This window comes from Mobula hypostoma, chromosome 8, assembly GCF_963921235.1.
Source record: "Mobula hypostoma chromosome 8, sMobHyp1.1, whole genome shotgun sequence".
In the NCBI taxonomy this organism is placed as follows: domain Eukaryota; kingdom Metazoa; phylum Chordata; class Chondrichthyes; order Myliobatiformes; family Myliobatidae; genus Mobula; species Mobula hypostoma.
In genome coordinates this window covers 148,748,794-148,870,689 of record NC_086104.1, presented here as the reverse complement: position 1 = coordinate 148,870,689, position 121,896 = coordinate 148,748,794, and the positions used below count along the sequence as shown (strand labels likewise).

Genomic DNA, 121,896 nt, shown 5'->3' with positions numbered 1-121,896 from the left:
GTACTCAACACTACACATCTGTAGAAGTTTGTCCAACTTTTATATCATGCCGAATCTCCGCAGACTCCTAAGGATGCTGTTTTCAACATTTCCTGTTTCTATTTCAGATCTCATCATCTGCATGATTCAATGTAATGGGGTGGCTCTGCTGGGTCGGGTTGAACCTTTATTGGGCGTTCGTGTATACCCCGTTAACATCAGCAAAGGAGCCGACCGGCTCTCTAGGACAGGTGACGGCAGCGGCGCGCGTGCGTACTGACTGACAGCCGGGTGGCGGAGAACTACGCAGGCGCACCGCTTCTTTCAAACTCAATCACGTGCCCCGACGAGCAACCGTCTCATCTCGCGCCTCTGCTTCGATTGGACGGGGCTACCCCACATGATCTTCGCTCCCCGTAATGATTGGACGGTTGTCCCAGCCGCGGGCTCCTGCCTAAATTTAAAAAAAATACATGGAATTACAGTAATCAGCAGCTTTCAGGGGTGTCTTGTTACTTTTCAAAATTATTACTTTGCATCGAGGAAGCTCTTGCGTGCGCCGTGCGGTGAAGGATGGATGACAGGCCGGTGGGTGTTAACAGGTAAGCAACGTCAAATGGTTGCCTTGACTCCGCCACCTCCAGTTTAAACTCCATGCGGAATATTCTGGAGGATCAAGAACCAGGACCCCAGTAGCTAAGCTTAGACTTTTGTTCTGAAGGCTGCTCGATTTGACAGACGGTACTGAATTATATAGAAAATATAGAGCGTGTAAAATGGATCCAGCAGTGGCTGGATGGGAGACGCCAGAGGGTAGTGGTGGATAACTGTTTGTCAGATTGGAGGCCGGTGACTAGTGGTGTGCCTCAGGGATCTGTACTGGGTCTAATGTTGTTTGTCATATACATTAATGATCTGGATGATGGAGTGGTAAATTGGATTAGTAAATTATGCAGATGATACTAAGATAGGTGGAGTTGTGGATGATGAAGTAGGTTTTCAAAGCTTGCAGAGAGATTTAGGCCAGTTAGAAGAGGTGGGCTGAAAGATGGCAGACAGAGTTTAATGCTGAAAAATGTGAGGTGCCACATTTTGGTAGGACTAATCAAAATAAGACATACATGGTAAATGGTAGGGCATTAAAGAATGCTGTAGAACAGAGGGATCTAGGAATAATGGTACAGTTCCCTGTAGGTGGAATCTCATGTGGATGGGGTGGTGAAGATAGCTTTTGGTATGCTAGCCTTTATTAATCAGAGCATTCAGTATAGGAGTTGGGATGTAATGTTGAAATTGTACAAGGCATTGGTAAGGCCAAATTTGGAGTATTGTGTACAGTTCTGGTCACCGAAGTATAGGGAGGATGTCAATAAAATTGAGAGAGTACAGAGGAGGTTTACTAAAATGTTGCCTGGGTTTCATCTCCTAAGTTACAGAGAAAGGTTGAACAAGTTAGGTCTTTATTCTTTGAAGCGTAGAAAGTTGAGGGTGGACTTGATAGAGGTGTTTAAAATTATGAAGGGGATTGATAGAGTTAACGTGGATAGGCTTTTTCCTTTGAGAGTGGAGAAGATTCAAACAAGAGGACATGAGTTGAGAGTTAAAGGACAAAAGTTTACGGGTAATGTGAGGGGGAGTTTCTTTACTCAGAGAGTGGTAACTGTGTGGAACGAGCTTCCAGCAGAAGTGGTTGAGGCAGGTTCGATGTTGTCGTTTAAAGCTGGGTTGGACAGATATATGGACAGGAAAGAAATGGAGCGTTATGGGCTGAGTGCAGGTCGGTGAGACTACTTTATACTTTATTGTCGCCGAACAATTGATACTAGAACGTACGATCATCACAGTGATATTTGATTCTGAGCTTCCCACTCCCTGGATTACAAATAATAAATATTAAAAATAGTAAAAATTAGTAAATATTAAAAATTTAAGTTATAAATCATAAACAGGAAATAGAAAAATGGAAAGTAAGGTAGTGCAAAAAAACCGAGAGGCAGGTCCGGATATTTGGAGGGTATGGCCCAGATCCGGGTCAGGATCCATTCAGCAGTCTTATCACAATTGGAAAGAAGCTGTTCCCAAATCTGGCCGTACGAGTCTTCAAGCTCCTGAGCCTTCTCCCAGAGGGAAGAGGGACGAAAAGTGTGTTGGTTGGGTGGGTCGTGTCCTTGATTATCCTGGCAGCACTGCTCCGACAGCGTGCGGTGTAAAGTGAGTCCACGGACGGAAGATTGGTTTGTGTGATGTGATGCGCCGTGTTCATGATCTTCTGCAGCTTTCGGTCTTGGACAGGACAACTTCCATACCAGGTTGTGATGCACCCTAGAAGAATGCTTTCTACGGTGCATCTATAAAAATTGGTGAGGGTTTTAGGGGACACGCCAAATTTCTTTAGTTTTCTGAGGAAGTAAAGGTGCTGGTGGGCCTTCTTGGCAGTGAACTCTGCTTGGTTGGACCAAGTCAGGTCATTTGTGATATTGACCCCGAGGAACTTAAAGCTTTTGACCTGTTCCACTCGCGCACCACCGATGTAAATTGGGTCGTGCGGTCCGCTACTCATTCTGAAGTCAACAACCAATTCCTTTGTCTTGCTGACGTTGAGGGATAGGTTATTGTCTTCGCACCATGCCACCAGGTTCTTAATTTCCTCTCTGTACTCGAACTCATCATTACCCGAGATACAGCTTACAATTGTTGTGTTGTCAGCAAACTTATATATTGAAATTGATGGAAACTTGGCTACACAATCATGGGTGTGCAGTGAGTACAGCAGGGGGCTGAGTACACAGCCTTGTGGGGCACCAGTGCTCAGAGTGATTGTAGGGGAGAGCTTGTCCCCTATTTTTACAGCCTGGGTCCTGTCTGTGAGGAAGTTGAAGATCCAGCTGCAGATCTGAGCGCTAAGGCCCAGGTTCCGGAGCTTAGGAATCAGTTTATTTGGAATGATGGTATTAAAGGCAGAGCTGTAGTCAATGAAAAGGAGCCTTACATATCCGTCTTTATTCTCCAGGTGTTCTAAGGAGGAATGTAGGGCCAGAGAGATGGCATCTGCCGTTGACCTGTTGCTCCAGTAGGCGAATTGCAAAGCGTCGAAGTTGACCAGTAGGCTGTGGTTGATGTGTGCCATAACCAATCACTCGAAGCACTTCATAGCAATTGATGTCAGAGCCACAGATCGATAGTCATTCAGGCATGCCACCTTGCTCTTCTTCGGCACTGGGATTATCATTGCCTTCTTAAAACACGAGGGGATCTTAGACTGAAGCAAGGAGCAGTTGAAGATGTCAGCAAACACTCCAGCTAGCTCGCTTGCACGGGCCCGGAGAACCCGTCCTGGGACGCCATCTGGGCACGTCGTCTTCCTTGGACTTATCTTCAGGAAGGCCCTTCTAAAGTCCTCCTCAGTGACGATGAAACTCAATGTCACCAGGTCCGGTTCATCCGGAGGGAGCGGGACGCTCCTCTTCTGTTCGAATCTTGCGTAGAATACGTTAAGTTCATCAGGAAGAGAAGCGCCACAGTTATTGATATTCCCAGCGTTTTCTTTGCGCCCAGTGATCTCATTTAGACCCTGCCATAGTCTACTGGCATCCCTTTGGTTAGCCTGGGCTTCCAACTTGGCTCGATATTGCCTCTTGGCGTCCTTAGTGGCTTTCCGGAGTTCATGCCTGGATTCCGTGTAGCGACTGGTATCCCCGGACCTAAAAGCCACAGCTCTAGCTTTTAAAAGGGACTTGACCTCATAATTCATCCAAGGTTTTAGGTTAGGGAATACCCGGATCGTCTTGCGAGACACACAGTCCTCCGTGCATTTCCAAATAAAGTCCGTGAGAGCTGAGGCATGCTCATCGAGGTTAGCTGCCGAGTCCTTGAATACTAACCAGTCCACCGATTCAAAGCAGTCATGGAGGACCTCATCCGTTTCCTCCGTCCAACGCGACACTACTTTTGACCTCCCGCTTCAGTTTCTGTTTGTAAGCCGGGAGGAGGAGTATGGCCTGATAGTCCGATTTTCCGAAGTGAGGTTGTGGGATGGAGGGTAGGCATCCTTGACTGCTGTGTAGCAGTGGTCAAGTATATTCGGGCCTCTAGTGGGGCAGGAGACATGTTGGTATAACTTTGGCAGCGCCTTTCTGAGGTTGGCCTGGTTAACGTCCCCGGCTGTAATGAGCAAAGCCTCCGGATACCTGGTCTCACGTTCACTGATGTTGGCATACAGTATGTTCAGAGCACATGCCATGTCCGCCTGGGGGGGAATGTAGACCGCTGTCCGTATGACCGAGGTGAATTCCAGTGGTAGATAGTAGGGACGACACTTCACCGACAGGTGTTCTAGGTCCGGGCTGCAGGAGCTTGTCAGTGCCACTGTGTCCGAGCACCACGCAGTGTTGATCAGTAGGCAGACACCATCTCCCCTCATCTTGCCCGAAGACGCCGTGCGGTCCATCCGATGGATCGAAAATCCCTCCAGTCGGATGGCACAGTCGGAGGAGGCAGGGGAGAGCCAGGCCTCGGTGAAACAGAATACACAGCAGTTCTGCATTTCCCTGCAGTAGGAGAGTCTCCCTTTAAGATCATCCACCTTGTTCTCTATGGCTTGCACATTAGCGAGTAGGATGGTGGGCATAGGGACCCTGAAGCCCCTCAGCTTCAATCTGACCAGCAGCCCAGCTCTTTTCCCAAGCTTCCTCGGTAAATAGTGCATCTTTCCAGGTTTCCATCGATGCAGTGTGTTGTTGTCAGCTCTTTGAGGTAGGAGGACGCGTCCCATGGGGATTGATCTGCGGGTCGCGTTGTCGTGCGCTCCGGTTCGGGCTGAGTAATGGGGGAGGCTCCGCTGCCACTTCCAGCCGCCAGGGACCTGGGCTGTCGATTGGGACGGGCCCCAAAGCCGACACTTAATCCTGGATGGCCGGGCTCCTTGCTGAAACAAGTCCTTAAGCCGAGTCACGGTTGCGGAGGTGAGAGTAAGAATTTGGCACGGACTAGAAGGGCCGAGATGGCCTGTTTCCATGCTGTAATTGTTATATGGCTATATGGTAAAAATTCACTCAACGTATATAGAGGTACACGATTAGGAAAGGTTCAAGGACATCCGGTTCTTGGACCAGAAGGCACCTGAACCAGCGTGGATAATTTCACATTCCTCAACATTAAACTCATTCCATAACCTAAAGGACAGTATTAATTGTTTTTTGTTATTATTTGCATGATTTGTTTTCTTTCACACTTTGATTGTTTGTCAGTCATTGTTTTTAGTTCTTACTTTGTTTTATACTTACTTATGGGTATTCATAAATGGTATCTTTATTTTCCTGTAAATGCCTGCAAGAAATCTCAGAGTAGTATTGTGACATTTAAGTACTTTGATAATACATTTACTTTGAACCTGCACACTGTTGTGTATTTGCCCTGGTTACACAACAATGTTATTAATAAAAACGTTGGAGACGGGAGCCAAGGTTCATGGTTCTTTACTGGCATAATCCGAACTCGGCACACACATAGAGATCAATACGCGCCTAATAGCGCATTCAACGACGTGTTACTTAAACATAAAGTAGTCCCTTTTATACTGTAGGCTATATGGTACACTCCTCCCCTTTTTTAATAGTGTATCAACTTGTTTTTTACTGGGGCATTATGCTAAACAAATATGTTTACCCTTAACATACGAATGCCTCCATTTGTTTACTTAGCAACTTAATAATATCAAATTATAACAAAGTATCATAATAATATTAGAAACATAGAAACATAGAAAATAGGTGCAGGAGTAGGCCATTCGGCCCTTCGAGCCTGCACCGCCATTTATTATGATCATGGCTGATCATCCAACTCAGAACCCAGCCTTCCCTCCATACCCCCTGACCCCTGTAGCCACAAGGGCCATATCTAACTTCCTTTTAAACATAGCTAATGAACTGGCCTCAACAGTTTGCCATGATACTCCAGGTGTGGTCTCACCAAGGCCTTGTACAACTGCAGTAGTACCTCCCTGCTCCTGTACTCGAATCCTCTCGCTATAAATGCCAGCATACCGTTCGCCTTTTTCACCGCCTGCTGTACCTGCATGCCCACTTTCAATGACTGGTGTATAATGACACCCAGGTCTCGTTGCACCTCCCCTTTTCCTAATCGGCCACCATTCAGATAATAATCTGTTTTCCTATTTTTGCCACCAAAGTGGATAACTTCACATTTATCCACATTAAATTGCATCTGCCATGAGTTTGCCCACTCACCCAACCTATCCAAGTCACCCTGCATCCTCTTAGCATCCTCCTCACTGCTAACACTGCCACCCAGCTTTGTGTCATCCGCAAACTTGGAGATGCTGCATTTAATTCCCTCATCCAAGTCATTAATATATATTGTAAACAACTGGGGTCCCAGCACTGAGCCTTGCGGTACCCCACTAGTCACCGCCTGCCATTCTGAAAAGGTCCCGTTTATTCCCACTCTTTGCTTCCTGTCTGCTAACCAATTCTCCACCCATACCAATACCTTACCCCCAATACCGTGTGCTTTAAGTTTGCACACTAATCTCCTGTGTGGGACCTTGTCAAAAGCCTTTTGAAAATCCAAATATACCACATCCACTGGTTCTCCCCTATCCACTCTACTGGTTACATCCTCAAAAAATTCTATGAGATTCGTCAGACATGATTTTCCTTTCACAAATCCATGCTGACTTTGTCCGATCATTTCACCGCTTTCCAAATGTGCTGTTATCACATCCTTGATAACTGACTCCAGCAGTTTCCCCACCACCGACGTTAGGCTAACCGGCCTATAATTCCCCGGTTTCTCTCTCCCTCCTTTTTTAAAAAGTGGGGTTACATTAGCCACCCTCCAATCCTCAGGAACTAGTCCAGAATCTAACGAGTTTTGAAAAATTATCACTAATGCATCCACTATTTCTTGGGCCACTTCCTTAAGCACTCTTGGATGCAGACCATCTGGCCCTGGGGATTTATCTGCCTTCAATCCCTTCAATTTACCTAACACCACTTCCCTACTAACATGTATTTCGCTCAGTTCCTCCATCTCACTGGACCCTCTGTCCCTTACTATTTCTGGAAGATTATTTATGTCCTCCTTAGTGAAGACAGAACCAAAGTAATTATTCAATAGGTCTGCCATGTCCTTGCTCCCCATAATCAATTCACCTGTTTCTGTTTGCAGGGGACCTACATTTGTCTTTATCAGTCTTTTCCTTTTTACATATCTATAAAAGCTTTTACAGTCCGTTTTTATGTTCTCTGCCAGTTTTCTCTCATAATCTTTTTTCCCCTTCCTAATTAAGCCCTTTGTCCTCCTCTGCTGAACTCTGAATTTCTCCCAGTCCTCAGGTGAGCCACTTTCTCTGGCTAATTTGTATGCTACTTCTTTGGAATTGATACTATCCCTAATTTCTCTTGTCAGCCACGGGTGCACTACCTTCCTTGATTTATTCTTTTGCCAAACTGGGATGAACAATTGTTGTAGTTCATCCATGCAACCTTTAAATGCCTGCCATTGCATATCCACCGTCAATCCTTGAAGTGTCACTTGCCAGTCTATCTTGGCTAATTCACGTCTCATACCTTCAAAGTTACCCCTCTTTAAGTTCAGAACCTTTGTTTCTGAATTAACTACGTCACTCTCCATGTTAATGAAGAATTCCACCATATTATGGTCACTCTTACCCAAGGGGCCTCTCACGACAAGATCGCTAATTAACCCTTCCTCATTGCTCAAAACCCAGTCCAGAATAGCCTGCTCTCTAGTCGGTTCCTCGACATGTTGGTTCAAAAAACCATCCCGCATACATTCCAAGAAATCCTCTTCCTCAGCACCTTTACCAATTTGGTTCACCCAGTCTACATGTAGATTGAAGTCACCCATTATAACTGCTGTTCCTTTATTGCACACATTTCTAATTTCCTGTTTAATACCATCTCCGACCTCACTACTACTGTTAGGTGGCCTGTACACAACTCCCACCAGCGTCTTCTGCCCCTTAGTGTTACGCAGCTCTACCCATATCGATTCCACATCTTCCCGGCTTATGTCCTTCCCTTCTATTGCGTTAATCTCTTTTTTAACCAGCAACCCCACCCCACCTCCCCTTCCTTCATGTCTATCCCTCCTGAATATTGAATATCCCTGAACGTTGAGCTCCCATCCCTGGTCACCCTGGAGCCATGTCTCTGTGATCCCAACTATATCATAATCATTAATAACAATCTGCACTTTCAATTCATCCACCTTATTACGAATGCTCCTTGCATTGACACATAAAGCCTTCAGGCGCTCTTTTACAACTCTCTTAGCCCTTTTTAATGCTTGCCCTGGATTTGTCGGCCTGCCACTTTTACTTTTCCCCTTTGTACTTTTTGCTTCTACGCTCACTTTACACCCCTCTGTCTCTCTGCACTGGTTCCCATCCCTCTGTTGTGAACTAACCTCCTCACACCTAGCCGCTTTAATTTGATTCCCACCCCCCAACCATTCTAATTTAAAGTCACCTCAGTAGCCCCCGCTAATCTCCCTGCCAGGATATTGGTCCCCCTAGGATTTAAGTGTAACCCGTCCTTTTTGTACAGGTCACACCTGCGCCAAAAGAGGTCCCAATGATCCAAAAACTTGAATCCCTGCCCCCTGCTCCAATCCCTCAGCCACGCATTTATCCTCCACCTCATCGCATTCCTACTCTCACTGTCGCGTGGCACAGGCAGTAATCCCGAGATTACTACCTTTGCGGTCCTTTTTCTCAACTCCCTTCCTAGCTCCCTATATTCTTCTTTCAGGACCTCATCCCTTTTCCTACCTATGTCATTGGTACCTATATGTACCAGGACCTCTGGCTCTTCACCCTCCCACTTCAGGATATCTTGGACATGATCAGAAATATCCCGGACCCTGGCACCAGGGAGGCAAACTACCATCCGAGTCTCTGGACTGCGTCCACAGAATCGCCTATCTGACCCCCTTACTATCGAGTCCCCTATCACAACTGCCCTCCTCTTCCTTGCCCTACCCTTCTGAGCTACAGGGCCAGACTCTGTGCCGGAGGCAGGGCCACTGTCGCTTCCCCCGGGTAAGCTGTCCCCCCCAACAGTACTCAAACAGGAGTACCTGTTGTTAAGGGGCACAGCCGCCGGGGTACTCCCCATCACCTGCCTTTTCCCCTTCCCCCTCCTAACCGTGACCCACTTGTCTGCCTCCCGTGGCCCCGGCGTGACCACCTGCCTTCCACTCCTCTCTATCACCTCCTCGCTCTCCCTGACCAGACGAAGGTCATCGAGCTGCAGCTCCAGTTCCGTAACGCGGTCCCTTAGGAGCTGCATCCCGATGCACTTGGCGCAGATGTAGACGTCCGGGAGGCTTGGAGACTCCAGGGCCTCCCACATCCGACACCGAGAACAGCAAACTGAATTATAACAATATTGAATTATAACAAGCCTTCTTTTTAACTTTTGATCTAAGATCCATTTATAACTGGCTCTGGGGGGGGGGGGGCGTCTTCTCTAGGTTGTCTGGCACTGAAGCAAATAGGTCTTCACTCTATTGTCTGGAATAAATTGAACAATCCACAAATTGGCAGGTTCCAGCCATAAAGAGTAGTCACCTCCATCTTGCAAAGATGACAAAAGCAAAGTGAAATCCGTGAAAAGGTGAATGTTATTCTTAAAAATATGTACAATCATCAAAACTGAGGTGGCATTGGAAAGTGTCTTCGAATAGTGTGATCTTCAGTCCGTCAATAAACTTGTTTGTTTTAATACAGATTTCCATATAAAAGTCATGAAAAGTTGACCTCTGAGCATAGGGAGTTAAGAAGATGTGCGCCTCCAACTTGCTAAGAGTTCTAGGCAGCAGATCGCCTCCACATAATGAAGACTCTTCTGTGCAGCTGTCCTAGATATATACGCATCTTTGTGCTATCACTTGTCTTCCTTACACATATCTCATTTGTTCCAGCTGAGCTAATTACACAGCCAATCTTCGTATTCTCCTTAGATTCCAAATAGCTAGCCTGACCTTTATGATACCATCTCTTATCGTAATATAACTTGTTACGAACCCACAGGTTTCGTTTACTCTGGACTGTCACTTTAAGAGTGCCGAAGTGAGGCGGGACTATGACGTTGGTCAGGCCCAGCCCATAAAACAACACCCCTATTGCATGAACATAGAAAAATGTAAACTGGCTGAAAAAGAAGTTGAGTATATGTTAGAAAATGGTATTATTAGGCCTTCAACTTCAGATTGGAGCTCACCTTGTGTTATGGTATCTAAACCAGATTGTAGTATTAGGTTTTGTACTGACTATAGAAAGGTGAATGCTGTGGCAAAAACAGATGCTTATCCCATCCCCAGGGTGGATGATTGCATAGATAAGGTTGGATAAGCTAAGTTTCTGACAAAGATCGATCTGTTGAAAGGGTATTGGTGTGTTCCATTGACGGATAGGGGTAGAGAACTTTCTGCGTTTGTGACACCTGGGTTGTATGAATACAATGTTTTGCCGTTTGGGATGAAGAATACTCCAGGAACGTTCCAGAGAATGATTAATTCTGTAAACTGAGGTTTAGAACACACAAATGCTTATTTTGATGATTTAGTCACAGGAAATGACACATGGGAAGCTCACATCTCTGCAGTAGAAAAGCTGTTTGACAAGCTTTCCAAGGCCAACCTTACAGTTAACCTAGCTAAGAGTGAATTTGGCCATGCCACTGTGACCTATCTTGGCTATGTTGTAGGTCAAGGTAAGCTTGTGAAAGTTCAGGCAATTTCTGAAGTGCCCATTCCAACTGGTAAAAAGGCTCTCAGACGATTTCTGGGAATGGTCAGATATTACCGAAAGTTCTGCAAGAACTTTGCCGATATTGCTGTCCCTTTAACTAATCTCTGAAGAAGGGTGAAAAGTTTGTTTGGATTGAACCTTGTCAGGAGGCATTTGATCAATTAAAAGTCATTTTATGTCACCAACCTGTGCTCAGGGCACCTGACTTTCTAAAGCTGTGGATGCCAGTGATGAAACTGCAGGAGCAGTGTTATTACACAGGAGTGATGATGATGTTGATCATCCTGTGGCTTACTTTTCAAGGAAATTTAATGAGCATCAAAGAAATTATTCCACCATAGAGAAAGAGTTGTTGTCACTCATCCTGGCTTTGCAGCATTTTGATGTTTATGTTTGTCCAGCTCAGAAACCACTTGTGGTTTGTACAGATCATAATCCATTAGTGTTTTTGAGTAAGGTAAAGGACAAAAATAAGGTTGTTAAACTGGAGTCTGATTTTGCAAGAATATGATCTTATGATAACTCACATTAAAGGCAAAGATATTATAATTGCTGATTGCTTTTCCAGATGTTAAGCTTGCAATGTATTGTTTATAGTGGAATAGAATCTGGTATTTGTATACGCTTCTGCAATATGTTATATGGTATTTGCAAATGTATTGTTTTATATATTGTAGTTCGCAGTTAAAATTTTGCTCTTGCAGATCAAAATTTTCCATTTTGGGGGAAGTGTTACAAACCCACATGTTTCGTTTACTGTGGACTGTCACTTTAAGAGAGCCTAAGTGAGGCAGGACTATGACATCAGTTACAGGCTGCTGTGAACTTAAACTCATATACAAAGAGCGACCTTCAGTCAGGAGAGAAAGACTGGGGAAGCCGGTAGCTTCAGCTGGTCACAACTGGGGCTTAGAACTCTCTTATGCCCACAAGGGTGGGTTAAACATCGGCACGAGGTGCATAACAAATGTGTGACTGTCACTTCGTACAATCCATAGGAGTGGATTTTTTGGGGTATCTTGTGGGACCACTTTTGTAGCCCTTGCCTGGGTATGTTGTGTGGTAACCTCTGGAAGACGATATTCCTGTGACAGGTCACTTTCGGTGATAATTCGTATGTGGATTTGGAACAACACGTCGGACAAGATCTACGGTGGCTGTTATCTCGTTTTACCATCGTGGAATCTGTGGAATACTTCGTACTTACCTTTTCTCTACGTTTAGATTAGATTATGAGGACACGCAGTCCTCTTTTATTGTCATGTAGTAATGCATGCATTAAGAAATGATACAATTTGTTCCTCCAGAATGATATCACAGAAACACAAGACAAACCAAGACTAAAAAAAAACTGACAAAAACCACATAATTATAACATATAGTTACAACAGTGCAAAGCAATACCATAATTTGATGAAGAACAGACCGTGGGCACAGTAAAAAAAAGTCTCAAAGTCTCTCGAAAGTCCCATTATCTCACGCAGACGGTAGAAGGGAGAAACTCTCCCTGCCATGAGCTTCCAGCGCCGCAAACTTGCCAATGCAGCATCCTGGAAGCACCCGACCACAGTCCGACTCTGAGTCCGTCCGAAATCTTCGAGCCTCCGACACCGAGCACCATCTCTGTCGAGCGCTTCGACCCCGGCCCCGGCAACAGGAAATAGGCAAAGCCGAGGATTTTGGGTCTTCCCCTCCAGAGATTCTCGATCGCACAGTAACAGCGGCAGTGAAGCAGGCATTTCAGAAGTTTCTCCAGATGTTCCTCCGTGCTTCTCATGTCCGTCTCCATCAAATCAGGATTGTGCACGGCACCTATTTAACAAATACGATATTAATTCGGAGCGGCCGCGCGCGCTGCGTTGCGCCGTCATCTTCTCCTCCCCTCCTGATTTCACTTTGGATTACAAATGTCTCTCTCCCATCATTTTATTTCGTGGATTACTGAACTTTCCTACTTTACCATCTCAAGACTTTAAGCCTTATTCCCCCAAGCTCGATAGTCTGGGAGTTATATTTACACACATATCTACACATAACACTGTTAACTTTTGTTTATCTTGGTTGTTACTATTTTTTAAGTAGTTACTAATAAATAGTGGTTTTAACATCAAAACCAGATTCCATGTGTAATCTATTGCTGCTGGTTTGTTTCTAAAACGTTACAATTCGTAACAAACTTTCTATCTTCCATTCGTGCTTCATATCTTTGTGCTGGTGATTCAGCAGGAGTGCTGGGAAGATGCTCAGGAAAGACGGAGATGCTGGTCTTTTCGGAGATTTAAGCTTATTGAGAGTTCGCAGATCTTCCATTATCTGTTCATCTGTTAACAAGTAATTTAACTGTGCAGGTGCAGGTTTTCGTCTTTTGTCTGTAATTGGAACAGGGTCATTAGGTCTCCTTAGTTTCCTAGTCATTATTGGCTTTACCTCCATAGAATCTCCAGTGAGTTCCATTGTTAGCCTCTCATTCTCAATCATCTTTTTCTTTTCTTCTAACTCAATCTTTTTGTCTTCAAATTCCTTCACTGATGCTTTCTTCTCTGCAATATAATTCCTTTCCACTTGTTCTGTCACCAGTTGCAGAAAAAGCTCTGCATTTTGTATTCTTTCCTTGTATTGTTGATCTAGTTTCTTCACCCTTTTCGGATACTCCTGCAAAGTGCCTTCCTGTAACTACTGTAGCTGTCTTTTGAGAGATTCAATTTCTCCTGGTACATCTGCTCTCTTACTTCCAGGTAGTCTTCATCATCTTGCTTATTGGCAATATCTGTCTCACTTGCGTCCTCTGTATCTTCATCTGAGTCGCGGCCACAGATACTGCATTCATCCTCATCGTCAATGCTGTCTAGCTCCTCCTCATTGTTGTAATAGTCGACAATGCGTGAGAGAAGTGTTGTGGACATCTTCCCTGCCAAGCTGCCCTCCTTTGTTGACAGATCTAGTGCCTTGATGGTGTGCCAATCCAACTAGATTTTCCTTAGCCATTCACATCCCATCAACGGTGGTCCTCCATTTTTCAGTACAAAGAGGTTCAGCTGCTGTGTTTTGTCTCCGTAGGTCACCGCCACTTTAATTTTACCTTTGGGATGCACTTTCTGTCCTGTGTAAGTCTTTAGCAGTAGTTTAGTTCATTTCAGAGGTATGTGAGAAAACAGTCGTTTGTAGTCGTGTACAGAGATCACTGTTAAAGCTGAGCCTGTGTCCAACTCCATTTTCAGTCTCACGCCTGCCACTTGTGGAGTGACCCTTATTACTCTTTGATCATCTGTCTTTCTCACGCTGTGAATTTACAGGCAAGACAATTCATTTTCATCTGAATCGTTCTCATCAGAACTGCTTTTTTCCATTTTGTTTACATTGTTGTGCCGTCCTTTCTGGGGCTTCTTGTTTCTCTGTATTTTGTCCTTTTTCTGCTGTTTACTAGCTTTGCATACTCTGCCAATGTGGCCCTGTTTGCCACAGTTTCTGTATTCTTTGTCTTTAAACCAACAGTCATCAGGGTCATGTGACATGTTCCCACAACGGTAACATTTCTTTCCTTCATTTCTGTTCAGTGACATTTTATTCATTTATTCCAGAGATTTTTGTTGTATCTCTGAAGCACCCCGTGCCCAGGAGCAGCTTCTGCGTGGTTTCACAGTGCATGCCACACACTAACCTGTCCCTCAATGCATCCGATAGACCAGCTCCAAATTGACAATGTTCTGATAATTTGCACAATTCAGCACAATATTCCGAAATCCTTTCATTTTTGCTCTGATTCCGTTTGTGAAATTTAAATCTTTCAGCGATGATCAGCAGTTTGGGGTTTAAGTGCTGTTGGAGAGTGTCTACTATTTGCTTGAACGTTTTGTCAGCTGGCTTTTCAGGGTTAACAAGCTCCTCAGCCCCTGGGGGTCAGCGCTGGCTGTGGTCTCGCCTGGATGTGCTGCGGCTTAGACTGTGTCTCTTGGTCTCCTGACGTTCCGACCCCGGCTGTGCTCCCGCTTCCTTTCGGACTCGTGGCCTCGCTCTGCCTCCTTCTCCCGCTCCTTGGCTTGCTCCTTGCGCTCTTCCTCCAAGTGTCGTTTTTAACTAAAACACGGCATTCCGATAAGATGTAGGTTCATTAACCTCGTCGCCAATTTGTTGTGTATGTGGCCTGGTTACACAACAATGCTATTAATAAAAACGCTGGAGATGGGAGCTAAGTTTCATGGTTCTTTACCGGTAGAATCCAAACTCGGCACACACATACAGATCAATACGCACCTAATAGCGCATTCAATGACGTGTTACTAAAACATAAGGTAGTCCCTTTTATACTGTAGGCTATACAGTACACTCACCATAATCATTACCCCAAGAATACTTTGATGCTTGGCACTCAAATTTTGTTGTTACTTTCGTGTTCTATTTTTGTAAAATGGTGTATAATTTATGTTCATTAAGTTTTTCATTGCACCTGTCTTTCAGAATCAGGTTTATTATCACCGGCATGTGCCTGAAATTTTTTAATTAAGCAGCGTCAATTCAATGCAATACATAATATAGAAGAAGGGAAAAAAAAGTAATAATAAATAAATTACAGTATACATATATTGAATAGATTAAAAATCATACAAAACCGGAAATAATATATATTAAAAAAGTGAGGTAGTGTTCACAGGTTCAATCTCCATTTAGAAATCGGATGGCAGAGGGGAAGAAGCTGTTCCTGAATCGCTGAGTGTGTGCTTTCAGACTTCAGTACCTCTTTCCTAATGGTGACAGTGAGCAAAGGGCGTGCCCTGGGTGCTGGGGGGGTCCTTAATAATGGAAGCTGCCTTTCTGAGACACTGCTCCCTAAAGATGTATTTTGTAGGCTGGTACCCAAGATGGAGCCGACTAAATTTATGAACCTCTGCAGCTTCTTTTGATCCTGTGCATTAGCCCCCTGCTCACCTCCCACCTCCCACCTCCCATACCAAGCAGTGATGCAACCTGTCAGAATGCTCTCCACAGTACGTCTATAGAAGTTTTTGAGTGTTTTTGTTGAAATACCAAATTTCTTCAAACTCCTAATGAAGTATAGTCGCAGTCTTGCCTTCTTTATAACTGCATCGATGTGTTGGGACCAGGTTAGATCCTCAGAGGTCTCGACACCCAGGAACTTGAAGCTGCTCACTCTCTCCACTTATGATCCCTCTGAGGATTGGTATGTGTTCCTTCATCTTGCCCTTCCTGAAGTCCACAATCAGCTCTTTCTGAGTGCAAGGTTGTTGCTGTGAGACCACTCCACTAGTTGGCATCTCCTTCTTACACCCTCACGTCTCCATCTGAGATTCTACCAGTAATGGTTGTCTCATCAGCATTTGACAATAAACTTGACTTTTGACTTTGGCTTTAGAGCAGGGTTTCCCAGCCTGCGATTCATGGACCCCTCCATAAGGCTCCATCGTGTAAAAAAGTTTGGGAACTGCTGCTTTAGAGGGACAAGAGCCAAATGTGTTTGGGCAAGGATGTACTGCTGTGGGCTTATAAGGTGTTGGTCAGCCTGAATTTAGAATATAGTCAGTAATTTTGGGACCATATGTCAGGAAAGATGTGCGGGCCATAGGGTCCAGAGGAGGTTCACAAGATTGATCCCACAAGCGAAAAGCTTAATGCATGAGGATCGTATGATGATTTTGTTCTTGAAAGAGTTCAGAAGCATAATGGGAGATATAAAAGTAGCTTTTGTAAGGGCAGCGTTCTTAAGTGTTAGCTCAATTACAGGCTGGTGCAAAGTTCAAAGTACATTTATTGTCAAAGTACATATGTCACCTTATTGACTTATTACTTATTATAAGTAACCTGACACCACCCAGCAATCCCCCTCTTTAATCCCAGCCTATCTCGGGTCAATTTGCAATGATCAATTAACCTACCATCTGGTACATCTTTGGACTTTGGGTGGAAACTGGAGAACCCAGAGGAAACCCATGCATCACTGGGAGAACGTACAGACTCCTTATACACAGTGGTGGGAATTGAACCTGTGTCGCTGGTACTGTAAAGCATTGTGCTAACCACTACAATACTGTGCTGCCTCATATACTTACCCTGAAATTCATTTTTTTGTGGGCATTCACAGTACATACACAGATACAGTAAATGCAAAGAAAGCTGGCCTCAGAACACATCCTACACAGTCAAGAAAGCTCTGCTTTCTCAGAAGGCTGAAGAGGGCTGGACTTGGCACATCTATACTTGTAAATAACAAGCCGCATCACTGCGTAGTATGAAAACAGCACTATGGCAGATAGGCTGCAACGGGTATTCAAAACTGCCCAATACATCACTGGCACCAACCTACCCACCATCAAGGACATGTATACAGAAAGGTGCAGGAATAGGGCCAGTAACAGCATGAAAGATCCCACACCCCACAATATGTATTAATATTTATCGTGTGTTTATTATGATTATTGAGTTCTTTATGTTCATTTCTTTTGTGCCGCAATGGATCCACAGTAACAATTATTTCATTCTCCTTACTCTTGTGTATAGGAAGTGACATTAATCTCGAGTCTTGAAACACAAATAAATCAATGAAAAACTGTACATAAAAAGAGGGACAAACAACCAAAGTGTAAAAAAAAACAAGCTGCAAATACAAAAAGAATAAATAAATAAGCAATAAATATTGAGAACATAAGATGAAGAGTCCCTGAAAGCAAGTCTGTAGGTTGTGGGAACAGTTTGGAGTTGGGGTGAGTGAAGTTATCGCCTCTGGTTCAAAAGCTTGATGGTTGAGACACCTAAAAGAAGGAGCAGTATTCTACCCGAAGTGGTATGTTGTTGAAAGTGGGAAGGAAGTCAGTTTTGGTCTAAAGCACTGAAACTGAATTAACACATGGAAATATTGGGACTGAGAATTTGATTTAAGTAAGTGAAAGCCATTTCTTAGGAATGACAGGATGAAAGGTTGATATATTAAGTCTATGAAAACCAAGAAATGCTTCCACTCTAATGTAATCAACTAAATCAGGCAGTTTATAAAAATGGGGTACTGAGCTTTAGGAAATGCTGGAACTATCACCAGCTGAACTAAGAGAAAGCTGAGCTTCCTACAATTATTTGTTGCAAGAACAAGTTAATGCTTCAGAACAGGAACTTAAAGAAGCCCACTAGTTATGAGATACATTGAAAGAGAGGGAACGACGCAAGGAATACTCCAAATGAATTACTAAGGAAACTGACTGAGAACCCGTCGAGAAATCAACTGGATGAACTGCCTCAATGACTATTGCTTAGTTGTACTCACATCTGGTGTGATGAGGTGCTTTGAAAGGTTGGTCATGGCAGAATCAATTCCCACCTTAGCAAGGTGCTGGACCCACTGTAGTTTGCCTATTGCCACAATTGACCTACAGGGGATGCAGTCATACCTCAGTACTAATCAACAAACTCAAACACTTGGGCCTCTATCTCTTCCTCTGCAACCAGAACCTTGACTTTCTCATTGGGAGACCACATTCAGTGCAGATTGGACATAACATCTCATTGATAATCCACACTGGCACACCTCAAGGATGCAGGCTTAACCCGCTGTTTTACTCTGTCTACACCCAATAGGCACAACTCAAACACCATCTATGAATTTGTTGATGGTACAACTATTGCTGGCAGAATTTCAGATGGTGACGAGGTAGTGTTCAAGAGTGAGATAGATCTGCTGATTGAGTGGTGTTGCAACAGCCTTGCAGTCAACATCACTAAGACCAAGGAATAGATTGGATTTAAGGAAGGGGCAGTCAAGAGAGCACACAACAGTCCTCATCAATGGTTCAGAAGTGGAAAAGGTTAGAAGTTTTACATTCTTAGTTGTCAACATCTCTGAACATCTAGCCTGGACCAACATATTGATGTATTTACAAAGAAGGCACGACAGCGACTATATTTCATTAGGAGCTTGAGAAAACAGTATGTCACCAAAGACACTTGCATATTTCTACAGATGTATCCTGGAAAGCATTCTAACTGGTTACATCACTACTTAGTATGGAGAGTCCACTGTACAGGATCAGAATAAGCTGCAGAGAGTTGTAAATTCAACCTGCTCCATCATGGGCACTAGTCTCCCCAGCATTCAGGGCACCTACAAAAGGCGTTGCCTTAAAAAATTGGTATCCATCGTTAAGGACCCCATCACGCCGGACATGCCCTCTTCTCATTTCCACCATGAAGGAGGAGATACAAAAGCCTGATGACACTCAACATCTTAGGAAGCACTTCTTCCCTTTTGTCATCAGATTTCTGAATGGACAATGAATCTATGTATACTACTACAATTTATTTTGCTCTGTGTTTACACCTATTTAATCTAATTTCTATATGTATATTTATTATTGCAGTTTATAGTTTATTATTATTTATTGTAACATACTGCTGCTGCAAAAGAACAAATTTCACGCCATATGCCAGTGATACTAAACCGATTCTGATTCAGAATGTTACTAGAAGAGTTTCATCTTTGCATTATATGGAGACTAAGTTTGGAAACACCCAATGTTATTGATACCTGTTGTGTTTGAGCAAACAAAATACAGGGATGCATTTATATCGACACTTCAGATGTTTGGTCTTCAGTCACATTTGCTTTTTAGCTTCCTTCCATGGGAGACAATGTTTCAGCACTGAACACTGCAATTAGCAATTAAAGTTAGTGAAGATTCAGGATTGAATTTTATCAGGTGTACAGTACATTGAAACATACAGTAAGATGCATAACTTGCATTAGCAACCAACACACGTGAGGATGTGGTGGGTGCAGCCCACAAGTGTCACCACACATTGTGGCACCAATGCAGCATGCTCACGACATTAGCAGAACAACACAGAACACAACATGCAAAGAAACAAGCCCTGTTCCTCCCTCCCACTCATGTACATACACAGTCCTCTAAACACACGCCAGGCCGTCTTTCGCCTCCAGTAGCCTCTGATTCGGACTAAGACATGCAGGCATTGGGCCTCTGACTACCCCAGTGAACTTGCAGAGATTCGCAGATCCGGGGTTCTGGCCAATGGGCCATAACTTCCGCGCTTCCAATTTGACCTCTGGGCCTTGATCCTTTGGTTTTTCGATGCAATTCTGCACATTGGATGTATTGCATGCTGCACTGCATATTCTCACTGACTTTTTTTTTTAACTTTTAGGAGCTCAAAATATGATTCATCTGCCAAGGACCTTGGCCTGGCAAGAGAATATTGTCTATTAGAAATGTACAAGAACAATGAAGTAAGTGTTGTTGCTGCTATGACTGGGACAATTGCACTAATGACTACAAGATAATTGATGCTAAATTGAATAAAAACGCTTGTATCACCCTGGTGCTGATTCTGATATAGTTTCACTATATAGTATACTGGTTCAGTTTATAATTTGCTGCTTTTACATAATGCTTATTAATATACTTATTCATTTACATAATCAATACAAAAGATCATTGTTCAATATAACATTTTTCAACTAAAACAATATTGAAAGGACTCTGTGTGAACCTGATTTCCAGCAATTGCACTGGAAACTTAGATATGGGTCAATTTGTTGTTTACCTTGATGTTAATTTACAAAGATGACAGTAACAATGTGGCTATCTATAATATTTGTACATGTATTGTTGGGTATGATTATGATTCTATAAGTTTAATTATTTGTATATTACTCATACAGTCACATATCTTGAAAGGAAGGCTGAATATTTGGTACAGTTAGAGAAGAGGCATTCCCATTATAATAAACTTGAACATAAGGGTAGTTCAAAATAAATTTATAGTCAAAGTGTGTGTGTGTGTGTGTGTGTGCGTGTGTGCGTGCGCGCATATTTGAATGCATGCAGTATACAGATTAAAGAGAAGAACTTGTAGCATAGTTATAATCAGCTTGTATGATGTTGTGGGCATCACTGAATCGTAGCTGAAAGAAGATTTTACCTGGGAGCTTAATGTCCAAGAATGCACACTGTAGTGAAAGGACAGGGAGGTAGGCAGAGGGGGTTGAGTAGCTCTGTTGGTAAAAATATGAAATCAAGTAATTAGAAAGAGATGACATAGGATCAGAAAATGTAGAATCGTTGTGTGTAGAGCTAAGAAACTGTAAGGGTAAAAGGACCCTGATGGGAGTTAGATACAGACCTCCGAACAATAACAACGATGTGCTCTAAAAATTACAATGGGAAATAGCAAATGCAAGTCAAAAGCGCAATGTTAAAATAGGCATGGGGATTTTGATATACAGGTAGATTGGGAAAATCAGGTTGGTGCTGGATCCCAAGAGGTGGAATTTGTAGAATGCCTGTGAGATGGGTTTTTAGAGCAGCTCGTGATTGAGCCCAGTAGGGGGTCAGCTATTCTGGTTTGGGTGTCATGCAGTGAACCAGAATTGATTAGAAAGTTTAAGGTAAAGAAACCTTTAGGGGCAGTGATCATAATAGGATAGAATTCACCTTGCAATTTGAGAAGGAGAAGTTGAAGTCAGTTGTATCAGTATTATAGCGGAGTAAAGGGAATTACAGAGACATGAGAGAGGAGCTGGCTGAAAGTGATTGGAAGAGAACACTAGCAGGGATAATGGCAGAGCAGCAATGACAGGAGTTTCTGAGAGCAGTTTGGATGGTGTAGGATAGATACGTACATCCCAAAGAAGAAATTTTCTAAAGGCAGGGTGACGTAACCGTGGATGACAAGAGAAGTCAACGTTAAAGAGAGGGCATATAACAGAGCAAAAATTAGTGGGAAGTTAGAGGATTGGGAAGCTTATAAAAACCAACAGAAGGCATTTAAAAAGTCATAAAGAATACAAAGGTATGCTAGTCAATAGTATTAAAGAAGATACCAAAAGTTTCTTCAGATATATAAAGTGTAAAAGAGAGGTGAGATCAGGTATTGTACCGCTGGAGAACGATGTAGGAGCAGAAGTAATGGGTGGCAAGGAAATGATGGATGAACTGAATAAGTGCATTAGTCTTCACTGTAGAAGACATTAACGGTATGCCAGAAGTTCGAGAGTGTCAGGAGGCAGAAGTGCATGCAGTTGCTATTACTAAGGAGAAGGTGCTAGGGAAGCTGAAAGGTCTGAAGGTAGATAAGTCACCTGGACCAGATGGTCCACACCCCATGGTTCTGAAAGAAGTAGCTGAAGAGGTTGCGGAAGCACTAGTAATGATCTTTGAAGAATCACTAGATCCTGGAGGATTGGAAAATTACAAGTGTCACTCTTCAAGAAGGGAGGGAGGCAGGAGAAATTATAGGCCTGTTAGCCTGACTTCAGTGGTTGAGAAGATGTTGGAGTCGATTGTTAAGAATGTGGTTTCGGGGTACTTGGAGGCACATGGTAAAATAGGCCAAAGTCAGCATGGTTTCCTTAAGAGAAAATCTTGCCTGAAAAAAATTGTTAGAATTCTATGAGGAAATAAAAGGTTAGATAAAAGTGAATTGATGGATATTGTGTAGTTGGATTTTCAGAAGGCCTTTGCAAGGTGCCACACATGATGCTGCTTAACAAGTTCACAGTACATGGTATTACAGGGAAAATACTAGCATGGATGGAGCATTGGCTGTTTGACAGAGACAAAGAGTGGGAATTAAGGGAGCCTTTTCTGGTTGACTGTCAGTGACTAGTGGTGTTCCACAGTGGTCCGTGCTGGGACTGGTTTTTACATTATATGTCAATAATTTAGATGATGGTATCGATGGCCTTGTGGCCAAGTTTGCAGTCAATACGAAGATGAGTGGAGTGTGAGGTGGTGTTGAGGAAGCAGAGAGGCTACAAGAGGTCTTAGAACGATTGGGAGAATTGGCAATGAAGTGACAGATGGAATACAGTGTCGGCAAGTGTATGGTATTGCACTTTGGTAGAAGAAATAAAAGCATGAGCCATTTTCTAAATGGAGAGAAGAATCAAAAATCTGAGGTGCAAAGGGACTTATGACTCCTCATGCAGGATTCCCTAAAAGTTACTTTGTAGGTTGAGTCAGTGGTGAAGAAGGCAAATGCAGTGTTAGCATTCATTTTGAGAGGACTAGAATATAAAAGCAAGGATGTAATGTTGAGGCTTTATAAGGCACTGGTGAGGTCTCATTGGAGTATTGTGAGCAGTTTTGGGTTCCTTGTCTAAGAAAGGATGTGCTGACATTGGAGATGGTTCAAAGGTGGTTCACGAAGATGATTCTGGGATTGAAAGGCTTATCATATAAGAAACGTTTGATGGCTCTGGGCCTGTGCTCTCAGGGATTGAGAAGAATGGCGGGGGGGGGTGGGTGGTGGGAGTCTAATTGAAACCTATCAAGTGTTAAAAAGTCTCAATAGAGTGAATGTGGAGAGGATGATTCCTATGGTGGGGAGTCTCAGAATAGAGGGACATCCATTTAGAATAGAGATGAGGAAGAATTTCTTTAGCCAGAGAGTGGGGAATATGTGGAATTTGTTGTAAGAGGCAGCTGTGGAGTCCAAGTCTTTGAGTATATTTAAGGCAGAGGTTGATGGATTCTTGATTAGTCGGGGCATGAAGGGATATGGGGAGAAGGCAGGAGATTAAAGATGAGACGGAAATGGATCAGGCAACACACATAAAAATTGCTGGTGAACGCAGCAGGCCAGGCAGCATCTCTAGGAAGAGGTACAGTCGACGTTTTGGGCTGAGACCCTTCGTCAGGACTAACTGAAAGAAGAGCTAGTAAGAGATTTGAAAGTGGGAGGGGGAGGGGGAGATCCAAAATGATAGGAGAAGACAGGAAGGGGAAGGATGGAGCCAAGAGCTGGACAGTTGATTGGCAAAAGGGATATGAGAGGATCATGGGACAGGAGGCCCAGGGAGAAAGAAAGGGGGGGGGAGAAAAACCCGGAGGATGGGCAAGGGGTATAGTGAGAGAGAAAAAGAATGTGTGTGTATATAAATAAATAACGGATGGGGTACGAGGGGGAGGTGGGGCATTAGCGGAAGTTTGAGAAGTCAGTGTTCATGCTGTCAGGTTGGAGGCTACCCAGATGGAATATAAGGTGTTGTTCCTTCAACCTGAGTGTGGCTTCATCTTTACAGTGGAGGAGGCCGTGGATAGACATATCAGAATGGGAATGGGACGTGGAATTAAAATGTGTGGCCAAAACTTCTGCCAATGCCCCACCTCCCCCTCGTACCCCATCCGTTATTTATTTATATACACACATTCTTTGTCTCTTTCTCCTTTTTCTCCCTCTGTCCCTCTCATTATACCCCTTGTCCATCCTCTGGGCTTTTTTCCCCCTCCCCCTTTTCTTTCTCCCCCTTTCTTTCTCCCTGGGCCTCCTGTCCCATGATCCTCTCATATCCCTTTTGCCAATCAACTGTCCAGCTCTTGGCTCCATCCCTCCCCCTCCTGGCTTCTCCTGTCATTTCGGATCTCCCCTTCCCCCTCCCACTTTTAAATCTCTTACTAACTCTTCTTTCAGTTCGTCCTGACGAAGGGTCTCGGCCCGAAACGTCGATTGTACCTCTTCCTAGAGATGCTGCCTGGCCTGCTGCATTCACCAGCAATTTTCATGTGTGTTGCTTGAAATTCCAGCATCTGCAGATTTCCTCGTGTTTGCGTAGGGAAATGGATCAGCAATGATGAAATGGTGGAGCAGACTCAATGGGTCACATGGCCTAATTTTGCTCCTATATCTAATGGTCTTATGATCTTTTATCTCTATTTACCACCTTGAGATTCATTTACTCATAGGCATTTACTTGGGAAAAAAAGAAATACAGTAGAATTTTATGAAAATCTATATGTAAAAAGACAGGCTGACAACTAATGTGCGAAATAAGACGAACTGCAAATATAATACTGAGAATATGAGTTGTAAAGAGTGCTTGAAAGTGAGTCTGTAGGTTGTAGAATCATTTGAGAGTAGTAGTTATCCATACCAGCTCAGCAGCTTGATTGTAGGGTAATAACTGTTCCTGAATCTGGTGGTGTGGGACCCAAGGCTTCCTGTTCAATGTAAATAGCGAGAAGGGTGCATGGCCTGGATGATAGGGGTCTTTGATGGATACTGCTTTCTTGTGGCAGCAGTTCATGTATGTGTACTCAGTGCTGAGAATGGCTTTGCTTATGATGGACCGGGCTATATCACCTACATTTCCATTCTTGAGCATTGGTGAAATATAAAATACCAGGTCGTGATGTAACTTGTATACTGTATGCTCTTCACTGTAACCAGTTAGAATACTCTTCACAGCGTATAGAAATTTTTCAAAGGTTTTTGGTGAAATGCCAAATTAATGCAAACTTCTAAGAAAGTAGAACGCTAAAATGCCTTCTTTGTAATGACACTTGCGCGTTGGACCCAATTACATAATGCAAATATTTCAATGTAATGGAAATATTCACCTTCCGAATGAACAAGCTGTGAATTTTATTTTTTTTTTTAAGAACTGAATCTAAATCTATCTGGAAATCAAAGGTACCAAAAAAGAATGTTATTAGCTTTATACCCTACTTTATTTAGCCCCTTCTGCTAGGGTTATCACTAATTTTCATAACTCCAAACCATTTAAGATTCAACGTGGCAATAGACAAGGTTGTCCGTTGAGCCCTTTGCTTTTTGATCTGGCCTTAGAGCCTTTAGCCATTGCTTTTCGAGAATCTAACGATATCACCGGTATTTTAAGGAGAGACACTATTCATAAAGTCTCGTTGTATGCTGATGATTTGCTGCTATTTATTTCTAATGTTGAGACTTCATTACCTCATGTGCTTTTTTTACTCTCCTGTTTTAGCTAGTTTTCAGGTTATAAATTAAACCTACGTAAAAGCTTTATACCCTGTCCAGAATTTTTTTCCCCCAGCAGAGAGGCTAGAATGAAAACACCTGGATCTTTTGAAGATGGTGCATAATTTTAAATGAATAGTGGAAATCATTTCCTCAGGTTGGAAGGGATCATTATCTGAAAATGATAAAATAGTAAGGATAGCAGCTGGAATGTTTTATTTGTTTGGATAGATGTTGGATTGTCTGTAATTTACCACAGTGAACAGCTGATGGAGGGATAAATAAGATTATCCTGTTAAGTATTGGAGCAATGGTAACTTTGGGGATGGGAATAGAATGAATTTGTTTTGACCATTTTTGAAGTTTGAATGATAAAATAAGAAAATGGTATTTGTGGCCCTTGCGCTATCAATGTCTTATAAAATGATAAGCAGTTCTTTTGACCGTCACTGTATTTGGAGTGATGTATGTCACAAGTCAGTTAACTCTGTTAAACTTGTTCATCAAAACATTTTATGTATAGCTACATATTCAAATAATTAATTTTAGAACAGTTAATTAGACAAATAATACGTCCTTTGAAGTGCCTGGTTAGCAGATTTCATATACAATTGGCATTGTAAAGTCCTGCCAGTTAACTTTCATTTAACATGCATTCTTTAGTGGGTGTAGACTGCAGTTTAATTACCAGATTGGTCTCACTGAGAGGATGGTGAACCTGTGAAATTTGCTACCACAGAAGGTTATGGACGCTAACTCACTGCATATTTTTAAGAAGGAGATGATCATGTAGGTTTCTAGACGTGAGCCATTTTGGGGTATGGAGAGAGAGTGTGCAGAAAAATTAAACTGGTACTATTGCTTAATATTTTCTTTGAGTTCTTAGGTACACTGGGCAAAACAACAGTATGAAAAATGAGTATTTGGTTTGTTAAATAATAATGAAATTCATGTTAAATTCACTATTTCACAAGCAATGTTTTAATTTTTATCCAGATAATTTCAAAAAATCAAAAAAATGCTGTATCTTCGTTGAATGGAAACTCTACTTGTGATGTTAACGTGATGAAAAGATATGCTGGAGTGTTTAATGAATCTGACAGGTAGTGATGCATTTTTTTCTTTTTATAATTAGTATTTGGTTCTTGATTGTGTTTAGTGAAGCACATAACTAGTTAAAGTTTTGTGTAAGTGATATCACTACCCATTTCATTGATTGTAATGATCCAACTGATCAACTCTTCAATTTATTCTTGGCTTCATCAAGTAACTGAAGTCAGCCAGTGCCTTAAAAATAGGCATTGTGCTTGACATCATGTCTTGGGTATGCAGGACAAAAACCAAATAAGTTGCCCAAAAAGCATGTACTGTATATGGCTTGTGGATGTCAAATGTTGGCAGGATCTACTTTGAGGTTGAACAGAGTCAAAACCTGCTTTATTGTTCAGTTTGAGAATTAGAACTGATGGTCATCAAAACCCAACTGAAGACACCATTACTGTACCTACAGAATATTTATAGCTCTTGAAATATTTGTCTTGATGAATACACATACAGGTTTCCTCCACCATCCGAAGGTAGAGCGTTCCTATGAAACGGTTCGTAAGCTGAAATGTCGTAAAGTGAAGAAGCAATTACCATTTATTTATATGGGAAAATTTTGTGAGCGTTCGCAGACCCAAAAATAACCTACCAAATCATGCCAAATAACACATAAAACCTAAAATAACAGTAACATATAGTAAAAGCAGGAATGATATGATAAATACACAGCCTATATAAAGTAGAAATACTTTTCCACAATCATTGCCAGCACTGTTCTCTGGAGCGAAAATCTCACGCAAGCGCTCTCGGCAAAAACACTCTCTCCACTAACCTTTAAGCTATGAAGCTGCCAAATCATACCAAATAACACGTAAAAATACACAGCCTATATAAAGTAGAAGTAATGTATGTACAGTGTCGTATCACTTACTGGAATTGGGAAGACAGCACAGAGCACACTGATGATGGTGTATTAGACTGAGTCGTCGCAGGTTGAGTGGTGCAGTGGCCCCCACCCTCCAGGCCGCCGACCGATACATTGCCGTGAAACATGCAGCGGTAGTCGGAAGGCACACAGCACATCTTTAAGAAAAAAGCCAAAATAAACATGCTAATTAATTAGGTGCTGCCCGACATGTAATTGTCGGCCCAGATCAGTGCTGATTGCCAGTTGCATCGCCTCTAATCTGGGCCGACATTTACGTGTCAGGGAGCACCTAATTAATTAGCTCGTTTATTTTGGCTTTTTTCTTAAAGATGTGCTGGGTGTGTCCCGGCTACCGCTGCATTCTCTGCGAATCGGTATCTGTCCGTGGCCCGGGGGTTGGGGTGGTGGGACACTGGGGTGTCATCTCATCGTCGTCTGTTTCCATTAGAGCAGGTGGCTCACCTTCTCGTATGACTGCCCACTTTGATGTCGAAGGTCGAGGTTCGTCGTCTGCTGTGGCTGATGTGGAAAGCTTGCTTGACTGCTTAGCCTTGCGCATTTTTCGATCATACAGTTCTTTGTAAGGACTCAAACCATCTTGCAAATATCCCCTAAACCTACGTACCCTTTCAAAATTAAAGTTGTACTTTATCATTGCAGCGAAAGTCTTAAGCAGTTGCTTCACGTTCATTTCGCTACTGCATTTGGTTTCGATTGTTATCCTTTCCTCTTTCAATTGCATCAGCTCTTCATCTATCAGTTCTTGGTCATTGGATGCCAAAACCTCTTCAACATCATCTTCGTCAGCTTCCACAAGCCAAACTCACGTTGTCCTTACTTTGTTCACCACGATCAAAATGCTTAATTATGTCTAGTTTTACGCTAGGTGTAACACCCTTACAAGCTCTTTCAGGCTTTTCCAATACCTCAGAACTCATCTTTCAAAGGGCTGCTCACAGGCACGTGTTAAAGCAACGCCGTTCCGAATCCGGGGAGAGCGGCTGCTCGGGGCGCGCGCTGATTTTTTTCGTAACAGTGAAAACACCTTCTGTTAGCGAAAACAGGGTACTAATGTAGGTCTTTCGTAACAGTGAGGTTTCGTAAAGCAAATGTTCGAAAAGCGGGGGACACCTGTATTTATATCTGACACACATTCACTTACTCTCTAATTCACTGTAGGTACATAATATTTTGCCACTCGAATTTGTGCAAAATTCCAGGACAATTAAAGTCATCTTACTTTTCTTCTGAACTGGGCCTCATGGTAGCATAACGGTTAGCACGACACCATTACACCTCAGGGCTTCAGAGTTCAGTTCTGATGTCAAAGAGTCTGTATGATCTCCCTGTGGAATGTGTGGGTTTTCTCTGGGTGCTCCGGCCTCCTTCCAGTTTAAAGATGCACTGGTTATCAGGTAAATTGGCCATTGTAAATTGTCATTTGTCAATTTCAAGAGCTATAAATAACATAGGCCTTGACTTTGCATAAAGAAGAAACAGAATAATAGATTACTTAATCTACAGGTGATGTTTTAAAATGATCAAAATCAATAATCATATGATATTATGGATCTTGATAATTAAAAATATCACCTGTAGATTAAGTACAAATGTAGTTTATTATTCCGTTTCTTCTTCATGCAAAGTCAAGGCCCATGTTATCTTCAATGAAGCTGCTAATAATCAGAAAAATTGCTGGGATATCTGAGACAACCAGCCTGTTGGGTCAACTTGAAGAAGTGAAAAATTGTCAAGATCAACAGAAATATTGAAAGTTCTGTGTTAAAATTAAGGATAGTTCTTTATTTTAATTTTACAAGTATAACTTCTTGTGTAGGTTTGAGGATGAAGATTTAGAAAACGTACCTTTGGGATCTGCCAAATTGGTAGTGGAACAGGTATGTTTTTTTTTTATTTTTAAAAGAATAAATTGAATTTTGATGGCTGAGCCATTATGAAAAGGATGGGTCTGTGGATAACAGCATCACTGCCATGGTGCCATGGTGCAGGTCCTTTAACATCTGCCGGACGATGCTGAGGATGTTCTACGAGTCTGTGATGGCCAGTGCTATCATGTTTGCTGTTGTGTGCTGGGGCAGCAGGCTGAGGGTAGCAGACACCAACAGAATCAACAAACTCATTCGTAAGGCCAGTGATGTTGTGGGGATGGAACTGGACTCTCTGACGGTGGTGTCTGAAAAGAGGATGCTGTCTAAGTTGCATGCCATCTTGGTCAATGTCTCCCATCCACTACATAATGTACTGGGTGGGCACAGGAGTACATTCAGCCAGAGACTCATTCCACCGAGATGCAACACAGAGCATCATAGGAAGTCATTCCTGCCTGTGGCCATCAAACTTTACAACTCCTCCCTTGGAGGGTCAGACATCCTGAGCCAATAGGCTGGTCCTGGACTTATTTCATAATTTACTGGCATAATTTACATATTACTATTTAACTATTTATGATTCTATTACTATTTATTATTTATGGTGAAACTGTAATGAAAACCAATTTCCCCCGGGATCAATAAAGTATGACTATGATTTTTAAGGTTTGTAGTTCTACCCTGGGTATATGCTGAGTCGGAAACTTTCTACACAGTCAGTAAACAGTACGTTCTGATGTTTTGCAGAGTATCAGGGCAGTAAATTGGCTATCTATCACTATTCACTAAACACATTGTACATTTATTGCAATAACATAGGTGTCAATGGCTTGAATTAGAGCAAGTTTGGGTTTACTTAGCAAGCCAGATAATCACACAAATCATTTCTGAGGGTCACTCATGTACAATATTTTGTGCTACATACCAGACCTTTTGAGTAGTGTAATGGTGAAAAAATGCTAGCATGTATTAATTACCTTATTTCTGTTCAGAATGGGCTGAATGGCCTCCTGCACTGTAATAAGTAGGTAAATATTCACTAAGTGTTCAGTTTCTTCACTTTGAATTATTTCTTGCATACTTGTAACATTTACAATTGTAAACATGTGAAAACATGAGCTTATTGTTAAACACAATGGTGATGATATTTGTATCCTCGTGAGTTATTTGGTTGTGGAAATTGGTTGTTGTGGAGTATATTTTTAAGCGTGTTGCTATTTTTACTTTTGAAGGATTTTGAATGGCAAGATTCTCTCCAATCGAAGGAAATAAGACCAAGGAGGAACGTACCTGGTAAGGACATAAGAATCTATGTTAGGAGTAAGCCATTCAGCACTTACTGTCTTGGTTATTATGCATTCGAAGTCCACAGTGTCCCCATATTCTCTTTTATTAATGTCTGATATATAATGTTCTTATAGTTAATTAAATATATTCATCGAAGGGCATCCAATGTCCCCTTAAGGAATAGAATTCCAAAGATATTCTGTCCTCTAAACAAATTTCTCATCAGTCCTAATTGGTTCAAACCTTAGACTCTCTCCCTTAGTTCTCAGGAATAATAGAGCTAATGAGATCAACACAAAGTGATCATAGAAATGAGCTCTGACAGCACTGTTGTGCTGATAGCTTGGTGCAAACTCCTGCCTCTCTGGTGCTATTCAACACTGTGCTGGTACCTTTTTGAAGGCTTGGCTCATCTAATTCTCCCGTTGCAAAGACATGATTCCAGTGATACTCCCATAGCTTTCCATGGAAGGCTCCTGTAGAAACTCCCTGCAAGGTCTAGTATTTGACAGGCCGAGACAGCAATTCCTGCCTCATGCACTGATGGAAAGACCAAATTCTACGTTTTCTCTCATCAGCTCCTTATGGAGTGATGGAAACTGCTTATCACCCTCTTCATTTCGTTGTACATTTCTTCCCAGCCCAGATATCTATCTATGGTGGCCATCTGGTGTCTTGCCCCTTCCTTTCCAGTCCTGAAGAAGGGTCTCAGCCCAAAACGTCGACGGCTTATTCATTTCCACAGATGCTGCTTGGCCTGTTGAGTTCCTTCAACATTTTGTGTGTAATGCTTGAGATTTCTAGCATCTGTAGATCTTCTCATGTTTATAACCATCTAAAGTATTCATTACCAGAGAGAAATATACAGACTGGGGGGTGGGGCTGAGTGTGAGCCCCACATTTCAGTGCTGAACAATCACAACAACCGTGCAGACCAATACTATTTTCTGGAAGTTTCCTGAGTGTTTTTTTTTCTGTGCCTGGCTGTGTGATGTGGATATTGCTATTGTAACGCTGTTTATAGAGGAGGGCAAAAGTTCGCACCAGGTCCCCAGAACAGTACCACTTCGTTCAAAGTCTCTTTTTAAATGCAGGTACTTGAGGAGTGTGGGGCTTTAATTACCTCTTGAATGTTTTCTCTCTGGGACCATGAGTGTTAGAACTGTGGGTACCAGCACATCCTTCTCTGGATAAAGTCCAGAACTGCAGGTAGTTCTCCAAATGTCATCTTGACAAAGCTATGTACTATTTCAGCAAGTCTTTCTTGTTGTGTGAAGAAAATCCAACTTGTTAATATTCTTAACATATTAATAAAAGCTTGTATTTGTGCAATGCCCTGCGAAGAATTTCTTTAAGGTTTAGTTACTGTTAGGTCGTCAGGGTTGTTGAACTAACTATTCAATTAATTTTTGTTTGTAATTGTTAGAAACAATTTTCCTTTTGATTGGCAGGCAAAAGAAAACCAAGAGCTGGAACTTTATGTGAAATAAAATTACCATCAGTTGAAAATCTAGATCAAACAACTGACAAGCTTTCTTCTAGACAGCTGTTACTTGCAAATAATAGTTACGGTACTGTGCAAACTTTGGATGAAAGGAAAATGTTGAAACTCAACAATCTAGCTAACCCTCGGCCTGGATCACAGCAAGAGTCCATTTGTCAAGAAGCATCCTTTAAAGCAACAGATGTGGATGTGTCAATTACTGCACCTTTAGGACTGGACTTGCATTCTAAAGACCTAGCGTTAAATGATCAATTTCCATGTAAGCCTGTTACTTGGGCAAGTGAAGGTAATGTATAATCCTCAGTGCTTTTTGCATGTATCCTGACAATATGATGAAGCTCTAAGTGGACAGCTGAAATATAAAATGCCCTCATGAAAGGTGGATAGTGTGGTACTGTTCAGCTAGGTCTTCTAATATACAGTAACAAACTACAACAAATTCAGAGCGGTTCAAATTATAAGTATGTTTATTACTTGCAAGGGAAGGTCTACCTCCATATGTTAAATTGTTGGAAGGTAACTTCAATCTTACAACTCAAAACAAACCATTTTTATACATTTACGAAGTCCCGTAATACATCAGCTTCATGTCTTCGAATCATTCCATCCCATAATGGCATTCCTTCCTTGTCTTCATTAATCAGTCCATTTGTCTTTTGAGGCTTCTTGTCCCCTCCCCCCATGACAGCTGTGTCCTGTTTTTCTCTGTAATTAAAACATTCCCTTTTATAAACACACCCCTTGCTACAAAGCCTGCAAGCGCACACACACAAACACACTTCTTGTAAGCCTCCATCTAGGCCAGCAAAGTACTCTGGGATCACAAAGGTTCCATTTTGTCACATTAAATTTTACAAAAGTGATAAATTCATGAAGACTTCAAGGTTGCAGATATATTTCCACAATAGGCTGGTGGGATAGATGGTGGTTGTTAAACAGTGATGAAAATTCTGCAGCCATTATCTATATACATTTCCTAACATCTTGAACTTGCTGATTCATTTCCATGGGCATCAGTCTAATACTTTACCCAAGTAGCCACTGCTAAAGTGCCTAGCATGGAATTGAAAAGGTTATTTTGTTACAGATGAAATTTCTATTCTCTAAAACCAAATTTTGCTAAAGATGCACTTTTTGCAGAAATTAGACTAGTGTTTAGCAGCATGACATCTGAATGGAATTTTTCTCTCCCTAGTCAGATTTTATTATGCACGTATGTAGTTTGATTGCAGCTGTTACTAAACTTTGAAAATAATCCCCAACTTCTGTTTTGTAACCTTCATAATATATTAGATTGCTTTTACCCAGGCAAGGGTTTTTAAGTCGTCCATGTACTGCACTGCTTTATTCTCCGTGACTGACTGTTTTGTTTTCTTCAGTAGGATCTACGACTGTTCCTTCCTTTCCAACAACACCTAGTGGTTGTGCTACCATCAGCAAGAATGATTCAGAAAATACTGCAAACAGATATCGGGATTACTTGATGAATATGGACAAAGAACAATCCAACTCCTGTGTGACAGAAACACCTTCCCCTTCACTGGATACCTTAGTGAATGCTGCAGACAACTGGGAAATGACAGAAGAAATGTTTAACCTGAATTCAGCAGGTAGTGTAACATAGAACTAGAGTGCGAAAAATACCAGATCTTGTCCTTGCATTGCATTGCATTGCGTACAAAGCTAGACAGGGAGTGAAACTCCTCAAATATCACCCGAGCCGGAAGCTTTCTTCAGGGGTTTTAATGAGAAAACAGTGAAACTACAGAAAGTTAAGTAAAACACATTAAGTTCAATAGAGAGTTGTTGCATTCCTCAGTATGCTAATATTATCGATTATTTTCATGATCAGCATTAAACAAGGTTACACATACATGCAACTTTCTATGGTTATGTTGCGGACTAGAGTTTACTCATGAGGCATACTAAGGCACCCGTTAGTCTTGCGAGACCATGGATCTGCGCCTGGAAAGTCTTCACTCGCACCAGTGTCGTCACAGAGCAATGTGTGATTAAGTGCCTGCTCAAGGACACAACACGTTGCCTCGGCTGGGGCTCGAACTCACGACCCTCAAGTTGATAGTCCAATGCCTTAACCACTTGGCCACGTGCCCACTCATGGGGCAATGATAAAAGATAAACCTAATCCTTTCTTGAAAGTGCATCTAGTAAATATTTACCAATATTAACAAAGACATTGTTGTTTCAAGGATAAACAAAGAGTGGACGGAGATGGATGTCTTTCTCTCGAAATCCAAGTTGACCCGAGCAGGAAATAAAAGCTTCCGAACAGGAAGTGATGTTTGTACAAAATGAACATGAGGCAGATTGTGTGCTGTGCTGGTTTGGGATGAGAGTAAGGTTCTCTGTAGTGCAAGGTTCCCTGTTCTGCATTTCACCTGGACTGGGACATGAAATAAATTGGTGCTAAGAAGTAAATTTTACAGAGACCATAAGACAGAATAATTAGGCCATTCAGCCCATTGAATCTGCTCGGCTATAAAATCATTGCTGATTTATTATCCCTCTCAATCCCATTTTCCTGCCTTCTCCCTTTGATACCCTGACCAATCAAACCTACCTGCTTTAAATATACCTAATGACTTGGCCTTTACAGCCGTCTATGTCAATGAATTCCATATTTGAAGTACTTTTATTCAACCATTGTACACTATAGCATCACTTCAGGACTTTTTATTCAGACAGATAAACAATGAGGATAAAGAAATCTCGGAAGTCCCTTGAGTTCTATCTCTAATGCTCCTTGTTTAAGAGTAATTGAAGTTTACCAGCCATTTGTGCTCCATAAGTAATATATCCACTGTACTGTCATGTATCATCCAGTCAAAGATTAATTCTGAGTTTCACGCACAAAATGCTGCAGGAACTCAGCAGCATCTATGGAAATAAATAAACAGTCAACGTTTCAGGACGAGACCCTTCATCAGGACTGGAAAGAAAAGGAGAAGACTCCAGAATAATAGGGTAGCGGGAGTGGAAGGAGAACTAGCTAGAAGATGATATGTGAAGCCAGGTGGGTAGGGAAAATAAAGGGCTGGAGAAGAAGGAATCTGATGGGAGAGGAGAATGGACCATGGAAGAAGGAGGGGCACCAGAGGGAGGCGACGGGCAGATGAGGAGTAGAAGTAGGAGGTCAGTGTGGGGAATAGATGAAGAGGGACGGAGGGAGGAGAAAAAAAATAACTGGGAAGTGAAATCATTGTTTATGCCATTAGGTTGGAGTCTACCTGGATGGGATATGAGATATCCTTAATTATATGCCCATGTGTAACTGGATGAATGAACCCCTTCTTGTCAGACTCTTGAAGGTAGACACAAAATGATAAATCAAGTTCTTAAAATTAAACATGAAATATAAAAGAAGGATTAGGTATAAATAATTATGATTGGGGGAAGGTTATCTGCCTACTCATTGACTAACATTTCAATGCAGTTAATTGTCTGTCCGGAGTTTGCACGTTCTCCCCATGACCACTTCATGTGCCCCTGATCAGGAGTTTGCATGTTCTCCACATGACCGCGTGGGTTTCCTATGGGAGCTCTGGTTTCCTCCCACAGTCCAAAGACCTATGGATTAGTAGGTTAATTGATCATTTGGGTCTGACTGGGTGGCGGAGGCTCGTTAGGCTGTGAGGGCCTGTTACCATGCCGTAAAATAAATACATAAACAAACAAGCAAAATGCGTAAATAGGCAGTTTGTGTTTCTGCAATTAAGTGTGAAATCTTACTGCTAATTATTAAATTGTTATCACCAAAAGTGCCATATGATGTGACTATAGGAGTAAATTTGATGCCCTCTCAAAAACTGGAAAATAGTTTTTACTAAAGTCACTTGTACCCAAAGGTTCTTTACTCTTAATATTTACAATTATTGTTTTACAGCGTTATAAACAACAAAAGGAGACATTCTTTTATTTTAATGGTGTTTTTTTAAACTGGTTTTAATGCCAATGGGAGCATTTTGTTTCAGAAGGCAGTCACCCATCCATGAAATCTGAGTACATTAGATAACTTCTAAGGTGAATCCAAGAATGGAGTTTCTAGGTATTAATAAATTACAATACCGGCAGTCATTTAAGTTGCCATCTTCACACTAGTCATTCACACGTTATGTGCCGTGTCGTATAACATGGCTGATCATGGTCTTGACCGTGACTGCTCTTGGCAAATTTTTCTATAGAAGTGGTTTACCATTGCCGCCTTCTGGGCAGTATCTTTACAAGACGAGTGACCCCAGCCATTATCAGTACTCTTCAGAAATTGAATGCCTGGCGTCAGTGGTTGAAAAACTTGGATTTGTGATGTGCACCAACTGCTCATATGACCATGCACCACCTGCTCCCATGGCTTCATGTGCCCCTGAGCAGCAGGGAGCTGGGGAGCAAGAAGGTGACTGGGTCACCCGCAGGTTAGTGGAGGGAAGTAACGCCTTACACCTCCTTTGGTAGAGTCGTATCTCCACCCTGCCACCCAAGTAATGTTATATTAGTAACATTGTTGTATTTTCCTAAATGATATGGAGGAAATAATCACTTGATTAATTATTTAAAGAGAATATAAACTGTAAATAATGCACTTGTATATCCATCAAGATGAAAATACAGGTGAAAATGTTTTTAATCAGCAAGCCCTCCACTGCAGAGTGTTCTTTGGAGGCAAGCCATAACAGACTATACCTCAGAGATAATTGCCCTTAGTTTGTTGTCAACAACCACAGCACCACCAAATTTCCATTATTAAATTTAAGGATTATAAAAACTAAGAGGATTACAAACTGGGAATGGTGATTATTTGATCTCTGCTTCTGTCAGCACTACTGGAACACTATCTGCAATTTGCATTATCATTTGGAGATCTTTTCTAACCTCTGAAGTGTCTTGCTAAGGTATGTCTCCTTAACTTGCACCACGTTACTGACTATCACTGAGTTGGAAGGCAATATTTCCTCCTGCAATGCCTTTTACCTTTAAATTTGAAAGTCTATATTTGGTGTTTTAGTGTACAAAATAATACATCAAAGTGAAATTCCAGCTTCACCTGGCTGTCCAAGATGGATGATGCATTTGATATTTTCCTAAACATGTGTTCCAGGAAAGTTCTCTGCGGGGAGAAAAAGATTCTCACGAAGAGCATCTTCTGTTGGAGCCCGAGGATCCCCAGAGACTAACAGTCTTATTTGCTATATTGCCAAACAAAAGATGCAGGTATATTTGAGTAACAAACATTACTAGTGAATGCTTAACTTTCTTATGTTACTGATGTTGTCTTGATGAATGTGGAATAAAAAAATCAGTGATTAATCTGCACTGCCCAACCCTCCATTTAAGTTGACTTTTTACCTGAGGGGGGAAGAAGATGATATCAATTGATTGATTGCCTTTTTATTAGGAATCTCAGAGAGTTTTGGTGCTGAAGAGTAAGATTACAGCATTCATGGACACATTTCAAGCTGCAGAGCAGGATGCGAACAAATCTTCAACAGCAGAGCTCCCACATCTCCCAGGTTTATCCCAAACAAGTAGGTAAAAGGCGTATCTATTCATTAGTAGATATTGTTAATATACAATTAAAGGCATTTGTGTCCCAATATTCTGTGGTTAGTAAATGCCTTCTGATAACCACTGTTGACTTATTTAGTAAATGTACCATCCACTGCATCACATAAGCTCTCAGTTTAATGCTATGGGGTTAAATCCCCAATTTGTGCTGAATTCAAATTGGTACTAATAGAGGCATCAACAGCCTGAGCTACCTGGAGAAAAGAGATTGTGTAGTTAATAATCTGTATCTTCTGTGCATGTTTTTCTTGGTCTAGTTTAGGAAAAAAAAATGAAGTTTGCTGTCTTCACCACTACTCCCACCACCAGTCCAACAACTTCCTAACTCCATCCTTTGACAAAGTATCCGATAATCACCCAGATGCTGAAACCCCATTTTGCAAGTATAAGTTGACAGATATGATTTCACACCCACACCTATGTTAGGGATGTTCAGATTAAAGACATCTGCATTTACAAAATACTCAAATCAGAAGTAAGAATTTTGATATAGAATGAAATTCACTCTTACGGAATCGGGCAGGGGGAGTATATAAACCATAATTTTTTTTGTATTTTTTAATGCATGTGCAGATAAAGCAGCTTTGCCTTGGGAAAGATCGCAGTACAGATGGTTTTCCCGGAATGCATATTTCCCGCACCCCCAGTAACATGGGGGGGGGGGGTCACCCGTACTTCATTATTTTGATTTTATCCACTTCCTGATGCCACCGCTTTTAGATTTATGCTGCATTACATCACCAGTGACTCAAAATGCTGAAAACCAAATCAAATGTCAGAATGTAAAATTACAGACCGTTCCTGGGTTACAAGCATCCAATTTATGTACCTGCAAGCAAATGAGCTTATTATATCTCAAAAGTCCAACAGTATGCTGATACCTTAATTCCTACAAATGGCAGAATTTCCACTCTTACTGTTTAATAATTGTTCTTTCTTATCAGTCTTGCGTGCTTTTGATATCATAATTTACAGTAGTATGGTCTGTTTAGGGAAAGAAAATATTGTTGAAATTTTTGTAATTTTAGGTTCAAAGGAGCAAAAGTCTATTCTGTCTACGAGCTGCCGTAAACCACTACAGAAGAAAAAAGTGACCTTTGGTGAAGCGCTGAGTCCCGAGCTGTTTGATGAAAGGTTACCATCCAATACCCCTTTACGCAAAGGGGAATCACCAGCACACCAGAAGTTAACTTTCAGTGATAGCCCTCCGTCTGCTCTGAAACGAAGGTCAAAAGCCCAAATTGGTTTGGAAGAGGAAGAGGTAAACCTACCTGCTTTTGTTATTTATTTTTATTTCTATATTCCCTGTTCATTTATGTTCACATTCGTTTATTTATCACGTAAATTGAAATGTGTTGTGGAGTTCAGATTGATTTAGCAAGTGGGATCCTACTTGGTTTAACATAAAGCTCAAAGGTATTCAGCAGCATTCTGTTCATTCGTTAGGCCATTGTCAAAATGTTAGGTGCGGTTTTTTTTTGCTTTGTAACCCTAAGACCTGCCTGCAGAGGCTCCATGATCTTATATCCACTTCAATATACAGCTTTAACATCATAACTGAAGTGTTATGACAAAATTTTAACTGGGATTATTGATCTGCATGAAATTAAGATGAGTGATTTCTTGATAGCATGTGATTATACATGTTAAGGATTTAAAAATATCAAAATCAATCCAATGAATGCACACTACTGCATTTGTCTTTGCGGAGCGGAGAGTGAGTTTATAAATCTGGCAGGAGCAAAAGATGTTGGGAACGGTGAGGGTGGAGCACCATGGGAGGGGTGTGGGATAGGTGAGAGAGAAGGAGTGCTAGTGGCAGGCAGTGGCATGGGTGCAAACATACCCAGCCCTGAGACACCAAGCAAGGTCATTTGATTCCAGACAATTGGTTTATTGACCAGTACAGAATGTCTCTTATGTGCTTCTTGCTCCCTCTATTCTCCCTTTCTCTTTACCCAACCATGATTCCCCTCTCCCTGCAGCTTTCCGACTCTCAGTCCACAACAGAGACCCATCTCAGAATCAGGTTTATCATCACTCACAAATGTAATGTTTTTTATTGTGGCAGCCTAAGTCTTTTGCACAGTACTGTATGTTCCTCCATGTTGTAAGCCCCGACCTGCATAAGGTTCCTGAGCAATGCGTATTGTTGCCTGCTTCACTTTTGCACCCTGCTCCTCTTCGTTGTTAGGCAAGAAGGCAGAGCCAGAGTGGAGCTGAGGGAGAATTGGTGGTAGCAATATACTACAGAGGTGAAGATAAGTTCTTTCTTCCCTGTCATCAATCTGTCTGTCACTGAGCACACTTGTGGTTCGCCTTTAATGACAACCAGGACTTGTCTGATTTACTTACTGGCCTGAGGAAACAGGAGCTGGATCTGGTCAGATGCTGGAAAAAGCCTGGTTAGAAAGATGCTAAATGACTGTTTTCATATCAGCAAAATCTGAGCTCAAAACATGATAAGCTAATGCCCAGTACACTCATAATTTGTGGGCTACATTTCTGAGATTCCATTGTAGAGGTGATTGTGATCAAAGACAAAATAAAATAGGCTCATTTTTGATTTCCCCTCTGTCTAATCTTGCTTCCATCATATAACAATCTTGCAATAATCATATAATAAGTAGTATGTGATTTAAAAGTGAGTAAATATCTCAACTTTAGCACTTTTGTCTAATAAATCTCTAGGACAAAGTGCATTGGGTGAGTCGATTTTCTGAAGACGAGCCTGAGTCTCTTTAGCCTTGGCCTACATATCACTAATGTATGAATGTAACTGAAAACCAGTTGCTTGTAGTCTTGGTTACAACATACAGTACTCCTTTCCTTTAATGCAAGAGAACATCATTAGATCTCTTGTCTGCTGGGAGAGCACATAAGACATTTTGACAAATGCCGCCCATTATCTTCTAAACCTAAAAAAGAATAGTCAAAAAAAAAGTCATGAAGAATGCATCCTGAATTTCAACTGTCTCCTTGAAGGACAAAATTTCCCAGCAGCTAATTTCTTCTAATTGCATAACCATAAATATGAAGAAAAAATTAAAGTAGAATATTAGAATTATAAAAGCGTTTGAATTATAGATGCAAATGTTTTTTCCCCATTGGGCCATTTAAATTTAGAAGATAAAGCATTTTTCATTGTTTCATTATTAATAGAGAGCTGCCATTGTTTAAGCAATGTCATGAAAACTTTGATTAACTTGAATTTCGTTTTTTAATGCTCGATGGCCCTAGTTGAGAGAGAGTCTCTGACCACATCCAAATTCTTTCCAGAGTTTTTACTTCCACCATTTTACCCAAAAAGCTGTTTCTGAGCAATTGCCTTTTATTTGTCAATTTACCTTCTGTTGTACTGCTTTAGATTAATTTAAAGTACTTTGATGCATTTCCTGTTCACTGGATTGAGTGCCTACAATAAAGCCTAGCAAGGTCAATTTATCTTATTTATTTTACTTATCTATCTATCTCACGGAACAGGCCTTTCCAGCCCTTTAAGCTACATTGCTCTGCATTCCCCTGATTTAACCCTAGCCTAATCACGGGACAATTTACAATGATCATTTAACCTACCAACCGGTCGGTACGTCTTTGGACTGTGGGCAGAAACCGGAGCACCCGGAGGAGAGCCACATGGTCATGGGGAGAATGTACAAACTCATGAGTGGCAGGCATTGAACCCTGGTCGTCTACTGTAAAGCATTGTGCTACTGTCTACTGTGCCGTTCTGGTAAATTTAAACGCGCCCTTACTTACAAAAGATAGAATTGTATATATAGGTGCTCCGATGATAAAGATGTTGGTCCTCTGGGGAAAGAAACAAATACATATATTAAATTTATTTTGAATCCCATGGAGCACGTGGAGACCTTCCAATATCTAGGCAGTCTTTTTTTTTAGGTAGGGTTATGTTACGGGGGGAAGGGTTAAGGGGAGGGGGGAGGGTAGATATTATTCTATGTAATCAAATTTGAAAATTGAATAAAAAAAGCCCTGTGAATTTAATGAGTTGAAATTAGTTCAGTTTGCATCATAGTTCTACTCTGATGTGAATCTCATGATTTTTATCTGAACTGCCGCCACAATTTCACATTGCCTTATAGTTAACTAATCAAGATGAAATACAGTGCTTGAAATGAAAACAGAAATTGCTGGAAGCATTCACAACTCGGCAGCAACTGTGGACAGAGAAACAGAGCTACTGAAGACCCCTCATCTAAACTGATGAACCTTCCCACGATTTTCTGTTTTTTTTAAATTTCAATTTCCTGCACTTACAGTTTTTGATTTTTCACTTATGATATTTAGAGCATGGTATGTCCAGAACACATCAGATTATTATCTGTTTTTGTTTCAACATTCTGCTTGCTTTGCTGACTGTGTTGCTGCTTGGGTGTGGTGTCCAATGCAATGCCGTCAAGCACTGGAGGTTACATTGCTTACTTCAGTCATTTCATAATACTCACGCAAAATGGTGATCGATCCACTTCTACTTGATACTTTACAGTTGTACAGCAGTCAACGCAATCATTCATGCAGTGGTCAGGACCATATTTTTCTGCTGTATTTTTTTCTCTCCATCTATTTTTACTGTTTACTGAATATCTCTAAGTGAGGTAATCGATTAAAGCCATTTATTCATTCTCGTTAGTCGTCCTACAGTCCTATACTCTGGAGATGTACCAATCATTATATAGCTGGACCCAAAGCTACTTATGTATACCATCATTATCCACACACAAGACCGAAATCTTGATAACAGTATAACTGGGTCAACTTTTACATGTCTTTTTGGAATGAGCATTACCTGTTCCAATTGATTCATTGCATAATTTGGTTAAGTCCTATGTGGTCAAAAGCATGTCTAGCAGTTTGGAACCTTCGAGCTAAAGTTTGACGTCTCTACGTAGGGTGGCACAGTAGTGTAGTGGTTAGCGTAATCACTTTACGGTGTCAGTGTTCGGGGTTTGATGCCTGTGCTGTCTGTAAGGAATTTGTATCTTCCCCTGTGGTCATGTGGGTTTTCTCGTTGAGTGCTCTGTTTCCTCCCACACTGCAAAGTTAGGGTTAGTGAGTTGGGGGTGCTATGTTGGTGACCCTTGAGGGCTACCCCCAAACCTTGCTGATATATTTTGACACAAGCAGCATATTTCACTGTCTGTCTCAATGTTTTAGTGTACATGTGACAAATAAAGGTAATCTTTAATCTTTAAAATCCTTTAAGTAATAGAAGCATTTTGCCTTCATTATAAGTCAATGGCCCAGAAATCTGAATGTAAATAAAAATCTAATGTCGCAGTATTCTGTCTAAAACACAGTGATAATTTTCCAAGTTCCCACTTCTTACAGTTTGTCCTTTCAAACTGTATTTGTGTCTCTCAGTGGATTTAATGTCTCCCTTTAAAGTGTTCAAGTTAATTCATTCTCTAAATCATTTTTATGAACCTCCTCTGGATCCTCTCCAATGCCAGCACATCTTTTCTTAGGTAAGGGAACAAAAACTGCTCACAATAGTCCAAGTGCAGTCTCACCAAAGCCTTATAAAGCCTCAGCACTACATTCTTACTTTCATATTCTAGTCCTCTCAAAATGAATGCTAACATTGCATTTGCCTTCCTTACCACCTGTAAGTTAACCTTTAGGGAATCCTGCTTGACAATACCCTTTGCACCTCTGATTTTCAATAATATCCCCGTTTAGAAAATAGTCTACACTTTTATTCTTTCTACCAAGCGCATGACCATACACTTTCCTACACAATAATCCATCGCTACTTATTTGCCCATTTGCCCAATCTGTCTCTCTACTTGCAGACTTCCTGCTTCCTCAACACTACCTGCCCCTCCACCTATCTTTGTATCATCCGCAACTTGGCCACAAAGCCAACAATTCAGTCATCCAAATCATTGATGTATGACATGAAAGCCAATCAGAAAAGGCCTCCTTTTACCCACTCTTTGCCTCTTGCAGGTCAGCTACACTCCTATCCATGCTGGAAAGATATGTGTTACCTTATTAAGCAGCCTCATAAGCACCGTATCAAAGGCCTTCTGAAATTCCAAGTACACAACATCCACTGACTCTTCTTTGTCTATCCTGCTTGTTATTTCCTCAAATAATTCCAACAGGAAAAATTTCCCCTTAAGGAAACCATGCTGACTTTGTCCTACTATTTCACAATGTGCCTCCAAGTACCCTGAAACCTTATCCTTAATAGTGGGCTCCAACATCTTCCCAACCACTGAAGTCAAGTTAACTGACCCATAATTTCCTTTCCTTCTGCTTCCCTCCCTTCTGAAAGAGTGAATTGACATTGCAATTTTCCAATCCTCCTGAACCATTCCAGAATCTAGTGATTCTTGAAAGATCATTAATGCCTCCACAATCTCTCCAGCTACCACCTTCAAAATCCTGGGGTATAGTCCATTTTGTCCAGGTGACTTGCCTACCTTTAGACCTTTCATCTTCTCCTCAGTAATAGCACTTCTACCCCTGACACACTCTAATTTCTGGCATACTACTAGTGTCTTCCATAGTGAAGACTGACTCAAGATACTGAAGTTCCTCTGCTATTTCATTGTGCCCCATTGCTATCCCTCCAGCATAATTTTCCAGCGGTCTGGTATCCACTCTTGCCTCTCTTTTACTCTATATATCTGGAACACCTTTTGGTATCCTCTTTGATGTTATTGGCTAGCTTATCTTTATATTCAATCTTTTCTCTCCTTATGGCTTTTTTCAGTTGCCATTGTTTTTTTTTGAAAGCTTTCAAATCCTCTTAACTTGCCACTAATTTTTGCTATATTATATGCCCTCTCTTTTGCTTTTATGCCATCTTTGACTTACTTGTCAGCTTCAGCTGTGTCATCCTCCCTTTGGAATACTTCTTCATCTTTGGGTTGTATCTATCTTGTTCCTTCTGAATTGCACACAGAACCTACAGCCATTGATGTCCTCTTCCAGTCAACTTTGAGCAGCTCCTCTCGTGCCTCTGTAATTCCCTTTACTCTACTGTAATACTGATATATCTGATTTTAGCTTTGCCTTCTTAAACTGCAGGGTGAATTCTATCATATTTTGATCACTACCTTTAAAGGATTCATTTACCTTAAGCTCTCTAATCAAATCTGGTTCATGACACAACACCTCATCCAGAAATGCCTTTGCCCTAGTAGGATCAACCACAAGCTGCTCAAAAAGGCATCTCGTAGGCATTCTACAAATTTCCTCCCTTGGGATCCAGCACCAACCTGATTTTCCCAATCTATCTGCATATTGAAATCTCCCATGATGACCGTAACATTGCACTTGTTACATGACAGAAAATTTTCTATCTTGCGTTGTAATTTGTATCCCATATCCTGACCACTGTTCAGAGGCCTGTATATAATTCCCACCAGGTCTCTTTCCCTTGCAGTGTCTTAACTACCCGCAGGGATTCTATATCTTCCGATCTTATGTCACCTCTCTCTGAGGTTTTGATTTCTTTTCTTACCAACAGAGCCTCCCCCTACTCTCTGTCTGCTTGCCTATCTATTCTTGGATGTTAAACTCCCAGTTATGATCTTATTTTAGCCATGACCTGGAGATGCCCACAATGTCATACCTGCCAATCTCTAATTGCATTAGAAGATCATCTACCTTTATCAGTATACTGTGTGCATTCACATAACACCTTAAGATTTATATTCATCACACTTTTCGATTTTTGCCCCCATGCCCCTAACTCATCCCACTTACTGCAATTTTGCCTCTCCTTCCTCACAGTCTCACTACATACGTTATCTATGTACTTGAGTATCAACTGTCCTCAGTCCTATCACTCTGATTCCTGTTCTTTTGCCAAAATAATTTAAAACCACCTCAACAGTTCTGGCAAACCTATCTGCGAGGATATTGCTCTGCCCCGTTGGGTTCCTGTCCTTTTTGTACAGGTCATGCCTTCCCCAGAAGAGATCCCAGTGATCCAGAAATCTAAAACCCTGCCCACTGCATCAATTCCTTAGTACATGCACTGGCTTGTGACACAGGCAACAATCTAGAGATTACTACCTTGGAGTCCTGCTTTTCAGTTTTCTACCTAACTTCCTATATTCTTTCTTCTGGACCTCTTCTCTTTTCCTACCTATTTTATTAGTACCAGTATGTACAGCTTCTGGCTACTCAATCTCCCCCTTCAGAATGTTGTGGACCCAATCTGAGACGTCCCCGATTGTGGCTTCAGGGAGTCAATATACCGTTCGGGTGTCTGTTTCATGTCCACCGAATCTTCTGTTTGCTCTTCCATCTCTGGAATCTCCTATCAATACTGCAGTCCTCTTCTTCCCCCTTCCCTTCTGAGCCACAAGTCCAGACTTAGTGCCAGATAACCAGTCACTGCAGCTCCCCCGCCCCCCCCCCCGGGGCTGGGTAAATCCCTTCCCCCACCTCCAACAGTATACAAAGTGGAATACTTTTTATTGAAGGGAAATGGCCACAGGGGTACTCTGCACTGGCTGCCCATTACCTTTCCCTTTCATGACAATCACCAACTACCTGCCTCCTGCAACTAGGGGTGACTACCTCCCTGTAGCTCCTATCTATCACCTCCTCATTCTCTATATGTGCCAACGATCTTCATGCTGCAGCTCCTGTTCCTTAATACAGTTTTTAAGGAGTAACACCTCAATGAATTTATGCATGTAGTTATCAGGGAGACTGGAGGTCGCCCAGATTTCCCACATCTCTCACAAAGAGCATAACACTAACCCTGAACCTATTCTCACCGCACTAGTTAAGTACTATTAGACAAAGAAAGAGAGGAAAGAGCCTTACCATAAAATTTTCTTAGAGCCTCTGCCTGTTCTGGCCCAAGCCAGACTGCTCTAACACTGTCCACTCCAACAATGGTCGCTCCGCTTGCTCCTCGTTTCTTTTTATTTGCCTTTGCTGAGTGCCTAGGAGATTATGATTGCAGCCTGCCAAAAAGTCCCGATAGGCCCCGAGCTCTTTTAAAAAACTGCGCCGCCTCAGCCAAAAGGTGACTGCTTGCGACCATTGCAGCCCACCAAAATCTGAAATAGAAATAGTGAAATGTCAGAAACAGTCGGACGGTTAGCGGCTGTGGAAAGAAAAATAGTTAATATTTCATTTTAACTACCTTCATCAGAACCAAGCTTAACAATAAGTGATTTTTAGGCGGAGGGATGAGACAATGGGAATGTGGTAGAGTGAGGCCAGGGTTGTGGAGGTGACTCCACTGTTTATGGAGACGTCTGGTTGATTAATGAGGGCAGTTAAAAGAAGAGGTAGCAAAGGGATATGTAAACGCTGCCAAATACAGGTCAGTGCAAAAGGGGAACGCTCAGCAGACCAAGCAGAGTGGTGAAATGGAAAAACTCAGTTAATATTACAGATGGATATCCTTTTGCCAGAACTGGATAGTTCTGATACAAATGCAAAGAAGAGTTACCTGAAATCGTCGAATTTGATATTACCCTGATGGAATGGCTGTCCCTCTTAATGTTGGACTTCATTGGAGTAGTGTAGAAGGCCATATACAGGTCAGTGTGGGATGCATCAATAAAGAGACAGACAAACGAGTGCTCAGAGTGGCCCCTGCGTACTGAGCAAAAGTAATGCATAGTAAAAATATAGAAGACCTTAGTTTCAGATATTATTTGCAATAGAGCTAATTTAACAGTAACTTCCGGTGTACCACATTCAAATATTTCTGTATTGTTGTACTCTTGCGAGTTGTAAAGACTTGGAAACTTTTAATTTACTCTACATTCTAGGTTATATGATGCTAAATGTCTAAAAATGTTTCTCAATGTATTGAATCAGTAAAAAGAAATGTCGATGTAACCTTTTTTATTTAGAGCGCTTCCACTGATGTGGCTTGCCATGGATGCAGCCCTGTGAATGACCATGGTGGTAGCATATCAATTAAACTGCAAACAAAATTGGAAGGTGAGTAAAATTGTTTTAAGTCTTTTTTTATGGCTAATTGCTCTGTTGGGAGCTCAGGCACATATCTAGATTATGTGTATTTTGACAATGCCAGAGGTACTTTGTTTTCATTTTACAACCTGCCAGAGGACTTGTGCATAAGAATAATAGTAGCATCTCAAAGCTACTGTAGAGAAGTTATAGCAAGTCTGTTTCATAGGTCTGATATACAGTGCCTGATGCATTATCCATTTAAGCGAACATTTGTAAGGAGGTGGTGAGATGTTGACTCCTGTTAAACCATTATACAGTGGATTCCAGTTAATTGGGTCATTGGTTAATCAGAACAGCCAATTATTGGGGACAACTCTTAAAGAACGAAAGCTAATTGAGAAAATAACTGGGATTCTCTTTGCTTATTTGGGGAGCTATGCTACTTAACTGGGACAGGAGGTTGTTGCCGAACAGTTTCTAACTAGCGTCAGTCACGTGCACTTGTGTGGCTGTTAGACACACTATACTCAGAGTGAACAGTTTTTACATAGCATCAGTTGTGTGTGTGTGTTCAAATAGCAGTGATTTTTCTCACTGATAGTTGATGACAAAGTAACAGTAAGACAATTCAGAACTGTTTTGCTTATCATGGTTTCAAGCGTTCAGACTTGGAGATGCCAGAAACGGCCGGGAATGAAAATGAAACTATTTCACTACTTCAGCAAGTTAGGAACTACAAAGAATTTGAAGGTATTGACAATCAATATGAATGTTACAATGAAACTGAAGATTTGGAGGATACAATTGTTGAAAGCATTGTATGAAGGTTGTCCATTATCTGTACTAGGTGTCTTGCTGATCTTGTTCATTTACAGTTAATCAAAAGAAGATGACAATATATACCAGATGAATTCCTCTGTCAATAACTATCAGGAACTAATACACAGTTTTATAACACTGCAAATGCATTGTTAGTGTTCTAATTTATTCTATATTTCATTTAAGTACATAAATGGTTACTCAGTTAAATGTTAGCTTGACTTATTTTATATATTTTTAATTATTTCCATGAAACTTTGGTTAAATGGGGCAGCTGCTTAATTGGGCCAAAATGTACTAGTCCCGATGTGTCTCAATTAACCGGAATCCACAGTGTTTGTTTTAATCAGTTTGTAACCATAGGGAAAATTTCTTTATGAATGAGTATACAAGATGAGCAAAATGAGATTATCTGGAGCTAATAATATCTTGGGTTCAGTTAGCCAAATTGACATTTCTGTGCTTTTATTTTTTTATTCCATTATTTAGACTTTTCATGTCTAAATCTTTAAGACTAATTTCTAAGATAGTGTTGTGAACAATTGAACACTGATTTTAAATATTGAGACATCTCATAGTTGGTGGGAAAAAATCAAAAACTGAGTTCAGACTGATACTGCGCATCTTTCTGTAGTCAGACAGGTGAGCAGTGTACAAACCAGACTGGCTGAGGAGAATTAAATTTTCATGGGGTGGCGGAGGTGGTTGTTGAAGATGCTGAAGAAATCCTGGGGATATTAAGTAGATCAATTCAGGGCATTTTAGTAGAAGTGATTGTAAAAAGGATCTCATAGGATGGTTAGTAAATTGTAAAATTTTAATTTTCTAGCACTCTGCATTAAGGAAAAAATGTTAGAAACTGAAATTGTACCATACTATGATTCATTTGTAATCACTTTAGCATTTAAATAATTAACTCTTTGACTCCTCTATTGATCAGTTGGCATGGTGGATTAAACCTTTTTGCTTTGTAGCTTGGCACTCTCAGCCAGGGCAGTCGTTGAGTTGCCAACTGAATTTCAGAATCTAGATTAGCAGGAGGGGACATTTGCGTTTGTAATTTGTGGTCGTGATCTCTGTTATAAAGAGAATTGAGGGGAGATTGTAAAGCTGGTCTGTGATGTGTCACAAGTTGAAAACGGCTATAAGCATACTTACCTATATTCATGAATTAGCAATGGTTACTTAAATTCTTCCGGAAATTCTACTAATTGCTGTGGGAATTTTTTTCAGGAATATTCAAAAAAGCATCAAGAAGATGGCAAAAACATTAAAGGAGAGGAAACATGTTGTACAAATGTATGTCAATTAAAATTTTACTTTACTTTTTGAAATAGATGACATGGAAATTAGTGCTACTGGAACACAGAATGATAATGAAGACAGATGCTGCCCAATAGCCATCAATTTTGAAATCGGATCTCCACTATCAGAATGTAACATTGGACCAGATAATCTGAAGAGCTGTGATAAAAGCAATGAATATCCTTGTGAGGTTTTGGAAATGAAAATTCAAGAAATGAATGAAATTGTGCCACTTGCAATCAGTCCTTCTGGGTGCCCTGGGGAAGGGAGTAATGCTGCAAAGGTCAGTGTCGCTGCCTGTAGAAATCTTACCAAAAAGAAAGATGATTGTATTAGAAAGAAATTGTCGAAAATAAAACCAGAGCCTGACAAAAAAATTACAACAATGAATAAGCTGAAAATTTCTGAAATGGAAAGAGAATCAGAAATTGAATCTGACATGGACCACATATCCAGTGAAGTATCAAAATCAGGCGATGGATTCCTTGATCAAAACAACGCTGATCTCTCTATCAATGATGTACAAACCAGTTCTATAGGAGAGACATGCCCCAAGATTCACAATCTTTCTGACCGGAGAGCTGAAAATGAAGACAAAAAAGTATGCAGTGAAGTACTTGATGCTGATGTAAGCTCTAACCCAACCATAAAGCCAAAGGAAAAGGTAAAAACTAAAAAAGTAGAACAAGAGTCCAAGAAAGAAGAACCCCGCAGATCTACCAGGATCAAGAACAGTGCAAATAATATTTCAAAGAGCTCAACTGCGGTAAGAAAACTTGTATTTGGAATATTTTAAACAATTGCACTGTATTTAAAATAATTATATTTTCATTGATATTAGATGTTGTTTTGGCTTGGAGGTAAATTGGAATTTATTCATCTGATGTAAAACAGTATCCTCTATAATTGATGTAAATTCTGAAAAGCAGTAAAAAAAAAAATTCTCCCACTGATTTGGAGGCCCTTTTAATATAGAAGACTATCCCAGGGTGTGATTTGAGATTTCTCACCATGACGGCCATAACTTCATGACCACATCCTGCTTCTTTACAGCCATTTAATCTCTGAGAAGAAATAGAACATGAAGAACAAAAAGAGCATGAAGGTTAAAGCAAGAGTATTCCTGTTCCTGTTCTGATTCATGCCTGATCTACTTCTCCCCATTTTCCTGTACTAATCCCATATAATTGAATCTCCTAGTATCCAATAATCTGTCAAAGAGTACTTGAGTTATCAAGATCTGTATAGGACATTTCATGTCAAGCAGTATACCAAAAAAAACCCATAAATTCTCTGAGTCTACTTCCTCTTGGAAAGTAGGTCACTTGGCCCCTCAAGCCTTCTCTATTGTTCAATAAGATAATGGCTGATCTGATTATAACCTCAACCCTGCGTTCCAATCTACCTGCGGTAACCTTTCACTTCATTGCTCATCTAGTATTTACCTCTGCCTTAAAAATATTCAAAGACTCTGCTTTTCAAGAAGAGCTCCAAAACTTCATGACTCTGAGAGTGATACTTTCACCTTATTTGTCCATAATGGGTAACTTCTTATTTTTAAATAATTCAAGAGTCTCCCACAAGGAGAAACCTCCTGTCCACTTCCAGCCTGCTAAGACCTTTTGTAATCTCATATATTTCAAAGATCCCTTCTTACTCTTCTAAATCCTAGCAGCTGCAAGCCTAGCTTGTCCAAACTTTCCTCATATTCCAAGTATTAGTCCCGAAAACCTCTCCTCAACTGATTCCAGCGCATTAATATCTTTCTAAAATAAAAAGTCCAATACTGTACACAGTACTCCATAATTGAACTCACTACTGCCCTATATAACTGAAGCATAACTTTCTCCATTTTTGAATTAACATTTCCCAAGCAATAAACAATAAACATTATTTTACCCTTTCCTAATTACTTGCAATAATGTCACACTAGCCTTTTGTGAATCATGTACTAGGACACCCAGATCCCTCTGCATCTTGGGAATCTGAAAGGAGCAATTTTCCAATACCTCTTTTATATTATGTTTGCTGATCTTTGCCCGCACACTTTTATCTATATCCCTTATGACCTAATTACCTGCCTTCACAATCTACTTTTCTACTTGTCTTTGTTTTATCAGCAAATTTAACAACCGTACCTTTGGTGCTTTCATCTAAATCATTTATGTAATTGTAAAAAGTTGTGACTGCAGTACTGATCCCTATGGTATACCACTCGTTGGATCTTGCTAACCAGAAAAACACCTATTTATATCTACAGTGTCCTGTTATCTAGCCTTCTAGCTATATCAATATATTACCTCCTAAGTGACTGCTTAATTTTCTTATTAGCTTTAAGAAATAAGTTCAGCACAACCTACACTAATCAGTAGCATACTCCAGAGCCAATACTGTCCTCATCCAGTTTGGGTAGATGGCTGTTACTTTCTGCTGGATTATCCAAAATGGGAGTGACGAATGAAAGGGTGTGATCAGAGCTATCAAAGCCAAGTAAAAGAGAGGCCAGTGAAGATGGTGTGGTTGAGGGATGGACTAGACCAGGGGTTCCCAACCTTTCCTTTTACGCCATGGACCAATACCATTAAGCAAGGGGTCTGGGCAAAGGGCAAGAGCCTAAGTTAAACCTTCCATGCTGTAGAGATCCCTCTATTAATGTTCTGCTCATTCAGTACTTTTATATATGGTTGACAGTCCAAAAGACATATCGTCATGCAGCTAAGTGGTCCTAGGTTGTACTCTGCGTCAAGCTTAACATTAAGCATTATTGGTTAGGATGTAATTTTCCCTTTCTTGCATCATTGTCAATATAAATAAATCTAGTAATGTTAATAAAAAAACTTGGTACAATGATAAATCATATTGTATATTAAACAATAAATAAGAGAACATAAATGTTAATGGCTAAAATGTTTTATAGGCGACTAAAGGGAAATATAGACAAAAGTTCAAGAAGGACCTGTATGGAAAACGTGAATATGCTTCGAAGAAACCTTTACTGAGCCCAATTGCGGAGGTTTTGGATATCTGGTCTGAATCAGCAGATTTATCTGATAGTGATGAAATGTCAAAATGTGAACCTTCAAGGAGAAACAGTCTGATTTATCTTGAAGGTAAGTAACCTTTTATATCTGGGTATAACTAATTTTATGAAGCTGATGTAGGTTTTTCTCAGTTGCAAGAGAAGAAGCAAACTAACTTAAAGTAAGAGAATTGGTCAAGAGAGAAGACGTAATGGTAGGAGGTTGTATATGTTAGAATATTATTCTCATACATAATTTCTAAAAGCTCTTTGTTCTAGTATGGTGACTCTCCATACTTCCAATTGGAGTTATCTTTCGACTGAATTAATCAAGAGTTACTAACTAAAGTGTTTGCCAGAAAGGCCAGCATCAAAATCAGGTTTATTATCACTGTCATATGTCATTCAATTTGTTGTTATGTGGCAGCAGTACTGTGTAAGATGTAAAGACACTATAGGTTACAGACAAATAGTACTGTGGATGAATAATGAAGTATTGTTCGTGGATTCATTGACCATTCAGAAATTTGATGACAGATGGGAAGAAGCCGTAATTAAATTATTGAATATGAGCCTTCGGGTTCCTTTACCTCCTCCCTGATGGCAGTAATGAGATGAGGGAATATTCTGGATGGTGAAGATCCTTAATATGACTGCCGTTTTCCTGAGGGACTGTCGCTTGAAGATGTTCTCGATGGTGGGAGGGTTGTGCCTGTGATAGTGCTGGCTGTGTCTACAACCTTCTATGCATTGGAGCCTTTATAGGGCATGTTGCAACCAGACAGAATGCTCCCCACTGTACATTTGTAGAAATTTGCAAGAGTCTTTGGTGCCATGTCAAATCTCCTTAAACTCTTAATGAAGTCTCGCCGCTCCACGACTTCTTCGTGTTTGCATGAATGCGTTTGGACCAAGGATAGCTCCTCTGAGATGTTGATGCCAGAAGCTTGAAGCTGCTCACCCTTTCATAATGAGGACTGGTGTGTGTTCTCCCAACTTTCCCTTCCTGAACTCCACGATCAATTCCTTGGGTTCACTGACATTGAGGGCAATGTTATTGTTGTGACACCACTCAACCGTCAATCTTTCTTGCTCCTGTACACTTCTTCCTCACCATCTGGGATTCTGCCAACAATAGTGATGTCATCAGTGAAGTTATTGACGTCATTTGAGTTGGCTTAGCCATGCAGTTATAAATGTCGAGGGAATGGAGCTGTGGGCTAAACACGTGTCTATTGATTGTCAGCAAAGAGGAGATATCATTACTGATCTTCACTGACTCCTGATGAGAAAGTCAAGGGATCTAGTTGCAGAGGGAGGCACAGAGTCGCAGGTTTTAAAGCTTGTTGATTAGCACTGAGGGGATGATGGTGTTGAACGCCAAGCGGCAATCGATAGACAGCAGCCTGATGTATGTATTGCTGATATCCAGATACTCCAAGGCCAAATGGAGAGCCAGTGAGATGGTGTCCACTGTAGACCTGTTGTGGCAGTAGCCAAATAACTGTCGGTCATGCTGTTACTCAGACAGGAGTTAACTCCGGCCAGAACCGATCTCTCAAAGCACTTCACCACAAAAGATGTGAATGTTGTCAGGTGATAGTCATTATGGGCATTGGTATGATTGATGCCCTTTTGAAGCAGGTGAGAACATTTGACAGCAGCAGTGACAAACTGAATATGTCCTTGAACACTCCAGCCAGTTGGTTGGCACAGGTTTTCAGTACCCTGCTAGTTACACCATTGGGACCTGATGCCTTGTGAAGATTCACCCTCTTGATAGATGTTCTGACATCGGCCTCTGAAGCAGTAATCACAGGGTCACCAGATGCTGTGAGGATTCACACAGGTGTAGTTTCATTCTCCCTTTCAAAGCTTGCATAAAAGGCATTGAGCTCACTGGGGAGAGAATCATCACAGCCATTTATGCTGTTAGATTTCAAATTATAGGAAGTAATGGCTTGCAAACCCTGCCACAGCTGTCGTGCATTTGATTGTATCTCTAACTTCTCATGGAATTGCCTTTTTGCTCTCACGATGGCCTTCTGTAGGTCGTACCTCAACTTTCTGTAGGGTTCTGGATTGCTAATTCTTGAAGATCACAGAGCCGTGAATCTCCTGATTCATCCAGTGCTTCTGGTTTGGGTATGTTCCTGGAGGCACACATTTATCCACATAGGTCTTGATGAAGTCAGTGACAACTGTGGTGTGGTATATTCATTCAGATCCAAAGCTGAATCTTTGAACGTGGTCCAGTCCACCGATTCATAACAATCCTGTACATACTCTTCTGCCTCCCTTGACTGTACCTTTGTGGTCCTCACTTCTGGTGCTGCGATCCTCAGTCTCTGCCTGTACGATGCGAGTAGAAGTGTAGCCTTGCTAGAGTGTGGACCTGGGATGGCATGGTAATCATTCATGATGGTAGTGTAACAGTGGTCAAATGTGTTAGCTCCTCTGGTTCTACTGGTGACATGTTGGTGGTAGTTTATTAGAGACTTCTTCAGGCAGGCCTAATTGAAATCCCCAGCAATAATTAGGTAGGTATCAGAGTAAGCTGTCTTGTGATTGTTGATCACGGTGATCAGCTCCTCCAGTGCCAGCTTGATGTTTACTAATGGTGGAATGTAAACTGCAAACAGGACGACAGAGAATTCCTTGGCGGATATAATGGACAGCACATGACCGCCAGATGTTCAAGATCAGGGGAGCAAGACTGGGACAGAAGCACTAGGCCTGTGCTCCACAATAAGCTAATCATGAAGCAAAAATCGCCACTTCTGCTTTTACTTGATGCTGCTGTCCAGTCCATGTGGTGGAAGGTGAAGCCAACCATGTGTCTGTAGTACTGGGGTGAGCCATGTCTCTGTGAAACAAAGTACACAACAGTCCCTAATGTCCTGTTGGTACTGTAATCTAATTTGTTTTCCAGAGACTGTACATTAGACAAAAGGATAGTAGGGAGAGGCATAGGACCTTTAGGGACCCCTGCATTTCAGTTTTTGGGCGCCGATTTTTTTTACTAGTGGGGGAAGGGGGATTATGAGGTTCTAACTGTCATTCATTCTTTGGGGCACTCCTCTGTTTTTGTGGATGTTTGCGAAGAAAAGAAACTCAGGATGTATATTGTATACATTTCTCTGACGTTAAATGTACCTATTGATTTTATGCAGCCTTTCTAGAGTCATAGAAAAAGTACAGCACAGAAATAGGCCATTTGTCCAATCTAGTCTGTGCTGAACCGTTTAAACTGACTACTCCCATCAAACTGCACCAGGACCATAGCCCTCTATACTCTCCATCCATGGACCTATCCAAACTTCTCTTAAATTTTGAGATTGAGCTCGCATGTATAACTTGTGCTAGCAGCTTGTTGCACACTCTCACAACCCTCTGAGTGAAGAACTTTCCCCTCATGTTCCCCTTAAACTTTACACCTTTCACTCTTGACCGATGACTCTGGTTGTAGTTCCACCAAACCTCAGTGGAAAAAGCCTGCTTACTTTTACCCTATCATTTTCATATACCGCTATCAAATCTTCTCTCAATCTACTACATTCTAAGGAATAAAGTCTTAACCTATTCAATCTTTCCTTATAACTCACGTCCTCCAGACTCGGCAAAATCCTTGTAAATTTTCTCTGTACTCCTTCAATACCGGAGATAAATTTGTACCTTTAACTGCTGTATAGATTCCTGGACAATTCAGAACAGCACTCCAGACTACTTTCTATTTAAATCCCTGTTGTTTTTAATGGGTGCATTTTCTGTATTTGAAATATTGAAATAAGGCTGAAAGTCTTTATTTCAAGCTATTTGCCTTTACCACTTTAATATGGTTGGTGGGGGGAAAAAAAACCTTCAGGTAATTTGTCATTGTCATCATGCTGTTATAAGCCAGAAAAAATTCTCTTATAATTTGGCTGCTTGAAGAACTTAACTATTGTCAAATTACAATTGCATGACCTGAAGTCCATTTGTTACTTGCCATCTCTCCTGTGGCTTTTGTGCATGTCTGCTATTTTGGCCAACTTCGAGCTGAGTGTTTTCTCTGGAAGTAGCAAATTAGTGTCACGAGTTTTTTTTTCCCCTCTCTATTTGCAGCACACAGCTTTGATTTGTTTAGGAGAATGTGATGATGCAATCTATGTTTTATTAACATTGCATGAATACACTTTGCTAATTAAATGGTACAGAATGTCCCTCAAAATGCAGGATACTGCCTGACACAGATTTTTACACTTGCTTAGTTGGTATAGCCCCTAAAGCTAACAACATAATGTCTTGATACTCAGTTTATTGAGCTAGTTGATTTCAGTTGGGTTGATATGTGGGTTGCTGACGTGAAGTTCAGGTTGGCTGGTGGCATCAGCACTGGTCTTTGTGGCGAGTAGCCCTGGGTTTGAATCTGGCTGGCTCCTTGCACAGTTACCATCTGTGCTGGGTTGAGTGTTTAGCTAGCAACTCGGCCTTGTAAAAAACAGACAAAATGTTAAAGAAATGGCAAAATTGTCGCTTGATGCACCACAAGGTGCAGAGAGGAATTCATTCAGAAGTGCAGTTCATTGGTTCGTATATTCAGACAATGGCTACACTTCAGTAAACTTTGTAGGAAGTGTTATGTGGTAAATATATCACTTCAGAAAATATTAATGATTTTGAACAGGATTCTAGAATTTGTTTTAGCCTTATCTCTATTGGCTTAAGTGTAGTATATTGCTTTAGAACGTTAAAAACACTCTGAATGTAATTTCTTGTTGACTTAATTATCTATAAGCAGTGTAGGAAATATAAATGTACATGGGTATTAGAAACTACCACCGTTGAATTTCTGAAAGTCTTATTTCAGTCAGATATAATTTTAAGTCAATACCATTTCAACCATTGTCACCCAATAACAAGCTAGAAAAGCTGATAATCAAAATAGCCTTGTCTTCCGGCTCTTTTTACAGCTTCCTGCCCTCAACACCACAAATGAGACCCTTAATGTTGCAAATATGGATCATTTTAAACCAAAATGAATGCACAAGGCAGGGTTGTGTGATAGTGTCACCCTTTATAATTGAGCTTTTTTTTTTGCAATAATTATATCAATACATCTATTAGCAGTTTTCAATATTTTTTGGCGATGAAATGCATTCTACTATAGATTTACACTAGTACCTTTGTCCCTGTTGATCTCTAAGTCCCACTATCTCCTATTCTCATTGCTACCATCCAGGAAGGAGGTACAGGAGCCTGAAGGCACACACTCAGTGACTCAGGAACAGCTTCTTCCCCTCTGCCATCCGATTTCTGAATGGACATTGATCCCATGAACAATACCTCAATACTTTTTTTGTACTACTTATTTAACTTAACTATTTAATATAGACCCAAAAAGTTGGAGGAACTCTGTAGGTCAGGCCGCATCTGTGGAAGAGAACAAACAGTTGACGTTTTAGGCTGATGCTGCCTGACCATATATACTATATGTGTGTGTGTGTGTGTGTGTGTGTGTGTGTGTGTGTGTGTGTGTGTGTGTGTGTATATATATATATATATATATATATATATATATATATATATATATATATGTATGTATATAAGTGTATACTTACTGTTATTCAAAGTTATTAAAATTATTTATTGCATTATACTGTTTTAGAAAAAAACAACGAATTTCACGACATGTACTGGTGATATCAAAACTTACTCTGATTCTGACTTCAACAACCTGAACTTTTTTTTTTTTGTTTTTGGTGCATCACCTATTCAATCAGCTGAGGCCAAAAGCTGGAAAAATGCTAAATAATTGAGCTTTACTTCTTTCTGTCACCATTTGACAATTCCAAGACATTTCCTAACTGTTTTGTTTCATACTAAACAGGTATTGATGTCAGAAGAAAAAGTAGTCAATGCATGTCCACACCTGAGTGTATGGCTGATAGATATGCTCCTGCTTCTCTTGCCAAGTTAGTTGGGCAAAAAGCACGAGGACACAGAAGAGCAAGAAAGAGATCAGTGCACTGCATCGAGGAAGAACAGAATATTCAACCAGATTCTGAAGGTAAAGCTCAGAAAGGGAACATTGGAGTTTGTTGGTTTGTGCCCAAGAAATCAAACCAGTCTAATTACAGTCTCAAAAGTGGCAGTGGTCCTTCACCCTCTCTGTGTAAAGTTAAAAAAGACATTGCGTTTGAAGTAAAAGAGTTGAAAATCTCAAGGGGTGATGATGTCACCAAAGATACGAAACCCACAAATGCAAGAAGGAAATCTTCAATAAAGAATAAAAACAAATATTTCTCCAAAGAACCTTCTCCGGAGACTAGTCAGCAGGGAATGGCATATGTGCAAAACCTTTCTGCAGGACAGTGTGTAATGGAAGCTGGACTTGAAGAATACTCTGAGCAAGTTCATGCTGATGATTACAATGGAGTAGGTTCTTTACTGGAATCTGGATCAAACATTCTTGAAGATCTCAATGCTCACCAGCTAACTGACCCAAGTGAAACACCGGAACTGAATCCTGTCAGTGCAGCTACTACATCTGAAAAGTCTCAAGTAACCATAAGTGAATCAGTGACAAGTGGTATAACAGTTCTTGAGGAAAAGGACCTCTGTATTTTGCTTCCAGATGCTCAAGAGGTATTTCTAAGTAGACCCAGCCACAGGCAAAGCAAGTTATTCAGTGCAGCAGATTTGCCATGTATGACGAAATCAGAACAGGCCCTAGAGGATAAAGGACATTGTGTCATTGATGCAGCAGATGAATGTGAAGAGAAAGACAAGAACCTCTTTGGAAGAGAAGAAAGAAAAGAGAGAGATTCTTGCAATGTGATTCCTGAATCTACTTTCCCCAATCAACAAATGTTCACTGAGGGGGTAGGTGAATTCCAAGAAACAACCAATTGTGAACCCCTGTTTTTTAGTTTTGATCATTGTTTGGAGCAGAAAGACTCTAATATATTTGAAGCAGCCAAACAGCTTGAAACCAGCATAAACTGTTCCGATGGTTTTCTTCAAAATGCAAAATCTGTAAAGAAGAAGGTGAGACGCAGTGCCCGACTGTCTGGTTGCGTGAATAAAGAAGGACTGACCTGGGTAGATGTAAAAAGCCCCGGACACTTGACGGAAAGAAACGCAAATGCTCAATTCAGCAGAAGATTATCGGGGCTCGTTGAATCAGAGAGCAAATTGTCAAGTGCAGAAGATGCTGAGAGCAAAAGTACATCCCAGGCAAGTATAAGGATACTCTATCGAAGGTCACTATCCTGTAGCAGAGAGAAAGTATTTAAGTTGGAAGAACCTCTCCCGAAGAGCATTATATTGGACTAAAGTTATTTTAAAGAACAGTACAGGTATTTTAGTTTACCTGAAAAAAATAGTTCTTTTACTAGGCCATTATGATAAATATTTGAAATGTTTATATTGTGTCCATATATACTTGAAAAATGCCTAGCAATATAATTATATACAGTATATGTCATGTCTAAAGCCAGTATGGCTGTTTATACAAAGTATGGATAGCCATATGTGTGTGTAATATAGTGAGTCTATTTAAGAGGCGAAATCTGAATTGTGCATGAAGGTGCAGATTACCTTAAACACCCTTCCGCAACTGAATACAGTTTCATTTGGCCACATCCCATGTGAAAATCAATTAACCAGCAGGAAAGTAATAATCTTAAAGTTGCCTAAGCAATGTAATTCTATGATTGTGCCAGCAAATTAAAACACATAAATTAAACTTTTGGAATTCTTCACGGACAGTGCAATAAATGGAAGTTAAATGCGTGAAACATTTCTGAATCATGTACGTTAGTTTGCCCGTTGGTTGCTTAATGTGTGATTCTAACTTATGTGGTGGTAGGTTAAGTTGAAGAATGAAATACAAGTTCGTTACTTGTTCAAACTTAAAGTAGAATTTTAAACCGTGGGCATGGGCCTTGGTGGACTTTTTTCGATTGGCCCTTGTTATGACCAAGGTCATCTTCAAAGGCTGCATTTCTAGACTAACCGAGATCAACTAATGACAAGGAACAGAAATTAAATCAGATGTGCTATGTTTTTGATAGCTGAAGGAAAAGCCTTGATTTTGGGCGTGAAGGCCTTTGGGGAGTTGTTAATTTGAATTAACCATCTAATGTTATTATCCAACTTATTTTGATCCAAATGCAATTCTTTGGCTCTTTAAGAAATTGAAATAGACAATTATGTGTAACCAGACTATCCTGATGACAATTTAAAGAAGATATATCAAAATGAGACAACTGGAAGTGATAAAGCAGCTTGGGTTATTTAGAAGAGCTCTTTACATATTCTTTGCCAATTAAAAAATATAATAGATGCTGAATTATAACACTGGCAGATGGACAACTATGTTTTGAAATTTGAAGAATTTATTTGTTTAGCTCTATTGTACACCAATCTTGAGATGCATCTTTTATTGTAGGAGGTGATAAAAATATTATTTGTATTTTTATGGAAACCACTTTTGCTTGCTGTCGTTTTCATCTGAAGAAAAATCAGTTGTTGAGATAATTCAAATAAATAGGTATAAAAGATGAATTTGCCGACCTCAATGTTCTGCTGCACAACAGAATTGAAATAGCATTAAAATGTTCTGATTAATATGTGGAGGAGATGAGCTTTTTGCACACATACCAAATCTGTTCTGTAGTTCTGTGGTGCTTGGATGATTTGGGGTCATCTCTTGAGCTGGTCCAAATTTGTAGCTCCATTATCATTCATGTGGCATGAAGCAGAGAAGTCTCTTTTGGCCCCACAGGTTAATTTGAGTATTTCACAGGGTGCTGATCCATAATTGGAGGTGGAAAGATAGGACTTACAAGACCAGTGAAACAAGAAAAAAACAAGATTCTCTTGGTTGGTAAAACTTAGTTTCAGGTTTAACCTTCACACTGAAATTTGAACACAAAATCTCGAAGTTCAAAGTAGGTCTCCTTACATACAGGCAGTCTCCCTACAAAACAAGAAACCCAGAATAACCCATGTTAAAGAGAAGTCTGACAAACCCCTAAAGTGCTGAGAGAGCGTGCACATTTCTTCATATAATTCCTTTGTAACTGAGTAACTTGAGGTGAGTGTGATTATTCTTCTCTCAGCACACACCATCAAAAACTGGTCTCATTACTCTTGTATACCTCTGAGATAACGATAATTGCAAAGGAACTATCTACAGTATAGAAACTGCTACTCAGCCTAACAGGCTCCTCACGCTTCCACCCGTTCAAAGGTCAAAGCAAATTTATCACAGAAGTGCGTGTATGTCACTATATGCATATTTCGCACTACTCTGAGATTCATTTTCTTGCAGGCATTTGCAGCAAAACAAAAAAATATAATAGAATTAGCGAAAAACTACACACACAAACAAAAACTGACAAGCAACCAATGTACAAAATAGGACAAACTGCAAATACAAAAAATACAAATAATAGTACATAAATAATGCTGAGCACACGAGATGTAGAATCCTTGAAAGTACGTCCATAGATTTCTATGTAAACCCTTCAATGTATCTGATTGCTAATTCTCAGATAGTTATGCAAACACGAGGAATTCTGCAGATAGTTATCTAGTTCTCCAGTATATTTTCATTATTCCTTGTAACAACTTCTCTTGATAACTACACTGGATTTATTATTGTTAATATTATTATTAGTATTATTTATTATAGAAATTATTGTTGGTAACTACTTGTGTCTTGACTGAATGATCAGGTGATACAGAATGCAATTGTATTTCTCATCCAAGCTATGCCTGTACTTTCAACTGCTACCACAAGATGGCAGCATTATACCAGGCCATAAGTTAAATATTGGTTTACACAAACTCCAAAAACAAAAGAACTTTGGGTATTTGGCATCAAAATAGTATCAAAGTGTACAGGGTGTGATATTCTGATTCTGAACCTGAGTTAGGTATCCAAGTAGTGTCAATTTTATTTCTTGTTTCCTGGGGAAAGCTTTAAGATAAATCTGGGACCCCTACTGTTCAGAGCAAGGGTAAATATGAACTTAATGATTTTATTGCCACACGGATGCAGCAGTCACCCTTTAAGCTCACGGCATAAATATTCCTCCAGTAAAACACTTGAAAGCACAGAATGCAGATATCTTAGCAAACATGGCATAGTTTTACTGAGGCAGTTAATAATTTATTTTTAATGGCTTAAACATGATTATCATTTAAGAAAAATGCTTGAATTATGTCAGGCAGTACCTGTGGAGAGAGAAACCAGATGATGTCTCAGGTGAGTGATCTTCCACCAATTTCCTCTACATTGAATGACCTAAAAAAAAAGCACTGAACAGAAGTGCACTTATTGGTTTGAAGAACAGTCAATACTTCAACTGTCAACGTAGGGTCTTCAAGACAATGGTGCATGTACTCATGGTCCATGGATTCTACTTGTCTGCAAGCCTCTCATGCAACCTTGTCACCCAGTTTCGTAAGGAAGGTGTAGAGAAGTGCATCAGCATTGAGAGACTCTGCATAAGCAACGTTTGCTGGATCACGGGGCAGATCACTAATGCAGAGGGAAAAAAAGGACGGTGTGTTACGGCAGGATGTACAAGAACTCCTGTGCGGAGTGGAGCGACACTGTGGATATTCCTGAGGCAGCTTGAAATATGAGCTGAAGTCCTTTAGAGCAGTTTTAGGTCACTGCAGCTATGAGAAGCAAGATCAAGCAGAAAAGTGCAATGGACTTGCCTTTCCTTTATACGTGGGATAGATTTGAGTTAAGTAAGAGTTTCACCATCAAGAATATTTCAGTTGTGAGCCAGATTTTGCGCCAAGACAAAACATTGTCAGTGCTTCTAAAGCGTTGTGTGCTACCATTCACTGGTCAGCACATTTTTTCAAAAGTGTTGCTTGTTTTTGTTTATGATAGGCTGCTTGAAGCTGAACTCAAATATAATTTTAGACTACTTGTGTCATGTAGGAATTTGGAGAAACAAGAAATGAACTTTAATTGAATATAATGTGTTTAATTGCATAACAGTACTGACACTTTGCAATAGTTCAGCTAAGCTAAAAGTGTTTTGTCGATGATTTCCATTTGTACTAGATGTCTGAGGCTTCTCACTTAAGTGTCCAACAGTAATCAGCCAGCACTGATGCAGTTGCTCCGATGCAGTTTCTCCATGACTGCAATGTCCTGGTGAAAACTTTCACCAAGCTTGTCACGACCAACACCAAGATCTGCAGGGAAGAAGTCTAAATGGGAATGCAGAAAATGAATCTTTAGTGACATGTTGCACTTAGTGGTTTGAATGCTTGAAGCACGTTGTCACCAGCTGCACATAGTTGGTGTTCTGTAGTTGCCAAGAAAATCGTCAACAACATCCTTGAATACCTTCCATGTGATTTTCTCTGGTCCCACTAGAAGTTCTTCAGATTGCCGGACATTGCTGACCTATTTGATTTGGGGACCAACAAAAATACCTTCCTTAATCTTAGCATCAGTTATTCTGCTTGAGTTATGAATCGAAACAACAACTTTTGGTGATTTCAAAAAATTGGCATGTGATATGAAATTTCATGGTGATTTTCATGATAACCAGCCCAAAATCCATAAGATATACTCAAAAGTATTCAGGAGAATCTTTGTAGTCTAGTGTAAGTTCTTGATACTTGATTCCATTTGCAGTCAGAATGTTCTGCCTTGCTTATAGTGGGAATGGGTGTAATAAATTGTAGTAACTAATCATTTCTCCACAGATGTTGCCTGAAATAATATATCTAGGATTTTCTGTTACTTCAAATTTCCAGCATCAGCGTATTGTTTGGTTTTTGAAGTATTTGTAGCAGCTTTCAAGTTTGGGCCAGGCTAAGTGAATTACAAGGTTATTTTATGTTTTAAAAATTTCAAATGTTAGAATACAAATTAATCACTACATGGTATGGCCTGCTGGTCTCATGGTTTAATAATCTGAGTAATAGTTCTGCTTGAGAAACACAAGAGGCTGGAGAGGGATAAACAAAGTTTAAAGTAAATTTATTGTCAAGGTACATATATGTCACCATATACAACCCTGAGATTCTTCTTTTTTCAAGCATACTCAAGAAACCCATAATAGGATAATAACCATAACAGAATCAATGAAAGACAACAAACTGCAAATACAAAAAGAAATAATAATAATGAGTAAATAAGCAATAAATATCGAGAACATGAGATGAAGAAGCCTTGAAAGTGAGTCCATTGGTGTGGGAACAGTTCAATGATGGGACAAGTTGAATGAAGTTATCCTCTCTAGTTCAAGAGTTTGATGGTTGAGGGGTTATAACTCTTCTGGAACCTGTTGGTGTGGATCCCAAGGTTCCTGTAACAACTTCCTGATGGCAGCAGATAGAAGAGAGCATGACCTGGGTGGTGGGGGTCCCTGAAGATGGATGCTGCTTTCCTGCGACAATAATTCATGTAGATGTGCTCAGTGTTGGGGAGGGTTGTACCGGTGACGGATTGAGTGATATCCACTACATTTGTAGTGTGATTCATTCAAGGGGATTGGTGTTTCCGTACCTGATTGTGATGCAGCCAGGCACTATAATCTTCATCACTCATCTATAGATAGAAGTTTGTCAAAGTTTTGGATGTCATGCCGAATCTTCACAAACTCCGAAGTAAGTAGAGGCACTGCTGTGCTTTCTTCATAATTGCACTTAGGTGGTGGGCACAGGATATGATAACAAAGGAATTTAAACATCTATGGCGAGGAATAAACAGTCAATGTTTATGGAAGGATCTCAGCTCAAATCATCAAATAGTTATTCCTCTCCATAGATGCTGCCTAAACTGCTGAGCTCCCCCCAGCATTTTATTACTCTGGATTTCCAAAATCCCTTCTGTTAATAGTTTTGCTTAACTGCCTTTGTCTCTCCCAGTCATAGTGTGTCACAAAATGCAGTCCAAGCCTTGTGGACATTTGAAAGCTCAGGTAAGTGTAGCCATAGATCTTGTTTTCACTCAATATCCACGTTCCAGTGCTGTAATTAGTACACTAGAAGAATGGCATTACAGAGCTACGAGATGCTGATGCTACAAAGATGAATGCAGCTGAGCTTCAACTTGGAAAATAAACCACATTTTGTGACCTCTTAATGACTCGAGAATGGAAATCATTGACAGCAGGTTTCCTGTTCCTTCTCCCTCATAGAAACATCTATTAGAAGACCACACAACAGTACTGGCGAACTTTTGAAATGTGCTCGCAATATCCAGATGCTACAATAAAAGGATTGTTTCAGGTTGATGTGATCCTCCACCCAACTTCACCATTGGCTCTTACAAGTGGAACATTCCTCTGAATATAAGTCACTTGGGGGACTTGCTTGACAGTGAGGTTCCCTGGACCAAAGATCAAACAAGCTCTTTGGAAAGGGCCAGTGAATGCTCATTCCTCAGCAGTGGTTCTGCTTCCTGCCTTTTTCAACAGCTCCAATAACCTGATACAGTTATGAAAGACAAGTGACTTGCTCGCATTCATTGACAGGAATGCAGGAGGACCTCAACTTCATACCGTCTGTTCATTGCTTTGTCACAGGATTCAACAAAAGATCATTCAATCCTATTAATGCTGTCCTTGCACCTTTTAAAAGAGATATATCTTCAGCAGACTGTTCTAGGAATATTCTGGAGGGCTTTGAAAAGTTGACTATGTTACTACATCTGGAGTACAGAGATGCCAGAAAAGGGAGATGGAACCGTTCCACAAATTTTCCATTTGTGCTTCTATGGATCTATACTGGAGTCCAAATACAGAGGTCAGTTCGGTAATTGGTTTATCACTGTCACTGGTGCTGAGAAGTGGGTGTGGGGTGGAGTTATGTCTCTACCAAAGGAGGTGTAAGGTGCTCCTTCCCTCTGCTAGCCTGCAGGTTATCTTTGGGCAAGGTGTAGCACCTGCTTAGCCCCTCATTAATCAGGGTCACGTGAAGCCATGGGAGCAGGTGGTGGATGGTCATGTGAGCAGCTGAGGCGTATCACAAGTCCTGGTTATGCGACCACTGATGCCAGGCAGACAAATTTTAAAGAGTATTGATGGTTGGAGGGGGTCACCCGGCTTGTAAAGACACTGCCCAGAAGAAGGCAAAGGCAAACCACTTCTGTAGAAAAAATTGCCAAGAACAGTCTTGAACATGGAGACCATGATCACCCATGTCATATGACACAACACACAATGATGATGACTGAGAAATAGTGAAAAGTTTTAGTTTGCATGTTATCCAGGCAGATTATTCCTTACATAAGTACACTGGAGTGGTATAAAAGGGAAAAAAATGCAGGGTATAGAAAAAATTACAGCTATAGAAAGAGTGCAGTGCAGGTAAATAAATAAAGTGTCAAGTCTACGTTGAGGTAGTGATGGGTCACTGGAAGCTGAAGGTCATCCTTGGTACATGTGAATGCAGGGAATCTATGAAGCAGTTACACAAACTTGTTGGAGAAAACATTATGAGCACTTAATTGCTGAGCTGGAAGTAATGCAAGTGGTTCACTTCTTTACAAAGTGTTTGGATGGTGGTAAACGAGGAGGTTGAAATAGATGTGTTGAACTCCTGGGGCTGCATGAGAAGGTGAATGGAAAGAATGGACCGAAGTTCAAAGTGAATGTCTATTATCAAAGTATATACAGTATACGTCACCGTATACAACCCTGGGGTTCATTTTCCTGAGGGGGTATTCAGTAAATCTATAGAATAGTAACTATAACTGGATCAATAGGCAATCAACCAGAGCGCGGAAGACAACAAACTATACAAATGAAAATATAAATAAATAGCAATAAATAACGAGAACATGGCATAACGAGATGAAGAGTCCTTAAAGTGAGATCACTGGTTGTGGGAACATATCGATGGATGGGCAAGTGACTGCTTTCCCCATTGTTCAAGAGCCTGATGGTTGAGTAGTAACTGTTCTTGAACCTGGTGGTTCGAGTCCTGAGGCTATTGTACCTTCTACTTGATGGCAGCATCAAGAAAAGGGCATGATCTCTGATGATGGATATCAATACACCTCATGTTATGGAGGGATTTGTTCCATCTTCGCAAGAACAATTGAGTGGTACAGATTTTCTGTTATGGCCAAGTTCCTGGAAGCTGTCTCCGCATCTGCCATAGACATTCACCAAGGCCTAAGAAAACAAATACCGATTGTTAATGTGCTTGAAATGGTTATTCCCCATGTGGCAGTCTATGTGCCATGTTCTGTGGTCACAGAATGCCAAAGGCATGCATGTAATTGCCTCCCTGTCAAGAGTACAGAGCCAATGGATTGGAACCCCAAGAGAATCTATGGGCCCTGTCCTGGCAGTGCATCACATGGGAGGCTCCCTTTGTCATTGTCTGCTGATGTGCTTCTCCTTCAGGCAATGGTAGAGCCTTTATTTAACTCTAGGCTGTGACATGTATAGCAGACCATTATAATGCTTCCAGTTCTCTGTGTGAATTACTGCAGGGTATCTGCTGAACTGTGCAGGAACTAGACTCCTATTTTGAGCACCCTGATGGCATTCTACACCAATCATTTTTTTCTCTTGTGACGGGCCTCATATTAGGACTCATCTGTACTAGCTGGAGCATGGGCTGTTTAAGGAACCAAGAAAGGTGAACCTATCTCTTGTGTAATATGCTGTATGGTAACTGAAATATGAAAGACACCATTAACTATTTGTGAATAAATGACTCACTCCAACTGAATACGTGGCAATGACCTTTTTATCTTCCGGTAAGATGGCAACATTAAGTGACGACTCAGTCACAGCCATGTGTACTTCAGTCAGCAGTATTGTTGTAAGACGTCAGAAAAAAACTATTGATACTGAAAATCGACAGATGGTAGACTCAGGTCATGAGTGCATTTCGCCTTTAAGAAAACAGAAACAGGGATGACATGCTGTTCTTACAGGTATGACTGAAAAGCGAAGGCCTTGGACTTCACTGCTGGCTATCCTGCAGGTGAATGTACAGTATCTGGAAAATAAAATTGAAAACCTCCGAGCAATATTGCTGTACTAGGGGAATATCAGGGACTGCTGTGTACTTTGCTTCATCGGAACATGGCTTTCCCCTCACTATTTCAGACACTGCTGCAGCTTGATGGCTTCACCATTCTCTGCAAAGACAAGATGGACAAGGCAGAGGAAGTGGAATATATTTTATGATTAATCTATCATTGTGCATAAACATAGCAGTTTTGCACATCTAGCAGTCAAACGCCGTCCATTTTATCTGCCGAGGGAGTTTTCTGTCATCATTCTGGTAGCAAAGGACATTTCAAGCAGGCTTATGAAGCTGAGCAACATAATCAGCAGACACGAAACTGCACACCCTGATACCTTTCCTATCACTGTGGGAGATTTCAACTAGGCCAGCTTGAAGAAGTCTCTGAGCAACTACCACTAACTTATCAGCTATGGAATCAGAGGAGCCAACACACTTGACCACTGTTATACTACCATCAAGAATGCTTTCCGTGTCGTTGCTTGCCCATACTTTGGAAAGTCTGATCACCTGGCTGTACTTGTTCTCCCAGTGCATAGACAGAGACTAAAGACCACAGCACCATTGATGAGGACCAAGAAGGTAAGGTCAAAGGAAATGGAAGTGTGCTTACAGGACTGCTTGGAGATCAGTTATTAACTTCAAACTTTCTGCATAATCACTCAAAGAGTTGAACTGCACATGCATGGAATGAGAGCTGTATAACTCAACTCCTTCTACCTTAGGCCATGAACTTATCAATCACCCCTGCTGACCACTTTTACAAAGAAGGATCGTATGCTCCATGACCAATGGACTAAGTGTGTACATGTAAGAGGGGACTATGTTGAAAATAAATGTGCTCCGTTTTCTAAAATTGACTCCGTCTACCTTGGGCCATGAACTTATCAATCACCCCTCGTATGTGAATCCCTGCAGCATTTGGTGACCCCATGATCTCTGTCTTGCAGACTGATGTCAGGACATCTTTAAAGACAGTTAACTCTTGCAAGGTGTCAGGCCCTGATGGTGTACCTGTTAGGTCTCTGGAAACCTGTGCCAACCAACAGGTGGGAGTGTCCAAAGACCTCTTCAATCTCTCATTGCTACAGTCAGAGGTTCCCACCTGCTTCAAAAGGGCGACAATCATGCCAGTGCCCAAGAGGAACAGGATGAGCAGCCTCAATGACTGTTGCCCAGAGCCACAGGGCACCTACTGAGATGATGTACTTTGAGAGACTGGTCCTGCCTGGACATGCTGCGATTTGCCTGTTGCTACAATAAGTCCGCAGTGGATGCAATCTCAATGGCTCCCCACTCGGTCTTGGATCATCTGGTCAATAGTAATGCTTACGTCAGGCTGTTGTTCATTGATTACAACTCAGCGTTCAATGCAATCATACTCTCAGTCCTAATCAAAAAAACTCCAAAGCTTGGGAAGCAGTAGCTCCCTCTGAGAGGGAGACCACAGTCTGTGCAGATTAGAAATAGCACCTCCTCACTGACAGTCAACACTTTGAGGGGCATCTGAAAGATGCCATGCTTAGCCCACTGCTCTACTTTTCTGCCACCACAACCGTGTGGCTAGGCCAGCCCGAATGGCATCCAATAAATTTGCTGATGACATGACTACTGTTGGCAGAATTTCAGATGATGAGGAGGAGGCGTACGGGAATGAGATAGGTCAGCTGGTTGTGCGGGGTTGCAGCAGCAACCTTGCACTCCCCAGTAGGACCAAAGGATTGATTGCGGGCTTCAGGAAGGGTAAATCGAAGGAACACACATCAGCCCCCATCAAGGGATCAGAGGTGGAGAGGGTGAGCGGTTTTAAGTTCCTGGGTGTCAGCAACTCTGAGGATCTATCCTGGGCCCAACATATCGATGCAGTTACAAAGAAGGCATGGCAGCTGCTATATTTCATTCGGAGTTTGAAAAGATTTGGTATGTCACCAAAGACGCTCATAAATTTCTACAGATGTACTGTGGAGAGTATTCTAACTGGTTGCATCGCTGTCTGGTATGGAGGGGCCACTGCACAGGATCAGAAAAAGTTGCAGAAAGTTGTCAACTCAGCCAGCTCCATCATGGACACGGGGCTTCCCGGTATCAAGAACATCTTCAAAAGACGTTGTCTCTAAAAGGTGGCATCCATTGTCAAGGACCCACATCAGCAAGGACGTGCCCACTTCTCATTGTTACCATCAGGAAGGAGGTACAGAAGCCTGAAGACACACACTCAGTGTTTCAGGAACAGCCGCTTCCCCTCCGCCAACTTATTTCTCAACGGACAATGAACCCATGAACACTACATCATATGAGGGGTGATTGATAAGTTCGTGGCTTAAGGTAGAAGAGGTCAATTTTAGAAAACCTAGCACATTTATTTTTTGACATAGTCCCCTCCTACATGTACACACTTAGTCCAGCGGTCGTGGAGCATACGGATCCCTTCTTTGTAGAAGTGGTCCACAGCAGGGGTGATTGATAAGTTCGTGGCCTAAGGTAGAAGGAGATGAGTTATTAACTTCAAGCTTTCTGCATTATCACTCAAAGAGTTGAACTGCACGTGCATGGAACAAGAGCGTCTTGGACCTCCAGGTAGTCCACAGCAGGGGTGATTGATAAGTCCGTGGCCCAATGTAGAAGGAGGTGAGTTATACCGCTCTCGGTAAATGCACGTGCAGTTCAACTCATTGAGTGAAAATGCAGAAAGTTTGAAGTTAATAACTCATCTCCTTCTAACTTAGACCACGAACTTATCAACCACCCCGGCTGTGGACCACTTCTACAAAGAAGAGATCCGTATGCTCCACGACCGCGGGACTAAGTGTGTACATGTAGGAAAAATAAATGTGATAGGTTTTCTAAAATTGACTCCTTCTACCTTAGGCCATGAACTTGTCAATCACCCCTCATACTTTTTTAGTTTCTATTTTTGCTCTACTTATTTAATTTAACTTTTTTCTCTGTAGACTGTATACTTATTGTAATTTATCGTTTGTTATTATATATTGCAATGTACTGCTGTCTCAAAACAAGAAATTGCATGACATATACCAGTGATATTAAACCTGATTCTGATCATTGGTTGTAGAATACAACAGCATTTTTGATATGTCATATAGAGGCTGAATTACCTTTCGGGTACAGTGCACCAAAGTAACATCCCATGTCTGCATGAACAGATTCTTTGCCCATTGCTCCTTGCCACAACTCGGTTTGGAGAATTGTTTCCTGAGTAACCTTGGTGGACACGTCTTCCCATTTCCCCAATTTCCTCCTGTTCTCTGTCCTTCAGCTTTCACTGCCCTACCCACTGACCCAGACATGTTGAATGGGAAAGAGGGCATCCACTAAAATACATGTTCGTAAGCAACTGGTTTATCTAACTGTGAGGGCAACAGAGTACTTGCTAATCGATTGCCAACAAACTTTTTGAAATGCTTAAAGATCAAAGTCTTTGCAGGATTTTGGTGGCAGTTAACAGCTTATCTGTAAGTACCAGAATCGGATGTCCATATGAGTGGTAGGCATGAGAGCCTGGAGTTTGGGGTCTCTTCATTAGCTAGTCCTGGATTTGGTACTGAAGATCAAAGCCCAATTGCAAGTCTGGAAGTTGAAGCCCAATGGCTGAAGCCTGGAGGCTGGGGGCCTATACTGGAGTTCAAAGTTCAAAGTACCTTTACTATCAAAGTATGATAAATTATACAAACTTGAGATTCGTCTGCTTACAGGGAGCCACAAAACAAGAAGCCCGAAAGAACCCAATTTAAAAAATAAGACCAATACCCAATACACAGAGAGAGAGAGAGAGAGAGAAAAACAAATCAAATCACGCAAACGATAAAAGCAAGCAGAACAGAATTGAGCCCATGGATATGAAGCCCAGAGCAGGCCCATTGCCTCAGCCTCAGTTCATCACACAGAGGGGGTAAATCGCTGTGATGTTGGCAGATACAACGCCTGGGACAGCCGGAGCAGTCTCACAGCCTTCGTGCTGCAGAGAGAGGAGTAAGCATCACCAACGAGCAAGCAGGTCCTGACACTCTGCCTTTTCAGTCCAACAGGGCCTGCATTTAAGCTGAGTTGGAGGACTGTTCACTGTGAAATTAGAAAAAGAGAAGCCGAAATCTGATGTGTCGGTGTTTTAGTGGAGTAAAGGAAACTACAGTGGCATGAGAGAGGAACTGGCCAAAGTTGACTGGAAAGGGACACTGGCGGGAAAGACGGCAGAGCAGCAGTGGCTGGAGCTTATGCGAGAAATGAGGAATGTGCAAGACAGGTATATTCCAAAAAAGAAGAAATTTTCGAGTGGAAAAAGAATGCAACCGTGGTTGACAAGAGAAGTCAAAGCCAAAGTTAAAGCTAAGAAGAGGGCATACAAGGAAGCAAAAATTAGTGGGAAGACAGAGGATTGGGAAATCTTTAAAACCTTACGAAAGGAAACCAAAAAGGTCATTAAGAGAGAAAAGATTAACTATGAAAGGAAACTAGCAAATAATATCAAAGAGGATACTAAAAGCTTTTTCAAGTATATAAAGAGTTAAAAGACAGGTGAGAGTAGATATAGGACCGATAGAAAATGATACCGGAGAAATTGTAATGGGAGATGAGGAGATGGCAGAGGAACTGAACAAGTATTTTGCATCAGTCTTCACTGAGGAAGACAGCAGTATACCGGACACTCAAGGGTGGCAGGGAAGAGAAGTGTGCGCAGTCACAATTACGACGGAGAAAATACTCAGGAAGCTGAATAGTCTAAAGGTGGATAAATCTCCTGGACCAGATGGAATGCATCCTCGTGTTCTGAAGGAAGTAGCTGTGGAGATTGCGGAGGCACTAGCGATGATCTTTCGAAAGTCGATAGATTCTGGCATGGTTCCGGAAGACTGGAAGATTGCAAATGTCACTCCGCTATTTAAGAAGGGGGCAAGGAAGCAAAAAGGAAATTATAGACCTGTTAGCTTGACGTCGGTGGTTGGGAAGTTGTCGGAGTCGATTATCAAGGATGAGGTTACAGAGTACCTGGAGGCATATGACAAGATAGACAGAACTCAGCATGGATTCCTTAAAGGAAAATCCTGCCTGACAAACCTATTACAATTTTTTGAGGAAATTACCAGTAAGCTAGACAAGGGAGATGCAGTGGATGTTGTATATTTGGATTTTCAGAAGGCCTTTGACAAGGTGCCACACATGAGGCTGCTTAACAAGATAAGAGCCCATGGAATTACAGGAAAGTTACATACGTGGATAGAGCGTTGGCTGATTGGCAGGAAACAGAGAGTGGGAATAAAGGGATCCTATTCTGGTTGGCTGCCAGTTACCAGTGGTGTTCCACAGGGATCAGTGTTGGGGCCGCTTCTTTTTACATTGTACATCAACGATTTGGATTATGGAATAGATGGCTTTGTGGCTAAGTTTGCTGACGATACGAAGATAGGTGGAGGGGCCGGTAGTGCTGAGGAAACGGAGAGTCTGCAGAGAGACTTGGATAGATTGGAAGAATGGGCAGAGAAGTGGCAAATGAAGTACAATGTTGGAAAGTGTATGGTTATGCACTTTGGCAGAAAAAATAAACGGGCAGACTATTATTTAAATGGGGAAAGAATTCAAAGTTCTGAGATGCAACGGGGCTTGGGCATCCTCATACAGGATTCCCTTAAAGTTAACCTCCAGGTTGAGTCGGTAGTGAAGAAGGCGAATGCAATGTTGGCATTCATTTCTAGAGGAATGGAGTATAGGAGCAGGGATGTGATGTTGAGGCTCTATAAGGCGCTGGTGAGACCTCACTTGGAGTACTGTGGGCAGTTTTGGTCTCCTTATTTAAGAAAGGATGTGCTGACGTTGGAGAGGGTACAGAGAAGATTCACTAGAATAATTCCGGGAATGAGAGAGTTAACATATGAGGAACGTTTGTCTGCTCTTAGACTGTATTCCTTGGAGTTTAGAAGAATGAGGGGAGACCTCATAGAAACATTTCGAATGTTAAAAGGCATGGACAGAGTGGATGTGGCAAAGTTGTTTCCCATGATGAGGGAGTCTAGTACGAGAGGGCATGACTTCAGGATTGAAAGGCGCCCTTTCAGAACAGAAATGCGAAAAAATTTTTTTAGTCAGAGGGTGGTGAATCTATGGAATTTGTTGCCACGGGCAGCAGTGGAGGCCAAGTCATTGGGTGTCTTTAAGGCAGAGATTGATAGGTATCTGAGTAGCCAGGGCATCAAAGGTTATGGTGAGAAGGCAGGGCAGTGGGACTAAATAGGATAAAATGGATCAGTTCATGATAAAATGGCGGAGCAGACTCGATGGACCGAATGGCCCACTTCTGCTCCTTTGTCTTATGGTCTTATGGACTGTCAATGTGTGTGGTGGGTGGCGGGGGGGAGTCATTTACTTAACAGTTGTTTTGTTGCACTCTGTGTTGTTCTGCTGAGCGTCGTGAGCGTGCTATGCTGAGACCAACATGTGTGATGACACTTGTGAACTGTCCCCAGCGCATCAGGGTGTTGGTTGTCTACACAAATGATAAATCTCATGGTATGCTTCACTGTACATGCGATAAGTAAATTACTCTGAATCTGTCCATTTTGAGTAGCACCGGTTAATGGTACCTCCAAGAGGAACACTACCTTGTCATGGATTGGAGTTTTAGATGCCTCAAAGACCTGGAGAGCAATATTGGCTGGTGCCAGGGCTTTTGGCAGGGTCACCCATGCCAGACGGGTCAAAGGTGTTGTGTATTTAATATTCCAGTAATACCTGAGCAATTTTGTATATGATCATGGCATCCGTCTGTCTCAAAGGACAATGGAGTGATAGTGACACTCGAGTGACCTTCCCAGGGCACGAGCCTGGTGGAAGATATGGATGCCCAGACATCAAGATCCACCTCTCAGCCTCATGGGTGTAGTCCAAAGGAAAGCAAAGCAATATGTTTGACACCTGCTTGGCTGCAGGAGTTGCCGGAAGGATGTTCAATCGTGTCCAGCCGCCTTTGGGGCTCCACTCCAGATTTTCTGTCTGGGTTTGCTCCCATAGCCTTCCTCCCTCCTGAGGCTGCCCACAGGGCAGTGAGGCTATTTACCTGTAGCTGGGGATCTGGTTCACGAGCACCAGGGCATGTCCACACACTGGTGGGCCTACGTGTGCCCGGGCCAGACTTTCTCCCCGTCCTCTAGTTTAGTCTGAGTCCAAACGGAGTTCAGTTTCCGTGTGTCGCCAGCAAGGAGTCACTGCATGAGGCTTGCTGTTGGAGAGGCTTTATACTGGTAGGGAGAGACTTGTGCATTCAGCTCTCCTTTTCGCAAGACTGCTAGCCAGCGGTGGAAGCTGAAAGTGAGGGCGACAAGCAATACCCACTACACTACCGCACACTCTGTCACAACAACCATCTATCCATCTATCTATCTATCTCTCTCTCTCCCTTTCTCTCACTCACTCTTTCACACACATATATAAAAAAAATAAGCATTCTTGTTTTTTGAAATAATTCATTATGAGTTATATATGTAAACACATGTAAATAAACTCAAAGTTAGACCTGCATCTTGGTCTCCCACATCTTTCTTTGAATTAGTTTAATGGTTTGAAGTTACAAAACATAGTAAAAGGGCAGAGCCAGACTGAGAGTGGTCCCTTGGTCCTCCAGGCTTGGGGGTTCAGTTTAGGGCTAACAACCCTGACCAGTAAAACAACATTATTATGGAAACAGCAATGAAGAATCCTTCTTCATCTGAGTGTGACGGTATTCCTGAGTCTCCACCCGGGACTTGCATGGCTGACTGTAGTGAAAACCGAGGGGAGGCTACTGACACGATGAAGGAAGCCGTGAGCACTGTCAGAGATGGAGGACCTTCATCGCTGCCCTGAACGCCAGCGGAGTAATGGGCAGTAAGAAATTAAGGTTAATGGTAGTTGGGATGGGGTTGTGATGGAAGTAGTTTTGAGCAGTGCTATTTGGAAGATGTACTTGCCACTGGAGAAGATTTACAAACAGCCATTACCAGAATACTAAATTTTAAAGTGGGATTGATAAGGTCATATTGACAATGAATGATACTATGATGTCCCAATCCTGCTTCGGCTAGTATATTCCATGTTATTAGCAATATGGCACCTGGCATTATTTACACCTCCCGTGCATGTGCATTTTGAGGGTTCCAGGGATGCTACTTATTGAAATCAATTAAGGAGCATTTTTAGAGCCTCTTAATCTTCTAGATATCTTGAACTGCACACTACATTTCAGCATGATATTAACAAAATAATCTATTATTTGTAATGTAAAAGGATATATCTACTGGACAGAACATGAGGGCCAGATCTTGACCTTGCTTTCGAAATGCAGCCCAGTCCTTCTGAGAACCTTAGTTAAGCAAACCATCTATGGTGCTGTGCTCCTTCACTGGACTTGCCTGATTTCTGTGTTCAAGCCTCTAAGACAGTGCTTGAATCCTGAAGTAGTGGATACATTTCCGGCCACCCCACTACAGGAAGGATGTTGAGGCTTTGGAGAGGGTGCTGAAGAGGTTTATCAGGATGCTGCCTGCTTTAGTGGGCATGTGCTATCACAAGAGGTTGGATAAACTTGGGTTGTTTTCTCTGGAGCAGCGGAGGCTGAGGGGAGATCTGATAGATGTTTACAAGATTATGAGAGGCATAGGTATAGTAGGCAGTGAGTATCTGTTTCCCAGGGTTGAAATGTCTTTTAACAATTGCCATGCATTGAAGCTGAGAGGGGGTGGGTTCAAAGGGGATGTGAGAGGTGAGCTTTTTACTCAGAGAGTGATAGATGCCTAGAATGCACTGCCTGGTTTGGTGGTAGAGGCAAATACATTAGAGGTTTTTAACAGACGTTTAGATAGGCACATGAATGTGAGGAAGATGGATGGATATGGACATTGTGTAGATAGGAGGGATTAGTGTTTGGGAACTTCTGATTTGCTTTTTAGCTGGTCAGCACAACATTGTGGGCCGAATGACCTGTTCCTGTGCAGTACTGTCCTATGTTCTAAAAGTGATGTCAGAAGAAGCATGTTACTTCTAAAGACTGACATAACTACATTGGTTCTGATATTGAAAAATAAAATTTGAATTGCTTACAGGATTTTTAGATGGGAATTGTGGCACGACAGTAGCATTTTACTTTGCCATGTTTGGAGAGATGAAATGTGTTGTTGATAGTTTTCGTTGGCTTTCTCCTGAAGCTGTTGGCTGCTTGGTGGAGCTGCCCCCCTCCCCCCACGTTGGCCAGTCGCCCATTCCTTGACAAGATTCTAAATGCCATCAAGCATCAGTCCGTGAAGGGTATCAAAGGCAGATTTCGCAGTCGTCGTGCGATGGCCTTTCATGGAACTTTCTAACAGAGGTCAATAGATGATGCAAGTGTTACAGCTCTGAGCGGCTTTCCCTTACTTCGTTCAGGGGAAACACGGTCCGTTGTACTGTCCCATTTACTGTCCTGTTAATAATCAACTAAATTAGATCGACTGGTGATCACAGTTTTTGAAGCATAAAGAATGTAGCTGGCTTGTGTCTACAGAATGTACAGTTTGTACTAGTATGTTCCAGAGTGGGCTCTTCCAATGTAAAAGTGGACAGTGCGCATCTGTTAAGCTTTAAGAAATTCCTTTCAGCGTACTTCATATCTTCTGAATTCTCCAAAGGTAACTGGTGTCAGAAAGATTTACCATGTGTCTGTAATAATTACTTAAATGGGAGTGGTTTAAAATCACGTTATTCAACCCAAAAACCAGAGCTAATTCCACAGAACTTAGTTCAAGTTTTCTTTTGAAAGCAACGGAAATTCTAGTTGATCACTTTAATTTCTTGTGCTGTGCAATGTAAAGGAAATGGCTCATTGTACCTGATCAGCTTTGCTTTGCTGACACAGTTTGGTTCCCAAAAAAACCTTTGAAACATTGATTCACATCCTACACGTGGTCGATTGTCACTGAAGTGAGAAATGGCGAATATACTGAGAGTGACAACTTAAAACTGGCTTTCAGCTCCTTAAATTAATGCAAACAGCCATTGTTGTAGAGATTGAGTGTCAGTACTGAGACTATTTGATATTTCCACTTAAACAGTCCAACTGGACTTGATTTACTTTCAAAACTCTTGCTAACATTGCATTGATTAAATCTATTCAAATTCTCTTCAACACTAATATCACAAAGACAGGGTGGAGAAAAAAGCGTCTTTTATGTTATTCTTTTTAAAGGAAAATTGGCTATCTTCAGTGCTATATATACATCCACAGTGGCCACTTTGTTAGGTATGTACCTAATAGAGTGGCCAGTGAGTGTATGTTCGTGGTCTTCTGCTGCTGTAGCCCGTCCACTTCAAGGTTCAAGATGCTCTTCTGCACACCACTGTTATAGCATGTGATTAGTGACTGTCACCTTCTTGTCAGCTTGAACCAGTCTGGTCACTCTCCTCTGATCTCTCTCATTTACAAGGTTTTTTTTCCCCACTGAACTGCCACTTACCAGACATTTTGTTTCTCCCACCATCCTCCAGAGACTGCTGTCTGTGAAAATTCCAGGAGATCAGCAGTTTCTGATATACTCAAACCACCCTGTCTGGCACCAGCAAACATTCATGGTCAAAGTCACTTAGATCACATTTCTTTCCCATTCTGATGTTTGCTCTGGACAACAACTGAACCTCTTGACCATGTCTGCATGCTTTGAGTTATTGCCACATGATTGGCTGATGAGATACTTGCATTAACGGGCAGCTGTAAAGTGGCCACCAAGCGTATATGTTGTATAAATATTGTTATCACATTAGGGGAGCTTTTCATACACCAAATAGTTGTTGTGATTTTAAATTACAATAGTGATGGTGCTTAAAATTGACCATGAGTTATCTGGGGACATCTGAAAGGAGTTACGTAAATGCAGAACAAGTCTCCCGGTTCCAGTGACCTATGATATTTTGTTTTCACTTCCTTCCAAGGTCACCAGGTGCTCCAGTTTCCTCCTGCATCTCAAAGACATGGGGCTTGTTGATTACTTAGCCACTGTAAATTGCCCCGTGTGTAGGTGTATCGAGGTGGTAGGGGTGAAGGGGGCTGATGGAAATTTGAGAAGCGTGAAACAGGTTCAGTGTAAGCAGGGCTTGATTGTCGGTATGGACTCTGGGCTGAAGGGTATGCCGTTACGACTCACTCGTCTCTGTTCCAATACAGCCCGCGGCTGTATTTGCAAACCCTCAAAAATAATGACTCACCGAGGGACCCCCCCCCTCCCCTCCCCACACTCTGAGCTGAATATCATTGCCAGCTTCCCAAACAATTGCAGATCACAATGTAGTGAATGTTTCTGGTTGGTAGACAGTGAAAGAAACTGTGTACTAACAAGTCAATAAATAAAGCAATCTGTTGAACTTGGGAATACTCAGCTACAACTGAAACATATTTCAGTTCCTTGGACTATCAATCTAATGGCTTTTCTGTCTGACAATTTAGGACCAGTTTCATTCAGTAACCCAATGCCCACCAGGATTAAAACTACCCAAACTCATCACACAGAGATTATATGTATTTTTATTCCACAGTCTAGTTTGTTTTTAAACCTAGTTTCATATAGCTTTTTAAACAAATATTTGCACTGAGTAACTGTACGGCAGTTGTTAAATATGTTTTATTAAAATAGTTAATTTGAAAAGTCTATCCTGTACAGTTTTCATTGTTTCTATTCAATAGGAGATGCAATGAGAGCTTCTTGGATCCCTATTTTTATGTCACCTGTGTCAATGAATTAGAAAATTAAGAGCTACTGTTTCCTATAATTGTCAAGATAATTCTAGCCTCTGAGATGTGCCCTCTGACGTTCACACGAGACTTCTTACTCCCATTGTGACGATCTTGCTGAATAATAACCCAGGATTAATTGGGGAGCAATTACCAAGGCATTCTGTACACAACTTTTTTTTTGCGCCTGGAACTATGAATGGGCGTGTGAGGATTTATTTACAACGGTGCTCAGTTTCCATTTATGTGCTGTTGTGTTGCAGTCTTGTTCTTAATTGGTCACAAGTGAGGTAACAATTTTAAATGCCACCTCTCGCCCAAGCTGATGTAGTTTGGTTGATTCGACACTGGGCTAAGCACATGAAGCTCTCAATTGACCCTCGAAGAAGGTGTTTCAAAATCGTCAACAGATATAAATGAGTTATTGTCAAACATGGATTTCCAGTTCCTGATTTCTGTTTGCTTAAAAGAAATAGTTTAAGAAGCTGTATTCTTTTGCAACATTACCTGCCGGTTGTTACTTTGATGGTTCAGTGACCCATGTTCTTCTGAAGATTTTCTTCTTGTACGTAAATCCAAAACCGATTCTTTAATCATTTGCCTGTTCACTAATTGCCCCTTTGTGTTGATTTGTTTCATATCCTAACTCATTTTTAAAGCTCTCTAATGATCTAAAGACCAAATAATAATCCTAGTTTTTTGTTTTTATCACTGTTTGAAAACTTGGTGAACTGAAGGCTCTGGGGAACTGACAAAGGGGAGTTGAGGCCTGGGACCAATCGGCCATGATTTTATTGACCAGTAGGGCAGGATTGAGGGGCCAGCTGGCTTGTGACTGATTTCGACGATGATTTAGGTTTTTGCAAACAAAATTTTATTTTTTATGCTTAAGAAAAACCGTAACAACTCATTAATTGTACTCCCACCGAACACAAAAAGTGAGGTAACAGAACTTCACGTGCCTAAGTCATCACGTCAGACTGGCCTCTTAAAGTGAACCCGAACTCAATGTTGGTGGTTATGAATTATGTACATTTCCACCAATTTCATTTGTATGGAGGACCCTTCATGCAAGGATTTCTATCATAAGACCATAAGATATAGGAGAAGAATTAGGCCATTCAGCTCAACAAGTCTGCTCCACCATTCCATCATGGCTGATTTATTGTCCCTCTCAAACCCTTTTCCTGCCTTCTCCTTGTAACCCTTGATACCCTCACTGATCAAGAAATTAATCAACTTTTGCTTTAAATATAGCCAAAGACTTGGCCTCCACAGCTGCCTGTGGCAATGAATTCCACAGATTTGCCACTCTCTGGTTAAAGAAATTCTTCTTCATCTCTGGTCTAAGCGGACATCCCTCTGTTCTCAGACGATGCACTCTGATCCTAGAATCCCTCACTATTGGAAACATCCTCTCCACATTCACTCTATCTAGGCATTTCAATATTCAATAGGTTTCAATAAGATCCCCCCTTCCCCCCTTCATTCTTCTAAACTCCTGCGAGTAAAGTCATCAAATGCTCCTCATACATTAACCCTTTCAATCCCAGAATTATTCCCATGAACCTCCCCTGCTACCTTTCCAATGCCAGCACATCATCTTTTAGATAAGGGGCCCAAAACTGCTCAAAATACTCCCAAGTTCCTTATAAATATTAAAATCATAAAGTTCTACTGTTAAATAAAAAGATACTGATTTATGGGTAGGAGAGGGTGTTTATTAACTTTCTACTGACTTTTGACTTCACTACCCTATCATTTTGTTGTATAGTTTCTCTGGATCTAAATGGTTAAATGCAGCACTCATTTAGAGAGGACAGGTTGGTTTGTGCTGAATCTAGTTGATACCATAACAGCGGTACTACGGATTGGGCCCAAACCCTCTGGGCAAAGGACGCGGAATTCCTGTTTTCAATCACAGTCCCTCTTTAACAGCCGGTGGTGTAGTGGCATCAGCACAGGACTTTGAGGTGAGTGGTCCCGGGTTCAAATCCGGCCAGCTCCTTGCGCGCTTTCCATCTGTGCTCGGCCCTGTAAAAAACAGGCAAATGCAAAGGAAACACCAAGGTTGCTACCCAAGGCGTGGAAAAATGGAAAAGGAACCACTGTCTCTTGACTTCACCTAGAAGGTGCTTGAACAGAGGGAAATGGGCAGTTTTTTAAATAAAAAAAAGAACACAGGAGGGGTTGAGGTGAAGACGAAGAAATAATCAGAAAAGGGTTAAATCAAACAGCAAGGGGGGAGGTGAAGATTCAGTGTTCCCCAGTTGTAGGGCAGTATTCTCAGCTTAGGGAGCACGTGTACGATTACACTAGTAATTAATAAAGGTGACAGATGCTTGCACTCGCACAGTGCAATGGGACTCCGACATCTGTCACCTAATTTGCAGTTGAGGTAAACGTGGTTACTTAATCGACTTTATTAACTCTCTCAAAGCAGGATATTTATTATGCCTGACCCTCTTTTCATTAATAAATGCATTAAATCAGTTGCCATCCCTCGCTGTATTTGCGCCTTTTCTCAGTGCCCTTGCGCTATCAAAATAGTCATTGTGCACGCCTTTACAACTTTCTTAAGCCCTCCTAATTTGTTGCTATAGATTTCACAAGGGAATGGACAGGAGAAATAAGACTCCAAAGAGGATTTGTTGACTAGAAATAATGTACATTTCTGGTTCTGGGTGTGAGCTGTTGTTTTGTTGGGCAAAATATGCAGCCATGTTAATTTGAGCGTGCGAATTAGGAGCAGATGTTACCCTCGGCCCCTCAAGCTTGCTCCGGTATTCAATAAGATCATGGTCAATCTGAGTATAAAATCAGCTCTGCATTTCGGTAATCTTTAAATTCCACCCCCCTCACCCCACAATCCCTACACTTGCTTCCCAAGAATCTATCTTCTTCCCTCGTAAAAAATACCTAGGGCAGCGCGGTAATGCAGCATGACTCTTTACAGCGCTGGTGACCAGGGGTTCAATTCCCACCTCCATTCTCAACATGACTGCGTGATTTTCCTCTGGGTGGACTGGTTTATCCCACATCCCAAAGACGCGCGGGTTAGAAGGTTAATTGGTCACATGGGTGTAATTGGGTGGTGTGGGCTTGCCCCGGAAGGGCCTGTTACCGTGCCATATCTCTAAATAAAAATAATAAAAATGCTTCCACCCCATGCTGAGGCGAATCGACAAAGATACATGACCTTAATAAAAAATATTACCCAATCTTTGCATATAATGGGTGACTCTTTAATTTTAACTAGTAACTCCTAGTTCTAGATTCTCCCACAAGAACATCCCATCCAGCATTGACTAGATGGGCTGAAGGGCTTGTTTCTAAGCTGTAATGCTCTATGTCTCGAGCGTTACAGGGGTTCCCAACCTGGGATCCACGGACCCTTTGCTTAATGGTATTGGTCAATGGCATAAAAAGGGTTGGGGACCCCTGCTCTAAGAGGAAACATCACATTCATCCTATCAAGACCTCTAGGGATCATATCTCTTTTAGTCTTTTAATTGTCACTGTTCCCTTTCTTAAAAATTAGGAGTCTTTATCTGCTTACCCTCTCCTGCAAGACAAGCCATCCATTCCAGTTATCGGTCCAGTAAACCTCAGTTCAAATCTTTTCTTGGTAAAGAGTCTTGTATTGAACAGAACACTCCATCTACACTCAGTAGCCACTTATCTGGTTTCCCCTGTACCTAATAAAGTGGCAACTGAAAGTATTGACGTGGTCTTCTCTTGTTGCATCCGATCCATTTCAAGGTTCGATATGTTGTGCATTCAGAGATGCTCTTCTGCACACCGCAGTTGTAACATGTGGTTATTTGAGTTACTGTCGCCTTCCTGACAGCTTGAACCAGTCTGACCATTCTCCTGTCATTAACAAGGCATTTTCACCACTGAAATGCTGCTGTTTGTTTTTTTTTCTTTTTCACACCATTCTCTGTAAACTCTAGAGATTGTGTATGAAAATCCCAGAAGATCAGCAGTTTCTGAGATACTCGTCAACCTGTCTGGCACCAACAATCATTCCACAGTCAAAGTCACTTGGATCACATTTCTTCCCCATTCTGAAGTTTGGTCTGAACAACAACTGAACCTCTTGACCATGTCTACATGCTTTAATGCATTGAGTTGCTGCCACACGCTTGGCTGATTAGATAGTTGGATTAAAAAGCAGGTGTACAGGTATACCTAATAAAGTGGGCACTGAGTGTATAGTCTCATCAATGCTTCGTAAAACTGGAGCATAATACTTACTCTTGGATACTTCTCCCTCTGCAATAAACAATAAGATTCTGCTAACTATCCTGGTTATTTGGCACCTGTAGGTCTTTCACCTGGGCATTCAGCTCCCTCTGCATCTTTGCAACCTCTCAGCATCTAATAATATTCTTTCTGCCCCCCCCCCCCACCCGACAAAACACACAATTCCTACATAATGCTGCTTTTCCAGATCTTTGTTTGTTCACTTAACTTCCCCTTGTCACCTTGGGGGTCATCTTCAAAACAGTACAAAACCAGGGCTGAGAAATATGAATGAGACCACCTATCACCATAAGACCATAAGTTATAGGAGCAGAATTAGGCCATTTTGTCCATTGAGTCTCCTCCACCATTCATCATGGCTGATTCATTATCTCTCTCAGCCCCAATCTTTTGCCTCTTCCAGTATCCCTGCATGCCCTGACTAATCAACAATCTATTAATCTCAGCCTCAAACATAAGTAAAGACTGGGCCTCCGCAGCTGCCTGTAACAATGAATTCCACAGATTCACCACTCTCTGGCTAAAGAAATTCCTCCTCATCTCTGTTCTAAAAGGACACCTCTCTAATCTGCTGTGTCCTGTGGTCCTAGACTCTCCCACCGTAGAAAGCATCCTCTCCACATCTACTCTTATCAACGCCTTTCACCATTTGATAGGTTTCAATTGTGTCTCCCATCATTTTTCTGAATTCCAGTGAGTGCAGGTTTAGTGCCATCAAAAGCTCTTCATATGTCACTCGATGGTTGAAGTAGAAATGTTCAGAACATTGCCAATTCAGAGTTAATGAAATGAGGTCTTCAGTGTTCCACTTGAACCAAAGGGATAAGGTCTTAATTTGTAAGATATGATTTTAGGGTGGTGGGGTGAAGCTACATCTCTATCAAAGGAGGTGTAAGGTGCTCCTTCCCTCCGCTAGCCTGCATGTCACCCTTGGGCAAGGTGTAGCACCTGCTTAGCTCCATGATCAGGCTCACGTGAAGCACTGGGACAGGTGGCGGATGGTCGAATGAGCAGCCAGTGCATATTACAAGTCCTGGTTATGCAACCACGGACACAAGGCGACAATCTCTGAAGAGTATTGATAACGGCTGTGGGTCACCCGTCTTGTTAAGATACTGCCAGAAGAAGGTAATGGCAAACCACTTGTGTCGAAAAATTTGCCAAGTACAATCTTGATCATGGACAGACCTTGATTGCCTATGTCTTACGGCATGGCACATAAAGAACAAGTGAACAATTTTCACATTACCGCTGCCGCAGAGAGTGTTGGAGATCCCATTTTTTACCAGCCATATGGTGTAGGTAGAGTGTCTGATGAAACTGACCTGACTTTGTGGACTAGGTATAAATTGACCAAAATATCTCAAATAGCTGTTCTGCCATTGAAGTTATCCCTCACTGCTGTACTGCAAAGGCTGATGTATGATATTAATTGGCAGATGAAGAGAAACATGGCAAGAAGACAAGGAATTTTGAAGATGGAGGTGGGATACTAGATCACCCAGAGCAACAAGCAATCTGCTGCAGGAAACTCAGCGGTCCAAGCAGCCTCTGTGCGAGGAAAGGAGCTGTCAACGTTTCATGTTGAAACCCTGTATCAGGACTCGTGTACAGTCTCAGCAATTACTTTCCTCTGCCAGATGTTGCTCAAGGCCTGCTGAGTTCCTCCAACAGATTGTGTTTGCTCCGGGTCCCAGCATCTGTTGTCTCTTGTGTTTCCAAAAACCATAGAGCAACTTAATGACCCGAAACCTTTCTGTTGAAAGATCAACTACCCGAAATATCAATTCTGTCTTTCTTCACAGCTGCTACCAGATCTGCCAAGGGTCTCCAGCATTTCTGGCATTTGCAATATTTTGCTTTTAATTGATCATAACAAAATAGCATGACATTATCTGACAGAGTCATCCTGCACAGAAACAGGCAGCTTGATCCAACTGGTCCATGCCGACCAAGACTTCCCACCCAAAATAATCCTATTTGCCAGCATTTTGTACATATCCCTCACAACCAGGGGTCCCCAAGCTGGGGTCCACAGACCCCTTGGTTAATGGTAGGGGTCCATATCATAAAAAATGTAGGGAACCCCTATTCTAAGCCTTTCCAATGCATGTCCCTGTCCAACTATCTTTCAGATGTTGTTATGGTATTTGCTTCAACCACTTACTGCAGCATCTGATCTACATGGATAATATCCTTTGTGTAAAAGGTTGCCCCTCATCTTCAGCCTATACCCTCTGGTTCTTGATACCCCAATTCTGGAGAGGGTGAGGAGGGGGCTTTCACTCTGTCTAGGTAACCAGGAAATCTAACCATTTTTAAGGAGGAGGAGGGAGGAGAGGATGGCGGTGTGACGCAGTGCGCGCAGCCATTCCGAATGATATCATATGTGTAACTAGGGGGCCGTGCACAATCCGGATTTGATGGAGACAGCCATGAGAAGCGCAGAGGAACATCTGAAGTAACCTCTGAAATGCCTGCTTCGCTGCCGCTGCTACTGCGCGATCGAGAATCTCCAGAGACCAAGGCCCCAAATCCTCGGCTTTGCGTATCGCCTGTTGCCGGGGCCGGGGTCGAAGCACTCAGCAGAGATGGTGCTCAGTGCTCAGTGTCAAATAGGTGGTTGGAGGCTGGGAGTTTTTTGGACGGACTCGGAGTTAGACTGTGATCGGATGCCGCATCGGCAAGTTGGCAGCGCTGGAGGTTCACCGTCTGCGTGAGATGATGGGACTTACGCGAGACTTTGAGACTTTTACTGTGCCATGGTCTGTTCTTATCAAATTACGGTATTGCTTTGCACTGTTGTAACTATATGTTATAATTACGCAGTTTTTTTTAGTTTTTAAGTCGGTTTGTCATGTGTTTTCATGATATCATTCTGGAAAAACATTTTATCATTTCTTAATGCATGCATTACTAAAGGACAATAAAACGGGACTGCATGTCCTCATAATCATAATAAATAAATAAATCATAACTTTATCTTCCCTGAAGGTATCAACTTCTTACTGAGCAACACATTACTATCATCATTATGTATTGTGTCGTATGACCATGATTGTTTTTGGCAAAGTTTTCTATGGAAGTGATTTGCCATTGCCTTCTTCTGGGCAGTACCTTTAGAAGATAGGTGACCCCAGCCATTATCAATATTTCCAGGGATTGTCTGCCTGGCGTCAGTGCTATCATAATCAGGACTCGTGATGTCTATTAAGCTTCGCGTGACCCTGATTGGGTGCCTAAACAGGTGACCTGCAGGCTAGCAGAGTGAAGGAGCACGTTACACCTCCTTTGGTAGAGATGTATCTCCACCCCGTCACCCACGGGCAGTAAATATTGGAAAACCACTTGCCTGTTGAGAGTTGCCAGGCCACTCGAAGGTGAAGAAGAGACCTGACCTTTGCAAGCAATTTGTAGGACAGTGAATGTGATTTGACAAAACAGCGTGAGTTTAATATTCTCGCTCTCTCCAGCTCAGCAGTAATAAAGCTAATTGGAGTTTCTAACCCTCCATCCTGAGATCAAACAGCTTGATCCAGACAGAGAATGGAGCAGGAGACCCGTGGCATGCCACATTGGGAAATACATCACCCACCATCTTGCTGAATGTGCCTCACATTATTTATGTACAATAAGTTGCACATAATGAAGTTTGGTCTCAAATCTGTATGCATATGTTAATCTTAATGTAAATTTAAACGGTGAAGATTCCTGAATGATAACAGACCTTCAGGGAATCTCAAGGCACCTTACTAACTGTTTGGGTTGCTGTCCACACCCTTTGCAGCTCTGGCATTGGGTCCCCTTGTTGTTGTTGTGCCGTTTCGCGCCTCGAGGCACATCGGGCAGCATTTTCCTTTGCCCTTTCCTTAACATTTGTCTGTTTTTTACGAGGTTGATTTGCTGACTCAACGCTCAACCCAGCAGGGGATGGAAAGCGTACGAGAGGACGGCGGGATTGCATTTGCCTCGAAGTCCAGTGCTGATGGCACTACACCACCGGCTGGCTATGGGGTCCCCTTGGGAAGGTGGTTTTCGTTTCCTGTTTTGATCCCATTACATTAAACACGTCTTATTTGCTAAAATTATTCAGATTCCTCTTAGGACACCCAACCTTTTTCAGTATAGGTAATGATGTTCAGCATTTGGGACATGTTGTAGGGATATTTGTGTAAGGGGGTGTCGTCTCTTATGTTACTGCGTAGGCTAATTAAAATGGCTTCTTTGTTATGTTATAGTTGGGAATGCTTCTTTGTTATGTTAAATGCTGAGAAAGTTTTTTGCGCGAGCAGCTTGTTTTGGGTTAGGAGTGTGATAAGAATATGTTATGAACCAATTGGGATAGTTGTTATGTTTTTGGTGTATTTGAAGATATTGTATGCGCGGGGTTTTGGGGCAGAAGGCAGGAGAGAGAGACAGAGGATGGACCAGGTGCTGTGATGTCCGCTAACGGGGTCAGAACCCAAGGAGGGGGTTCGGCGAGGAGAGGAGACGGAGACGGACTCGTGTGGAGCGTCTGGTCGACCACCGTTGTTGGTCCCAGGCGGCTGGTCAAGGTGGTCCGAGGGGTCGCAGGGTGAAGAAGAAGGGTCCTGAGCTCCAACTGTTTGTGCACGAAGAGATTGAACTTTGATAAGTGTGGCACCTTTTATTTTCCTTTTATATTTTATTCTCTTTTAATCATATAGTTCTAGTAATATCTATAAACTGTAAATCATTTAATCGTATCTGGTGTATTGTCTGTTATTTGGGCGGGGTGGGGTACACCACACAGCATCCACACAAACTGATTATCCAGTTTGGCGGGGCCGAGGGCTGTTTCCCCAGATGACAGCGAGCCAAGCGACCCTGAGGGTGGCCGGGGGGGGGGGCTACATTTGCAATGCATTGTTAAATAACAGTGGTTTGAAATGCAGTAATGATGAAAGGTACTGGGAAATATTCTTTTGGGCAGAAGATGAGTAATAGAAGGAAGAGGGTTTTGAAGATGGATTGTTGCAGCTTAGATTCAGATTTTCAGATTAGCATGAATGTATATTTCATTATGTACCATGTCGAATGATGTGGACGATCTTGACCATGATTGTTCTCGACAAATTTTTCTACCAAAGTGGTTTGCAGTTGTTTTCTTCTGGGCAGTGCCATTACAAGATGGGTGACCCCAGCCATTACCAATATTCTTCAGAGATTGTCTGCCTGGTGTCAGTGGTCGCATAACCAGGACTTGTGATATGCACCAACTGCTCAGACGACCATCCACCACCTGCTCCCATGGCTTCAAGTGACTCTGATCAGGGGCTAAGCAGGTGCTACACCTCGCCCAAGGGTGACCTGCAGGCTAGTGAATGGAAGGAGCACCTTTGTAGAGATGTATCTCTACCCTGCCACCCAATGCCTTGAAAAAGTACCCAGCCCATGAACCTTTGTTCACATAAATGAGTTTTACAACCATGGATTTTGACTAATTTAACTGAGAATATTTACTTGCAAATAACATGCTCCTTTTTATCCTACAGGAAGAATTGTAAAAATTCAAAACTGAAAATGTCAGCGGTTCAAAAGTATTCATCTCCCTTTGCTCAGTACTTAGTTGAACCACCTCTCTCAGCTACGATAGACAATAATCTTTTTGGATGAGGATTGCATAACGTGCTGGAGTAAGATTTGCCCATTCCTCCTTACAGAACTGTTCAAGCTGGTCCTGGTAGGTTGGGGAGCAGTGGTGGACAGATATCTTGAGGTCTTGCCAGAGATGTTTGATCAGGTTGAGGTCAGCACTCTGACTGCAACACTCAAGAACATCAATCTTCTTCATTAGAAGCCACTCCACGGTTGCTCTGTCAGTGTGCTTTGGGTCATTGTCCTACTGAGGACCAACTTCCTCCCCAGTTTAAGCTTTCTTGCAGAGGTTAGCAGATTTTTTTCCAGGATCTCCTAGTATTTAGCAGCATTCATCTTCCCATCAACCCTGAGTAGATTCTGAAAAGTATCCCATTGGCATGATGCCACTAACACCATACTTTACCGTAGGGATGGTGTCACCAGCTGATGCACAGTATTAGATTTATGCCACACGTACCACCTAGAGTTGAGGCCAAAAAGTTCCACTTTAGTCTCATCTGACTACATGACCTTCTTCCACCTCTTTACCATATCTTCTAAGTGACATTTTGCAAAGTTTTTATGGGCAAGGATATGCTTTTATTTAGGTAGTGCTTCTTCCTTGCCACTCTTCCATAAACACCCTATTTGTACAAGGCCTTAGAGATTGCGGAGCCATAAACTTCACCTCCAGTTGTAGCCACTGACTTCTGCAGCTCACTCAGAGTGAATGTTGGTGTCACAGTAGCCTCTCTTACAAGTGACATTCTTCTCCGATTAAGTTTAGAGGGGTGGGTCTGATCTAGGTAGTGTGGCTGTGGTTTCATATTTTTCCCACTTTTTCCACAATGGACAGAACTGAGCTTTGAGGTATATTTAGTGCCTTTGAAATAGTCTTGTACCCTCCCCAGATTTTTGCTTCTCTATTATCATTTCCCTGACTTGTCTTGAATGCTCTTTTGTCTTCATTTTGGTTTGGTCTGTTGAAAATCTACCATACTGTTGGACCTTATAGAGAGGGGGAGATATTTGTTCTTATGAATTCATTGAAAGCAGATGATCGTCCGATCTTCTTAATCAACAAATTGGGTAAGTTGGAAAGGTAACATACAGAATTGCTCCTGAGGAAAGTTAGCACAGTAGTTGCAAGGGGTATGCAGTAAGCACAACAGGTCCACGGTAGATGCCATTTCATTGGCTCTTTACTCAACCCTGGAACAGCTGGACAGCAAAGATGCAAACATCTGGATGGTCTTTATCAACTACAGCTTGATATTCAATACCATCATCCCTTAAAAACTAATCAATTAGCTTCAAGAACTTGGCCTCAGTACCTCCTTGTGCTATTGGATCCTCAATTTCCTTACTTGCACTTCCCAGTCAGTTCGGATTGGCAACATCTCCTCCACAATCTAAATCAGCACAAGTGTGGCTAGGCAGAGCTCAAATACCATCAATAAATTTGCTGACAATACAACCATTACTGGTAGAATCTTAGGTGGTGACGAGAGGGTGTACAGAAGTGAGATATGCCAACTAGTGGAGTGGTGCTGCAGCAACAACCTGGCACTCAACGTCAGTAAGATGAAAGAGCTGATTGTGGACTTCAGGAAGGGTAAGACGAAGGAACACATACCAATCCTCATAGAGATCAGAAGTGGAGAGAGTGAGCAGCTTCAAGTTCCTGGGTGTCATGATCTCTGTGGATCTAACCTGGTCCCAACACATTGATGTAGTTATAAAGAAGGCAAGACAACGGCTATACTTTATTAGGAGTTTGAACAGATTTGGCATGTCAACAAATACACTCAAAAACTTCTATAGATGTACCATGGAGAGCATTCTGACAGGCTGCATCACTGTCTGGTATGGAGGGGTTGCTGCACAGGACCGAAAGAAGCTGCAGGAGGTTGTAAATCTAGTCAGCTCCATCTTGGACACTAGCCTACAAAGTACCCAGGACATCTTCAGGGAGCGATGTCTCAGAAAGGCAGCGTCATTTATTTAGGACCTCCGGCACCCAGGGCATGCCCTTTTCTCACTGTTACCATCAGGTAGGAGGTACAGAAACCCGAAGGCACACACTCAGCAATTCAGGAACAGCTTCTTCCCCTCTGCCATCCGATTCCTAAATGGACATTAAAGCTTTGGACACTACCTCACTTTAAAAAAAAAATACTGTATTTCTGTTTTTGCACATTTTTAAAATCTATTCAATATGCATTATTGATTTACTTGTTTATTTATTATTATTATTTTTAATTTTATGTATTATTATTATTTTTCTCTGCTAGATTACGTATTGCATTGAACTGCTGGTGCTAAGTTAACAAATTTCACGTCACATGCCAGTGATAATAAACCTGATTCTGAAGTGCACAGCTGTGTGATTGGCCCCCTGCTCCACTTGCTTTGCATTTATGACTGTGTGGCTCCAATGCCATATTCAAGTTTGCTGATGACACCACTGTCGTAGGCCAGATCAAAGATGGTGACAAATCAGTACATAGGAGGGAGACTGAAAATCTGGCTGAGAGGTGCCAACCTCTTACTCAGTGTCAGTAAGACCAAGGAGCTGATTATTGACTTCAGGAGAAGGAAACCGGAGATCCATGAGTCAGTCCTCATTGGAGGATCAGAGGTGGAAAGGGTCAGCAACTAGTGTTATCATTTCAGAGGCCCTGTCCTAGGCCCAGCATAGATTAAGTGCAATTATGAAGAAATCATGGCAGCACCTCTACTTTTTTAGGAGTTTGCAAAGATTCAGCATGACATCAAAAACTTTGACAAACTTCTATAGATGTGTAGTGGAGAGTATATTGACTGGCTGCATCATAGCCTGGTATGGAAACGCCAATGCCCTTGTACGGAAAATCTCACAGAAAGTAGTGCATAGGGCCCAGTTCATCATGAGTAAAGCCTTCCCCACCAGTGAGCACATCCACATGAAACACTGTCACAGGAGAGCAGCATCCGTCATCTGGGACCCACACCACCCAGGTCATGCTCTCTTCTCCTTCCTGCCACCAGGAAGAAGGAACAGGAGCCTCAGGACTCTCGTCATCAGGTTCAGGAACAGTTATTACCCCTCAACCATCAAACCCCTGACCAATGGGGACACTTCACGCAGCTTCATTTGCCCCATCATTGAAATGTTCCACAACCTATGAACTCACTTTCAAAGACTCTCATCTGGTGTTCTCTATATTTATTGCTTATTTATATATTATTTTTATGTCATTCTTTTTGCATTTGCACAGTGTTTGAATACCTAAGTTGGTGCAGTCTTTCATTGATTTGATTATGGTTATTAACTTGTTATGGACTTCAGGTTCACTCAGGTTCATTTATTTATTATCAAAGTATACAGCTCTGAAATTCTTTTTCTCCAGGTAGCCATGAAACCGAGAAAGAAAAGAATCGATCATCAATCCCCAAATCCCATTCCCCCACACAAAAAAATGAGAAAGATCAGGCGAAAAACACATTATATAAAAAACTATAAGACTGAAAAAAAAAGTCTATAGTCCAAGTCCACATCCAAAACACAGAAAACCTAAGCAACGCTCTTCGGGCACAGTGGCAGGCTCTCCCCTCTCCATAGCAGAGGGATCAAAAGGCTTGATTGAGTATGTCTGTGGAATGCTTTGTCCGTGGGTATAGTCAAGGTGGAAGTTTCCTGATCAGCCAGGGCATCAAAAGATATGGCGAGAAGGTAGGTGTATGGGGTTGGGTGGGATCTGTTGATTAGCCACGATGGAATGGTGGAGCAGACTCGATGGGCTGGATGGCCTAATTCTGCTCCTATGTCTTATGGTCTTATGCAAGAAAATGAATCTCAGAGTTGTATATGGTGACATAAATTTACTTTGAACTTTGTAATTTGAACTTTGAAGTATTACTATTGGTGAGCTTTCTTGGCAATGACATCATTGCATGCTAACATTACTTAAATGTTGATTATTTTGTGTAAGCCATTATGCCATATTGTTCAATGCATTTTAAGGCTATGCTATCAATGGTTCATATACTCAGTGGCAACTTCATTAGGTGCACCTGCTCGTTAATGCAAATAACTAATCAGCTAATAACGTGGCAGCAGCTGATTGCATAAAAGCATGCAGACATGGTCATGAGGTTCAGTTGTTGTTCAGACCAAACGTCAGAACAGGGAAGAAATATTGTCGGATTGACTTTGAGTGTGGAACGGGGTGGTTTGAGCACCTCAGAACCTGTTGATCTCCTCTGATTTTCATCCACAACAGTCTCTAGAGTTTATAGAGAATGGTGCGAAAAACAAGAGAATAACATCCAATGAGGAACAGTTCTGTGGATGAAATTGCCTTGTTAATGAGAGAGGTGAGCGGGGAATGGCCAGACTGGTTTAAGCTGCCAGAAAGGTGACAGTAACTCAAATAACCACACATTATAATAGTGGTGTGCAGAAGAGCATCTCTGAATGTACAACACATTGAACCTTCAAGTGGATGGGCTACAGCAGCAGAAGACAACATGGAATTTCACTCCTGTAACTAATAAAGTGGCCACTGAGTGTAGAATTTGAGGTTACAAAGAAGTGTGCTTGAAAGTCAAGTGATTTGATTGTACGCATGGCCAGTTATTATCATTCCATTGGCTTGTTTGAAGCACTTGGCTCATGTAGGCTGACAGCAGTTCATAAGTGATTCTTTACTGTTGAAAGCAACAGGGGTTTGGCTTATAGTTACAGAAAACAAGGTCAATCAAAAGGGTGATGTTAAGTGAGAAAATTTTTAGTCCACCTGGCAAGTTGCTGGTTAATGGGCTGAAAGAGCCGCCATTGGAATTTTCAGCAATAAAATGCCTTCATCTTCAAGTTGACACTGGGAGCAGCATAGCCTGTGATTTATATCTCAGTAATAACGGTTTGATATGGCAGATTTATTGCTGGTGCAATGTTCCTCTAGGTTTCGGTACATAAAGTCAAGTAAAACCAGACCGAGTTTTGTGAACCTGCTAGCACTCAAGGAGTCTCGTTACACAGCGTGTTTCTGCACAAATCTTTATTGTCTTTCAGGAATGAAAAGTCTAGTAGCTCAAGTTACATTAATCAATGTTATAGTTACCATGTTATTACATAGGGTGGCTATAGCATCTTTGCTTTTTTAATGTTCTTGGAGGCCACTTTATTAGGCACACCTCTACACCTGCTCATTAATGGAAATATCTCATCTGCCAATCATGTGGCAGCAACTCAGTCAGGTTCAAATTCAAGCTTATTGTCATTCAGCCATTTCGTGTATACTGCCAAATGAAACAAGATGCACAATGAGGTACATATCACTCACTCACTGTCTCTCTCTCTCTCTCTCACACACACACACGTTGCCTCAAATAATAAATGACACTGATGACACAAGTTACAAAGTAGTCAGCATAATGCTACTGGTGCTTCATGTGTGATGGCAGCTTCTTCCCCCAGGCCTCAGTAGTCTCATGGCCTGGGGGAAGAAGCTGTTTTCCATTCTAACAGGCCTTGTCCTGATGCTATGGTACCCCCTGTCCAATGGTAGGGGTCAAAGAGATTGTCAATGAGCTGTGTAATAATGCTAAGGGCCAATGCACGCCGACATGGTCAAGGGTTTCACTTATTTTTCAAACTGAACGTCAGCATTGGGAAGAAATGTAAGCTAAGTGACATTGACCATGAAATAATTGTTGGTGCCAGATGGGGTGGTTTGAGTATCTCAGAAACTGCTGATCTCCTGGGATTTTCATGCACAACTGTCTCTAGAGTTTAAAGAGGGTGGAGTGAAAAGTAAAGAGCAGTTCTGTTGGTGAAAATGCCTTGTTAATGAGGGAGGTCAGAGGAGAATGGCCAGACTGGTTCAAGCTGGCAGGTAGGCGACATTAACTCAAATAACCAAGTGTTACTACAGTGGCGTGCAGAAAAGCATCTCTGAATGCACAACACGTTGAAATTTGAAGTGGATGGGCTACAGCAGCAGAAGACCACGACCACACACACAGTGTCAACTTTATTAAGAAGTTCGTAATAAAGTGGCCACTGAGTGTCGTTGGCTTCTGACATCAATATCTGTCCGTTGCAGGACCAAGGTTCTCTGTGAACTGCATTCAACTGACACCTTCTACATCCATTCTTAACGTTCTATCTTCATTGGATGCTATTTCACTCTGGGTATTACTTATGCAGAACCCTGTATTTATACACTGCCTGGGACAACAGAGGGTGACTGGCAACAGAAGCTGTAATTGGTTCTGTTCTACTTGGATCAGACTACTGTAATGAAATTGTCTCTTTGGACATTACCTATACTCATGCCCTTCTACAGATGTGCAGTAGAAAGCATCCTAACAAGATGCATTACTGCACGGTGCATAAACTGCACGGTTGTGAACAGGAAGGCTCTGCAACGTGTAGTCAAAACTGTCCCATGCATCACCGGCACCAGCCGACCAGTATATACAAAAAGGTCAGTAGTATCATGAAGGATCCCACCACCCTGCTCATGGACTGTCTTTCCCACTCCCAGCTGGGGGAGAGGCTGTATAACATTCACGTCCGGACCACCAGACTGAAAAACAGTTACCTTCCCCAAGCAGTGAGGCTGATCAACACCTTCGCCCATGAACCCACCCCTTCACAACCCCCACCACCACTACTTTATCGTTTCTTGTCAGAGTCACCTTATCTACAGACTCTCCTGTGCCTCAAGTCAATTTATGGACATACAATCTATGTATATAAGCTTGCTTTTGTATTTGTATTTATTGTGTTTTTTTTATTATGATTGTTTTCTTTATCTTACTTTTTCCCTTTCTGTGCTGCATTGGCTCCAGACTAACAATTATTTTGTTCTCCTTTACACTTGCAATAATATTTTAAAAATCTTCTATCTTTTTTTCAGGTTCTATGAGTTTGAAAAGTTGGGAACAACTTTGTGAGTTTATAGTAGAGTTGAGACTTAGATTTATTTATCACACCTTACCAGAGTTCTTTCTTTCTTTTTTAATATTTGCAAGATTTGTCCTCTTGTTGCACATTGGAGGTTTGTCAGTCTCTCTTTAAGTATAGTTTTTCATAATTCTATTGTATTTTCTTATTTTCCTGTAAATGTCTGCAAGAAAATCAATCTCAAGGTAGTATATCATGACTTGCACACCCTTCGATAGTATATTAGAAATTTGGACATGTACAGGGAAGCATACAGTGAAATGCATCATTTGCAGGAGCATCAACACACCTAATAACGTGTTTATGGCAGCCTGCAAGTGTAGTCACACATTCTGGTACCAACACAGCATACCCACAATGCTCGGCAGAACATCACAGAACAACAACAACAGAACAAGCTTCATTCCTCCCTCCTACCCAACCATGCATACGGACAGTCCCGCAACTCCAGGACAGGCCTCCCCGTCTCCCGTCTCCAGGCTTTGATCATTGGGCTTCAACTTCTGGACTTCCAATCAACCTTTGGGCTTTCATCTTCGGTATTGATGCTTCCGAGTAGCCAATGATGGGACCCTCACTCACGAGGTGAATCCAGTCCCGGGACCCAGCAGCCTAGGACAGCCCGACATCCACGACTGGGACTGCCCAAGATCCACCACCTACTTTAGCCAGAGGTTGGTGAATCTGTGGAATTCATCACCACAGACGGCTGTGGAGGCCAAGTAATTGACCGGTTCTTAATTAGTCAGGCATCAAAGGGTACAGGAAGAAGGCAGGAGAATGGGGCTGAGAGGGATAATAAATCAGCCATGATGGAATGGCAGAGATTTGATGGGCTGAATGGCCTAATTGTCCTCGTATACGTTATGGTCTTATGGTTACCCGTCCATGTGGCTGGCCCTCGAGCTTGGAGCAGAGGAGCACCAGAGGTGACTTTAGTGTTTCATAAAGGATCATATAGCTGGGGAGGCAGCTGAATGGGAAGTATATCTGATACTAACAGTCAATAATTGGCACAGCTAGTCGTAGTAGTCCTCATCAAGAGTCTTAGCTTGATCTGTTCTTTCCTCTCCATAGTTGCTGCCTGACCTGCTGAGTTCCTTCAGCATTTTTCTTGTGTCACTCAGGATTTCCAGCATCTGCAGAATCTCTTGTGTTGGTAGAGCCGCTGCCTCACAGACCCTGCCACTTGGGTTCATTCCTGACCTCCGGCATCCCCTGTGTGGAGTCTGCAACTGTGTGGATTTCCTCCGGGTGCTCCGGATTCCTCCCACATCCCAAAGACGTGCAGGTTTCAGGTTAATTGACCGCCATAAATTGTCCCTGGTCTGCAGGGATTGGTAGAATCTGGGGGAGTTGCTGGGACTTGGAGGGAAAATTAAATGGGTTAAGTTAGGGTTGTTATAAATGGGAAAACTAAGTGGCAAAACTAAGCCAAAATCAAAACAAAACAATTACTGCTTTGCTATGACCATTCGGACTGTTATACCTGCGTGATGCACCCACCGCTCCAACGATTGCTCCAAAAGTCCAGCCCTCTAGTCAATCCCTTATTAGCAATTAGCCAGCATCCAATTAAGCAATATCTCAGCTGTCAGCAAAGATATGACCACCGCTGGTCCCAAGCTACAAACTGCCACGAATCAGCAAGGATACGTAACTTATTCCCTTTGTTTTTACCCCACCCATGTGACTAGTTACCATAATAAGCGTAATAAATGCACAACACTGAATACGGAGCAGATAGAGAACAGATACATGCCTCCTACGGGGTGGGTTAATGATCGGCTTGGACACAGTGGTCTATTTACATGCTCTATCTCCTTAAATGCATTAAAACAAAGTAGATCTACTATATAATCAGTGGAAGAAAGTATTTAGAGTGAAGTAGGCTCCTAGTGCAATTAATATTCTTTTAAACTATATTCTGTATAACTTAAAAAGAAATGTGTATATATAGTAAATATTATTTTAAAGTATCCTGGAGGAGCCCAATTTGGGGGCACCATGGTAGCATAGTGGTTGGTATAACTCAATTATACACCAGCGTCATGGGTTCAATTCCTGTCGCTGTCTGTTAGGAGTTTGTACATTCTTCCCCGAACCGTGTGAGTTTCCTCCGGGTGCTCCGGTTTCCTCCCACATTCCAAAGACGTTCGGCTTAGTAGGTTAATTGGTCACATGGGTGTAATTGGGCGGTGCGTATTCGTTGGGCCTGTCACCGCCCTGTATCTCTAAATAAATAAAAAGATTAAAATGTACGTTAAGCGCAAGTCATGGCAGGTCACCTCAATCATGAGGAATGCTCCTCACAAGCACTGTGTGCAAACAAACTAAAGCAGCTACTAGAGGTCTCCTGTTTAAAACTGTGGCTGATCACTGATGCATCCACAGGCCTGAGATTTCCATGCATTGCACACTTAGAAAGATGGTTGCCATTGTGACAGGATAAACGGAGCCATCCAGAAGCTGTAACTCAGAGATATTGCAGCCTTTATTCAAAGCAGCAGATCTTCCGGAGAGACTCCAGTTCACCTCTCCTGACACAATATTTTATACAAAGATAACAACAGTAGATTAACTACAGTTTCAAAAGCTGTAATCGCCAACTTAACACAGCACCGTAGCATCGTGGTTAGCGCAATCACTTTCCTGCGTCAGTGATCTCCAGTCATGGTTTGAATCCAGCTGCTGTCTGCAAGGAGTTTGTATGTTCTCCCTGTGACCGCGTGTGTTTGCTCCAGATGTCCAATTTTCTCCCACGGTCCAAAGATGTAGGGGTTAGGAAGAGGAATTTGTGGGCATGTCAACTCTTGGAGGCTGTACAATCCTCGTTAGTTTGATTTGACACAAATGACACATTTATGATTATGATTATGAGGACACGCAGACCCCTTTTATTGTCATTTAGTAATGCATGCATTAAGAAATGATAAAAATGTTTTTCCAGAATGCTATCACGAAAACACATGACAAACCAACTTAAAAACTAACAAAAACCACATAATTATAACATATAGTTACAACAGTGCAAAGCAATACCGTAATTTGATAAGAACAGACCATGGCACAGTGAAAATCTCAGAGTCTCTCGAAAGTCCCGTCATCTCACGCAGACGGTAAACCTCCAGCGCTGCCAACTTGCCGATGTAGCATCCTGGAAGTATCTGACCACAGTCCGACTCCGAGTCCGTCCGAAAGACTCCGAGTCTCCAACCAGCTGTCCGACACCAAGCACCGAGCACCATCTCTGCCGGGCGTTTCGACCCCGGCCCCGGCAACAGGCAATATGCAAAGCCCAGGATTTGGGTCCTTTGTCTCCGGAGATTCTCGATCGCACAGCAGCAGCGGCAGCAAAGCGGGCATTTCAGAAGTTTCTCCAGATGTTCCTCTGCGCTTCACGGCTGTCCCCATTGAATCCGGATTGATGCATGGCCCCTAGTTACACATATCGATATTCATTCGGAATGGCCACGCTGCGTCGCGCTGCCATCTTCTCCTCCCTCCTCCCTCCATTTCACCATATGCTTCAAGGTTTTGACGTACATGTGACAAATAAAGATGCTCTTTTTTAATCTTCGTTTAATTTTAACATTTTGATTATAGACAGGTAACTTTTTTATTTATTGGAAGATAGACAGCGCGGAGTATGTCATTTGAGCCACGCCACCCAGTAATGCCCTGATTTAATCCTAGCCTAAATGCAGAACAATTTACAGTGACCATTCAACCTACAACTGGTATGCCTTTGGACTGTGAAAGGAAACCCGAGCACCTGGAGGAAACCCACATCCTCATGGGAAGGACAAATACTGTCTGGACTAGAAGGCCTGAATTATAAGGAGAGGATGGCCTCACTGGCTCTTTATTCTGTGGAACGTAGGGAAATTACATGCTTCATATTCTAAATAGCCGAACCTCTTTGAATATTCAGTATTGGTGGCTGCGAAAGCTACCGAGCACAAACTCCAAACACCTAAAATATATCTCTTCAGTTAGTGTTGAGTTCCCAGCCTGGGGCCCATGGCCCTCTCAGTTAATGGTAGGTGTCCATGACATAAAAAAGGTTGGGAACACCTGGTATAGAGGGACGGCTCCCTGAATATATAATAAGCCAGAATATGAAGTGACCCAACAGATCTTTTGCCCATTACATCTTTGCTGAGTATCAAGAGCCTACCTATGTCAATCCTATTTTCCAGATCTCGGCCCAGAGCCTTTAACCTGCTGGTATTTCAGGTGTGTTTTTATACATATACGTAAACCGGCAGCATGGTAGCAGAACGGTTAGCGTAACACTTTTACAGTGTCAACGACCTGGGTTTCCATAGGGTTGGTTCTCCCTGCGACCCTGTGGGTTTCCTCTGGGTGCCCTGGTTTCCTCCCACATTTCAAAGACGAACCGGTTGGTAGGTTTATTTGTCACATGGGTGTAATTGGGTGGCATGGGTTTGTTGGGCCGAAAGAGTCAGTTACCATCCTGTATCTCTAATTAGAAATAAAAACACCTCAAGTACATCTTTTTTGTAAGAGCATAGAGGGGATGGCCTCCTGAATGTAGGTGTAACAAGCCAGGTTATTATGTGACAATGCAGACCTGTCCTGAACTGCACATTACGTGGCAGTTAAGATAGGAGAAGGCCACTTATTGCCTTCTCTGATCTCATCCTAAACTTTTCCTTGAACGATGTACTAATAGGATGTGGGTACTTTTGAGAGGATGCAGAGGAGATTCAGCAGGATGCTGCTTGGATGAGAAAGCAGGTCTTTGGAGGATAGGCTGTGTGAGCTGGGGCTTTCCTCTTTGTAGTGAAGGAGGATGAGAGGTGACTTGAGTGAGATACACAAGACGATAAGAGATATGGATAGAGTGGACAGCCAGTGATTTTTACGCAGAGCAGAAATGGCTAATATAAGGGGGCAGAATTATAGGAAGGTATAGGGGGGATGTCAGAGGTAGGATTTTTTATACAGAGAGTGTGGGTGCATGGAATGCCCTGCCAGAGGTGATAGTAGAGGCAGGTACATTAAGGCCATTTAAAAGCTCTTAGAGAGCCACACGGATGAAAGAAAAATAGGTGGCTATGTAGGAGGGAAAGGTTAGATTGATCTTAGAGTAGGATAAAAGTTGGCACAAGAACATTTTGTGCCTGTACTGTGCTTCTGCAGTAGTGTACTTCCCTCAAAGTTCAAAGCAAATTTAATCAAATCTATAGAATAGTAACCAGAATTAATGAAAGACCTCACCAACTTGGGCGTTCAACATACAGTGCAAATACAAAAAGAAGAAATAAATAAGCAATAAATATTGAGAGCATGAGATGACGAGTGCTTGAAAGTGAGTCCATTTCCAGGATGGGACCAGTGAAGTTATCCCCTTTGGTCCGAGAGCCTGATGGTGATCTGATTTTGATGTTTCCACTGTCACTCAGGGTGAGTGTGATGCTCTCCCAAGGGGTTAATGGAGGACGCCTGTGCATGACCTTCCTTAACATGGGGAGGGGGATGCACAGGCTGTCTCCTTGTCAGATCGGGATCAGGATCCATTAGCTTCACTGCTTCAAGCCGTCCTCTGTCTTCACTGCCGTTGAGATGTCATCATTTTCCACCAGCTGCACCACTGAGGTCTTCAGTGGTTCAATCTAATATCAGAGAAAGTATACAGTATACATCCTGACATCCTTACTCTTCACAGACATCCACAAGACACAAGAAAAACCCCAAAGAATGAACGACAGAAAAACATTAGAACCCCAAAGCCCCCCTCGCCCTTCCACACGAAAGTGGTAGCAAATGCATCAACCCTTCCCCTTCTCCCCGCTCCTATTCTGCTCTTAAACTCCAGAAGGCATTGCTTTTTGGATCTTGGGAACTCACAAGTCTCTCCGTCACGATAAAATGATGATCCTCAGAGAAGTAAGTTTTCATTGAGCGCCTAGTAGCATGAACATTCATCTATTGCCTCCTGTACATAGTTTCAATGGGACAAAAATAGATTATCCCACCTCCAATGTATTTATTTATTGATTTATTGATTGAGATACGGAATAGGCCCTTCTGGCCCTTCAAGCCGTGCCTCCCAGCAACCCCTCAATTTAACCCTCGCCTAATCACGGGGCAATTTACAATGACCAATTAACCTACCAACCAGTATGTCTTTGGACTGTGTGGATGAAATCAGAGCACCCGGAGGAAATCTACATGGTCACGGGGAGAACGTGCAAACACCTTACAGGCAGCGGCGGGAACTGAACCTGGGTCACTGGTCCTGTGAAGCATGGTGCTAACCACTACGCTCCCGTGCCGCCTAATGACTGGTCTGAATGACCTTAACATATCAGTTGAAGTTAAATTATGAGCAGGTTTTATTTCCCGAAGACCATCTTTCATTTTAATTAATATCTACTATCAATAATTTAGTAACTACAGAATAATCCCTGACAGTCGCATCCCAGGTTAAGGCTGTGGTGCAGAACGGGAATGGGTTACTGCAAGGCAGAGTACAAGGAGGCAAGTGTTGCTGTAGTCCCTCTTTCAGCCAGTTCAGATATGGTGGGCGTTGAGGGTAGGGGTGCTTTCTTGGAGGAATGCAGCAAGGATCAAGTACTTGAAACCTGCATGGTTAAGGGGAGCAGCAGGAATTGAACCCTGGTCATTGGTACTGGAAAACTTGGACAGCAATTGTGTAGGCGGATTCAGTTATAAAGGGGATCAGACAGGTGTTTCCAGATCCACAAACATGACTCCAGGATAAAGAAGTAATGATAAAGTAATGATACGGCGGGAGAAGAAGATGGCGGCGTGACGCAGCTCACAGTGGTCACTCCGGTGGTGATGTCTGTTATTTGTCAAGCAGGGTGCCATGCACAATCCTGATTTGGTGGAGACAGATGTGAGAGCATGGAGGAACATCTGGTGAAACTTCTGAAATGCCCGCTTTGCTGCTGCTGCTACTGTGTGATCCAGAATCTCCGGATGAGAAGGCCCCGAGTCCTCGGCTTTACTTGTTGCTTGGCGGCATGGGCGGTGTTGAAGTGCTCGGCAGAGATGGTGTTCGGTGCTCGGTGTCGGAGGGCTGGTCGGAGGCTCGAAGTTTTCAGACGGACTCAGAGTCCGCTGCGGTCGGGTGCTTCCAATGGTGCTGCATCGGCAAGTTTGCGGCGCTTGGAGGTTCACGGCAGGGAGAGTTTCTCCCTTCTACTGTCTGTGTGAGATGATGAGTCAATCGGGACTTTGAGATTTTTTTTTACCGTGCCCGTGGTCTGCTCTTTATCAAATTACGGTATTGCTTTGCACTGTTGTAACTATATGTTATAATTATGTAGTTTTGTCAGTTTTAGTCTTGGTGTGTCTTGTGTTTCTGTGATATCATTCTGGAGGAACATTGTATCATTTTTTAATGCATGCATTTCTAAATGACAATAAACGAGGACTCAGTGTCCTCATAATCTAATCTAAAGTTTAACTTTATTTGTCACATGTATATCGAAACGTTCAGTGAGAATTGTGCTGGAGGCAGTCCGCTAGCGTCTCCATGTATCCGGTGCCAATAGAGCATGCCCACAACTTACCAACTCGAACCCGTACATCTTTGGAATGTGGGAGTACGCTGGAGCACCCAGAGAGACCCATGAGGCCCAAGGGGAGAGCATGCAAACTCCTTGCAGGCAATTGCAGGAATCGAACCCTCATCGGTGATCACTTGGCACCGGATGTGACTGTGCTAACTGCTATGCTGCCATGGCACGCAGTGCTGTGGATTGAGGGGAAGCAGTGAAATTTGCTGAAAGGCCTCAGCCTGAAACATTGACTGCTTATTCATCTCTTCAGATGTCGCCTGCCCGAGTTCCTCCAGCATTTTGTGTGTTTTGCTCTGGATTTCCAGCATCTCTAAAATCTCTAGTGTTTATCAGTAAAACTTTGATTTTGACAAGGTGCCACGTAAGGTTACTTCACAAGATTTCATGGTGTTGGAGGTAGTATATTAGAACAGATCTTCTCCGATGGTTGTCACCTTGTCATGGCAGAGAGGGTTGTGAGTTCTAGGGTGATTCCGTCTGGAGCTTAGCTCCTGGTAGGATCACCCATGGTGGTAAGGTACAGAGGGAAGGTTTCAGACAAAGAGTGATCCAAGCAAGACCTCAGTGGTGGAGATGGCGGAAGATGATGACACATCATTGTGGCGCTGAAGGCGGAGGTAGGCTGCAGCCGTGAAGGGCGCCTCTCCATCCCCAATCGTCTTGCATTCCATGTCACTGGACTCTGACCCCAATCTGTCAAGGACCGTGTGATGGCTGTCCATGAATCAGCCTTCCAATGGTAAACAACATGACGCACAGACGTTCTCCATTAAGGGAGTAACCCCATGGGAGAACATCATACCCAACTCAAGTGATCATAGAACTGCTATTAGCATAGATAAAAGATTAAAAATTGAAAATAGATTTATTATCAATGTACATACGCTGTGCTGGCTGGTGGCGTAGTGGCATCAGCGCCGGACTTTGGAGCAAAGGCTCCTGAGTTCGAATCCAGCCGGCTCCCTTGCACACTTTCCATCCGTGCTGGGTTGAGCTTCCAGCTAGCAACTCGGCCTCGTAAAAATAAGAAAGCCCGCTAAAAAAAACGGCGTCATGACGACGTCCCAGTGACTCCACTTGGAGTTATGGGCTTTCTTCCTCTTCTTCTACATATATTGTATGTTGCCGTGTAGTATGCCGAGACTCACTTTCTTGTGGGCATTCGCAGTAGATACAAAGAAACGCAATAGAATCAATGAAAAACTACACACAAAGATGGGACAAGCAACCAATGTGCATAAGAAGATAATCTGTGAAAATACAAAAAAAACAAGTAATGATAATATGAAATAATAATGTAATAAATAATATTGAGAACGAGTTGTAGAGTCATTGAAAATGAGTCCATAGTTTGTGGAATTAGTTCAGTGTTGAGGTGTGAAGTTATCCACGCTGGTTCAGGACTCCGATGGCTGAAGAATAGTAACTATTCCTGAACCTGGTGGTGTGGGACCGAAGGCTCTTGTACCTCCTGCCCGACGGCAGCGGAGAGAAGTGAGCGTGGCCCGGATGATGGGGGTCCTTGATGGACGCTGCCCTCCTGTGACACTGAAACTGGTGCGCAGAAGTACAGGGATCACTCTCGACGTTGCAACCTGTAACCAGCAAAGTGTGACAAGGATTGGTGCTGAGATACAGCTGTTTATAATATATAAAACTGATTTACAGGAAGAAAGGAATTGTACTGCGGCCAGATTTACAGATGATGCAAAAGTTGGGGGAGGAAGGCAAGCTGTGAGGAGGATGCAAATAGTTTACAGAGAGAGATTGATAGGTTAACTGAGTGGGCAAAAAAGTTGGCAAATGAAGTACAATGTGGTAAAATGTAAAGTTGTTTGTTTTGGACGTAAGATTGGTAAAACAGATTATTATTTAAATGGAGAATGACTGCACAACACTGGAGCATAGGGGGTATTTTAGGGAACCTCATATGGGGAATGCAGCTAGAGTACAAATGTAGCAGATAATGAAAAGAGCTGGAGTCTATTTCAAGGGGGTTGTAATACAGAAATTGTGAAGTCCTACTATAACCATACAAGGCATTAATAGGACAACAGGGTGCTGTGTACAATATTGTTTCCTTATTGTTCAAGAGAATATGTCATTTATATTATACATATATTATACAGAGGAACAGGGCATTTCACTTTTTTTTGATGTTTTGATATACAGTACTATGCAAACGTTTAAGCACACACACACACACACACACACACACACATATATATATATATATATATATATATATATATATATAGCTAGGGTGCCTAAGACTTGTTACTTGTCTACGTGGAGCGGAGAGCGAGTTTGTAAATCTGGCAGGAGACTGGTTCTGACTGGATCTGTGGCCTGCAGTATGTGAACAACACGGCGCTAAATTGAATTGAACTGAATATTCCTAGACTGTTTGAATTACTTTGTGGTTTGATGTTTTATATTCTGTGTTTTTCTCTCATTTCTTTTTGCCATTTGCACAATATGATCTTCTTTTTGTGTGTTGAGTGTTTGATGTGTTTTTTTTTAACCGTTTCCATGGTGTTTATGTGTTTTGTAGGTCCGTGGAAAGAAGAATCTCAAAGTTGTATACTGCAGACATACTTTGACGATAAATGTACTTTGAACCTTTGAAGCACCGATGCCCTTGATTGGAAAATCCTACAGAAAGTGGTGGGTACAGCCCTGTCCGTCACGGGTAAAGCCCACCCCACCACTGAGCACATCTATGCAAAGCGTTGTCACAGGGAAGCACCATCCATTACCGGGGACCCTCACCGCCCAGGCCATGCTCTCTTCTCGCTGCTGCTGTTAGGAAGAAGGACAAGGAGCCTCAGGACTCACACCACCAGGTTCAGGAACAGTTACTACCCCTCAGTCATCAGGCCTTTGAACCAGAGGGGATAACTTCACTCAACTTCACTCGCCCCCATCATTGAAATGTTCCCACAACCTATGGACTCACTTTCAAGGATTCTTCATCTCACTTTCTCAATATTTATTGCTTATTTATTATTATTATTATTTCTTTCTTTTTCTATTTGCACTGTCTGTTGTCTTTTGCACTGGCTGAACATCCTATTGGTGCAGTCTCTCATTGATTCTGTTTTGGTTTTTGGATTTATGCCCACAAGAAAATTAATCTTGGGGTTGTATATGGTGATATGCATGTACTTTGATAATAAATTTACTGAGACTTTGAACAAATAATAAAAATAATTCTGATCCTACCATTGGAGGCAGTTCAGAGGTGAACTAGGAAGATTCTGTGTAAGGGAGAATCATCCAGGTTCAAAGTTCCAAGTACATTTCAAATCAAAGTATTCTTAGATTATGCAAACTTGAGATTTGACTCCTTGCAGGCTGCCACAAAACAAAGACACCCAAAAGAACCCGTGAAAAAATGACCGTCGAACACCCAATGTGCAGAGAGAAAAAAACAAATCATGCAAACAATAAACACAAGCAAATAGCGTTCTTCACTGAAGCCCACAGAGAGTCCATTCCCAGACCTTTAGTTCAATGCAGAGCGGAGCAGCAGGCTGAACTGGCCTGTCCCCCACCTCGGGCCCTGACACTCTGCCCTTTCATTCTGGCCAGGGGCCTAAAGCGTCGACCAAACATTCGGTTCAGTCACTTCAATATGGTCTGGGGCCTGGATACCGCTGCCTTGATTTGGCCTGTCCCTGACCTTTCCGATTCAGAATGTAGCCTAAATTGTCCATACATTGGGTTCTGTCGCTTCGATATGCTCTGAGGCCTAGACCCCACCACCTCGACTCAGCCTGTCCTTGACCTTTCCGATTCTGTCTGGCACTTAAATCGATCGAACCTCAGATCTTTCTCACTCTCGGCGATGTCCTGTTGCCACACCTTGCCGCGGTTCTGCCACATCGAATTTCCTCCAAGTCCAAAGGGAAGTTACAGGCTATGGTTTGCGATGATTGTTTACCAGACAAAGACAGATTAACAAAAGCACTTAGCTATTTTCCTTGTTTCCTCAGCCACAAGCCAGAAGTTGCTGTGATTCACCGGAATATTGAGTGGCACAAAGTGGGGTGAGGGGCTGAATGGCCTACTCACGCTCCTTTTTCTTCTGGCCCAGCTCCTGATGAAAATAGTTTGTGTAGCAAGTGGCGTCTCTCTTCATTAATCTAAGGACAAAAGCACTAATTAACAATAGTTACCAACTTATGAGTGCAGATTGTAATGTGATCAGTAATCAATGCACTGACCAAAATTTGACCCAACTGTTTCCCTTCATTAGTCACTGGCAGTGAACATGTTTACTGCACTGGGAGACCATCACCATAAGTAAGGGAAAATAAAACAATTCTCTGGTATAAAACAGTATCTTGCACCATTGTCTACCTCGTACATCATTGTCCAGTCCTCCCACACAGCCATACACAGTAATAAAATCTGATAAATTTTACTGTTTCCATCTGAAAATATCAGCAACGAGGGACTAATGCTCTTGTTCACCAAAGTCAGCCTCCTGCATCAAGCCAAGGGGTCCGTTTATTGCAGCCATATGTACGATTAACCATAGATGGAGATTTCTTCCCCAACAAATGGACACACACAGTCACCAATTGTGAAGGTGGTCTGTTGTTCTGAGTGGGGTGAGATTAACATAGACATTATATTCCAGCACTGTTTTCAATTACATTGTGTGATCTTGTGCAGTAATTTGGGTTTTTCTATAATGAAAGTTCCACCTACATTATCTATTAAAATCAACATTTATAAACTATTCATGATTCACCTTATTTCCCCATCTCTCTCTCTCTCTCTTTCACTATCTCTCCTTCTCCCCTCTTCCCTCTCTTTCTGTCCCTCCCCTCTCTCCCCCCTCTCTCCTCTCTACCCCCTCTCCCTCTCTGACTGTCTGAATCTCTCCCTTACCCTCTCTGTCTGTTTCTCTTTCTGTCTGCCCCTTTCTCTTTCCCTCTCTGTCTCTTTCAATCTATCCTTTCCTTTCTCTCCCTCTGTCCTCTCCATCTCTCTCCCTTTTTGACTAAGCCTGTCCTTCTCTCACTCTCTCCCCCTCCCTCTCCCCTCTCCCCTCCTTCTCCCCTTCCCCCTTTTCCCCCTCCCCCTCTCCCCCTCACTCCCCCTCCCCCTCTCACTCCCCCTCACTCCCCCTCTCTCCCCCTCACTCCCCCTCCCCCTCTCACTCCCCCTCACTCCCCCTCTCTCCCCCTCACTCCCCCTCCCCCTCTCTCCCCCTCTCTCCCCCTCCCCCCTCACTACCCCTCATTCCCCTCACTTCCCATCTCTCCCTCTCACTCCCCCTCACTTCCCCTCTCTCCCCCCTCCCCCTCTCTCCCCTCTCTCCCCCTCACTCCCCCTCAATACCACTCACTCCCCCTCACTCCCCTCTCCCCTCACTCCCCCTCTCTCCCCCCTCCCCCTCACTCCCCTCTCCCCCTCACTCCCCTCTCCCCCTCACTCCCCCCTCTCCCCCTCTCTCCCCTCTCTCCCCCTCACTCCCCCCCTCCCTCCCCCGCTCCCTCTTTCTCTCCCTGCCACCCCATTTCAGACTGTTTCTCGCTCTGAGCCATGAGATATTTCAGAATTAGATTTATTATCACTGACATTTGACATGGAATTTGTTGTTTTGCCGCAGCAGCGCAACATAAAGATATAAAATTACTGTACATTGCCAAATAGTGCAAAAAAAAAGGAATTAAGAAGTGTTAGCTTGTGGTTTATGGACTGTTCAGAAATCTGATGGTGGAGAGAAAGAGGCTGTTACTAATTAATTGAATGTGAGTCAGTAGACTCCTGAAGAGAGTAGGGGGCATTTCCTGGACGGCGAGAGTCCTTGGTGACAGACACCACCTTGAGAAGGTGTCCTCGATGGTGGGGTGGGCTGTGCCGTGGCGAAGTCCATAACCTTCGGCAGCTTCTCTCTCGTATTTCTGCGACTCCCTCTTGCACCTCTCTAATATGTCTTGCTCTCCCACGTGCATCGTTCCCACCTTGCAATCTCTTTGCTTCTCTTGTAAGATTAACTCTTGCTTGTTCATTGTCTTGTCTCCTTTATCATTGCTCCCCTTCCTTTTCCTGGTGCAGACAAGGTCCAGAGCAAGTTCACCAGAATCATCCTGGGAATGAAAGGGTTAACTGGTGAGGAGCGTTTGATGGCTCTGGGCTTGTACTCGATGGGGTTTAGAAGGAAAGGGGGGAGTGGGTTCTCATCGAAAGCTATCAAATATTGAAAGGCCTAGAGAGAGTGGATGTGGAGAGGATGTTTCCTATAAGGGGAGAGTCTAGGGCCAGAGGGCACAGCCTGAGAATAGAGGGACGTCCATTCAGAACGGAGATGAGGAGGAATTTCGTTAGCCAGAGAGTGGTTAATTTGTGGAATTTGTTACCCAGGTGGCTGTAGAGGCCAAATCATTCGGTATATTTAGGGCAGAGTTTGATAGATTCTTTATTAGTCAGGACATGAAGGGATATAGGAAGAAGGCAGGGAATTGGGGCTGAGAGGGAAAATAGATCTGCCATGATGAGAAGGCAGGAGAAAGAGGTTGAGCGGCATAATAAATCAGCCACGATGGAATGGTGGAACAGACCTGATGGGCCAAATGGCCTAATTTTGCTCCTACGTCTTATGGCTTTATGGTTACCTGCTGCTTTCTTTATTGCTGCTCAATTTGAGAAGCTGCTTTAGTGCTTTGAATGTAGATGATGGCAAGTAATTTTAATATTAATCAAAATCAATATAAACTCAGTGGCCACTTTATTAGGTACACCTGTACACCTGCTCATTAATGTAAGTGCCTAATCAGCCAATCATGAGGCAGGGGTTGGGTTCCGGCCCGAAACGTCGACCGATCTTTTCCACGGATGCTGCCCAACCTGCTGAGTTCCTCCAGCATGTTGTGAGTGTTGCTTTGACCCCAGCATCTGCAGATTATTTTGTGCTTGCAATCATGAGGCAGCATCACAATGCATGAAAGCATGCAGACATGGTCAAGAGGTTCGGTTATGGTTCAGCCCAAACATCAGAATGGGGAAGAAATGTGATCGAAATGACTTTGACTGTGGAATGCTTGTTGTTGCCAGACGGGGTGGTCTGAGTATTGCAGAAACTGCTGATCACGTGGGATTTTCACGCACAGCAGTCTTTAGTGTTTACAGAGAATAGTGCAAAAAATTTCCAGTGAGTGGCAGTTTGTGGGTAAAAATGCCTTGTTAATGAGAGAGGTCAGAGAAAAATGTCCAGACTGGTTCAAGCTGACAGGAAGGAGACAGTAACTCAAATAACTATGCATTACAACAGTGGTGTGCAGAAGAGCGTTTTTCAATACACAATACGTCAAACCTTGAAGTGGATGGATACAGCAGCAGAAAACCACGAACATACACTCAGTGGCCACTTTATTAGGTACAGGAGGTTCCAGATAAAGTGGCCACTGATAGTCCGTGTTCTCTTACCCAGTCAGTATTTTGGAAGTGGATTCATTCATGGCTTGGCTTCGCGAACGAAGATTTAGTAAGGGGGCTGCTCACATCTTCTGCAGGCTCGCTGGTGGCTGACGAGGCCAACATGGGACAGGTAAGCCCAGCCACAGTGGCTGCTGTCGGGGAGGATGGTCGTAGATGTGGGCGTATCCTTCAGCCTACGCAGTGGTATTTTAGGTGGAGTGCAGTGTGTGCGGTACTGACCCCACCCTTTACACCCGGGGTTCATCTGCCATAGCCCAGCAAGCTGGGACGGTGACAGCGAGGTCCTCGGGTCGTAGGAGTTACGCCGGAGTGTCCTTCTCCGAGGTGGATGGCCTGACAAGGCTGACGAGCCCCACCTGCCCGGGTTTGGAGTCAGAGCTGTCCTTCTCTTAGGCTGGCTGCCAACCAAGGCCAACGAGCCCAGCCTACCCATCCAGTTATACCGCCGGACACTCGGTCGCGCCATGACGTAGCAAGCTCGCTGGAAACGGGGGCCACCGGCGAGAAGGTGTTGCTACGGAGGCAGTAATGTAGGAGAGGCCATTTGCAGTGGCCTCCTACCTAGCAGGCCAGACAGTGACCACGCGGCGATCACTAAACCGGGAAAGGAGAGGCGATGTATTGCGCATTCACTTTCCCTGGGTGAGCGGGATGTCAGGAAGTGGATAGAGGCACAATCACTGCCCACTCTTTTTGACAAAATTACTCAGGCCTTAACTGCTGATCTGTTTAAACCTATAGTAACACATGTGCTGCTCTGCACATTGCCGGTGAGGCCCACACACCGAGTTTTGGCTTGCGATTCCACTATGGTAGGCATCACAGTTCAGACCGTGACAGTCTTCCACTGATGCAGTTCCCAGCTGTTAATCCGTATATGGTTCCCCAAGTACCTTCAGCCTTTTAGTGTCTCACTTCATCACGAGCTGGGATAGTGACTGTGTCAGCATGGATTACTACGCACCACTCATTAATGCAAACATTGGCTGTTTTATTTTTCCCCAGTAGCCCCTGGGCATGAATGTCAGTTACAACACTTTTATTGCATCCATACTAAGATCAACAAACTCCATAAGATTCAGATGGGAGACCTCCTGGACTACATTGCCCTTTTCTACACACGGGGCATCTGGCTGCGAATAAGTTTCTTAAATAAAATACATGCAAGACTATGAGACCAAAAACCTAGGAGCTGGATGAGCCTCTTCAGCCCGTCATACCATCATGGATGATTTATTCCCCTCCCTCAATCCCATTCTCCTTTCTTCTACATACAACCTCATTTGGAGTTTGAGGAGATACGGTATGTCACCAAAGACACTCGCACGTTTCTACGGATGTACCATGGAGAGTATTTGAACTGGCTGCATCACCGTCTGATATGGGGGGGGGTGGTGGGGGCGAATGTACAGGATCAAAGTAAGCAGCAGAGAGTTGTAAATTCAATCTGCTCCATCATGGGGCACTACCCCACATAGTATCCAGGACATCTTCAAGGAGCAATGCCTCAGAAAGGCAGGATACATCAATAAGGACCCCCATCACCCAGAGCATTCCTTTTTCTCATTGTTACCATCCAGGAGGTACAGAAGCCTGAAGGCACACACTCAGCGATTCAGGAACAGCTTCTTCCCTTCTATCACCTAATGTCTGAATGGACACTGAACCCATGAACACTACCTCACTACTTTTTTTATTTCCATTCTTGCCCTACTTATTTAATTTAACTATTTAATATGTATGTTTACTGTAATTCATGCTTTTTGTTTGATTATAATGTACTGCATTGGACTGCTGCCGCAAAATTAACAAATTTCATGACATACGCTGGTGATATTAAACCTGCTTCTGAATCTGATTCTCGCGGTGACTAATCTGTGGCATCCGTGGCAATGAATTCCACAGATTCACCACCTTCTGGCTAAACAAATTCCTCCTCATCTCTGCTCTAAGGGGACATCCTTGTTCTCTGGTCCCAGACTTTCCCACTATTGGCACGAACAGAGGGGATGTGGCAAAGTTGTTTCCCACGATGGGGGAGTCTAGTACGAGAGGGCATGACTTAAGGATTGAAGGGCGCCCATTCAGAACAGAGATGCGAAGAAATTTTTTTAGCCAGAGGGTGGTGAATCTATGGAATTTGTTGCCACGGGCAGCAGTGGAAGCCAAGTCATTGGGTGTATTTAAGGCAGAGATTGATAGGTATCTGAGTAGCCAGGGCATCAAAGGTTATGGTGAGAAGGCGGGGGAGTGGGACTAAATGGGAGAATGGATCAGCTCATGATAAAATGGCAGAGCAGACTCGATGGGCCGTATGGCCGACTTCTGCTCCTTTGTCTTATGGTCTTATGGTCTTATTGGAAACATTTTTACATCCACTCTATCTGGGTCTTTTCAGAAATGATATTAACAGAATAGGCTAATTCTGCATTTGTCACTTATTGAATCATGTGTATTTTTATGGAAACAGCTTAACAACTATAAATTTGTTAGTTATTATTTTGGTTTGGGTGGTATCACTCTTTTTTGAGTTCAATGATTTTCCTTGTCTGGCGTCTGCTTCTTTTGGATGGAAGGGAAGGAGAGAAAGTGGGGGTATTTCCTCTGCCTGACATCCAGACTGGGAGTCATTGTATCAGAATATGAGCAGGACATCTAGAAAATTGAGATGAGGTGAAACCTCATCTCATCTCAGGGCTGAAGAAGGTGTCACAACACGAAACATCGACTCTTTATTCCTTTCCATAGATGTTGCCTGCCCTGCTGAGTTCTTCCAGCAGTTTGTGTGCGTTACTGAAGAGAAATCTTTTCACCCTCTTGGTCGTGAGCTCCTGGGATTCTCTGCTAGAGATGGCGACGGGGGAATATGTTTCAAAAGGCGACAGAGTTCAAAGTAGAAGTGACATTGCAGCCAAGTCTATCATGAAAACCATTACTCCATTCCACAGACTCTCTCTACATTTCCTGCTGCTTTAGAAAGCAGTCTACCCAATCAAAGGCCTAACCCATCTTGGTCATTCTCCCTTATCCCCCCATCCATCAGGCAGAAGATGTAAAAACTTGAGAGTATATACCATCCAGCTCAGGGACAGGTGATTATCTCTCTTGATCTCTCAATCTACCTCATCATGGTCTGCACTGCACTTTCTCTGTAACACCGTATTGATCAATTTGTTGTTGTTTTCCTTTTGAAATCTTTGATGTACTTATGTATGGAATGATCTGCCCAGATGCCATGCAGACAATAACTTTCCATGGTATCTTGATACAAGCTCAAGTTTAATTGTCATTCAACCATACGTGAACACAGCAAAATGAAACAGCGTTACACTGGGGACAAGGTACAAAAACAGTCATACACAGCACAAGACACATATAACACATATAAGGTATCAGTAAAAATACAGTCACACAAAAAATACATATAAGTAGTCCAAGACCCTAAGTCTGTGAATGTCGCAGAAGTTTGCAGTTGAACACAATATGGCTTGTCTTCTGCTAAGCAAATACAAGGAGGCAGCACTGACTCCCGCTTGGAAGTCACGCCACATGGCCCCTGGCACACCTGTGGAACACGACGACGACTCCAACGCCTTCCCTTAAACGTCCAATACTTGCAGCTTGAGACTTAATACTTGCTATGATTGAAACTCCACAGATCCCACGCTGACCACCCTCACAAAGAGATCAGTGAATCAGACTAGCAGCATTCCACATCAACAAAGCAACTAAGATGATCAGACACCATTAAGACTGCACACCGCCTTTGCACACCAACCCCTCCGACGACTCTCTGACACAAGCAGCAGCACGATCCACCCCAAGTCCGACGCCTTCAGTTTCTCCACCAACGAGCAACTCGCTGATGGGGGTAGACCTACTGTACTTTAAGTTCTTAATGTCCACCAGGGTCTTGCGATCATAAAGAATACGTTTACAATAACACATTTAGTTGGCCCCATAGAAGCTGTTGTGACTGAGCACACTGCCATCGTACCAGATAATGATAAACCCATTAGCAATTCAAGGGAGATAAGGAAGGAGTTCTCTGGTAGAGGTTCATGGATGGTTGTAATTTTAAGGTGATTTGAGGACATATAGGGGTGGAGATACATCTTTATCAGAGGAGGTGTAAGGCACCTCTTCCCTCTGCTAGGCTACAGGTCAACCTTGAGCAAGGTGTAGCAACTGCTCAAGGTCACGTGAAGCCATAGGAGCAGGTGGTGGATGGTCATATGAGCAGTTTGTGGATATCATAAGTTCTGGTTATGCAGACACTGACACAAATCTCTGAAGGGTATTAATAATGGCTGGGGTCACCCATCTTGTAAAGACACTGCCCAGAAGAAGGCAATGGAAAACCACTTCTGTAGAAAAACTTGTCAAGAATTTCTCTTGGAATGACCATGATTGCCTGTGTCAGGGGGTTCCCAACCTTTTTCATGCCATGGACCAATACTACTAAGCAAGGAGTCCGTGGATGCCAGGTTGGGAACACCTGGCCTACATCATACAACATGGCACATACAAATGATAGTGGGGGATGTCAGACGTAAGGATTGCTTGGAATGCCCTGTCAGGGATACATTAGGGACGTTCAAAAGACTCTTAGATAGGCAGAGGGATGACAGAAAAATGGAGGGCTATGTGGGAGGAAGGGCCTGAACTGTGCTGTAGTGTTCTATGTTCTATGAATGGCGGAATGTATACAAATGGGACTACCTTAGGTGGACACCTTGGTCAGTATGGACAAGATGGGCTGAAAGGCCTGTTTCTATACTTTATGACTCTATGTAGAAATGGCCAAATGACCTCGATCTGTTTCCGTTTCACTGCGTGAATCCAAGTCTCATTCCTGACTAGAACACAAGACCCTAAACTCACACTCCACCACAGCACTGTGGGAGGGCTGCATTTGTCGGAGATGCTGTTTCTTGGACGAGGTGTTGTACTGAAGTTGTGATTTTTCAGGCATGCAGATATAAAATATTGCAACTCTTCAACAAAGAGAAGGTAAGTTATTCTATGTTCCAACCAATAATTACTCTCCAGTCAGCATCACTAGAAAAAATGAGTTATTTTTTCGTTAGCATGCTGCTGTTTGAAGGAGCCCACTTTATGTAAATTATCCATCACATGCAAAACTCTTAAAGGCCCAGGCAACGTAAATGTGGGCTTGTTGTTGTTGGACAGATGTTGGCACCATGGACAAAAACCAGTGAGGACGATGGATGGTGCCTCTCCCACAACCCAGGTCAGCGAGAACACCGTGAGATCAGCGCGATTCATCATCCGTGCAGGCACGAGTGATCCCCTCAGTATGCAAGTCGATGAGTTCAGAGTTTGAGGCCTGGAGTTTGGGCCTGGTGTTAGCACCAAAGATTGAAGCCTGAAGGTCGGTCGGAAGTCTGGAACTCGAGGCCTGATAGTCAAAGCCTGGGTTCGAGTCCGCTGGGAAAGTTTGAGCGAGATGTCAATGAGTCCACAAGTCCAATGGAGGATGGAGTCTCAGAGGCAGCCTGCCCTGGGGTTGGAGGACTGTTTGCATGTGTGTGTGATTGGGAGGATGGGAGGAAGAAAAGGGGCTAGTTTTCCTGTTGTTTTGTTGCCGTTGTTCTGCTAAGCATTGTGGGCATACTACGTTGGTGCTGGAATGTGTAGTGACATTTCCAGGCTGCCCCCGGACACCCTCAGACTGTGCTAGTCATTAACGCAAACATCACATTTCACTCTATGTTTTGATACACATGTGACAAATAAACCTGAAACCTGGAACCTGGAGATCACCTGGGGAAGTGGTGCGAAGAAATTTCACTTTGAAGGAGTGTGTGGAGGCTTGGTCAGTGAGTGCATTCAAGACAGGGGAGGACAGATTTTTTTTAGGTGTTACGGGAATTGAGGGTAGGGCAGGAAAGGTTATCCATGATGTTATTGAGCGACTGATTAGATGGGAAGGGCCAAATTTCTTCTTTCTTTTCCCGTGTTGGAGAAATTACTTCATTTCAGAAATATTTGACTGGTTGTGAAAGATCTGGTATGGTAATAAGACGATAAGAACATAATACCATAGGACTTAGGAGCTGAATTAGGCCATTCAGCCCTTTGAGTCTGTGCTGCCATTCCATCATGGCTGACTTATCATCCCACCTTCTCCCGCCTTCTCCCTGTAACCGTTGATGCCCTGACTAAGGCGCTGCCCCAAGCGTGTGCCCTTTATTTTGTGCTTTTGCCCGTGTTTGGTTCTGAAACAACTCCAAGACCGCAACTGCATTGCAGAACAGAAGCAGGAGATTCCCTCCCGAACCCTCCGACTAACCGAATCTCAGCCACTGCTCCTCTGGTTACTTTCTCTATGTCACCCACACTGTCGACACTTCGCTTAGCTGAAATGGATGGGCAGCAAGTGCTGAACTCATGATGCCCAACGCCCATATTTAATAACTCACAAGCTAGTTCACACCCATAACTCGCTGAGATCCCTGGAGTAGCCCCGGTTCCAGACACCCATCCCTCTGTCATTGATCAGTTCTGACAAGCCCCGGAAGTCAAAAACAAGTGATTCAACGTGGCAAATATTCTCTTACGTAAATCCAAAGTAGAACCGTACAGCCGTTTCTGGAGGTACTCCATGGTCAGGCTGCATCTGTGGAGAGAAAGGGACAGTGGATCTTCACCAGCTGCTTGTTTTTGGCTTCAGAGTCCAGCATCTGCCGTCTCTCATGTCTCCACCTTACAGCCCCATTGTGAAGGTAAGTTGTCATAGCCTTGTATGGAAGCATCAATGCCCAAGAATGGAAAAGTGGTGGACACAGCTCAGTCCATCTCAGGATAAGATCCTCCCTACCACTGAGCAGGTCTGCAAGGAGCACTGCCACAAGGAAGCAGCATCCATCATTCAAGATCCTCACCGTCCAGGCTGTGCTCTCTTCTCACTGCTGCCATCGGGAAGGAAGTACAGAAGCTTTAGGTCCCACACCACCAGGTTCAGGACCTGTGAGCAACAGTCCTGATAAAGGGTCTCGGCTGTTTTCTCCTTTCCATAGATGCTGCCTGTCCTTCTGAGTTCCTCCAGCATTTTATGTGTGTTACTCAGGAACAGTTCCCCCCCACTTCAACCATCAGGGTCCTGAACCAGCGTGGGTAACCTCACTCACCTCAGCACTGAACTGATTTCACAGCCTACAGACATCTTCAAGGACTCTGCAACTCATTTTTTTGGAATTATTAATTAATTTATTTCCTTAGTTATTGTATTTACAGAACTTGTCTTCTTTTGCACGTTGGTTGTCAGTCTTTGTGAGCAGTTTTTCATTGATTCTGTTGTACTTATTGGTTCTGTTGTGAATACCTGCAAGACAATGAATCAGGTGACATGTGTGTACCTTGATAATAAATTTACTATGGACTTTGACTTTTGAAGTCTCGTTAATTTCTACAGATGTACCGTGAAGAGCATTCTAACTGGCTGCATCACCGTCTGGTATGGTGGTGTGAGGACTACTGCACAGGATCGAAATAAGCTGCTGCAGAGAGTTGTAAACTCAGTCAGCTCCATCATGGCCACCAGCCTCCCCAGCATCCAGGACATCTTCGAGGAGTCAACAAAAGGTTGCATCCATCATTAAAGACCCTCGTCACCCAGGTCATGCCTTGTCCTCAATGCTACCATCAGGAATGAGGCACGGGAGCCTGAAGGCTCACACACTCAACTATTCGGGAACAGCTTCTTCCCCTCTGCCATCCGATATTTCAATGGACATTGAAACAATGAGCACTACATCACTACATTTTTCATTTCGACTTTTGCACTACTTAAATAAATAAAGGCATCCGTTAGTCTTGCGAGACCATGGATCTGCGCCTGGAAAGTCTCACTCTCCAGGGAGCAGGCCTGGGCAAGGTTGTATGGAAGACCAGCAGTTGCCCCTCTCCACGACACCAATGTTGTCCAAGAGAAGCTTGGCACCAGTGTCGTCACAGAGCAATGTGTGATTAAGTGCCTTGCTCAAGGACACAACACGTTGCCTCTGCTGGGGCTCGAACTCACGACCTTCAGGTCGCTAGTCCAATGCCTTAACCACTTAGCCACGTGCCCACTCACACTACTTAACAGTTTTATGTATATACTCTCTTACGGTAATTCACAATTTTTTCCCTATTATTATGTATTGCATTGTACTGCTGCTGCAAATACAGCATATTTCACGACACATGACGGTGATATGTAACCTGTTTCTGATTCTGGAATTCTTCCGACTGATTGTCCACTTCCCTCTGCAGATGCTGCCTGGCCCATTGAATTCCTTCAGCAGCTTATTTTTCTGGCTCCAGATCCCAGCATCTGCAGTCTCCTGGGTCTTCGTGCAAATGTTTCACTCCTACACAATGACGTTCCTCTCTGTAATTTCAGCCCGGTGATTGCTCCCTTAGAACAGAGGAGGTGACATAATAAGATGGAAGATGACGACAAGCATCTCTGGGCCTAGTGCTGCACCTTTTACTTTAACCACTAGAGGCAGCATTCTAGGAGAGGAGAGATGACAGGTAGTAGAATCTGTAGCGACAGTCTGCTGGAGGAACTCACCGGGTTGAGATGCATCTGTGGTGCGGGTGGGGCAGGAAATATCGAGGATTCCGGTTGAAAGCCTGCATCTGGGCTTGTAGCTTTGGCAGTCAGTGGCTTTGGCCACAGGAGCAGAATTAGGCCATTTGGCCCATTCAGTCTGTTCCGCCATTTGGTCATGGCTGATTTATTTTCTCTCTCAACCCCATTCTCCTTGCTGTAAAAGTGACTGTGTTGGCTTTTGGCATTTGTTATTTCTACTGACTTTAACCACGTGTAAGGTCATTAAAAGTCTAGCACGTCTGAGCCCAAGTCCTGGACATTTTCTTCTGATTAGTTCTGGCCTTCAACCACGGATGGTTAATGCCTGCCCTTCCCTGCTTTAGAACATGGTGTGGTATGGTAGTGTGCATTGTGTCTGACGATGACAGGAGACCTGTGCAGGAGGGTTTTTAAAGTGGGCAAAGCCACTGTACCAGGGCAGTTCCACTCTCTTGACCTCGGAAGTCTGGGATGAGTGGTGCAAACAGGCCTCACAAACTGGGGTCTTCCTGGGTTGCAGTGGATGACCATGATGTCTTCAGTGCCCTGTCATGCCCTTCGCTCTCCACGGAGCGTCGCAGTACTGCCTTCCTGGCTGTTGGATCTCACTATCAATCTCATCTGCCCAGTCCGCTAGAGCTGACTTCGCACTCTGGGACAGGCATCTCCCTATCCCACTGGGGTATGAGGTCACCGGCTACCCTCACCTGGTTTAGCCCACCTGTCGAAGTGGTGTACTGGGGTGTGGCCGCTGCCGCATGCAAGCAGCTACTTGGAGCCACAGGTGAGAGCTGAGTGTCCGGTGGGGACCAAAGGTGAGTGAGCTTCCCCAGAACAGACACGGCAAGCCCCTTCA

At 42.5% G+C, this 121,896-nt stretch overlaps 1 protein-coding gene across 1 annotated transcript; it reads left to right on the top strand.

Moving 5' to 3' along the window:
- The first annotated feature begins 424 nt into the window (after positions 1–424).
- Positions 425–61,333, top strand: cdca2 (cell division cycle associated 2). The gene is made up of 14 exons (XM_063055323.1): positions 425–581; positions 19,940–20,021; positions 26,513–26,619; positions 29,326–29,386; positions 30,610–30,670; positions 32,116–32,454; positions 33,551–33,778; positions 37,282–37,394; positions 37,579–37,708; positions 38,777–39,009; positions 47,612–47,702; positions 49,832–50,565; positions 52,717–52,909; positions 58,688–61,333. Exons 1-14 carry the CDS (start codon positions 553–555, stop codon positions 60,133–60,135), a joined length of 3,849 nt encoding a protein of 1,282 aa, XP_062911393.1. The 5' UTR covers positions 425–552; the 3' UTR covers positions 60,136–61,333.
- The last annotated feature ends 60,563 nt before the right edge of the window (positions 61,334–121,896 follow it).

Coding starts and splice junctions, on each gene's coding strand:
- cdca2 (XM_063055323.1), top strand. CDS start 553: ATGGATGACAGGCCGGTGGGTGTTAACAG. Junction 26,620..29,325: donor GTGTTTAATGAATCTGACAG/GTAGTGATGCAT, acceptor CTTCTTGTGTAG/GTTTGAGGATGAAGATTTAG. Junction 37,395..37,578: donor TTGCCAAACAAAAGATGCAG/GTATATTTGAGT, acceptor CCTTTTTATTAG/GAATCTCAGAGAGTTTTGGT.